The 121,896-nt window shown below is 37.3% G+C and overlaps 12 protein-coding genes across 13 annotated transcripts; 6 read left to right on the forward strand and 6 right to left on the reverse strand.

Annotated features, from left to right (window-relative positions):
- Positions 1 to 13,263: 13,263 nt before the first annotated feature.
- psat1 (phosphoserine aminotransferase 1) lies at positions 13,264 to 19,192 on the reverse strand. Its single transcript, XM_028034084.1, has 9 exons — positions 18,979 to 19,192; positions 17,460 to 17,520; positions 17,289 to 17,358; positions 16,712 to 16,917; positions 15,297 to 15,469; positions 15,001 to 15,170; positions 14,601 to 14,729; positions 13,712 to 13,849; positions 13,264 to 13,598 (listed from the first exon to the last, which is right to left on the reverse strand). The coding sequence occupies exons 1-9, from the start codon at positions 19,033 to 19,035 to the stop codon at positions 13,496 to 13,498; spliced, it is 1,107 nt and encodes a 368-aa protein (XP_027889885.1). The 5' UTR covers positions 19,036 to 19,192; the 3' UTR covers positions 13,264 to 13,495.
- A 6,209-nt stretch (positions 19,193 to 25,401) lies between these two features.
- Positions 25,402 to 31,423, reverse strand: isca1 (iron-sulfur cluster assembly 1). The gene is made up of 4 exons (XM_028034085.1): positions 31,268 to 31,423; positions 28,145 to 28,198; positions 27,501 to 27,606; positions 25,402 to 26,396 (listed from the first exon to the last, which is right to left on the reverse strand). The coding sequence occupies exons 1-4, from the start codon at positions 31,367 to 31,369 to the stop codon at positions 26,248 to 26,250; spliced, it is 411 nt and encodes a 136-aa protein (XP_027889886.1). The 5' UTR covers positions 31,370 to 31,423; the 3' UTR covers positions 25,402 to 26,247.
- A 1,502-nt stretch (positions 31,424 to 32,925) lies between these two features.
- On the reverse strand, positions 32,926 to 49,312 carry tut7 (terminal uridylyl transferase 7). Its single transcript, XM_028033663.1, has 29 exons — positions 49,188 to 49,312; positions 47,727 to 48,147; positions 46,268 to 46,422; positions 46,064 to 46,180; positions 45,755 to 45,932; positions 45,531 to 45,619; positions 45,275 to 45,326; positions 45,064 to 45,133; positions 43,758 to 43,884; positions 43,532 to 43,651; positions 43,273 to 43,410; positions 42,825 to 43,002; positions 41,509 to 42,167; positions 41,279 to 41,429; positions 40,564 to 40,650; positions 39,813 to 39,913; positions 39,604 to 39,661; positions 39,007 to 39,110; positions 38,840 to 38,929; positions 38,642 to 38,755; positions 38,479 to 38,556; positions 37,974 to 38,151; positions 37,858 to 37,905; positions 37,653 to 37,744; positions 37,459 to 37,574; positions 37,174 to 37,364; positions 35,459 to 35,532; positions 35,314 to 35,377; positions 32,926 to 34,358 (listed from the first exon to the last, which is right to left on the reverse strand). Exons 2-29 carry the CDS (start codon positions 48,127 to 48,129, stop codon positions 34,300 to 34,302), a joined length of 3,891 nt encoding a protein of 1,296 aa, XP_027889464.1. The 5' UTR covers positions 48,130 to 48,147; positions 49,188 to 49,312; the 3' UTR covers positions 32,926 to 34,299.
- An 88-nt stretch (positions 49,313 to 49,400) lies between these two features.
- On the forward strand, positions 49,401 to 53,021 carry ccno (cyclin O). The gene is made up of 3 exons (XM_028033664.1): positions 49,401 to 50,627; positions 51,917 to 52,102; positions 52,184 to 53,021. Exons 1-3 carry the CDS (start codon positions 50,307 to 50,309, stop codon positions 52,796 to 52,798), a joined length of 1,122 nt encoding a protein of 373 aa, XP_027889465.1. The 5' UTR covers positions 49,401 to 50,306; the 3' UTR covers positions 52,799 to 53,021.
- An 8,550-nt stretch (positions 53,022 to 61,571) lies between these two features.
- Positions 61,572 to 64,007, reverse strand: gpx8 (glutathione peroxidase 8 (putative)). Its single transcript, XM_028035086.1, has 3 exons — positions 63,752 to 64,007; positions 63,323 to 63,584; positions 61,572 to 62,121 (listed from the first exon to the last, which is right to left on the reverse strand). The coding sequence occupies exons 1-3, from the start codon at positions 63,956 to 63,958 to the stop codon at positions 61,958 to 61,960; spliced, it is 633 nt and encodes a 210-aa protein (XP_027890887.1). The 5' UTR covers positions 63,959 to 64,007; the 3' UTR covers positions 61,572 to 61,957.
- Positions 64,008 to 72,870: 8,863 nt separating this feature from the next.
- On the forward strand, positions 72,871 to 77,261 carry LOC114154035 (uncharacterized). Of its 2 annotated transcripts, none has more exons than XM_028032789.1 (5): positions 72,871 to 73,103; positions 74,629 to 74,991; positions 75,636 to 75,944; positions 76,315 to 76,419; positions 76,502 to 77,261. In XM_028032789.1, exons 1-5 carry the CDS (start codon positions 73,034 to 73,036, stop codon positions 76,606 to 76,608), a joined length of 954 nt encoding a protein of 317 aa, XP_027888590.1. In that variant the 5' UTR covers positions 72,871 to 73,033; the 3' UTR covers positions 76,609 to 77,261. The 2 variants fall into 2 exon arrangements, with proteins under 2 accessions (XP_027888590.1, XP_027888591.1); XM_028032790.1 differs by having other exon boundaries at positions 72,871 to 73,079.
- A 395-nt stretch (positions 77,262 to 77,656) lies between these two features.
- On the forward strand, positions 77,657 to 81,134 carry LOC114154036 (granzyme K-like). Its single transcript, XM_028032792.1, has 5 exons — positions 77,657 to 78,949; positions 79,064 to 79,205; positions 80,205 to 80,349; positions 80,429 to 80,704; positions 80,789 to 81,134. The coding sequence occupies exons 1-5, from the start codon at positions 78,895 to 78,897 to the stop codon at positions 80,942 to 80,944; spliced, it is 774 nt and encodes a 257-aa protein (XP_027888593.1). The 5' UTR covers positions 77,657 to 78,894; the 3' UTR covers positions 80,945 to 81,134.
- A 2,029-nt stretch (positions 81,135 to 83,163) lies between these two features.
- On the forward strand, positions 83,164 to 85,214 carry LOC114154877 (granzyme K-like). Its single transcript, XM_028034346.1, has 5 exons — positions 83,164 to 83,532; positions 83,635 to 83,776; positions 84,122 to 84,266; positions 84,351 to 84,626; positions 84,711 to 85,214. Exons 1-5 carry the CDS (start codon positions 83,484 to 83,486, stop codon positions 84,870 to 84,872), a joined length of 774 nt encoding a protein of 257 aa, XP_027890147.1. The 5' UTR covers positions 83,164 to 83,483; the 3' UTR covers positions 84,873 to 85,214.
- A 690-nt stretch (positions 85,215 to 85,904) lies between these two features.
- Positions 85,905 to 88,845, forward strand: LOC114154051 (granzyme A-like). Its single transcript, XM_028032811.1, has 5 exons — positions 85,905 to 85,990; positions 86,096 to 86,234; positions 87,606 to 87,750; positions 88,063 to 88,341; positions 88,418 to 88,845. Exons 1-5 carry the CDS (start codon positions 85,927 to 85,929, stop codon positions 88,589 to 88,591), a joined length of 801 nt encoding a protein of 266 aa, XP_027888612.1. The 5' UTR covers positions 85,905 to 85,926; the 3' UTR covers positions 88,592 to 88,845.
- Positions 88,846 to 88,950: 105 nt separating this feature from the next.
- Positions 88,951 to 92,416, forward strand: LOC114154052 (granzyme A-like). The gene is made up of 5 exons (XM_028032812.1): positions 88,951 to 89,887; positions 90,005 to 90,146; positions 91,185 to 91,329; positions 91,594 to 91,866; positions 91,954 to 92,416. Exons 1-5 carry the CDS (start codon positions 89,824 to 89,826, stop codon positions 92,104 to 92,106), a joined length of 777 nt encoding a protein of 258 aa, XP_027888613.1. The 5' UTR covers positions 88,951 to 89,823; the 3' UTR covers positions 92,107 to 92,416.
- A 7,828-nt stretch (positions 92,417 to 100,244) lies between these two features.
- On the reverse strand, positions 100,245 to 105,580 carry areg (amphiregulin). Its single transcript, XM_028034806.1, has 6 exons — positions 105,421 to 105,580; positions 103,724 to 103,897; positions 103,348 to 103,576; positions 103,088 to 103,255; positions 101,667 to 101,780; positions 100,245 to 100,560 (listed from the first exon to the last, which is right to left on the reverse strand). The coding sequence occupies exons 1-5, from the start codon at positions 105,455 to 105,457 to the stop codon at positions 101,687 to 101,689; spliced, it is 702 nt and encodes a 233-aa protein (XP_027890607.1). The 5' UTR covers positions 105,458 to 105,580; the 3' UTR covers positions 100,245 to 100,560; positions 101,667 to 101,686.
- Positions 105,581 to 112,736: 7,156 nt separating this feature from the next.
- On the reverse strand, positions 112,737 to 121,683 carry LOC114155108 (proepiregulin-like). The gene is made up of 5 exons (XM_028034807.1): positions 121,523 to 121,683; positions 117,516 to 117,599; positions 115,606 to 115,729; positions 115,353 to 115,499; positions 112,737 to 113,501 (listed from the first exon to the last, which is right to left on the reverse strand). Exons 1-5 carry the CDS (start codon positions 121,560 to 121,562, stop codon positions 113,435 to 113,437), a joined length of 462 nt encoding a protein of 153 aa, XP_027890608.1. The 5' UTR covers positions 121,563 to 121,683; the 3' UTR covers positions 112,737 to 113,434.
- Positions 121,684 to 121,896: the final 213 nt, after the last annotated feature.

Raw genomic sequence — 121,896 nt, forward strand, 5'->3', positions numbered from 1 at the left:
CCCCTGACAGTACTTTCCCCATCACTTTAATCAGATATTCAAACACAAGCTGTTGTGTCAGGCAACTTTTTAACAAGGAAAGGCAAAAATGATAAAAGCAAAAACAATCAAATCCAACACCACTAATAGGAAGAGTGTGTATGGATTAATTTATGGAAAATATGAATGTGATCAAATGTTATGGGGCTGTTTTGTCCTATTCTATTGTTGACAAAGTAACATTTTAAATTAGTTTAGAAAACACAGAACTTGTGTTCTGGAAGTACTCGAGCCAAAAATGTTTTAAATGTTCCAATTTTCAGCTGTGTCACTTTATAAACAAAAAAAAGGCAGTTTTGGCTTTATGCATAGCATCTTTCATGGTTTCACTGAGTCTTTGCAACTGAATAATCCAACCTGAGTGTCAAATTAGTCAAAAGTGTTCATTACGATAGTACAAATAATCTATGCTTCTAATTGTGTATCCATCCCCAACAAATCAGCAGGTGAGTTATTACTGTAAGTAGATAAAAACCTGCTACAGCAGTATATCTTTCCCCACAACCAAATCTTAACATGTCAACCCACCAAACTCCGTGTCTAAACAAACACATTTATGTTTGAATTAAGATGAGCATACATGTTCATACTAACACTGCAGAAGCAGTACATGTACGTAAACAAAATAAAAATACAAAAATTTGACAAAGTTAACACTAATAGCTTTAGTTAGTGTTCCCTTTTCTTTGATATTTATTGCTTACTGCTCTCACACGGTTTCTTACCTTGGCAAGAATGTTGTTGTATCTTCAGATGAGGTGTGTTTTAAATTACTTTGAACTGAATGTTTAATGCTCTACATGCAGTCTATGACACCTCTAAATTGTCAAATAATCATTAGCTCAATGAATGACAAGGATTAACCAGAAGGAAGGTCTGAAGAGCCTATTGTGTCAATCAGTCCAATAATTCAGTCTGTTGATGTATGCTAAGCTTCACGGGGGCAAACAGAACATCAGCATAGTGTAGCATGGGAATAAAAAGCAATACAGTCATTGCAGAATGCATTAAATAGAAAAGTATTTTTCCCATAAAAACTTCTCCTGTTGTTTTTTTGCACACACAAATACTTCAGATACTGAAACTAATTACAATATCAGACAACTTGACTAAATACAGAAAAATAGCATTTAAATTATGATTTCATTTGTAGTGAAAAGAGAAAAATACCAGCCAATACACATTACATTAACAATGAAATATGAAAGTTTGACCAAAAAACTCAAAAGAATTTAAAGTGGCAGGACTTTTTCACAGCACCATATTTTGTAGCAGTGGTGCCTCTGTGCAGTAGGATATATTTCAATGATGATGATCATGTAGCACAAAGTTTTGATTTCTCTAAAAACTCTAAGTTAGTTTCAGTTTGGCTGGAAATCAAACCAGAACCAGGTGGCTTTAAAACACAGGCAAGATCCAAGATAATAGAAAAGTATGACAGGGATATTAAGCAGGTAGGAAACAGTTTTGAACAACATGACTCAGAGTCTCTGGGTGGAAAAATTTTTAACTTTGAATCTTTTTCCTGCACTCTGTTTTCTTTAGTGGCCAGATACATTTGTTTGGGGTGGATTAACATATTAAATTTAACTAACTTTGTTTTTGTTTAGCCCTTACATCTCATTATGTTATGTTCTTCATTTATAAGATTAAAAAGATTCCTCTTTAGCATAGTCAATAACAAAATATTATTTTAATTACCGGTAATGTTATTACAACCAAAATATTAAGTGATTCTCAAGATATTCATGATTATTACGAGCTGAGTGCACAATTATCCTGAATAATTGTTCATTCCAGCAAGTAAATTGATTATTAGTTTATCTAACCTACAAGGTATTTTGGTATCTTTTTCAATACTGTGCACTGGTGCTGCACAAAATCCTCCTCACAGTCATAATTAAACACCAAAACACCAAACGTAGCTGTGTGCACCTTGTTCAATCCTCTCCTGGTGGCAAAAAAAGCCTCATTAACTCCTCTGTCTTTGCTGACATTTTGTTATCGCACAGTGACAGCCACACACAGATAAACACATGCATTAAATATTCACAAAACTGTTTATATTGGCAGAGAGACAGCCGGGAAACACACTAAACACACACACTACACACACTTACGAGGACACACACGTGAACACAGATCCCCAGGCAGCAATTAGTTGGGCCTCATAAGAGTTCCCTCCCTCATCTCACTGAGCTGTAGGTGCAAATTAAATTTGTCTTAGAGGGCTGTCACTGGTCTCTCAACATACATGAACATGTCAGGGTCACACGGAGACAAAGGCAGGTGCTCTCACACTCATATACAGACTCCACAAGCCAAATACAATTACAGATTTTTTTCCTTCTTGTTAGTTTAGCATAGTTACTGAGATCTCCTCCAAATTTTGCTGTAAAGAAAGGCTTATCCAAGCAATATACGCAAGTGACCAAGAAACTAAAGCTAATCTGGATCCACAGTAAAGTTTTACATTTTGTTCGAAAACATGTCTTTGTCCTTAGAAAATAAATGTAATATGAACAACAGGTGCAAATACAGAGAACAGTTTTAGTTTGTCCAGGGCAGGATAAGGACGTGGATCATTAAGATTATGAACTAATCAGGACTCAAGTCTATAAAAACAACCTCATAGAGGATTAGTGAAACATGTCAATGTTTGATTTACTCATAATCATCCATCCATCCATTTTTTATTTCTTCTTCATCTTTGCAAGTTGCATAGCTGGTGATTTCCTCCATCAGTCAATAGGTGAGAGTCAGGGTGTACCTGAAGAGGTAGCACCATAATCCCTCCAAATATTTTGCTTAAGTTATTGAAGAAGAAACTTGTATTAGTATACCAGACTTTGACCTTTCCTTCATAAAGTGAGTCATTCGTTGTCAACCATTTATTCAAGAACAGGCTGAAGAATTAATTGGGTCAGGCCGGAAACCCACACATTCCTAGAAGAACCTGAACTTTCTCCAGGTTCTTGTAGGGAATCTGAGATTTTCCAAGGAGTTCTTACCAGCTGATCAAAAGTTCGTACTCCCAGGCCTCTTCCCAGTTTTACATGACAAGAGCAACTCCAAGAAGTGGCGCCCAATCAAAAGCCCAAACTCCAAACTATCCCAAGTGACCCTTCTTTTGCAGATGACAAGAAGGTCTCCTCCAAGTTTCCCCTGGTTAATATATTTTTAGAAGCTACATCTGAGACAAAACAACATCAGTGATTCTAAGACACCATTTCCTGAACTCTCACTCTGAAGCTTCTGTAATGCATTGGTGTGTCAAAAATCATGTTTTGCACAGGTCCAAATGTGAATCAAACATTGTGAAATATCATCTCTTTCTGCATCTATAAAGAATCTGCACGGTCTAAAATACACTGCACATTTTGTAATATGCATGTTGTGAAATTGGGTGTAAATTTTAGAATGTGATCCTAGGTCAGATTAAAGTTTTGTGAAGACTGACCTATCTTTGCTTTGTGATCAGTAGACCATTTTGGGCTGAGTGTCCAAAGCAGCATAGACAGCCTATACATTTCTTGTTGACTCCTTTCTTTAGTTAGATTATAGTAGTATTTTTTAAATCTCTTCATTGGTGATTTATTGATAAAATAAGAAAAAGAAAGTAGAAATAAACTACCACCTCAAACCTCCCATCATGTTTAGGTTCAATTTCACTGGTTTAATTACTGTGTGACCAGCAGAATCAAGAAATCACTCAAACAAAACGTAAACACAACATGAAGTAGACTAAAACCACAGAAAAAAGCAACACACCGTTGCCCAGTCCCAAAATATTTCAAGTCTGGACATAATTGTGGTTAATACGATGGGGTGAACTTTAATAGGCCGTTAAATTCTGCAGAGAGGAATGGCCCAAAATTTCTCCACTGTAATACAAAAGACTTGCAGCAGTTATTGCAAACATTTACTTGTAGTCGTTGCTACCAGCAATTACCTTTTTGACTTAAGATCTGTTTGGTTTGGATGACCTTTTTGCTTAGTAAGTTAAATCAGAATTAGAAAACCACTTTCTACAGACAGATTTTTGTAAAGTTATAACATTTGTTTGATCATTAAGAGAATGGAAGTTTAACCAAAAGGCTAAAACGAAAAACATCTCTAAAAGATTAGATACCTTTCTCAATATGTTCTCATCTTCATTTTGCTTTCCTCTCACTGTAGTGTGCCGAGTAAATTTGCACTGCTGGATCCAGAGTGCATAGTGAACATCCCTGCAGCATGTAATTTCTTTAAGTTTTTAAAACAAATTAATCACCTTGTCCTGTCAGTGATTCAGCCAAATGCGCAGTGAGGCCATGCCATAACACCCTCACATGAATCAAAGCACAAGTGGTTCTGAGTGACTAAATGGCAAAATGACAATGTACTCTGACACCTAAATGAATGACACTTTGCTGCTAATGAATGACAAGGCTAATTGCAGGAACGGCTTGTTGCTCTTTGGTTTAGATAAATACTCCAACAAGAGGAGTGCTTTAATTATCTCCAGCGTGTTTGTGCCGGAACACCGTCGCCGCTGCTTCACTGGAGATGCCTGCTGAACGAGACAAGCTAATTAAGAGCGATTTCCCCGCTCCCCACTCATTAATAACACAACAGCAATTAAGAGGAGCTAGCGGAACATGGTGCATTGGGTGCTAACAAGATTAGCCTCATGGAGCATTGAGTTTACGATGAATAAAGACACACACACGCACACACATATACACAAAGGAGGAGATGGGAAGGAGATTCATCTGGGAGAGAAATTTATTAAAAGGTGTTACAGGGAAGAAGAGACATGATGAGGATACAAGAAACTGAGAAGATAGTGAAGAGAAATGAGACTATAATTGGACAAGAGGAACAGGCTGAAGAATGACCGAAAGCAAACGAAGTTAAATGGGAAAAGAAGGATGTGGGAAGTGCAAACTAGAAAACAGAATATGATGGAAGACCAAATGTAAAAATGCAAAGAAAAAAAACTGTCCTTCTGATCCAAGCTCTTTTTTCATTTTTCTGTATTTTTCTTCTCATCGCTGAGTGGCCTTTAAATGAACTCTTGCACAAAGGACACTCAGGTTTCTGAGGGCACAGAATAATAAAAGAAGCTAGGAGGAGACTATCCAACTCTGACAGTAACATGGTTTAATGAGAAAACTGACAGTGATAATAAATTCAGAAGCTAAAACAAAAAAAAACAAGTGGGTAAATATCACACTCAGGCACAAGTCTGGTGATATAACTAAGATGAAAAAATCAAGAAACCAATTAAACCAAACACAATGACTCACATGGTCAAGAGGAAAATACTTTTCTTTGCAAAGTTATATTGAAAAGTAAATTTGACCTTAGAGATTGAAGAAGAGGTTAAGCTCCTCGGTGGCAAGGCCCCGGGGGTGGATGAGATCCGCCCGGAGTTCCTTAAGGCTCTGGATGTTGTAGGGTTGTGTTGGTTGACGCAACTCTGCAATATCGCATGGACATCGGGGGCAGTTCCCCTGGATTGGCAGACTGGGGTGGTGGTCCCCCTGTTCAAAAAGGGGGACCGGAGGTTGTGCTCCAATTATAGAGGGGTCACACTCTTAAGCCTGGCAAGGTCTATTCAGGGGTCCTGGAGAGGAGGGTCCGTCGGATAGTCGAACCTCGGATTCAGGAAGAGCAGTGTGGTTTTCGTCCTGGTCGTGGAACACTGGACCAGCTCTACACCCTCGGCAGGGTCCTGGAGGGTGCATGGGAGTTCGCCCAACCAGTCTACATGTGTTTTGTGGACTTGGAGAAGGCGTTCGACCGTGTCCCTCGGGGAGCCCTGTGGGGGGTTCTCTGGGAGTATGGGGTACCGGGCCCTTTGATACGGGCTGTCAGGTCCCTGTATGACCGGTGTCAGAGTCTGGTCCGCATTGCCGGCAGTAAGTCGGGCTCGTTTCCGGTGAGAGTTGGACTCCGCCAGGGCTGCCCTTTGTCACCGATTCTGTTCATCACTTTTATGGACAGAATTTCTAGGCGCAGCCAAGGTGTTGAGGGGATCCGATTTGGTGGCCTTAGGATCTCATCTCTGCTTTTCGCAGACGATGTGGTCCTTTTGGCTTCATCAGATCGTGATCTGCAGCTCTCGCTGGAGCGGTTCGCAGCCGAGTGTGAAGCGGCCGGGATGGGGATCAGTGCCTCCAAATCCGAGGCCATGGTCTTGAGCCGGAAAAGGGTAGAGTGCCTTCTCCGGGTCAGGGGGGGTGTCCTGCCCCAAGTGGAGGAGTTTAAGTATCTCGGAATCTTGTTCACGAATGGGGGAAGAAGGGAGCGGGAGATCGACAGGCGGATTGGCGCAGCGTCTGCTGTCAAGCGGGCGCTGTACCGGTCCGTCGTGGTGAAGAGAGAGCTGAGCCAAAAAGCGAAGCTCTCGATTTACCGGTCGATCTACGTTCCCACCCTCATCTATGGTCATGAGCTTTGGGTCATGACCGAAAGAACGAGATCGCGGATACAAGCGGCCGAAATGGGTTTTCTCCGTAGGGTGGCTGGGCTCTCCCTTAGAGATAGGGTGAGAAGCTCAGTCATCCGGGAGGGACTCAGAGTAGAGCCGCTGCTCCTTCACATCGAGAGGAGCCAGTTGAGGTGGCTCGGGCATCTGGTCAGGATGCCTCCTGGACGCCTCCCTGGTGAGGTGTTCCGGGCACGTCCCACCGGGAGGAGGCCCCGGGGAAGACCCAGGACACGCTGGAGAGACTATGTCTCTCGGCTGGCCTGGGAACGCCTCGGGATTCCCCCGGAAGAGCTGGAAGAAGTGGCCGGGGAGAGGGAAGTCTGGGCCTCCCTTCTGAAGCTGCTACCCCCGCGACCCGACCTCGGATAAGCGGAGGAAGATGGATGGATGGATGGATGGATGGATGGTTAAACATCTTTCCAGTTTCAAGGTTTAGTTACTGTTAGATTACCTGACAAGAACAATATTCAGCCTTTTAGTATGTTAGCATAAAATTACTTTTTTGGCATCTTAAGAAAAAATGCAAGGTTCTTAATCTTCTTAATGTCGTAAAGATATCATTGGATCATCAGATTTGAAAACTTCTATTAATCCTTTCACCCTGTAATTTTAACTGTAGAAAAGAATTTACTGGTTACATTCTATACAGCACAGGAAGAACGTTTTAATATCTTTTAGCCCGTTGTAATGTCTTTAAGGTCCTAATCAAGGCACTTCCAAAAAAAAATGTTTCCATCATTCTAAGCATGTGGCACACCTGTAGAGGGTGGTGAAACTTTTGAACCTTTTGATCCAGGGATGTGTTTTTGTAACCTGTCACTTGCACAAAGGTGCAAACATAACCTGGTGTATGCAATGTGTCTTTACTAAAGGCATAAATGTTTCACAATGAGCAGATTTTGCTTTAACACACTAAACAACCTGAAGAGTTGTAGCAGCACAGACGGATCACAAAGGTCCACCATTGTTTTGTTATGCTGTGTACATTGTGAAAAGTGTGACTGAATGCACAAGCAGAAAATGACATGACCAACTTGATTCATATTGTGTTTCTTAAAAGTTTCGATATGGAGTTAATTGTCAAATCTTTACACTTTACTGTGCTAGCATTTTCACGTAAAGAGGTCAAAGGTCTTACGGGATTAAACACGTTATAGTCTGTTACCTTTGTCTACAATGAATGAAAACCTTTTAATGGGTTTCTGTCAAAATTGCTTGTTTGTTGGCCTGTAAACATTCCTGACATTTATAGAATTACACAGTACTACAGTTCTATGAAGCATTAATATCTTCTTTCAGAGTAACAACTGATTATCTGAGTATGTCAGCCATCTTGGCTCAGGGTTAGTCCTGTGAAATGTTGGCTTTAGGTCAAGACAATATTTGCACTGTTGTCTTGGCTTGCTTTGCATCTGGCATTGCCAGTTTTGCTTTTATTGTGTTAAACTCTATTGCACCTGATTTAAATTGTACATTTACTAACATTTTTCAGTCTCACCACAAGTTTTTTTTGATTGGTTCAAAAGGAAAGGGGTACAAATGGATATTGTTGTATGTCACTTTGTTAATAAGACATACAACAATGTATTTCTATTCTGAGAAATGTTTTTCAGAATAGAAAATATCAAAACTGGTTAATATTGAATATAGAAGAGTGAACTTTGCTTTCATGTTCAGCATAAATCATGTCTGTTATCTGTCTTCACATGTAAGAAATTGCACCATTAAAAATAACTGACTATGTCAAAGATTAATCCTATCAGTGAAAAAAACATTTCTATAAGTTGAAGGACAGAAAGACAGTCATTTCAAATTAAAAAGAAGTGCTGCGCATTCATAAACTAGCAACCATATCTAATGGAAAGCTGTGACATCTTCTGAACAGTTGAACAGAACAGAAAAACATCAGGACCAAGGGTATATTCAGAAATCTATGATGTTCCTTTTAAAAGCTGCAGAATACTGTATCTATAGAGAACAGCTTCCAAGGCAGCGTGAGCTGAATCTGTGTGGGTCCCTGGCTGCATAAAGAATGTCAGTCACGGTAACTTTTCGTGCTGCATGCATGGAGCTCTTGACATGAGACTCAATCAGCAGCACTAAAGCCTGCCTCTGCCTCCTGTGCCTCTGCCACCCTGCTTTGGAGTAGACTAATCTCCACTGCAGGATGTAGAGGAGCCATTTGATATTGTCTTCCCCGGTGTTTTTCATTATCACAGTCTTACTGCTGCTCGCCGGTGGCATTACCTCGACATTAATGGGCTTGACGGGCCGAGAATCACCACACAATCCTGTCACAACCTCCCATCTCTGCTTTAACTCCCGCTCGCATTTCAAAGCCTCTCTGCTCCTTCTTATCTTTCATCTTCTTTTTTTCTTGCTTTGAGGTGGATCTGCAACAGCATCGTGAACAACATTTCTGGGATTTTTCTTCTGTTTTTTTTAGTTAGGTTTCCTGGCAGAATAGAAAAGGCTGACATTAGAATATGAGGAGCTGGTGACATAGACATAATAACACATAGTTGCTTTGAAGGATTGGAAATTAACAATTGCATGATATGCAAATGTTAAGGAGCTAGTGAAATTACCTTTACGAAGGACTTTTTGAGTCATAAACAGATATTTTTCCTGCAAATGACAGCCCAAAGAAGCATGGTTTCTTCTGCATTTGCAGATATAACCGTTTTAATTGCTGTTTGATTGCTATTGATCACTTTACTTCAAGCAGCTCAAATTTTTACTCTGTCTGTGATGTTGTGAAAAAATAGGACACTCCCTATTCAGCTATTATTAAATGTTCAAATATTGATGCTTTTATTCACCTCCGGAGAAGAAACTGACTTAATTGCACTTAAAGCAAAAGTGTTAACATTATTTTACTCCCTAAGCAACAGATTTCACATAAAATGCATTTTATGTGAAATGTTAGGAAACTGCAATCTTAATAGTAAGTGCTGAAATGTCGCCTCACTTTTGCTGCGAGATATTTGGGGGGGGTTCTTGTTTAAATATCCTGTTTTAAGTCACTCCAGAGCATTTTAGAGCGATGGAGATGACGGCTTGGACTTGGCCCATGAATTTCCATTTGTGAATTCTCAGCCAGCCCTCGGTGGATTTATTGGTATGTTTTCAATCATCATCATGTTGCAGGGTCCAGCTTTGGTTTCTTTTTTTAGAACCAATGTGTCACATTTTCTTTCCTATGATACTCTGTATAATTAATAGAACACATTACATTATTTTGGCCAGGTCCTGCTGTTCTGGTGTCCAAATAATTCAGTTTTCAGACTAATTTATCCAAAGAACATTATTCCAGCAGCATTCTCACAAACTTCAGTCTGACCTTCAGCCGGGTTTCCTCTTTGCAAATGTTTCCTGTTAAAAATTAAACTTGTACAGTTTGTTTCTGATTGCAGAGTCACCTGATATACTGTAGGTCATGTGAGGACAGCATAGGAGACTTTCACTTTTAGCATCTTGCAATCCACTTTTAGGGTGAAGTTGATTTAAAGGCAACACCTGGGCATGTTGACAGTTTGCTTCACTTGTATTTCGAAACATCTAATAATACTCCTTTCATAGACATGTGATGTGGAATGCTGATTTGTGATTCTTTCCATTTCAAGTAGGATTAAAAGTGGGTGAGTCTTAATTAATTCTTTATCAGAAAATACTTTTTTTTTTACTTCAGTACAAGGTCTTTTCTACATCCTTTTAATTTTTTGTGCATGATTTTTAGTATTGTTCAAATTTGTATTAAATATCTATGTTTCCAGGAACTACAAAAGCAAACAAGCCTTCAATGAGAGTTTATATTTTTCACGATTACAGGTGGTTGGTACAACTGATGCGTCTTTGCAGAAAACTTCTTTTTTCATCAAATTACATCTGGAAATTCTATGAATTTTCTCTTGTGCACTCACACTACAATTGTTTCATTTTAATAAAATTTTTTGTGTTTTAATTGAGTGTTCATTGTACGTTTTATCTTTTTAATAAGCTTTCTGTGATTGTTAGGGGGAGTAACAGAATAAAAACCATAGTTTTATTTTAAAAGAAAGGTTCATTATTTTATAACTGCAGAACACCAATAAGCCAAAACTGTTCAGCCTTTAGTCTTTCCTTTAATATTCAAAGAATTATTATTATTATTATTATTTCATTTTGGGGCAAAGCCACTTTGAATTAAAGGCTGTCTTACAAAAAGGAAATCTTTTTAGATGCCATACTCAGTATCCCAACAGCCTTAAAACCTACAGAAATCTGCCAGCAAATCAGCAGACAAGGCATTCATAAGTTCCCCAATGACCAAAACGAGCAAAATGAAAGAATGAGACTCACAAACACATTTCAGCATACAATTTAGGATAACCGTGACATAAGCTTCAGAATATTTCAGAAAACTGGGATGCAGGATGTTTTTTAACGCAAAGATTTCAGGCATTAAGCGATATGTGCCTGCAGTGGAACATGTCAGCCGTTCAGCACACAAAGCTTCACACAGCAGGACCAACATCTCTCTCCCTCATGATCCACAGTCAACAGCAGCAGCCAGCCTTTTCTCCCCTGCTTTTGGTATTGATATTTGCTAACAGCCAAAATTACTTTTTGGAAAGCATCATCTGGGATGTTATATAAAATAATAACTGCTGGATCAACTTTACCTTGTGTTTTATTACATCTTAAAATGAAAGTAAGAAAATGGAAACTTTTTTTTTTTCTTACATCTCCTCAGGTCACCGGCTGGAATCAGAGAGGAGACAATCTGCCTTCTTTTTTGTGCTTCATCGTGGATTACAATCTCAATCTTTTGTGCTGTGTTATGTTATTTTATACAGTTCTTCCCAGTATAAGAGCCGTTTAGTAAAAATAACAAATCCAACACATTTTACTGCCATACATCAATTTGCACCAGCAGAAAAGCTGTAATTGACTGAGGAACTATGTTTGCTTCTGAAAATGCACATCTCCTGGTATCGCCACAGAAACCTCTGTTAACAGCATGCTTCTGTGTATGGAAAGTGGGTGTATTTGTGTACCAATAGATTGAGAGAAAGCTTTTAATTTTTTTATTTTTTTATTTTATAAAACATTGTAAAGCAGGGAGCATATTTCCAGTGAAGGTTATAGTTTCTCCCTCCTGATGAGGACATTTTTTTGCCAGTGGTTGTGAGATAAACACCTCTTCAGTCTGATAATTTGTCATTTTTTCGCTGCATATTGCCATAAAATAAAGAAACAAATTCTACATATAATTTTCATTAAAATCTACCTTTATCAATATTCCTGGTAATATTTTTCTAATGAATCACCTGAACATATAAATGGCTATTTATACTAATACCTTGTTGGATGTGCTTTCATAGGTAATGTTTTTTATATACGACATTATAGGATACAAAGGACTAATTAAATTAAATGGCAGTTTCTCATCTCGTCTGCAGTTTAGAAAAAGTGTTTCTGGACTAACACTTCCACCTAGCGGTTGATTAGTGCAAATACAACTGGTTTCAATCTGTCAGCAGCCAAAAATCCATGGGGTTAGAACTGTTTAATCTACTTGGTAGCCAGATGATATGATTTAAATTGTTGAATGCACAAAAACACAATACCATTTTTTTAAACTAGAGTAAAAATAAGAAGTATATCAAGAGAAACATTAAATGCAAATCTAACTAAAAACCTGACATGATAGAAATTAACTGACTAAAACAACATTTGACCTTTGTGGGTAAGTTGTTCTAACCAGTGGTAAATAACATCTAGGGCCTTCCTTTAAGTCTATTTTCTACCCATAAGGGTCCATCCATCCATCCATTTTCTGTTCACCCTTGTCCCTAATGGGGTCGGGAGGGTTGCTGGTGCCTATCTCCAGCTACGTTCCGGGCGGGAGGCGGGGTCACCCTGGACAGGTCGCCAGTCTGTCGCAGGGCAACACAAAGACATACAGGACAAACAACCATGCACACACACACTCACACCTAGGGAGAATTTAGATAGACCAATTAACCTAACAGTCATGTTTTTGGACTGTGGGAGGAAGCCGGAGTACCCGGAGAGAACCCACGCATGCACAGGGAGAACATGCAAACTCCATGCAGAAAGACCCCGGCCGGGAATCGAACCCAGGACCTTCTTGCTGCAAGGCAACAGTGCTACCAACTGCGCCACTGAGCAGCCATAAGGGTAATGTATGTAAATGGCGGGTGAGTGGAAACCAGTACAATGATTAATCCATGCTGTAAAATGGTCCTGCTGTTTCCTGGTGTTTATCAGAACAACATTTTGGATAAACTGCAGCTGTCTGGTTAACCCTCAGATACCTCTACAATAATCAAACACACTAAAAATTAAATCATGCACCAGTTGTTTTATTATGAGCGTGTGAACGTGTGTGTGAATGGGTAAATGAATGTAGTGCAAAACTCTTTGGAGTTCTCTGGACTAAATAAAACACTGTACAAGTACAGGCCATTTAACATTTTTGGGTGTATTGGTAAGGAACCTTTTATGCTAGCAATGTTTTAAGATAGCAGAGACTGAGTTAGTTAGGTATGATCCAATGAGAATACCTAGGTTTTTGTGCATGCTTGATTTTGTTTTCCATTGTCTTTATTATATTTCAATAAATAAGCAAAAACATTTTTATCAATGCTACCTAATGCAGCCTTAAGGATTTTGGAGCAATTATAATTAGAAAGTCAGCAAAGACAATTAATTTAGTCTTAAAGCCATGAAATGAAGAAAATTTCCAAAGTACATTTATTGTAATGTAAGTACCAGGAACTAAAACAGTATTAGTCAACAAAAATAAAGCAATCTGCTACATAAAATATACGTAAATAAGACTAATTTGGAATTAGTGGGGTTAGTCCATTGAGAATAATTAATAACCGTTTTCAATACATTAAATTTCAACATTTACTTTGAAAATCTTCCAAAACAAAGTGACAACTTGTGCTTTTAAGTGCTGTTAGTTTACTGGTGCTCTTTGAGGAAACTTCTCATGAAGTCTGCAAGGGCTGCAGTGTCCTCCAGAGTTACAGCGTTGTACAAGGACGCACGCATTCCTCCCACTGACCTGCAGGGGGAGACAAACACTCCTGTTCATGTCTACAAAAAAGTCCCTTAGTCTTTCAGTTAGAGCAGGATGGTAAAATGTAAACGTGAAACAATACGAGGTGCAATACAGACCTGTGTCCTTTCAGTGAAATCATTCCACGCTTGGCTGCACCCTCCAGAAACAACTTCTCCAAAGACTCATCTCCTTCTTTCTTCCCAACACGAAAAGGCACGTTCATGCGGCTCCGACACGCAGCGTCCACAGGACATCTGACCCAGTGGATGACCACACAAATAGTGAGGCTTTATTCTTTGTTACAGAACTATTAGTATTATCTGAGGGTCAACTATATTGGCTATGTGAATAACTAAATTGGAAGTATGAGTTATTACTCTGAAGGCAATTTAGATTGATCGATAGCCTAAAGTTAAAAAATAAAATTGGTCAACTTATTTAGATGTAGTATTTCCAAAGATGGTAAAAGGAAACTTTACCCTCTTTCAAATCTAGGGCTTTTGTCATCTGGACATAAAACGTCCCGGTCTTTGACAGATTTGGGTCAAGTTTAAGTTGGAGAGATGACCTGACTTTTGACCCATGAACACTTTTCATAGTCTACTCAATGAGTGTAAAGTGATCCAATTCTGTCTCCAACAAAGGCCCATACCATCACTACTGGTGAAGTGTTTGTGCTGATTTGCTATTTTTGGTTTTCTCCCAAAATAGCGCAGTACATTATGACCAAACATCTCCACTTGTGCAAACTGTGCAAAAACCTGGGAGCATGTGGGTGCTTTTTCTCTCTTAAATCACATGGAACCAAAAGAAAAGTACTTCGAAACCTGTCAGCAGAGTTATTGTAGAGTAATGGGTTGTGTCCGAGACCAGTGAAGTGAAACTTCTGTGCTAAATTTTACAACAGTTTAACAAGTTCACTCTGAAAGCATTAGCCTCGTCTCTTCCGGGGGGTTTTGCAACACGTAGTATTTTAAGTTACTTTTCTGAAGCTTTAGTACTCACACATAAAAACCATTTGAAGAGTTGATGATGTCATAAATCATGGAGGACTTCTGCTTGTTGAGTGTTTCCATGGCAGCGCTACCTCCGTTATTCTTGATCCACTCCAGAACCAGACCCATGATGTAGATGCTGAAGCCAATAAACAGGATTTGACACAAATAAAAAAAACAATCTACTCTTGCTCTTCTGTTTATTGACAAAATGCTAAACATCTTAAGACAAAAAGAGTGAACGTAAATCTCTCTCTCACTCCATCTGCATTGTTCTCAATAAAGGTTTCTGACTGTGCAGCAAAAACATTTTGGTTAGCTCTCTTTTGTTTTAAGTGAGCTTCAGCTAAACTTGTGAGCTAATCTGTGTGAATGATACGTCCTCATGCCGTAAACAGAAAAGTATGTACCTAAAACATGGAGGAGTGTTGTAGAGGGAGTTCATGTCAGCCTGCACCTTGTAGTCCAGCACAATGGGGCACTCCTTCAGGGCGTGGCCCAGCAGGTCTTCTCGCACGATGACCACTGTAACGCCGGCGCAACCTACGTTCTTCTGGGCGCCGGCAAAAATGAGCCCAAACTACACATTGCCAGTATGAGGAAGGTGTGTTAGATCACAACCACTTGAAACATGAGAAATGTTTTCATCAATGTCTAAGAGGCGAGTGCGGAAAGGGAGAAACAAGTAAAATTATTTTGCTGTCACCTTTGATACATCTACGGGCCGTGACAGGAAGTTGGAGGACATGTCGCTGACAAGGACCACACCGTTGGTTTCAGGCGTGAAGTTGTACTCCACACCGTGGACCGTCTCGTTGCAGCAGTAGTGCACGTACGATGCGGATGGGTTCAGGGTCCAGCTGCTGGGGTCGGGAATTTCTGGAAGAAGCACAAAGAAAACAAAATGAAAGCTAAATTAATAATTATTCAAAGTAGAGGCTTAATTCTTTAAATACTAATAGAGTAAATAAATGTGTCAAAAGTGAAATGTAATATTTAATAAATAAAAATAAACTAAAGCAAAAATGGTCCAAAAAGGAAATGTGAATATCCCAAACTCCAGGTGTATATATGATTTACTTCAATAAAATTGATCAAATATAAAATTTGGTTCAGCTAATCTTTTTCCATCTTATGAAACTTTGACCACTGTGTTCTACAAATATGTAACTATTCTTATTCCAGACTCTTGGCTTTTCTTTCAGTTTCTATATCAACTTTGTTAAAATGTTATATTAATCCATAAAGTGCCCACAAGTCATTTTTAAACTATTTTCTAGAATTTCTACATGATTTTTAACTTATCGAGTTGAGCATCAATGTTTTATTTGGAGAACTCTGGCTGACTCCTGTTATATTGCTATATTTGTAAAATAAATAAATTTCACAATGAGAAAGATTATACACACAGTTCTTTTAAAAACTTTGCAGAATAAACAAATTTTAAGTCATTAAAATAATCTTGTTTATTCATCTTCATTACTTTTTTAAATGACGTCTTAGGTATTATTTAATGTTTCTCAGTTTTTTCCTTTCATACATCTTGCTTTTTTGTATCCTGATCAACTGAATCTGACTATATCATGTTAGAAATTAGGTTAAATTACACTATGTGTAAGCAAATCTGATTAAATGACTGGATTGTGCCAGAATGAATTAGAAAAACTCAATTTGGACTGAATTGGACTCGGCATAACTTTGTAAAGCGCCCCTTCATACCTTTTTTTAAATTAATTAAATATTTATTTCATTAATTAAATATTTATTTAATTCAGTTTAAATTAATATTTCTGCTGACATAATGATGATTCAAAAGTACTTTTAAGGTTTCCAAGTACTACTGTACAAAAAGTCCCTGTGAGAACTCAAAAGAGACACAACCATGTTGAACAAGCAGCTTCATTCCAGAGTCTTTCACTGGTAGTTGGGTCTATTGATGATTACGCAATATGCTGGAAAAGCTGCCAGATTCTTCTGAGGCTCTTTCCGGATGCAGCCTGAATCACAATGACCCACTTCTAAGATCTGGAGATATTCTTTTAAACTACTTTTTCTTTTGGAAAAAAAATCAACTTCTGTGCTCAGATGACGACATCATGAAACATTGCCATGCACACGTACTCGTGTAACTGTCCAGTTTCGGGTGGATGATGTTGACTTTGCCATATTTCTCTGCTTCTTTTGCAGCTTTAGCTGACCACGTGCCGGTCACCAGGTAGTCGGCGCACCTGTCCTCTTTTAGACCTATCAGGTTGAGGGGAACGCCACTGAACTGTCCAGAGCCCCCGCCCTGCAGAAACAACACCTTGTAGTTGTTTGGGATATCTCTGTGGAGACAGAAGTCACTGTGTTACGACGGCCAAGCCAAGCCAAGGTCAGGTTTACGCACAAACAAGCAGAAGCTCATGTTATACCGAAATGTAAAAAAATTTTTTTTTATAAATGATCACTATTACTATTACAGTATTATAATTTGTTTTACATATATATTTAAGATTGAATCCTAACATCATTTTTAAGTCAACATTCCACAGTTTTTCAGACTAAAATGTCCAGCGTTTGAAAATTTTTCGTGGAGAAAAAAAAATAAATCAGTACAAACTTAATGGATATTTGAACAAAAGGCAAGTTTTACAAACTGAAAAATGGAGGAATGGATGGACAGATCAATGGATGGAATACTAAAAATTTCACTTACAACAATTCTCGAAGCAGACTCTCTGACTTGTTGATGATTTTGTTGAAATCTGCTGATCGATGGCTCATCTCTGATTTAAGGAATAAAACGCAGCACGTTAAATATTCTTCTCAATAATATTCACACCAGATTCCAGACATATTCTGATCCCAAATCAGTTTCCCTACCCACCAAGAACACTGATCCCAAGGCCACCGTAGCTAAGAAGCTCCTTCTGAGCTTGAAGCAGCACCTGCAACACATCGCAGATAAAGCATCTCTTCATTACTAATATTGATCAGTGTTTCACAGATTTGAAAAATGTTTTGCAAGAATAACGTTTGAACAGCTGGAAAAACAGTTAAATGTAAATCTGTACTCAGGAGGTTTGGTATTTGTCAGAAAACAACCAGAATAGGTTGATTTCAATGAAACATGTTTGCCATGCGGTTAAAATTAATCTTTACTGTGGGAAATAATTTCCATTTGGCTAAAATAAATACCCTTAGCTTCAAAAATCAACAGGAATATAGCTAAAAGCAAATGTTAAAACTGATTTTATTATCCAACATAAATCTGAACAAAATTAACTCTTGTTTCTTATTGTTGTTGTTTTTTGTTTGTTTGTTTGTTTGCTTTTAGCTAAAGGAAATATAATGTATTGGTTATTTTTGTAGTTATTGGATTGGAATTTGAAATTATAGTTTTGACGCCATCATAGACACTACACTTTACAATCATTCAACATTTTGTGTTAAAAATAATGAGCTTATTGCAAACTTTACTTGCCGCTTTCCGTTAATCGAACATTTAAAGATTTTAATGATGCATGAATAAAAAATGTTCACCTGCAAATTTATGAGTGAGGGAAAATCTGAACCTGATGAAGGTAAATGACGGACCTACTCCAACACCTCATATTTTCCTTAATACTGGATTTGAAACAGTGCTCACCTGTTTCCTGATGACTTGGAGAGTCATTGTTTAACACTACTCACCAAATGTTTAATTTAGCAGAAATAAATTTATATCTTTAAAGCTATCCCTCCAAATAGTTACATGTAGATCTTTGTCTATCTCTATATCTAATCATCAAGATTAACGCCCAGCATTCAGATTTCTTTAACTTTATCTATTAATTCATCTGTCTTCACAGGTCTAGATCAATATACCTCTCTCTATAAATGTTTTTTTATATTTTAAACTAATCAGAAAACTGCAGTTGTTGGGTAAGTCTGTGCTGTGATTTCGTCTTCTGAACAAGCTGTTTTTTCTGCCATCTAGAGGTTGGATGTTATAACTGCAGGTGAAAGGCAATAGAAGAAGCGGGTTTCCACATGAATGAATGAAGGCTGATGCAACTCAGCAAGCAGTTTTCAGTCTGATGAGCTGCCACCATCTGCTAGGCTCTAAAACCAACAACCAGTTTTCACGCATAACTGCTCAACGAGACGGGAAAAATGACCCATTTCACATGGAAAAATGAAGTACCCTGAGTTAAGACACGCGATTTAAAGACGAGGTTAAACGCTGCAACATAAACAAAAAAAAACATTTGCAAGGGTGCATCAGCAAAATAAAATCATGTTTCAACACAGATAGTCAAAAAGATCTTTACGAACAAGGCAGAAATCTATGCAAACTAGCTTGGAATTTTTGGCAGATTTTCGAGACACATGCAAGCAAAGAAAACGAGCAGCTGCAAACTTACAGACTGAGGTAGTTTGGCAGGTCCAGCTCCAAAGTTGATGATTTGTTTCCCGTCCATGATGTAAAGAAGCTCCTTAGTGCAGATGAGGGATGTTGCTTCAGTTGGTCTTCGCGGTGCTGCGAGTTACGGAGCTTCGCCAGACTGTCACCGCTTGTGTAAAGTGAGGCGTTCAGGGGAATCTAGTAAAGTTCCAAACTGCATCTGCTCCTACAGCAGTCGTAAGAAATGTAAACCTGATGTATTTGTAGCAGTGTTTTTACAAAGATACATCCGCTTTAAACGTATGATTATATATGTTCTTAATCTTGTACATGCTAGCACTGAATTTCACAGAAGGTTTTGCAAGTTAAGCGCAAGAACAGTAAAAAAAAACAGACAGAACAAAAAGAAAAAAACAACTATTTAAAGTACGGTTAGTGAAATAAAGTAGAGTTGATCAAATAAAATCTGAACAAATTCTGATTTATATACTTGGCCGGTTTTTGTTGAGTCACTCTGAACTTTCAACATTCCCGAGCCAAATGAAGATCAGATGACACCTTTAATTTGTGGCGGGTGTACGATAAGCCGCAGTTGTGAAGTTAAACGAGTTCTTCTTGTAATAATCTTTTACATAATCTTAACGATCAGTTAAGAGACAAAAATCCAGTCTTGTGCAAAAACCATCTGGAAAGTGGACCACCCTGGAATTAACAAGTTGTATCAAACTAGTGATCAGTGGCGTGCAACACTTATCCTAAGAGAAGTTATTACACAAAAGTTATGTAAAGACGACCCTTTTCCATCTTTTGATAAAAACCCTTCACTACCTGTGTAATCAAACTAGAGCTGCTTTTAGATTTTTTTTTTCATTATTCTTAATACATTCAGCTCTTGTTTGTGCTATGAAGAGATTATTCAGAAGTCTTGCATGCAATACTGTTTAGTGTACAGTACAATGTAAAATAATTTTGCAGATTTCTATTCAGATCATCAAACTAATGTTAATATTAAAGATAAAGTAAATACAAAAAGAAGTTTCCAAACAATTATTTTATTTGTTAAGGGGAAATGCTATCCAAAGCATCCTGACTCTATGTGAAAAAGTAACTGACCTCTAATCCACATAAATGGCTGTGCCATAACTCCCATGAAGCAGTTGTGCAGTCAGTCACAACGGAGTGTTTCAATGCATGGATGGTCTATTTAAGGTCACACCACAAAAGCTGAATGGGACTATGTACAGGTTTTGACTAGGCCATGCTAAAAATGTTAATTTCGACCCATTTCTTGTATTCTGTCGTTTATTGTCCTGCTGCATGTCCTAAGTGCTTTTCAGGTGAATTTTACAAACTGAGAACCAGGTTTTCTACTTCAGGATTTTCTGGTAGAGACAGAATTCATAGGTCCTTCAGTTATGCCCATTTCTCCAGGTTCAGAAACTTCCATAATTTGAGTCAATCACACTTTCTCAATTGTCTTAACTCAAACATAATAGACAATGCTCAGGATTACAACAGTTATAAGAATTCAAGGTTCTAGGCTTCTAAATATATGGCTTCTCACCGTCTTACAGATTAAATGATGCTGAATCACGACATAAATTTCCTTCTAAAATTTTGAAAAAGTACTTGATATAAACATTAAAATAAATTCTAAATGAGGGTGTTCATGTCGTATAATGTTCAAGGAATGAAGTGCACATTTTCTGCTTGCCGATTGCTTTTTTTCTCGTTTTATACTTTATGTAAAAATATCACAATATCATCAGCGTAAAGCTGGAAAGGGAAGCATGGAAAATTCCCATTATGTATTGACTGACAATGATTTGTTATTGGAGAGGACCTTTGAGCAGTAAACAAGATATGGTAATCTTTCAGACATGTTCATTTGTATTGTACAAAAATGGAGGTTGTGTCACTTTGAATTATTTACATTTACATAAACCTTTTTACAATTTAGGAAACTTGAACACAGACGACTTTAAGGTGTTTTCTAACTGAGACTCGCTCTCAGATCTGCTGAAATGAAAAGAGAAAACTATGTGCAAGATGTTTTATTATTGATTTGACCTGGATTTCTAAAGGGAGATAACATGAACATGGCTGAATCTGAAATGTGTAAAAGACAAACCATCAGATTTCTGTAGTGTATTGCCCACTGTATGACACTAGGTAGTGCTGTGTGACTATAATAACAGTTAAAATTGTTTTCTGTGTGATTCAAATAGTAAAACTACATTTAAGAGAAAAAGACGATTGACGGATGACTTTTGATTTGCAATTTCATAAAAGTCAAACAACAGTTTATATAGTTCTTCTCTCAGTTGTATGATCAGAGATAAGTTCAGAGGCCAAAACGTTTTAAAATGACACTTTTGATGACTGTTTAAAATTTGACTACAACTGTCATTGGTATTTAGTAGTTACTCATTGTAGTGCTATAGATCTTGGTATTCAGGCATGGAGCCTTTCAGAGTTTAATATGTAACTTACTGTGGAAACTGAAACCTTAAGAAGAAGCTTTAAACTCCTTATGTTACCAAAATACCACATGTTTAAACCGCTGGACTTGAGTGACACAAAGTGTTAGAACTATGGAAACCATAACTTTTTATACTTGATATAGGAAATAGGCCTCTACCTTCCAATGACATTACACACACAAGTAAACACAGCAGTTTGACGTTTCAACACGATAATTTTCATACAGGCACTTCCCATCTATACCAAAACCCTCTTAGAATCAGCAGAGTTCATGTGAGTTCATGTTTTACTCACCTGTCTGTAGTAAAAATGTTTTATTCTCCCTCACACTTGTCTTTAGACAGAGACCTATGGTTGTTAAAGCATTCTATGCTCTATTTGGAAAAAATTATGTAATATTATAATATTAGTTTGGTGGAACTATATAAATTGTTGTTTCACTTTTTTGAAATTGCAAATCAAACATCAACCTTCAAACTACCTGGATCTTTCTCGATGCAAGAAAAACATGAGAAACCTTAGTGATTTCTCCAGTTCGTGAATCTCATGAGAGGCTATAAAGCAATTAACTCTTTCTGAACAGCAACATGACAAAGACGCTGATAGCATTTGAGTTGAAACCTGCAACCGAAAAGAAAGTTCTCATCTCCAGAGTTAACTTTGCCGTGCATAAGAAGGTATTTGCCTGCTTAAAGATCGTTTCTGTTGTTACTTTGTTGTCAAATTTGTTGTTTCAAATAAACTAATTCCAAAATCAGACAAAAACAACTTTAGTAAATATAAAAACGTTTTAAAAGATAAAATAAGCTATTCAAAGTTATTTAAACCAACCTCTCTCTATTATCCAAAAGGTAATTACCAATGGTTGGTAGCAATGAGTTATACTTACTTATATTATGGCTATATGAGTAAATTAAAAAGGTCTTATAATAGTATCATAATTTTATTTGGCTTAAGTAATATTATTTTGAAGTTACACAACACTTACCTTAGAACAATTTTTGGCCTCTCATCCTGACTGATCACATAACTGAGAGAAGAACGACTGAAATTGAAACATGCAGCAGAGATACACACCTACAAGCCACATTGTTCTAGTGTATTATTTTCTACCTGCTGAGTTTACCTTCCCTTTTAGAGTGCAAGTCAATTTGCAGCACAGTACATCTTGTCTTCTCACTAGAAGCAGTATGAACTGTTCAGACATACAGTACTTTACCAACTGTAGGTACTGGTGTCAAAAGTTTGATATTTTGAAAAGTGAGATGTGAAATTTGTTGTTCTAGTGCCTTAGTTTGTTGTTTTGAAAAGATTATATCTAGTTTGGTCAATTTGATTATTTTATCATTTGAAAATAACTGAATGTCCACAATTTTTAAATTTTCTGTCACTCATCAAAAGACTTTTATGATATTTATTCATAGACATTTAAGTATGAGTGTTCAATTTTTGCATGCAAGCACTCATTTAGAATTGGGTGATTTTAGTACTAACAAAGTGTTTAGTTCCCCATTCTGACGCTCCCCATATAACATAGAACAATGGCAGGAAAGGGATGTTCAAAGGGTTTTCTGAAACTATTCACTAAAAACATAAACCACTGGAGAAGTTCAAGTGAAATGACCCAGAATCTGATCTTTGTCAGGCATCGTTGTGTAAAAGGGAATTTCAGAGGAAGAATGTCCAAAGATTATCTAACGCCTGTTTGATTTAGGTTTCAACACAAAAAGACATTTAAAAAAATCTAGTGTTTTACCGATTTGTATGGGGCTGATGGATGGAAGTAAAACATGTCAGATTAAACTGAATTCAGTGTTGTTCCTTCTTGGTGGGAACATTTATTTCTTGCTCATGTTTCCTCTGTCAGCACTGCAGCAATATCCAGTCATACCGCAAATATTCCCCAGGTTTGCAGCTCAGTTTGTCTTTTGTCTGTCATAACATTTGTTTAGATGGTAAGGGAAGCTATGCACCTTGGATTCTTCAAAACACCAGAATAACTCAAAGGCCTCAAAGAACTGCTGTCTCAGCTCAGCAGTAGAGACTGATGTCTTTGGCAAACCACCACTCCCGTGGGTGATGTTCAGTAATGAATCTCCTTCAGCTGTTATGATATATAGATTTCCTTTTAAACTCACTTTGACATCACTGCAGGGGAGTTGTTGTGCTTCTCTTTATGTTTTTTTGTAAAAAAAAAAAAAAAATGGATAAAGACAAACTTACATAATTCTTTCAAAATTAATGTTCTGCTCTTGCATCATCCCTGATAGTTAATTATATTACTGTATTCAAGTAAATTTTGTTCACTACTTTGATCTGGATATACTGTACATTCAATGTTTTACTACTGAATGTGATTTGTTTTTAATTTGTCTGTTTGTTTTTTGCCCCAATCATCTTTTGGCAATACAAAGATGATTGGGGCAATGTGCGCGGAAAATGTGTGTCCTTCATTCAAGTACCCTAAAGACTTAAATTTTTTGGTCTACTTATGATGGCAGAATAATAGTCAGTACAGTATCGATCTTCTGGGTTTACTGATGCTCAACAAGCTTTCAATAAGCACTGGGGAGTTTAAGAGAGGCTAACTTATTCTCACTGAATGAGTTCTTGAATCAATGTTTCATACTGATGATGTGCAGCTGTTTTTCTTATTGCTTTTTAATCTTTTTTTGCATTTGCTCAAGCAGCGTCTTTCAATTCCCTTAAACCACCGCAAAAAGGACAGGCAACGAGTTGCTCCTCCTGAGAAAATCCCTTGACGGTGAAGGGATTAGGCATTGAATCTGGAAAGGTTTCTACCAGATAATTTTTCCTCTTAAACTGATTGTTGGATAGCTGTATGATGTTCTCAGGCAGAATGGCTCTGGATCGAAGAGCAGTGCTTCTGCCTGTTTGGTTCAGGATGGACAGGGTGCTGCTGATGTTTCTGGTGTCAGTCTGTGAGATGTCACAAAGTAGCGGTCTCCTCTCAGCCAAAGCAATCAATAGGTCTGACACCTGAGAAGAGAAGTACAGTATAAGACAGAAACCAAGTTTGACCATAAACTGGAAATCAGGTGTGTTTCAATCTGTAGGAAATGGCAAATCCTTTAATTTCTTTGAAAGAAGTTACATTTTTTATCTTGAAAGTATTTTTGATCAGTAGTTCTCAAGAATCTTTGAGGGTTTTCTGTCAATCTTGACTGAAAAAAAAAAAAACAAAAGACCACCACTACACCACCACACAAAAATGAACATCATTTTTTTTGTGCTGGTTACCTTGTATAGCTGAAAACACCCAAATAGGATCTACCAAGGGCCATTAGAAGGAAACCTTATCTGTCAGTGCATTATATGAATTTGAAATCTGCAAAATGTGATCATTACTCAAAAAACAGCAAAAGGGACTTGGTCACTTTACAGTTCAGATAACTGCTTTTGTTGCTTTCAAACGAACCTGGATGCAAAAGTTAGCAGAGGTCACAAACTGCTGGTCTCAAAGCTAAACATTACAGATAGCATAGACAGGAGCTCAGTTTTTGTTTGGTCAAAAACATTCATTTGAACAATCTCAAAATTGCATCTTATTTTAAGTAACACTTTTTACCTCGGTTACCTTAATCCCATAAAACTCTCTGCTTTCAGGATCGCCATCCTTGTATAGATCATCCATGACTCCTCAACAATCTCAAAACATGTAAAAAATATCAGGCTGTCCTTCAACAATTAAGTAAGACAGCTTCTTGCTGAGGAAAGCTAGAATTTATGAATACAGTAAGTTGAAATTTAAATGATCATAGCAACATGTGCTTTTTTGTTTTTCTTTCCCATAGAAAGCACACCTGACTAAATACGATTTCTTCCCAAACCAACAGAATTGGAGTTGTACAATTAAATTGAACTGAATAAAATTAGTCTAAGTAAACATTACAATCTATTAAAGTCATAAAAGCAAACTGTAGATGAAACAGAACACTTCATTTTGCTTTTTTATTATTCATATGTACACAGACATATTGCACAGGTTAATGATTTTAAGAGCATACAGTCAACACAAACAATCTTGGCTCTGATCAGGCTAAAACAAAATACCAGAAACTTTGTGTACTCTTACATAAGGATACATGTTTTGTGCGTTTGTTTTGTGCGTATTTGTTGAATTTAAATGTTTTCTTCTATTTACACACATATAAATACATACATAGCAATGTTACAAGCTGAAAAAAACAGCTTCAAGACACTCAAGCTCCTCCAGTTATCCCATAGATTAGGCTGGAGAACAGGACACTGCGGTGCAATGCTTTTATCAAACAGCTGATGTTGGTTTGCCTTAACATCTCGACTTCAGTGGAAACTGGATATTTATTACCATCCTAAACCCTAACAGTTTTAAGGACCAGAACCTCTCCAGCTCTCCGATTCCATCAACACACCTTGCACTATTTTCTCCTGCATTTACCATTAGATCTGACTGAAAATACATTAAAAAAAAGATTTTAGACTAAAAAAACATCTAGCTTCTGAGGTCCTAATGTTTTCTCAAACACAGAACTGAGAACAGTAAAACACAAGAGGAACTTTAACCTAAATTAATTTCTGGCTTTGACTACAGATTGTTTTGAAACCTTATCGAGGGCAAAATAAAATGCATAGTTGGATTGATCTGGTGTGTGAATGGTTTGCAGGAAGAGCAGCGGCAGGGACTGAGCGGTGTCCACATCGCGTTGATTTCCTCACACCCAACTTCCTCGTCGGCCATCTCTCGTTCTCGAGAGAAAAAGCCGGGGCTCTGAGCTGGGGAGGGGCGGCGGCTCAGCGACGCTCAGATGTTGAAGCTTTCCCCGCAGCCACACATGCCTTTGATGTTTGGGTTATTGAAGATAAATTCACTGGACAGCTTTGACTCTACAAAGTCCATCTCAGTTCCTAAAAGGGTGAGCTGAGCCTTCTTCTCAATAAACACTCTCACACCTGAAGGAAAACACAAAGAACCACTTTTTATTCAAACTAAATTATTCTGGACCTATAAACTTTTAGTTGTTTTTTCTTCAAAATACTAAAAATATTCAAATGACTTTTTTTTAAGCGTTTTTTAACATAGGTAAGTGTTTTCTAACATATTTTAGTCAACCTGAAGGGAGGAGCATCCATGCTGACCTTTTTGGTTTATTTTCATTCAATCACTGCAGTAAATGACAGTGTGCACTACAAAGAAAGATTTGCGTTTCAGCAGATTACGTTTTGAATTTTCACTTTTCAAAACCTAACCACAGTGATGAAAAAATGTTGGAGCTTCTTTGTCATTTTCTCTTAAAAAATTAAAATGCCCTGATAAGGCCTCTTCTCCCTTTAAAAGATGAAAGATCTAAACCTTTTGAACTGCCTCTGAGTTTCTAGTGAAAACATTTCCCTAGCCTTGCTGGCCTTATAATGTTTTAAAAGAAATTGACAAAATTTAATCAAAGTTTCTTTGAAACATTTCATTAAGCAAATATCAGTATATTCTCATTATTTTATATTTTATTTGTGTATTTGCTTTCTTATGACTATCAATATATTCAGTAATAAGAACATTTGAAGCAACATTTTACATATAAGGCTGCACAATATATCACTATTGCAATATCAGTATGAACCATATGGACATTAAAATTTAATATGTTGACTGTTATATGCCAGATATAATAAATCTTATGTTAAAACTGTTAAATGAAATCTCTCTGCAGCTGATACAACTGACAGCCGGTTATGTTGCTAAAGGTCACAGAGAGTTTCAAGTTTCATAATGACAGATCAGAACCAGAGATGAGGAAAACAGAGACCTAACAGCCAATAATGTAATACTATGACATCAAAATTATTTATTTTATGTATGTTTGTGCATTATCCATAAACAAATACATTTTTGGGGAGTTGCTGTTGCAGCAGGACAGAGAACAGATTATACAGACAGTCTTCTTGTTTCCAGGCCATCTTAAAACCCTGATTCCACCAGGAAAAATTCAACATCGTGTTTTCTGAGTTTCTCTCTGTAGCCTGAACTCTGATTGTTTTATAATGAATAAAAACGCTTACCATCCTGGAGCACTTCCTCATCCGATTTCTCTTTCTCCTTTGTGTATTCCAGAGTGTAAGTCAGGCCATTACAGCCACGTGTTCTCACTCCCACCTTCAAACCAATCTGTTGATGCAGCAAACATATATCAACACACACCAACATACAGGAACTAATAACCAAACAAGTGCAGGTGTGTTTTCCAACAGACATTTTAGTAAAACAGTCAACTCAAAACCTCTTGGTTTTAAAGTTTAATTATTATGCTTAATGAAAAAGTGCACATTTCAGAATCTCAGCTTAAACACAGTAAGGCTAAGAATTGATGCTCTTCTTGTCTCCGTGCTTCTGTAAACACAACAACATGTTGAACTAAAACCCAATAATCAATCTGTAGAGCTACTGTAGTGTGCTTCAGAAGACATGACTCGGGGTTTTTGTTAAAGGAAATCAACATTTCAATACAACTGTATTTTTCAAAAAACAGAAATAACTTCAAGACAATTTTCTGTCAACTAGAGAAACCCGTTTGTTTTAGCAGTATAAAAATAAGCTACTCATCAAACCAAAATCAGTTTATCAGACAACCCGACAAAGAACAGAAAAGAGAAACCATCTCTGAAAGAAAAAAAAAACATTACAGTGAATCATTTTGTATACTCACATATTCTGGTTTGTCCTGCAGCAACAATCTGATTTTGCTCACAGCTGCAGGAGTCTACAGAAAAGAAAAGAAAAAACAGAACTTAAAGCGTGAATCACAAAGCTAAAAAAAAACATGTTGGAACTCTACAGGACATTCTTAGAAAAAAAAACAGCAATGGATACACAAAATAATATGCAACATAATTTTTTTTCTGTTATTTGACACCTTTCATTTGACTGAGATAACACAAACATACTAGAGCTCGTCTGAAATTCAAACCTGCACCTGCAGCGTAACAAAATAACCTGAGCCACATGAAGGGATTTGGGACTCAGAGTTGAAACACTTGGCCATAAGGTGCTAATCCCTTAAAGCACTTAAAATGTGACCATCAGTATTTGCTGCTGTTTTTAAATACACTTACTAGAGCTGTGCTGTGTACTGATTTACAGTCATGATCGCAACATCATGAAATGCAAGAAAGCAGCGGGTTACTTGGATGTAGTAACTGGTTAGCTATGTATTTCAGGTTTTCTGTGTTTATTGCCTGCAAATGAATAATGCATTTAGCTCATTGCATTAACTCTTGTTGCCCACACCTAAAAAAATACACAGACTGAGATCTTATATTTTGAAGCTGTAATAGAGACCAAACTGTGCCACAACTTGCAGTTGATTCATTACACTGAACAGTTTAAAAGCAATTTGGTCGTCTGCTATGTCAGAACAAGCCAAGACCATTATGTACAACTGTTAGCCTCAATAGATCTACATCAAATATGTAACTTATGATTATAAAGATCCCAGTTATTCCTTGTGAGTTAAGTAACTTCACCCTCCTGTTGAAGATCTGTTGTTGGCTGTGTCTCCTGTCATGACGTAGCATTTACTCAAGGCTTTATCTCCGGAGGACAAACACATTATCTTGCTGCGGCACTGTAAGCAGAGACCCTCAGCTGATCGGCTCCATCAGCAACGTTTTAACCCGCCCATTTCAAACGAACCATGATCGCACTGACTGCTTGCTTTTCACTCCATTTCATTTACAACACCGTCTGTTTGTCCACGCAACCACACAATTTACCTCAATAGAATACTTTAGATAAAACACGTTGATTTTTAAAATCATTTTGTGTTAGGATAATTATTTTAAAGGAAGTAATTACAGAAGCCACAAAATGTATGAATTTAATTGGGAAAATTGTCAAACATTCACACAAGGATCATCCAAAAATTTCTAATTTGTGCCCAATTTAGTTAAAATACAGCGAGGGAAACTTAGGAACGTCACAGTTGATCACATGTGATTAAGTATAAATAATGAACATGTTTTTTTTTTTTTGCATAAACAAGTTATGCTATAAAGATGGTGGCCTGTTCTTTAACAAATACTTACAGTAACACAAACTCTAATGCTAAAAAAGTTTGATTGCAGCAATATGACTAATATCACAAAAGATCAGCTACTGTCATTCTGAACAGCTACTGCAATGACTGCCAAGTGTTTAAGGGAAATAGATGCAAACTTTACTTTCTTCAAGTGGAATAGAGTGGAATGAGCTAACAACCAGTCAGTCACTATGCTTCTCAGGGTTTTGTTTGGAAGTGTGAATATAGCCGGCTAATCGGTGTGTTTGGTGTAGCATTTGCAGCAATGTGGACACTGCACCTGGTCAGTTGTGCTGAATAGAGCTGAGTCAAAAGATGAAGCTTATAATTTACCAGATGACCTACATTCCTAATCTTCTGTCCCATGCAGCCACTAATGACCAAAAGAATGAGTCCAAGCAGCTGGAATGAGCTGCTCCACAGGGTGGACTCGCCTTCAGGGATCAGGAGCTCAAAGGAAAAAAAGGCAGCTCATCCACATCAGAAAGAGTCAGTAGAGGCGGTTTGAGGGAGATGTGTTACTGTGGGTCATATTTTTGCTCCATTTGCTGGATTTATAAAAAATCTGAACCGTTTTTATTTCATATTTCAAGTTGACGTTTCAGTGATCCATTTTTGAAATCAGCTTAATAGTGTGAAATAGTGAGAGGAATACATGAATACATTATCTTGATATCATTTAAGAGGTTGATTAATGTTCTTTCAAAACTAATTAGAAGAACTGATATACAATTTTAACCAAATCTATTGAACAGAATGCTGTTTTTCAGCAGGTCCAAATAAGAGAATGCCTCGGGGTAGAGACAGGTAGAGACTCTGACAACAGAGTCAGGAAGGGAAATGCCTCAGACTTTTCCCCGATGAGCTTCAGGGTGTAGCTGGGAAGAAGAAAGTCAGGACTCTATGTTTGACCTGGTCTCAGATAAGGAGTAGAAGACGGATATCTGCAGTTTTGTTGCTACTTGCCAGAAATATGTGACCCAGTTGCTTTAGAGATCCTTTGAAATCTGTGGTCCACACTTTTTAAAACTTGAAAAACATTAGGCCATTCCCTTGAGAGAGGTTTTGTTTACTGTGGCATGTGCATGCTTTCAATTCTTTTTGCTAGCTTGTTAGACATCCTGTCTCTGCAAGACTAAGCAAAATATAAACAAACAAAAACTGATGAAACTTAGTGTAGTCTCAAAGGTAAAAGCAAAAGCAGACTTCCATACAACGGCTCCTGTTTTTCTTTAAAATTAAATTAAAAACTAAATTTGGCCATTGATATCAGCAGTTGGACTAAACGTCCATTAGAGTTTTAGCCAAACGTAATATAACATTTTTAAGCGCTTAAATGCATAGCTCCACTCTGTATGTCGCAATTATTTTGGAAATTAATGTAAATTGAGGACCGTTGGCTTAATCTAAGATCAGGTTTGGTATAAGATGTGTATCATCGGTCGGCTACTAAGTTGATTTTATTGTCGAGTTAAGTTTCACTTTAAAAACATAGAACATGAACGCGCTTAAATGTATCAGCTATGATAAAGCGGTTTATCAATAACTTAAATAATGACAATTCGGTAACAGAGCCAACAGCAGGACAGCGATTCACTGATAGCTAGCTACTGCTAACTTAGCCAACTTACACAACTGACACCGCATTAACGGCCGCTGGGGTAGAACGCTGCACTTCTAGAGAACCGCACTTACCAAACGGACACAAGACGCGTTTCCCTTTTAATTTTACAAACTAAATGTTTGACTCACCAGAGTTAACGCGGCTCTTGTGGGAAAAAGTTTTCTTTTATTGACCGCTCGGACGGTCGCTCGCACCAAGGAGGCAGACATGTTGATACTGTTAGAATTCATAACATTGGTTTGCGCAAGCGTGTAAACACATTAGAGAACGCCCCTAAAGAAGGAAAGGCAGGAAATGCCGACAAATGATTGGCTAAGATTTTGACAGGCGGCCGAATAGCCAATGAGAAAAGGGGGTGAGGTCCAGTAAGGTAGGCGTAATTTTCAGTTATGTAACCTCTTTCTAATACATCCCATATGATCTGTAACGTCCTACTTTTCTTTATTTTACTTGATTATATGCTGCAATACTGTGTTGAGAACAAATTTTATTTAATTCTTCGTGTTCATAGAGATTATCCTGGTTATTATCTCAAAGGTACACCACGGTGAACGCCATTTTTTCAATCTTTTGTTTTTGGATTTCGTGCGGAAAAGATAATAGAACGGAACGTTGTGTACCCGTCACGATCTAATCATGTCCCAGCACCGCCCATGTCCTAACAACAAGGGGAACCTAAAGAAAGTGCGATGATTGTTTGACATCTCCAGTTTTAAAACTTAACTTTACACTTAACTTTATAAATTCTACAATAAAATGTTGATTGTAATAATTAATCTACATATTCACTGTAATATCTGATTTAAGAACGTTGCAGATGGTTTGTCAGTTTGTTTTTATCTTGTTTGTAGTGTCCTGGAGTGCTTTGAAAGGCGCCTTAAATAAAATGTATTATTAATAGCAACAAGTTTTTGTCCTAAAGGATGGAATCATTTGGAGATTCTGATTAACAAACCAAAGCCACTGAAAATAGTTGGCAGATTTTCTGTTAATTGGGCTACTTGCCATTTGGAAAACCTTACCTAATTTTAACAATTAATGAGGACCAGAATATCTCCATTGCCTTTGCACATTAACGCTAAGAACTGAATCTGTAAGTGTACTGTACTTTTTATTATACCTTCATAAAATCCTTTACTATACATAACTTACATATGTTAGGCTTTCCTGGCAAATAGTATTTATAGAACTGGACTGCACTGTAATGCATTCAGCAGCAGCTAGAAGGTTCAAGTCCAAAATCCCTTTATGCATAGAGTTTGCATGTTGTGCATTGACCTCTTGCCCAATGAGTCCTGGAGATAAGCACCAGCCACCATGCAAGGATAAGCAGGTATAGTTGATGATATTAAACTGTTAGCCAAGTTCCTAAAATACAACTTTAAAGTAATTCATTTTTGCCTCAAAATTAAATAATGTTCAATTGGAGCTAGGAGCACAGGCATATTGGGGGAAACAAATGATGTGCACAGTGAATAATGTGTGAATACCAACAGTGAAACAATAACTTTAGTATTTCAATATGTTAGAGGTGATGGTGCACAATAAAAAAAGTAGATTCTTTTGAACATGAATTGTGCCAGAGTGTACTTTCTACCCTGCTAAAGTGGCAAAATGAATTACCACACATTTTTTGAGCAGTAGATTTTAGTCTCAATTTAAGATTTATTAGGGCAAATCTGAGCACTGATTGCAAGTTTTAGGTAGTGTATATATTTATAGAAATGTTTCATAAAAGTGCACATAAGGCAGTATTTGACAACAACAAAAAGGAAAGACTCCCCACTGGATTGCAAATTGATGTATAATTGTTTTTCCCCAGACAAAATGGATTGAAAGCCAGCCTTTCATGCCTGGATCAGGATTCCTTAATTACATATGAAAGCTTTGATCATTTGAGTCCATAAAACAAATTTAAGAAGGCTGGCAATAAAATCAATTGTAACATTAGAACTGACCATAAAACCAAAAACTTTTTTTTTGTAGAAAAAGTTTTACAATAAAGGCAAAATTTCCATAATTAACAATGAATTAAATCTTTGAGACAAACTAAGCAGCAAAAGAAAACTGAAGGCTGTGGACCTTCACAGTGCAGCTACCAATCTGTGGCACTAACAACAAAAGGACACGATTTATAAGTTCATGTGTGTGTGGAGTTTGCAGCAGGAAATACAGACGACTGGAACAGTTGTCTGGTTGGGTTTTTTTCCCCTAAAAAAACAAAAACCCAACCAGACAGTTGTCTGGTTGGGGGGTTTTTTAGGAAAAAAAAAAAAACTCAGCCAGTGCAGGTATGAAACATTGTCTCCAAACTGTGTTGCTGCACCGTCATCATGTTTCCAGGCATGTGTGGAGAAACGGCAGAGAACGTTCAACTTCTGTGCTTTGATGATCACATGCAGGCAGATGAGGAACGGCGTAGTAGTGAAATCATGACAGGAAATTGCAGTTTTGCAATAAAATACATTTTTGCCTTGTCTTCAAATCAGACTTAATGGAGTATTCTAAGGGATTTGAACATAAATAATTAGGCCTCAGTGCAGAACAAAAAACAGAGAAGGTTTGAAATATATCGTTAGGAAATAAAAAGTAGAATGCTACAGGAAACAAAAACGTTCATTAAAAAAAAGAAAATGTAAATGTTCATTAAGTTCTTAAATCCCAATAAAAACCTTAATTTCTAGAAAACAAAAACCACGTAAACTGAGCAACGTTTCATAACATGGTCATTTTAGTTTGAAACAGTGTGAATCCAACTGACTAGATCATCAACATTCTTCATATTAATCTGAGCAGAAACAATACTTTAGTATTTGCGTAACCCACCATCTTTGAGGGCATTTGGGAGAGGGATTTGAAATTGCTATTATTGGACTGCAGTGTAAAGAATAATAAAAAAAAACCTGAATGCAAACAGAGACACTGGACATGCATAATGGCTTCTCTTGATAAGCAAAAGCTTTAAAAGCTCCTCTGAGGAGGAAACGCACATAAAAAGGCCCTATTTGGCTTCAAGTCTTGATGTCCAGGCTTTGGCTTTTTAATGGGCACCCAATGGCCCAGTAGTACCATTCAGATTTAAGGATTTCCCCCAAATCTGGGATGCAGTCTGCGGCGACAACAGCAGAAATCCTGTGGTCTGAGTGTCCAGTGGCCCTTCTCACTCCTCTGGGTTTTTCCTTGGACCAGAACGACCTAAATTTCGACGAGCTAAGCTACCTAAGAAAACACCAGAAAGCAGATGTTAAGGTTTGTGCAAGAATAATTTTATCCAGACAAGATTAAATGAAAAAAATACAGGACAGGTGCACACACACCATTCAAATAGATTCACAATGGATTTATTTTTACTTCTAAATCCAAGAAAAATTAATTAGCAAATCATGTTCTTTGAACATGAAGAAAACAAACAGGAGGAGGACAAAGATGCAAAAATTTTGCCAAAGTAAAAACAAGACTGTACTCCACAGTCTAGAGAAACATGGTGGAATCTGGGAATGGTGCAAATATGCAATGTTCTTATTCTCTCCTCTCACCAACCCTAAAAACAGTCACCCAAAATATAAAAAAGCAATGTTAATTGCCTTTTTCAAAGACCATCCATTGGTGACAGAAGTGAATGAATCACACATTTAGTTGTTCTAAATGGGAGAGCTGAAACATCATAAATGCACATACTACATTAATCTTAGTTGGTTTATTATGTCTGAAAACAAGACCAGTCTCCTTTATGAGGTTGGCTAAAGCTAAGCATCTAAAGGCAGTGCTAAGATTCCTCTGATTTTACTGGGATTTTACTAGGATAGTTCAAGTCATTTTAAGTAAAATCTGTAAAGCAGAAATATCTGTAATAGTTACATCAAATCCCAAGGATTTTTTTCTGCTGTCTGTCTGACTCTGGTAGAGAGGATTTGGCTAATTCTTTCTTACTTTTTGTCCTATGTTTACATCTTTATCAACATAAGAAAAAGTAGCTGTTAGTGGATAAGATAACATACATTGGGCTGGGAACGGAATACCTATACAACCAAAAGGGAAAAACTAAATGTCTACAAATAAATTTCTCCCAAAAATAGCTAAACAAAATAACAAATGTAGGCATATCTTATGTAAAATTAGCAATGCAATTAGAATAAATGCGTGGCACACAGGAAGATACTGGAAACGCAAATACCTGCTTGGGGACTTAGAATTACATTCTGTTGCTTTCTTCTCCTTTCTTCTTGTGCAGATAAGCCCTAAAAAAACCACCACAATATTACACAGCAGATCATAAGAGAAAATCACTATGATTTTGGATTTAGTTCAAGAAAACAAACCTGTTTCTCCTTCTCTCGCAGACTTTTAAGGTGGCTTAATGAGGAGGACGGAAGGTTCTCCATTTTCACATTACCTGCAAAATGACAAACTAAGATAAAGGGTGCAAGACACATCTCCAATTTATTCATCAATATGTTGTATAGATCTCTAATTGTTAAGAACTTCAGCAAAACCAATATTTTAATAAACTATGATGTTTGAAGAAAATAAAGAAGCTAATATATTGAAAGACCCATGAAAAATGTCAATATAAAGTCATCTTGTCTAATGCATAAAAGCCTACAATTGATCCAACTTTTGGCTGCATTTACTTTCAGTTCTAACACAGTGAGCAAGTCGGTTTGTCTAACTATGAGGTTTGACATCTGGGACTGTCTTCATCCTAAAAGAAGACACTTCTCTTTTTTCCCCCTGTTCCATCACACTTTACATAGGACTCCTTACTTTCTTTCATTGTCATTTCCAAAGACAAGGTTCTCTGAGAACAATTTTCCAAAATACTTGGAGTGAAACATTTAGTTTGAAACTCCATGTGATACTCCAAAACCTCTATAGAAATTACCAAAATTAAATACGTTTTCAGGTTATAGACTGAACTCATAATAGTAGTGTAAGAGTACTCCAGTTTTTCATTTAAAATAGCAGAAAACCATGTATTCATTTGTCTTATTACACGAAGCATGGTGGTCTCTTCAAAGAGAGTTTTCTTTCTATATTGAAGCTCAAAAACAGTCTAATTCAGTGATCTTCTCTCTATCTTTGGTGCAAAGTTTCAGTTGCATTAAAATAAATATCCCCCCTTACTGTGGAAAGGCATACACTCTTGTCTGACTAACGCTCACCTGCAAAAATCCAGAACTAGTGGAGGCTGTGCCCTGACTAATTGTTAATCCAGTAACTAATCATTCTGTGAGGGTGTATACTCAGAAAAGAAAACATTTCAATCTAGAAAAATTCTCTCTTAAGTATGAGCTGTTTCAACCCTCTCTATCTGACCAAGTTTTTTGTGTTTCAATGACCTTTTTATCAACAATGCCTTTGGATCTTTTTTAGGTTTTCTTAGATTTTTCTCAAACCTAAGAAAAATGTGATATTACACATTAATATATCAACAAGTTTGTCCCTTCCTTTAATCTCAGTTACCAAATTTCCCTGATGCATCAAAAATAAAAACAGAAAATGTCTCTAGTGTTGGATTCTAACACTAGAGGCCTAGTATCAGTTTTATTCAATGTATATTTGAAGAAACAGAGATTCATACTTAAGCGAGTTAACTCATCATTTTGACTTCAACACTGCACTACCTTGCTGTAATCTAGATGTTAGTCCTGGCTGTGGAACTGTCATTCAACCCAACCCTCTTGTGGCTCTTTTCAGTACTGAAGGAAATACCAACAATTATTTCTCCTTAGAAAAAAAAATCATTATCATTTGCTTGTTTTCTGGCAAGACAGATACTCTACGAGTCAAGAGAAAGGTCTGCTACTCTGCGACAAGATTCTCATAGTAAGCTCTGGGGACCTTTTATGCAAACATTACATAAATCTTTAAACCTATACTGCATCCTCTTTTCAATAAAATGTGTATTGGTGTATGAGTATATTGGCTGCTATTTTTGATTTTTGTCGGGGCACCAAATCATCCTCTAGGTTTATTTTATTTTTTTAAATTTAATAATAAATATCTTTGAGAAAAAAAAAATCCATCCAAGAACCTGCGGGGCTTCTGTAAAGGTGACAGTCCTTCTTGATGTGGGTGCTTGATCCACACAGGAAGCAGCAGCGCATGTCCAGTGCATCTCGTTTCTTCCAGTGTTCATTCCTATACCTGACTGGATCCATGAACTCCTCTGCTGAATCGTGAAAGTGCTCTGACCTGTTCTCTGATTCCCGCCTGTGCTTGGGTCTATGACACAACATGCAGTGCATCACATAACGTTCCAAACATTTGAGTTGGAAACATGGATCAGTTCAAACAAACTTGCTGTGATTATACCCACTTGTTGCGCATGGGGCAGTCTTTCAAAAAGTGTCCGATCTTTCCACAGACGCGGCAGCAGCGATCGTTTGGTGCAACTTCTCCCTCGGTCAGAACTTCAGGGTCAAAGAAATACTCCTGCGCACAAGATTTAGAATAGCAGTAATGAAAAATAATAAAATATAAAATTATGGGGTCTAGATTTCCAAAACTCACCATTTCACTGGGATACTCTGGTGGTAAACCTTTCATGGGTGTACCAAACACTCTTCTTCCATTGATGAACGCCTTCATGATAAAGTTTGTCACTGTTTAGATGACAAAAAAATAAACCATGAAATGGGGTAACACATAAAAATACATACACAAAATACCGACAATATAAATATATAGATTTCAAATAAAGGAACAGAAATCATACTTCTCCTGGAGAGACCAGCACCCAAATTATGATTCAGGTCAAAAGGATCTGGAATGAGAAAAGAGAGAATTTTGGGAACCGTCCGACAGTAAGCTTTGAGTGTCGGTAAAACTGACCTTCAATGACAATGTACTTGGAAGTCCACTGTTTGTTGAACGTGGTGAGGCGGGTATGCTGTCGGATACAAACAACATGCTCTCTGAAGTCAAAGTCCTCTGTGTAGAAGCGGAGCAGACCGAGCCAGAGCTCCCCCACAGACTCAGTGTTCTGTCCATACAGTGGCCAGTGACAAGGCTGCAGGTGGAAGATAATAACAAATCATGTTATTGATTTTAACTTTACTGCTTTCCATGAGCACAAACAGCACCTTGCTTAAGTAGTTATGGTGATAGATCAACAAAAGGTAGTGTGAAGCTGAAGGAGGTTTTCATAAATAATCATTTTAGTGGTGTTAAATAGAGTTTTTGTGAGGATGAAAAGCAAAAATGCATAAATAAGTTTTCATTTTCACATATATGGCTATGTCTGGATTTGGCCCAAAATCTCAATAAAATCCGTTATTTGTGAAAAACTTAATAGGTTATGTATTCCTTTGCAAGGCGCTTCAAGTAACATTCTCACCAGTGTTTTTAAATCATCAAAGAAATAGACGTTCCAGCCATCAACAAGAACTTCCGGCTTCGTTTTTCCACCATAAATCTGCAAAACAACAACACGTGGGTAAATGAAAGATTCTAGCTCAAAATAGGTCAGCTTGGGCATTTTAACGGTATGTTGTCTGTACCTCTTGTAGCACAGGGATGACTGGTGGGTTTCTCTGCTGAAGGAAGAACAGGACCATGAGAGTGTAGGCGTAGGATGAGAGGCTGCCACGGGAAGCATCTCCAATATCGCACATCTTTAGAGGGAAAGCAGAGAATGAGATACTACATAAACAAACCAAAAAAAAGATGCTTTAGTAGAGTACATTAAGCGCGTTCACCTTTGCAAAAACCTTCATAATATAACAGAGGATCTTCACTCTTCTGTCTATTGCAGCATATGATGCTAGCAGACGTGTGTTATGCAAGGCCTGGGGGAAAAAAACAACAGCTTTCAATGGCCTGTCAATAATGATAAACAAAGCAAAGGACAGGAGTTGATTCCTACCAGTGTGTTGTAGAGGCTGATGTCTCCCTCCAATCCAGTGCGAAGATGGTAAAACTTAACAATGGGTACTTTAGCTGTGGTGATGGGAAGAATATTCCTAAGACCTGGCAACAGAATAGAATAGAAATATGATTTATTTTCCCACAATGGGGAAATTCAGGTGATATTTTAATATAAACAGTGTCAATTAATGTTCCTTAAGCGGTAGCTACAACTTTACAAAATCAGACAAAAAGTCAACCCTTGATTTAAGCTCGGATAAACAAAAAATTGAGATATTACTGGAATATTTTTACTGCAAAATTAATTAATCTAAAAAAAAAAAATAATAAAATAAGTTGTGCAACAACGTAGATCAATCTCTATTCCAGGGGTCCTCAAATCCAGGCCTCCAAGCCTGGTATAATGTAACTTTTTAGCTGTGTCTCTGGTTCATCACATTTCAGTCAAATATCTGAATGACCTCCTCTGTGCAGCCGAGCTCTCCGGAGTGTGTTGACGCAGAAACACATCTAAAACCTGCAGGACGCCGGCCCTCAAGGCCTGGATTGGAGGATCTCTGCTCTAGTCTATTTAATCACTGCTGCTCTGTCATACCTGGGTGTTTCTTCAGCTGTCTTGCCAGGCCTTTAATGATATTGATACAGTCAACATCCTGTCAGAGAAAAGTGTATTCTTATGCTTCCTTCTCCAGAAAAAGAAGTTCATTATGTGATCAAACTTTAATTAGCGCAACATAAAATGTTTACAATAAATCCCATCGAACAGACAAGTACAAAAATCTGACAAACAGATAAATAACTTACATCCATCGTTTCCTTTCCCTCCAAAACCATGCAGATATCAAGATCACTCTGCCTGAAGCCAAAGCCATTTTTGGATGAGCCAAACAACTGTAGTCGAGCCCCTGTGCAAAAGAAATTGACCAAAAAGAACCAACAATCTTATAAGTGTGGTGATGTGAAAAACTAACACATCATAATACAATCACAGGTAAACTTTGGTCATTGCACTGCTTAGTCAGCCTTTCGCAGTCACACATTCTGAGGAGATTTTTATACTGCTACATTGCTTTGGACTTTGGTAAGCAGAGGTGTTTATGGTCGACTCAATAACTGCAAAGTGTTCAGGTTCTCTGGCTGCTAAACGTCTCTGCAGCACCAACTGCTTTTCTCGGGTCATCACCGATGCCTTTCAATTCTAGGATCAGTGTTAACATACACATATATGTGTATCCAGATAAGCAAACTGACAAATCTTCTGTTTTCATCAAACTTGCTAAACATCCTGATGATCAAATACTGCAAGTAGAAGCACCAGGCAGCTGCTTCCCCTACTAATTCCAACAACGGAATTTGCTCTAGTCTATTTAATCACTGCTGCTCTGACAAATATTCTGTTTTCATCAAAACAGAAAGTACCCTGAATAAACGAACTGTGTTGAAAGTTATGGAAACATTTTTTTCCCTTGACTTACAGGTCAAAATGCTAGCTTTGATTAAAAGAAAAAAAACAAACTAAACCAAATAACATAATGAGAAACATGATTCACTTTACCAGCAAACTGTCGTCTAACAAAGCTCTCCAAGTCTTGAAGGATGAGCTCTCTTACACCATTTTCCAGGTCATCAGGGGCAAAATCAGCTAAAAAAACCCAAAACAAATAAAAATTAAAACACAAATCACTTTGCGGTAACTTGGACCTAACAGTGAAGTCATCACATTTGAAAGCCACCAGGAGTCATCGTAGGATTCACTTGTTACTGGACAAAAAAAAAAAAGAATGTATTTAATGACCACCTCCTTCTTTGACTGAAACAAGCACTAAAGGAATTCAATGTAAGTAGATGTAACACAAATATATTAAGAATATTCTATCTAGCCTGAAACAAATACAGCAGATCTGTAGTGTTTCTGGATATTATTTATGTTTATAGTTAAATCTTCCAGCTCATGGGGCATGCATCAAACAACTCAACTACTGAATAGAAAACTTCAATAATGCTTTTCAGATGTTGCACACATTGGACAATTTTCGAAAAACACATGGAGTGGTGCAAAACTGTGTTTGCCCCCTTACAGTTTTGTCTGTTTTAGGCTTTTTTGGTCAGATTTAAAAAGTTTCAGATAATGAAATGACTTTCAATAAAGAAAGCCGTTTCCAAATTATGCTTTAATTTATTAAAGAGATTAGTACTCTCAACTTTATGTTTGCTGCAAGAAAAGTACAGGACAGCTCCCCAAAGTGAATCAACTGAATGCCAGCACTTACAGTAGCATTGCTCACAGACTCTGTTAAGGACACAGAGAAAGTCCGGCGTTAGCGGAGGCAGCGGATCCAGCTCCACCTTCTTAAAATCCTCCGGGCAGTCTTTCTTTAGATGTCCATCACGTTTGCACAAGCTGCACACCACCATGTGTGACTACAAAAGTATTATAGTGAGCTTAATTTGGATGATTAAGATTTTAGATGCTAAAAGTAAAAAATGGTGCCAAACTTACCTTTCCTTTGGTAAAAGCTTGCTTGGTGAACTCATAAGCACATTGGCTTTGCTGTTGGTTTGGAATTTTGGTGCTTTCATTTTTAGTTTTACTGATTGAAGGTGAAAGCCTGACATGTACCAGCTCCTCTTCCTCTTCTTCATCCAGAGAACCAGGTGTGTCCAAATCCTGAGGCTCCTCATCGGAGAGAAGTTCCTCTCCTGAGATCTCATCCACAGGGAAAATGTCCTCGTCCTCTGTTGTTAAGCTGTCCAAATGCTGTCGATCAACGTCAAGATCCTCATCCTGCTCTTCCTCATCCTCCTCATCCTCTGAGAAACTACTCTTGCCCAGGTCGGCCTTTTCCTTCTCTTGCTCTTCGTCGGAGTCGCTACATTCCTCAACTTCTTCCTCTTCTTCAATGATGCAGTCAGAGTCATCCGGGCCGTCATCTGCACCCTGAGTCTGACTGGGGGACTGAAGGGAGAGCTGACTGAAATCAGACAGGCCACTGGCTCCTTCATTCAGGCCCTGCTTGGCTTCGTCTCTGTGGTTAGCAGCAGACGTATTGAGCGGAAGAGCAAAGTACTTGTATGTAGTCTTGAGGCAGTGGAGGATGTAGTCAAACATTTGCTGGCTGTTCACAGTGCGGGCCACGTTTCTCTTTACAGCAAACGGGTCTGAAAAACAGCACATTTTCTCAGTGTTAAGGCATGTTTTCATGAGTCATCACCCCAGTGCCTATCTGAAGCTCAGAGAATAGACTTTAAAATACTTTTGTTAGTTTAGAAATCACTGAACAGCTTATTATCAAAATACATTGAGGAACTGCTGTTGTTGTATAAACCTTTAAGACCACGTTGGTCTTCTGGTTCCTGTCTTTTATGATGCAATTGTCATAGCGAAAGGGGAGGAGTCAGGAATGAGCAAGGGGCATTGAAAACTGTCCATCTATGCAGGACAAGTAAACTGGCATTTAAAGTGAATGAATAAAAGTAATAAAAAGTGAACCATCTGATCCCATGCCCTAACCCCTTGGTGCTTTCCAAATAAAGTGTAAATTAATTTAAAAAGTTAACCGACTAAAGCTATGTACTCAGCCTTCAGAGCTTTCAGGTGCCACCAAATATCAAGGCAGCTGAGTAAAAATCTAAATGGATGTGCAAAAATAAAACAAATTTCTTGCAGCAAAGAATTTGAATGAGTTGTGTCCTCCTGATATGTTGAGAATAAAGTTAATAAAGTTTGTTGTTCTAAAGTGAAAAACTTCCAAGAGGTATGAACACTGTATGATGTATTTTACAAATGAGAACAGTTAACTTTAAAGAGCTTCTGACCCTCGATAGCAATGCGTTTCTTCGGCCAGTCTTTCATCTCTCGAGAGAGGACAGTGTTGGTTCGCACACCGATCACGTTGTCGGCCATGATGAACTCCAGTGAGTAGAAGCGAAGCATTTCTATCCAGAGGAGCCCAACCTCCACCGGTAGATGGGGACTCTGGAACACCAGTGGTACCTGAAAGCCACAGCCAACTTGCATGAGTTAAATTAATCCCTCTGAAATGTTTGTTTGAAGCAAAACATGTTCAGTTTTCCACAATTAAACATAAACTCAATCTATATTTATTTAAATGTTTTGATTGTGTTTCACTGATTTAGTTTCCATGCTTCTACTTATTACGTTTTGCAGATCTGTTATGGACAAAACATCTTATTCTGATGATGGTAAACTTTACTCATCTTTAAAATTATTTTAAAATTAGCTAATTGTTCTTTTTATGATTACCTTCCCCTTCATGGTGGAGCTCTCTGCTGGCTGGGAGGATTCTTTGGAGGAAGGGACATTGTAGGTCCAGTGAACATACTCTTCATCAGTATGTGTGAGGTTGAAGGCTGAAAGCCTACTCATTGAAAACACCTTAATCTAAAGACAATAAAATTCCAAGATTAGTTCCTACATAAAGCAAATGGACAGAGCTAAACATCGGTTTCAGATTGTATTTATTTCCCAGAAGAAATGTAAAAAAAAAAAAAAAAAAACACACCCCCTGGTTCAGATAAGTCGGTAAGAGAGGCTCTTTACGCTTCTGTAAGTAGAAGATAACCATGAGGGCAAACACATATGGAGGCAACCCTCCTTCCTCTGGACGGTCGATTTCACAGATCTACATAAAAGCAGAAAATCAAGGTAAGTTTTATCAACATGAAAATCTGCATGCTCTATCAGCTTTTCAAACAGCCTGGTTAATCTGAGATAAACAGGAGACATACCTGTGCCCAGTGTCTGAGGCCCAAGACCAGAGGGAGGAGAAGATGTTCCATGTTGGCAAGAGTAGACAAGTAGGATGTGGTCTGGAAAGCATTTTCATTCCCAGCGCTCACTTTGCAGATTAAGCCACTGTTGAGATAAATTATATTTTGCTGTCATGAAAACTTTACAACTTTTATACCCACAGATACATAAAATATATTGTAAACTTTTCTATTCCCAGACTTGTTTTTTTGTTGAATGCATCTAGCATCTGTTTTTCGACATTTGCAGAATACTGAAAAGGTTTTGCACGTATTAAGAGAAACACAGCTTGTGATGCATAATTAAAATTTATATAATCAGTTGTTTCATCAACAAAGTCAAGAAAGAAGCCAATGACTATTTTAAAAGTTCAGTAGAATGTGATAAAGACTACAATCTTTGTCAAGAGGAGATGATCAGAAACCTTCTGGTGTGATTGTCTTCCAACTCAGGGTCTTTTAACAAAGAAGTTGTGTCATCAAGCTGAACAGTTTTATTATGCCACTGTAGATGTACAACACTCACTGCAGTCCTCTTTATAAAGAGCAGAGGTCAGTACAGGAAAAATCTATCTGTATTCAACAATCGGATGCAGAAGTCTAGAAGTAGATGCCTCAAATACAAATACAACAAGGTTAGAATGCTTAGAAGCATTACTTTCATCTGTTTTTGATGTTTATGTAAAGTTTTTCAATTGTTGCTATATTCAACTGTAGATGTGCCTGTAAAACTGAAACCCAACATCAGTTTCACTGTGAGACAACCTTAAAAAAATAGGTCTGAAGGAACTGAAAGACAGACCGGCGATCCAGTCTGTCTTCCAGTCTGGCCACAATGCCAACGTCCTTGTTGGCATTGCAGCCAACAAGGACTGCAACGCTACTAGATGCAGGGATTCAGCTTTTCTCTCCATAACAGTGACATTTGTAAAAGAGTGGAAAAAATACAACAAAAAAGAAAAGAAAAGAAAAAAATCTAATGTACAACGGATATCTTGTAAAAAAAGAAAAATGAAAGGAAACCCTTTAAAGATTGGGAGAGCTTTAAAGCTTTTAAGATCATTCTAAAAGATCTTGACATAGTTTGGCTCTTAAAGCTAAGTGAGAAGAAAAAAAGGTGTTTCAACTACTTTGCACATTAAGAAAATAGGGCACCTGCCAAATATAAAGAAGACTTCAACAAGGTATCAATACGGGCTCCTGCCTTGCTTGCTTAATTAAACCAAGCAATATTCCTAATTTTAAAATATATTTTCATCCACTGACTCTAATCATTGGCACTAACCTCTTTCTTTCTTTACAGATGACCACAGGCACCCTGGTATGAAAGTCTGCTTCCACATTGAGAAAAAAAGCTGAAAAGAATTAAATAAATAAAAATAATAAATAAAACAGAAGACATGAAATCATTTAATGCACATTAGCAGCATGACAGTTTTTATCGTTATGGTGAGATTTCTTCTTTAATGGATGGTTTGAAGAATAAGGTGACTTACGACTCGCAGAGAGGGCCTCCTTAACCACCAACAAGACAGCTGGCTGATGCATCTGTGAATAAATTCCAATTCAAGACCTTAACACATCAATAGGAAATGAGATGAACGTGGGAAAATCTACAACCCAAAATAGCAATGAATTTTAATATGGCAATATTAAAAAACGATTTACAAGACTAATGTGAAGATTATTACATGTGTCACACATAGTGATAAAACATGCATTTAACTGTCAAACTCACAAACTGTTACTTACGTGAGGTGGGTACTTAATGTCAATGTTGACATCAGAGTCTTTAAATCCAAACTTTGTGCAAGATGAGCCATAAAGCCTGAGCTGTATTTCTGCAAGACGAGAAGATAAAAAAAAAAGAGACTCCAATAGAACTGTCACAAATTAGTCCATAGATTTAAATAGTGTGACCCGACAGACTGACATACAGCTCAGTAGGTAAAAAAATATATTACAAAAAAAATCACCTGGCAGGCTGGACAGTAGAAAGTCTTGCATGACGGAAACAACACTCTCTCTCTTCAAAACATCCTGGTCATTCATCCCATGCTCCTGGACAACTGCCTTTAGAGCTGCAGTCACTGCACTGATGTGCTCTGGACCAGGAGGCAGGATCTCAGTTAGCATCAACTGCTCCTGTTTCTCCTGTGAACACAAATAAAAACATACGCAGCAGTTTTCCAAAGGATTCAAACTCCTTCAACTTTATCACATTTTGTCGAATTACAACCCCAAACATCATTAAAATTTTAAAATAATTCAAAATAATTTCTTACCCGAGCCCTCTTCTTGTGCCGTTTGTCTCTGATGTGTTTGAAGGCATGAGGTATAGATTCAAGGGGAATATCACACAAAGCGCAGGTGTAAAGTGCACCAGGATTGCCATGGGAATTCTAAAAACAAAAACAAAAGTCACTAGTACAATATTCTTGAAGTGAACGGATAAATAGTTGAAATACTGTGTACTTGACAGCCGGCACCTTCCTTAGTGGGTATATCTCATCTCTCTTTAGTCTTTTCTCTGCTTGGCGTGTGTTTTGGAGGTCTTGAACTGATACTCTGGCTTCCTCCATTTCAAGGCCCTTACACTCTTCACCCAAGGCTTTCTTCTTGTTTCTGTTTCTCCGTCTTCTTCCTTCAGAATAAGAAATTAAAGTCACTAGTTAATGATGTGTAGACATATCATAAATGGTATGCAACAAACTCTAACAGATTTAAGATACAACCCCAATTCCAACAAAGTTGGGATGTAAAACATAAATAAAAACAGAATACGAAGATTTGCTAATTCAGTTGAATACAGATTCGCAATCTGTATTCAACTGATTTTACTACAAAGATAAGCTTTATAATGTTCAAACACATAAGAGATATTCACTTTTGAATTTAGATGCCAGCAACACATTCCAAAACAGTTGCGACAGAGGTAAATTTACCACTGTGTTACATCACTTTAGCTTTTAAAGCTGAAGTGTAAACACTCAGTGTTCGGGAACTGAGGACACTAATTGTTGAAGCTTTGTACGTTTAATTTTTTTTCAAAATGTTTTTGCTTGATGTACTGTTGCTGCTCAACAGTCTGTGGTCTTCGTCGTTATATTTTGCACTTCATAATGTGCCACACATTTTCCATGGAAGACAGGTATGTACTGCAGGCAGACTAGTCTATACCTGCACTCTTTTACTACAAAGTTGCGCTATTGTAGAACTTGCAGCATGTGCCTTAGCATTGTATTGCTGGAATAAGCAGGGGTGTCTGAAAAAGACATTTCTTGAATGAAAACATATGTTACTCCACAACCTGTATGTACCTTTCAGGATTTATATTCACAGATTATAATGCAGTGCCGTCTGAGGGATCAAGCATCACAGGCATTCAATGCTGATTTTCAGCCTAGCCGCTTACTTTCTCTGAATCTTTTCATTAAATTGCAGATTGTGGATGACGGAATCCCTCTATTCCTTGCAACTGTACATTGAGAAGTGATGTTTCTAAAACTGTTGGGACTATTTGCTTATGCAGATGTTCAGAAAATGGTGAACCTCACCTCATTCTTGCTTTTGCAACTGAGCCTTTATAGGGTTTGCTCGAGTTTGAGTATTCCTTAACTTTTCAAATCTTCTGTTCGGACTTTTTTGGAATATGTTGCAGGGATCAAATTCCAAATGAGTTAATATTTTCAAAACAACAATAAAGTTTTCCGCTTGAACATTAAATAATGTTCCTAAAACATTATGGTGTTTTAGGAACATCTTGTGTTTGCAGGGCATTAAATTGAATATAGGTAAAAAGATTTGCAAATCACTGTATTCTGTTTTTATTGTGCTTTACCAAACATCACAACTTCATTGGAACAAGGTGATTATCACAGTTGAACACATTTTAGTTTTAATTTGTATTCTTCTTTTGTCATACAACAATTTTCCAAAAGATCTCACCAGGTTTATAAGCGATGTCATCTGTGTCCTCTCTCATTCCGTACTCATTTGAACTTTCTCCCAGGTTTCTCCTCCTCCAGTCGTGCTGCTGCGAATGTCCTCTCCAAATTTCTTCTTGACTGAAATCGTTCACTGAACACCATCGGAGGTCGTCTCTCTGAGAGGGACTCTGACCACCTTTGAATCCACCAGGCGAGTAGCCCAGGGGTCCCAGGCCTCCCTTCTTGGGACTTGCATTGTAGGGACCACCCTGGCTCTTCTTGCCGTGCTGACCTCCCTCCGATCGTGAGTTATGTCCACGAATCTGGTCCTGCATTTTCCAATTTTCTCCCTTGCCTGATGCTGTAGCTCCCTTCTCCCTGCTTTTTTGTTTAGACCTATAGGGTTTGCTCGAGTTTTCCATGATTCACTTTTGCTATAACTGCAGGATGACATGTAATTGTAATTTAGAATTGTTTTTTTGAATTGTCCAAGGTGTAAAAAATGTAAGAATAAACAACAGCGTTTAAATAAAAGCTATACAATACAATTCTGGAACTCTTTTCAAATAAAACAGTGCAAAAAAACACAAGACACAGACAATTCAAACGACCCACATGAATTGTGTAGAAGTCCAGCAGTAGCTATGGAAATTTGTAATTATTTTTGTTTTTAGCTATTTTAGTCATTTTGAGACACTGTTTTGCAACAGTATTTCTGTTGCAAAACAGAAATACTGTATTTAAATATAACCTGTCTAGACCCTCTAACTTTGACACATAACTTTTTTTTTATGAAAATCGTTTCTGAGGAAAACAAATTATTTGAAAAGAAACAAACAGCATTAATAGTTCTTTAACCAGAAACCATTCGACTGAAACTAAATATCCGCTCAAATTCGGTGTTTGTACTCTTATCAGCTTGTTTTCTGACTTTTAACCACTAACTTTTATTGTTAGATATTGACAAGAGTAGAAATTTTATTCGACGGGAAGAATGTCTAAAACAAAATTAATCTAAACATAAAACGATATGAGTAAAACATATAACCAACAAACATTAAGGTTGCTATTTTCGGATAGACTTCTATTGGGCAACACGGCTCAATGTACGTGGCTAACTGTGAGTCATTTACCAATGACTGTAAGGTTTTTTAGCTTAAGTTAGCAGCGTCTGCAGCATGAAATCCCGCTACCACTTCCACGAGTTAAACCACACCAATTACGAACGTAACCCACAAATAACATAAATGTTGGATAACTCTGAGAGCTCAGCGACGCGTCGTAACACAGCTAATGTTAGCTGCTAATGTTTAGCTTGCCACTTAGGATAGCTACACAGTTAGCCCAGATGCTAATGTTACGTTTTGTGTTGCGTTTTCTTTCGTCGGTAGCTGTGGACGATGAAGCCTTTTGTTAAGAGACAGATACAAGAGTACACATCGGTGTTAAAATACGTTATATTCGTGGACATGATACGTACTTGTCGGGTTGTTCATGTTGTCTTGCTGTTGAGTTTGAAAGATGACGTAAAGGACAAGGACAGGCTTTTTTTTTTTTTTTTTTTTTTTTTAAATCATGAGCATTAAAGTGAAGTATCACACGGTTCCAAATAAAATATGCATATAGTGAAAGATAAATAGCCCCGACTATATTATAAAATAAAATAAAATAAAAGACGAACGCTGCAATAAAATTGGGAAATAAACATGACCCATTTTGATAACATTGACAAAAATACAATAAAATAGGTCAATCATGGCACAAAAAGAAGTGCAACAAAATAACCTACAGCACATGTAAGATCAATGACCCCGAAAAGACACAAGTTAAAACAGGTTTTCGTCAAAGAAAAAATATTTCTTGTAAGAGAAAAATAACTGACGACAAGAAATTCTTCTAAAAGTGAACTTGAATTACATTACAATAAAGAAGGAAGTCACTAGAGAAACAGAGCAATGATAGTGCAAGTAAAATAAAACAGACTAAGGAAGTACTGAAGAAGGATATATTTTTGCAGGTAATTGAATGACTTTAATAATGAAATAAGACATTTCACAAAGTTAGAATAATTCTGATGAATAAAATATAACAGAAAAATTATGAAAGACAACAAAAAATGTAGTTGGAAGTTTAGAACCAGCAATTAGTCGAGCCATTAATTAAAATAAATAAGAATAAAAATCTTAAAACCGGTAACTGTATTACATTTTACTTGGCCTTTACGCAGTTGTTCACTTCTCAAAAGTTGATTATTTCACATTTTCAAATGAGTAACCAACAATTTTAGGTGACACTCCTGTTAAATATATACATTTACACCTTATGAAATAAACTTTGTTTTTCATTTGTTTGTCCTGCAGTGTAAGTCTAAAAGGAACAGCTGCTAGAATTGCCACATTGTAAAGGTTTGTTCATTAAAGCCAACATGGGATGGTGAGACTGGGCTCCGGTTGCCTGAGCAACGGAAGAAAGCGGAGACCCAAGAGCGGGGACTACCCCGGGAAAAGTGACGTCACTAAGCGGCACCGCTCTCCATGGAGCATCGAGCACGGTGAGAAGTTTATACACAAAAGCCCTGAAGACTGACGCACAGGTAGACATGGTGTCATTTAGAAAGGACGATTCAGTTTGCGATACATTTTGTAAAAGAAGACTCACGCCGCCTCGGCAGACTGCTCGGCACAGAAAGCAGAGACTTGTGTCCAAACTGGGTGACTCTGGATTCGAGGACGATCTGGTTTCCTCTCCCATTCCGCCCCGTTGTCGGATGAATGCATTCCAACTGGAGTCAGAAGAACCAGAGTCCGCTGATGGACAGCTGTCCCACTGGTACCTTCAGTACGGAGACGTCGGTTTCAGGATCCAAAGGGAGAAAGAGTCGCAGTTTCATCCCTGCCAAAGCCTGGCACGTCAACCACAAGTAGGCCAACAGAAATATTTACAGTAGATGACTGAGAATCAAAAATACATAACTGACTTATTCTGACTTGACTGAACACATGCAGTAATATGCAAACTACAATTTGACATCATCTTTTAGTTTTTGTCAAGTCAATTTCTCGGAGACGCTCACAGAATATGTACTGCTGCAAAAGCAGTAGCGTCTATGCTTCAAAGTAAACATGGATTTCTTATGTTTTGTCTTTAGATTTTAATTTCACTTTTGACACCCAAACAGAAATGTAAATGTTCCAAATAAAACTTATAGCTAAAACATCTCATAAACACAGTGTTTCCCAGTCTTAAGGAATTGTAAAATCTTTGCCATTTTTCTAACTTGAAGTCAAGAGACTATTTTGTAAAGCTTTTGGATTACAATGCTCCCCAATGAGAGCCATTATACACAAATGGAGACAACATGGAAGAGTGGTAACCTTTAGGCCTGGCATGATCACAAATTCTGCTGGACGATAAATTGTTCCAGAAGATATTGCAATAAATGATAATATTGTTGTTTTGAGACAATTTTTAAGTAAAATTGTGGTAATGGCAAAATAATAATTCAAGAGCACATTCTAAGAGATCAGTAAACTTTGGATTATAATGACCATTTAACACTGGAAGACATTTTAAATATCCAAAATAAATAAACAAAACAACAAATAAAATTAACTTTGAAGTCTTTGTAAACAATATTGTCCTTCAAAATAAGGACTAGTTGAGACCAAAACACCAAACATAAGACTTTTATCATCCAGTTTTTGGAAAGAGAGAGAAAAGAAGAGATAAACGATAAATCATGTCAATGGAAATTATGGAGTTTGTTTTAATTTATCATGCAATTAATTGATTTATTGATTGTTGTGACAGGTCTAGTAACCTTCCTTATCAGAAAGACTGCATAAAGCTACATCTGGGTAATTTGGTCGGGTGGACATGGTCCATTAGAATAATTTGTCAAAATTATTCTGAAGGAATCAAAACTTCTGCTCTCTGCATAAAAGAGTGATCTGAAATTCCTGCTGAGCAATGACCCATTTCTATTTATTGCAAACTCTTAATGGCATTTAACACTGATAAGAGTGGTACAATCAATTATTAGATTTAAAAGGCATTAATGCTTTGTAATCTACAGAATCAGATTGACTTAGATTATTTTTTCCCTGAAACATGTGAAAAATAAACAACAAGAAATCCATGAGGGGCAAATACTTTTTTATACAGTATGACTTGGATCAGTTTTCTGATGATTCTTTACTCTGCTTGCAGCTGACTGCAGATGCACGCTGTAAGCTGGTGAGCTGGCTCATCCCCGTCCATAAACACTTCCGTCTGTCCTTCGAGTGCTGCTGTCTGACAGTGAACATCATGGACAGGTTCCTGGCGTCCACTCCAGTGGCCACAGACTGCTTCCAGCTCCTGGGTGTCACTGCACTCCTCTTAGCCAGTAAACAGGTCAGTCTTCAGTGAAATCTTTCAGAGGCAGATCTCTCTGACTCCATTCAAATATCCCCCATCTCTTTTTTGTCTCTATAGGTGGAGGTGCGCTCTCCATCGGTCAGCTATCTCTTGTCTCTGTGCTGTGATACTTTCACCAAGGAGCAGTTCTGCAACCTGGAGTGCCTCGTCCTGCTCCGCCTTAACTTTCGCCTCGCCTCGCCCACCCTGGCCTTCTTCCTGGATTACTTCAGCAATCTCGTCAAGGCTGCCCAGTTTGTGATTGAGAACAACAGCAGTGACGGGTTTTCAGGAGTGGGTTCAGAGATAGCAAAGATCAGAAAGTGCAGTGAGCTTGCACAAAAAGTATGTGAGTTGACTCTAGCAGACTATGCTTTCAATAAATACCCACCATCTCTGATTGCTTGCTGTGCCCTGAGACTTGCATGTGAATTACTGAGAACCGAACACTGCTTTGCAGATCAGGCAGTCGTAGAGTTGGTGGAAAACCCATGGGAATGTTTCAGAGGAGACCAATGTATGCAGCCGGTTTGTATCCAGTCATGTGAAAGCTCTACCTTTAGTCCTGGGCAGTGTTTGACAGTGGAGGCGACTCCAGATCAGGACTGCAGTCTGGTGCAGGAATGCAAAGACAACCTAAAGATGTTGGTGTCACTGAATCAGGAGACTCTAAAAGTGATGCCATTAAAATAAAACATCATCTTAGAAGATTAAAAAAGCTGGTTTCTAATTTTTTCTTCTTAGTCTATGCGTTTGGGAAGCAATGCATGATGATGACTTGTTTTTGTAGATGTGAGCTGCATAAATCCCTCATGAACAGTCATATGTTTGCAACCGCTAAAGGTTTACTTGGTATTATATTTTATTTATTTGTGTTTCTACTTACACTTTTCTGTAATCTCTTTAATGAAGGATTTTGAACCAATGTATCTTACTTATTAATTGTTTTAAGTAATAAAGTGTATGAAAAAAATTGTTGGCTTTTACTTTGGTAGTGCGATGCAGCAATCCAAAGCTCAGGTTGTGCAAACTGTCGACAGAATAACTGATGGTCATGTAATAAAGATGTTTATTTGTGCAAAATTGTTATAGAAATACTCCAAAATACGCATCTGAAATTGTAATGAAAGGTAGTTCTATAAAGTATTGATTCAGAGTTGCTGAACATATAAGAGCTGCACATTTAAAAAAGAAATAAATGAAAATTTCTTCAATTTTATAATTTCTAGATAGCTCATAAATTCACCATCAAATACATTAAAGTTGATTGTAATATTTGAAAAAAGCTAATGGGGTAATTCATATATTTATCTTGCGCACTTTACATGAATAATCTCACACTTGTCACACATTCACATTTACTTCTGTTGAAGTTAAGAATAAGACATAACGTCTGCCAATCGCTGCCATTTCCACTGGCCACTGCGCTGAAAGAAAGCAGAAAACCAAAACTATTTTAATGGATCCAATCACAGCCAGTCAATAACATGTTGGGAAAACACCACAGATCAATTAAAATGTGTCCATCTGATACAGAATTAAATCATTAATCTATTCAACACGGCCACACGTCGCCTGAAAGCCAATGAACATGAGACAGGGGACCTTTCCATCGCAAAAGCCTGGCACTCACTGCCAGAAGAAATATTCACATGACCCTCTATGTGAATTTGCTTATGTATGTATATATGAATATTCTATCTATCTATCTATCTATCTATCTATCTATCTATCTATCTATCTATCTATCTATCTATCTATCTATACTGTATATACAGTGAATATATACTATATATATACTGTATATACAGTATAGATAGATGATAGATAGATAGATAGATAGATAGATAGATAGATAGATATAGTATATAGATATACAGTATATATATATATATATAAATATATATATATATATAAAGTTGAGTTGAAAGAAAATTAAAACTAGCGAAAGGGACCATCATCATCTCTTTAAACCAGACAAGACTAACACAAATCTTAGAAACCACTTAAGATAGGGTCATGCAATAAATGGCTGGCTCTTAGCTGGAGTGACCAACACAGAAAAGAAACACTTTTCTAAAAGTAGTGATTCCTGCGACTATTGTTGCCTGAAGGTCAGCACTTCATCGTTTTTGTTAGCAGCAGTATTTAGAGACAAACTATGCCAACACAGCCCAGGCAATTTCGCGGCTTTATCTGCTAATCCATTACGCGTGGCAGCTCGGCCACACAGGTGCATTCAGCTCTATAAAGACCAGTTGACATCCCCTTGTTTGTTTACTAATTGAGGCATTTGTCACAAGTGTTTACTAAACTGTCTGCTCTTAGAGATTTTTTTTTTCCTTTTCCACATTTCTTTTAGAGGGCTTTGTTGTGTATAAAAGACGTTTTACGCAAATGGATTGAAATTACGCATGAAAAAACAAGGCGGTATATAAGAATGTTTATAAAACAAATATGTGCGGACGTCACATATTCATCTTTTGTTCAGCCTATACGCAGTCTCTATAATATATATCGTCTCTTACAGTAAATATTCAGTATACTTGTGCATATGTAATTTGCATAATTACAATGAGACCTGATTGCTTGGGGATGTTGGCCGCAGATTGAGGGAGCGCTGCGGTACGCACCTGCTGGCGCTGTGATGGCGCCGTTCTGCGCGGCACGGTTTCCCAGTTTTAAACAGAAAACCCCATACTGCACTAATTTCATCTCCGAGGACGCCGACTCTCCCTAGAGACCGAACTTTGATTTGATTGGGCCAGGAGAGGGAAACCGCGGCACACAGAGACACAAACCGGGAGAAAGTCAGCTACAAATATCAGCTACAAATCGAAATCATGTCCCTGTCAGTTTCTGATGGATCGAGCTGATGAGGGAGACGCAAAAAGAAGGGAACGCTTTCGGTGCTGCTTGGCCCAACAGACTGGGACAGCGTAGGGGGAAAGCAATTGTAAGCAAAGTTCTCTCTCTTAAGAAAAATGTGCAAGTGAATGAAAATTTTGATGACAGGCGCTATTCCTGCAGGATAAATTCCCGGTTCCAAGAAGCAGCAGCCCTGTCAGTGTTTATGTTGAATTTCCCCGCATTGCTTGCAAAGGTAAACAACGAATACTGTCACTGAACTCCAGATATTTAGGTTGTTTTTTACACTATCGTTATCTTTTAGGTTTTGGAACAATAGAATGGAGGGATTTGGAGGACTGTACATCTGCCGTGGAACAGGAGAGAAACTCATTTGTCTCTCAGGTGAGAATAAAATCATCTTACACAATAAAATCACAGGAATTTATTTGATCTGGTTACAATACTTGCTGACTCTTGGTTTAGTTTTACAATTGATACAAAACCATCACCAATATTTTATAGGCAAGGCAGTCTGAGTCCGCCTCTGTTAATGTTTGACTTTGTGAATCCTGCCCAAATGGGTTTGTAGTTTACACATGACAGGCAGGCTACTAAACACTAGCACCTCACCTGAAGTTTCTTTCCACACACTGACCCTCTGCACAACATTACACATCTGAAATGACCACCAAGATTCACTCCTGGAGCTCTACTTTGACTTGGTGGGATTATCAGGAACAGTTGTCATGGTTTCTTTGTGGTTTTAGTTACCAAAACACATTATGTTAATAATCAGCTTTAGTTCTTCACAGGCAAACGAGTCTGATATAGACGAGCAGCATTATGGAGATTATGCAATGGATTTCATCGCAGGTGAGGGAGCTAAGTTCTGGCAATGGGATGACTTCTGCTCTAGTCATCCTTCCTCCAAACTCCTGCTCATTATTTCCCTGGTGATCTTTCTCTTCTCTCAGATTCCACTGCTGCAGGAGATAGCTGTCTGTCTGAACTTCTCCCATTTCAGGGATGTGTTATACCCCCTCTAACTCCTCAGAGGGATTTCTCTCCAGAGGACAGCATGGTTCAATCCTCCACAGGAAAAACAGAGGATGGAGTTTCATGGAGGAGTGTTGCAGAGTGTCAGGGGAGGGCTCATGGAGACTCAATGGCCATCAACAAACAGGTAAAACATAATCTTAGGATTATTTGTGTCCCTGCAGATTTGACTCAACTTTATCTGATGCAAATGACAAAGCAAAATTTGTGTCCATCATATCATTTAGTGGGGCAAAGTATCATATAGTGGGGCAAATTGTTGAATAAATATTTCAACAATCTATATAAAAAATAAAGCTAATGCTTTGGGCCAGCTCTGAATACTGGTTGTTCTAAAGACAAGTGAATCAGGTCAACATTTAAAATTGCTGCATACAGTTTTAAATATTATGTTTTTCCTGTATGTTGAGAAACATGCAAGAAAACACAGCAGAGAGGAGCCCCAAAAGCAGACAGCATAATAGCAAAATATCTTGTAACTTCTGTCTGCAGCTCCAGGAGAGTCTTCACAGGCGACAACAAGAACTGAACTCCCTCCAGGAAAGAAACCTGCACCTCAAGCAACTGGCGAGTCGAGCAAAACACCTCGCCTCAGTCCTTGAAGTGAGTGAAAAAGAAGCTCAAAATCCATCTCTTTATTTTTAGGAACCAGGGTCGTTTTTAGGGGTCAGTTTCTTCCCCCGGCATTTCCAATGCAGGAACCAACAACGAATCTGATAAATGCAGGTAAAAATCTGTCCTAAAAACAATCCTAGTATGGAGGAAAGACCTTTTGGATTGACCCTGAGGAAGAGGAGGAGCTTTATAAGAGTCTCAAACAGTTCATATTAGTTGAATAGTTACAGCATTTTGTCTCAGTCATGTTTATATAGAATGTAAAGTGTTATAGAAAAAAGAAAAACGCATATTTATATAGTTGATGAGTGTGAACTTATGAGTATTTTGATTCTTTTAGAGACTCATGACAGTCAGAGATTCTCATGCTGGAGAACCGGAGGTACCAAGCTCTGAAAACACCTCTCTGAGTCCCTGCAAGAGGCAACGCCTGGATGAAGGCTATGAAACAGAGTCCTCTGACTCTGTGGAGGACATGCTGAGGGACATCAGCACACGCTGCAACGCTGTGCTGCTCAACAACGCTGCAGGATCACCACAGGAGTCCGAGACTTTACGCATGTATGGCGCATTCTCAAGTTTGCAGATGTCCACTCTTAACAACAGCATCACTGTGGATGTTGATGCACCAGAGGGTGCAGAAGATGTCTCATCCTTCAGGACCTCCGTCAGAGAACACGGCACCATTCGGACTCAGGGGTTTCCTCATGGGCATGCGTTTACATCAAGGACCCTGCAGGGGGGGTACCGTTTCCGCTGGGTTCCCAACCACAGCTGAAGTGAGTGACTGCCACAGGGGCTCTTGTGATGAAGGTGCCATAAATCTGAGAGAGAAGTGGGTGGACTGCAGCTGTTAATGTTTAACTTCTAATCTATAGTGATATCTGTAAATGATTACATGATGTCTTCCTCAGGTAGCTTGTGAGCTAATCAGACAAAAGTGGTGCTATAAGGAAATAAGACTGCCCACTCTGCTGTTTACATTCTGTTTTTGTTTACACGCCTGGAGATTTGAGGAATTTTGAATTCATTGCATTTTTTTGTTGGAAAATATATATTTTACAAGCCTTGAAATAAACTTCTTTTTGCTTAAATTTTGGAGAAAAACTTGCATTTTTTTCCCCCACATTTGAGCATATATACATGTGTGAAATACAACAAATGTTTAAACAGGTAGAAGAAACTTTTCATTGCGAAATCCTGTTGTTTGAGCAAGGAAACAAATGTAACCTCATGACCTGCCTTAAGATGCAGAGGCTTCCTTCATTTTTGTCTGAATCTGAGTCTGTGTGGCATGAGAAAAGGCCCTGAGCCCTGGTTCTTCACAGCCATCTTCCTTGTCTATTGCCTTGCAAATTTGAACAGGTTTTGTTTGCACCGTTGACATGCTCAATAAGCCTGTTACTTCAACTTTCTAAATGTTGTATTGTGGGAGGTGAAGTCCCTAAATCTCTTCTATATTTAAACATTCATTAAAAATAAATGACAATGGAAAATGGAAAATAAAATCAGCATCCCAGTAAAGCTGAAAAGAGAACGTTGAACAGTCCAGAGCCTTTTTGTTCCTTAGCCCAGACAAGACACTCCGGACACTGGACACTGTTTTTGGTTCGGTGGTTAGCACAAGGACCGATTCATAGGCATGTGTGGTGTGTCTTTCTACCACACCTTTTCCTTCCACTCAACTTTCTAATAATAAGCTTGGATGGAGCACATCATACAGTCATTGCTTGTTGGGGCTTATTTCACAGTAGAGGTTATTGAACAATTGTCAAGTCTAAATGTAGTTTTGGGGTTTTATACTATGTAAGCAATTATAAAAAATAACTATGGAGACAATTCAAATTCATCACTCCGCAGGTGTGAATCGATATTATAACATGAGTTTCGCTTTTGCATCGAATTACTTGAATAAATTAACCTTCAGTGATATTCTGAAGAGTTGAAGGGTCATGAAGCTCGCTGTGAAACGAATGGCTGCCACCCAGTAAAAAGGCATGCAGAGAGCAAGCCTTGTTTGAGCCGATTGGGGCAAATTTGACCGGTTAAGCGGCCGCCAAACTGAAGAAGAAAAAAGAAAGGCACAGACACAGTGGGTTTCTAAGGTGAATAAAGGAAGGAGGCTGCAAACAAAAGTCGCGGGAAAGAGGATGGAGGAGATAAAAAAAAACCCTGTTCCTTAGGTGTTAAGAGTCTGGGTCAAAATGAAAGACTCAGGGTCAAAATAAAAGAATGTCTTTTAAAAAGTGTTTGGGAAAGATGCCTGCAAAAAAATGTATAAAAAGATAAATAAATCAACATAACAGAATAGCGATTTCAACCAATTAGTTAGAGAACAACAAGTGTTGACTTTAATTAAAGTGTCCGGTTGCCGAATCAAACAGTAAAGGTGTGTTAAACTGGAGCTCCAGAAGCAGCATCCTGCCTCCCCGTGCACCTGTCGCGCTCTTCCAGGCTCGAGCTCGCGGTGTTTACGGCCCATATGGAGGTAGCAGGTGGCGAGAACTTGCGCACCGCTCGCGCCGTTCAGCCCAGTTAGCGCCACAACAGCAGCTCGTTACCAAGCGGTGTGAACTGCACGACTACACAACAGTTATGTTTTGTAATAGCTGCCTGCCATGAGGCAAGATTTATTTCAATCAGATTTAATTTTCTGCCAGGACTATTAATTGTTTACATCCTAATGCAAAACAAAAAAGTAGTAATTGCAGTTAGTTAGTTAGTCAAAATATTTATTTTGACTAAATTAAAATTAATTAAAAACAAATTTCAGATTTGTTTTACGTAAATAAAGCTATTATTTAAGGATGACTATTGTAAACATTTTTCAAGGAAATTCCTTCCTCTACATTTCTTGTCTTGCGCCAGTCTTCTTAAAATAATAACAACAATAATCTAAAAATATGTGTGGTTTCTCTGACCTTTTTCAAAAAATGAGCATTTTGACGCACACATATTCACCACTAAATCTACACGTGAAAAAAACACTACTCTAACAGATACAACTGGACTTAACGACTCTGTTCGCACTGACTTGTTCAGTGTTGTAACAAAAGAAAAAATATTAAATTAGAAAATAATAAAATGATTCCAAGCTCCTTCTTGGTAAATGATATCAAAATAAGATAGCAAATCCAGCCTCTGGTGTGTAATTAAATTTCAGGTTTAGATTCTTTATGTTGGGCCAACAGCACGCTGCCGCCTCCTCTTTTAAAGCTTTACCGCGTTGCTGTTTTTCTTTACTTTGTCTACTTAATTGTTGCACTGGAAACAAGGACGCAAATGGTATCACCAGACAAGCCACTTGAAGTAAAAAAAAAAAACAGAACCAGGCCGCCAATGGCAGAGGAGAAGACGCAGCTTCCCGCTCTGCTGTCCGCCCTGCAGGAGTATTTAGGAGGGGAGTTGGAGCAGGAGAGACCGCAGGTTCACCGAGACAGGTATGACCCGGGTCTCAGCGGGGTGAAGGGGCTAAAAGTGTTCTCTGTAGATAGGGGGAAAATTCACATAGGGACATTCAAATAAGTGGGTAAGTAGATCAAATCATGGAATTAAAATATGTGGTGTTGTAGCCCCTCTGTGTATTCCTTTAATCTGTTGTTGCTGCTGTTGCTCCTAGGCAACACATGCAAACTTTCAACAAATCACAGCTCCTACCTGGTTCTTTAGCATTAGACACTTTTCAATAATTTTCTTATTAGCTTTCAGTCTTGTTAGACCTTCTTACTGATCAGCTTTGCAGAAACTCGTTTTGTTTTAAATTGTGAGCTCAATTGTTTAATTGTTCTTCTTTATTAGGAGGATGCTTTAATGAGGATAAGACCTTCTCCCTTCAAGGTAAGATGAAAAGAATAAATCTCTTTATTCAAATTAAATCAGAATCTCTCTGGTTTCTAGATTACAGATCTGAGGTGGAGGTACCAGTGTGGCTGTAGATCTGTTTGTATGCAGCTGCACCCTCTCTGCCCACTGATGCTAAGGTAACCTTTAGAAATACCTGCTGCTGTAGCTGGGCTGCAAAATGTCTCAAGTTGTGTTTGGTGCAGAAGACCTTTCAGTTGTGACTGGTATGGAGGCAGTGTAATGTTAGCTGACGAGTTCTCTTTCAGCTCACAGCGCTCTGCTACCATAACGGTTATATTTACGCTCAACTTGTAAATGCTGGAGGACTTTTCATATAAATATCTTTAGGTAAAGTATCTCTGGTGCTTTTCAGCTGGTTTGTAGGCAGTGTCTCGTTAGCTGGTTGGGTCGTCAGGAGCCAGCTTACCTGCTGCTGCCCTCAAACTGTCTGAGAAATCCACAGCAGCTTGACGTTGTGCAATGCTCAATGAATACAGAGAAATCATTGCAATGTAAAAAAAGAACACCACCATGAATGTGAAGGTTCATCCTCTTTCAGTTATTGGTTTCTAGGTGCTAAGAATTATGGTGTACAATACTCTAAGCATATTTATATACCTATACTGAAATACAAAACCACACAGCACTCATTATTAATAAACATAAAGCTAATGTAAAAGTTGTGTGTAGAAAAACTAAGTTGTTGCTTCCACCTCGTTTGCAAAGTAAGACAGTGCAATGTTCACAAAAAGTAGCTTCATCTCACTCTAGATGCTAAAGGGCCTGGCTTGTTTGCTAGGAGAATGCCTCTGTATAATGAAAATGGTACCAAGACTTAATGTAGCACCTGAACCATAAGACTTATGAAAAAAATGAGAGATGTTTGCCTGTATTGCACACTATCACCTTTAGAGAAAACAACAATTCATCCACCCACTTATCTGTGCACGGTGGGGCTTTTTATCAGCAGAGAACATTAAGCATGAGAACATGCAAACTCCATGTAGCCATAGGTGAAGATTTGAACAGTCGTTGGAGACGTAACATTTACCACGGTTACAAGGGCATCTCCATGCAGCCCGTTGGAGAAAACAACTGATGATCTTGAAGTACATTATTTTATTGTTGGAAGATACAGATGAGATACAGTTAAGAGGCTCAAATCAGACACTAAAAGGTGAAAAGACAGGCTTCATCTTAAAAACAAGATTGTAAACTTTAGAAAATTACTTTAAGCACAATGTAGAGAGATTTTTTTTTATTTAAAAACCCAACACTGAGGGCTCAACAACCTTTTATCTTCAGTGGTATCTTCAATGTCTGATAGAATGGCCAACACTCAAATAAAACCATACCAACACTTCTTTCTGGAGCAACAGATCTCTCTCACATGCCTTCTGCTGACACTTCAGTCATTTCAGGCTTTACCAGCACGGCACCATCTGAGATAAAGTGGCAAAGTGTCCCATATCTCCCAAGCATTTGCCATCATAGCTCCCCACGTTTCCTTATGATGATTTCTCGCACCAGTGCTGTGACCTCTTTTCGGACGCTCTCCATGGATTCGTCTGTTTTCCAGAACCGGATCACTTTTCCTTCCTGATTCACGAGAAACTTCCAAAAATTCCACTTTGGTATTTTCTGCACAGAATCTAAAAAAAAAAAAAAAAAAAAATAAGACTACAGTTTGAGTGGATTATTTTTTTTTTGGAAGATTACAATGATATCCCAAAACAACAATACAACAGCAAACAAAAATTTTCAACATAGAAATATATTTACTATAAACAAATATAATTTCCTAACAATGTAACTATGCAAAAACGAGCATTTCCATATTTGTAAGTAGGTTTTTTTTTTTTTTTTTACATCTCTTTAAAAGTGTGTTGAGCTTTTCTGGTAAAACAATACACAGATGTTTACTGAGAACGTTTGAGAACTCCTCATTGATGTGAATGTCATTCATTTAATACTGGATCATCATGATTTCATCCACTTTGTGCAATATGCCATTCTATTACCACTGGCAGCAAAAAAGATCATGATGATCCTTTCAATGCCGTGTTTAACAGTTTGTACGGTGCTAACTAGATATGAAAGCCTAATCTTAGCTTCTCCAAACATTGACTTTTGTTATTGTTTGGACATAGCTGGTTCTCCTGCCACCATAAATATTTTCTTTGAAAAACATGTGGATAGCTAGTAGTTGAAACAGAGTTTTATTTCTTGCTTGCTTTCTTCTTTCTGGTGTTCTAACAGGACAATGATCTCAAATAACAATCAAAACTAATTCTAGCAGGTTTATAATAGCCTTCTTGGATTTTCTTCCTATAAACATTGACTTCAATTTCAGCCCTAAAGACTTCACTTAAGAGCCTGGGTCTCTGCCAGCAAACAAGTCAATAAAATTGACTTGCAGTGGTAAAATCTTCCAGCCAGAATTTGGCTGGAAAATTGTTGATGTCTAGAAAACAGTTCAACTTTAAGCTAACATTTATCCAAATATTAGTGCTGTTGTCTAAATCTTTCCAAATCATTTTTATGTTTTAAAAATTACCCATCATACGGAAAAATTAACCAGCCACTGTCTTTTCTGGGTAAAACTCGACCAAGAACCTTCAGAACCCTTTAATTATTTAAATATCTGACTCAATGTATACATTGATTTTATCCTGCATAGGTACCCTTTCGATCCTGTGTGGGTTAGAGAAAAGATCCACACTAAATTCAAGCGTAATATTAATTATATAACCATTGCACCCTGAAATAAACGGACAAGCAATCAATTAAAGTCAGCAACTGCTGTCCGAGATTGTAAATATGCAACAGGACATTATATGTTTTCCTGCCGACCTGTGAGGAACCTGAAGGCAGGCTCAGCCTCCGTGCCCAGGATTTTGATCTTGCTGAAGAAGGGGAACGTCACGCCGTATGTGGACTTGGCGAAGGCCTCGATGTCGCGGCTCAAGCCGCGCTCCGTGTCCCCGAACTGGCCGCAGGGGAAGGCCAGGACGTTGAAGTGAGACGTACCCAGCTCCCGGTGCAGCTCCTGCAGAGACTTGTAGCTCGCCTCCGTGTGCTGGCAGTGACTCGCCACGTTTACAACCAGCGATGCCTGAACAGGACAAAAACCATGGAGCAATCATTATAATAAAACTCTGCACAGAATGTAATGCCAAGAAAGTAGGAAATAAAGAAGAAAAAAGTAATCTCTGTTTCCAAATGAAGATTTGCAGAGATTTAATGCCAAACTAAAGACGCCTGGTGATGATGTGGACGTACTTTTCCTCGGTACTTCTCCAGGGATACCGTCCTCCCCTTTGCGTCTTTCACCTCAAACGAATAAAAGTCCTTCTGTCTTCTGGGCTTCACCAGGTGCGTCTGCAGGAGGAACAAACACCCCACACCGACTGTCATGCTCACCAGGACCCTAAGCCTTTTTATTCTGGCTTTGGAGGACTTGGTGGGATAACCTCCGAGAGCCTCCATCTTGGAGGGGGGGAGTTAGGAGTCCTGCAGAAAAGTCTGGGCGGACTCGAGGATGAAAGTAAAATGAAGTTAACGGGGGGAAAAAAATCCATACAAACAGGAAACTCATTGCCTTAAAAAAAGCAACAAAAAACAACAGTTTCTAAAGGCTGTGCTAAATTCAAAAATCACGGTTCTTAAACATTTCATACCATGTTATACCAGGTCAAAAGTTATGAAGAAATTTCTAATAAAATTTCTTGGGAGACTTTTTAAATTCGCAGAGACACGAACATTTTATTGTGAAATTCCCAAGAGGAAACAACTATCCAAAAGTTGATTCTAGGAATTGTTGTCAGCTTTGGGGTGACTATTACTTTTGCCAAAGTATAAAATTTATGAAATGTACAACTTCTCATGCCCAATGTTTTTTTTATTCAAAGGGCCACAACGAAGCCGATGAAGTCGCATACAAACGCTTCAAGAGGCGGAGCATCCATGGGAGCAGCAGCGGAGGTCCAGCTGCTAGTACACCGCTGCCCTTTGGGGGGCGCTGTGACTCTCTCTTTGAGTTTTACACCTTCTGTCGGAGGCTGGAGCTCGAATTGTCACGGAGAAACCACATGCAAGAACACAATGTCCTGCAATAAGACATGCGAGGTGCTGCAGAAACCTCTGCAACACCTTCTGATAAAGATAATAAATAATCTTAAATGTGATCAGGAAACTAAGATGTTACCAAAATTAGGATTAAAATACCAGTTTGTGAAAATAGTATATAAAAAAATAAACATATTTATTATACTCACTTGCCCATGACAAGCTTGCAAACTGTTCTTCTTATTCATTGGGTTGCAAGATATATTTAATTATTTCACTGACATTAAAGACACATACATGTTCATGTTTTATTCAATATTATTCACATATACTATGGAAATGCACACAAACAAATAAAAAACATCAACATAAATGTGCACTGTAGAGAAAATAAAGGTTTCATTGCACTGTGCAATAAAGATGAAATAAATGCGTTGTACATCTTGCAGGGTCCTTGCGATGCTGTCTTTTTTACCCGCATTGAGGGTACCACTGAACACACACCACTGCACATCCGTGTTGCAATAACACATTTGCACAGCTGTTAAAAACCCCGTCTTGACATATGGTTTGAGTGTAGTTTCACTTCAGTTCATTTTGGTTTATAGGAATATGAACAGTTTCCCATCTCTTACAAGCACATAAAGTTGGTAAATTGCTGTATTGATTACGCGTTTCTGTGGCATTTGAAGCTGAGTCATCTCTGGTGGGCAACTGCAGAAGACATTTGTGACTTTAAACTCACCACAGCAACGCTCTGTGAGATCCAGAAGATGGACAAAAGCAGAAATGCCTTCAAATAAGGTTGGTAATAAAGATGTGCAAAAATGGCTTTTTCAGAGGTCTTTGACTCTCGAATTGAGTAAAAAAACAAAAGTGGTGTACAAGTTTAAATCTTTCATGGTGGCAAATGTTCAAGAATTTCATTTAATGTTGTCAGCAGCTTGTACTTTCACTGTGCCAGATAAAAATATAATTACTGCCCCACAGTGCCTATAATAAAGTATTCACATCCTTGGATGATTTTACAAATCAATCATGATCAACTTAATTAGTTTCTTTTGACAAAGAAATTTACAAATAAACCCCCTTCATATCAAAGTGAAAATGGATGTCTACAAAATAACAGCAAATAAATAAAAAATGTGTCACATAGATTAATTGACTGCATAAATATTCCCCTGCTTCAATTCAGTACTTAGTATATGCATGTTTGGTAGTAATCACTGAACAGAATCTGTGGATAGCTCTCAATTTTTACTCCATTCTTTCTTGGCAAACTGTTCAAGCTCTGAAAGGTTGTGCGAGGATTCGCTGTGAACAGCCATTTTCAAATCCAGCTACAAACTCTCTATGGGATTTGACTGGGCCACCCCAGAACAGCTACATTGTTGTACCATATGTGAGTCTTTAGCTGGAGGCTTCTTGCTTTACAATAAAGAAGCCGTAGTTCTCTTGCTGCATTCATTTTACCTTCTGCCTTTACCAGCTTTGAGACCCTGTTGCAGTGAAGCATCCCCACAACATGACTCTGCCACCACCTTGCTTCACAGGAAGGATGGTGTCCGCCAAAAATAGTGCCTTGACTGATGGGAAGAAAGTTAAATTTTGGACTAATGATAACTTTCTCCAACATGCCTTTTGGGTAACTTTAGTCGGGCCTTGGTATCAGCGATTTTCTCCATATAGCTTTGACTGACAACAGTTGTATGCAGAGTCTCTCTCATCTCAGCTGCTGGAGCTTGTAACTGCGGAGTCACTGATGGCTTCCATCACTAGTCTCTTTGTGCAGTAATTCATGATGTGAGAAAAGGCTGATGAGATTTACACACATGCATATTCCGCTGAATTTTGCATCTGCATTATGTAGCTTTTATAAAAATATGTTTTTTACAGTACAAATGTGACAGTATAATATGCGACGGATCATTTGTGAAAGATTCTAATAAATTCTTAAAGCCCCAAATTGTTACCTTTAAATCTATGATACATATGTAAACTCCTCTGTATACGTGTTTTTGTACAGTTTTTATTCAGACTTGGCCAGATCTGCTTTAAGTAGCACCTCTGTGCTGCTCAATACCTAAAATCATCTTGTCTAGTCAAGTTATGAAATCTACAAACTCTTGCAGATTTCTTACTTAAAGCAACAGAAGCCGCTGGGGCCTGTGTTTGTCTTTAGATCGACTTGCATTCTTATATTTATGTAGTTCCTAATCTCAAACATTACATAAAGTCTTCTACAAGTCTTATATAGAAATAAAGAACCTTTGCACAAATCACAGTACATTTGAATAACATTTTGATAAGAAAAACACAGGTCTGCATGCATCATGCAATACTTTAAATTATAATAAATCAAATCATGTATGTATGTATTGTTTTGTTGTTGCAGATATTAGTGAGAGAACATGTGAGTTGAAGAATTTTGCCAATATGAATTTGCAGGGAAAGACACAATCCCTACTGAATGACTGCTGTAAGAAAGAATACTTTTTACAGAAGGGAAGGAAAGTTAAAAAAGATTTAACTTTTCCATTGATCAACATTAAATAAAAGTTTAGCCTTTTTCTATTTTTCATTTGTGCTCAGTCACGTGTAGATAACTCGAAGTCTAGGCAAAAGATACACAGCTGTGCAAAAGACATTTCCATGTTCTGCTTTGAGTCAGACCTTTCTGTTAAGGAAGTCAGGTTAGAAGTATAACCACACTTCTTGTCTACAGACCAGAAGAGATAAACTCCTCTTTAGTTAAAGACAGAAATCTCCTCTTATAAAGAAGATCAACTGCGAACTATGGTCATTATGGTCAATATGACTCACAGCTCCAGCACAAAATAAAACTTGCATGGAGTTGTTTTTGGCTTTAAATCAAAATAGGTCATTTGTTAATGCGCAGCAAGACAGATTGTCCATAAAATTTCTAGATGCACAGTACCTTGTGTGCATGAAACAGAAAGTCGTGCATACTAGTCATAAAATGTAATGGTGTGTTAAATTTGTAAGGTTAGAATTCTCGAGGTGCAAGTAAAAACAGGAATTAAATGTACTTAATGTTGGAAGAATAAACTGTTTATTTGCACATTCTTGGTATGATATTATAACAGTAGCACAGTGGTCTTGTAAAATGTCAATATCTGAACATGCTCAATTTTGACTAAATTGGCTCAAAACACATTCTTCTCAGCATATGCAACTGATTGCTAGTGTGGTCTCTGACCACAGGCAGATGGGTTTTTTATGGTGGTTTTGCTCAAAGAGGTTCTTATGTCATAGCTTAAAAGCTTTAAAACTATGCACCATCATATTTTAGATCTCAAACATTTAAAATAGTAACAATTATGACCAATGATAATGTGCTCTCTTTTACATGCACCCATTAAAATACATAAAGCAGTATTGTTGTAGTTATAAGTTGCCTTTTTCGTGCAGTAACATTCCTTGTTTTGTATGTTGGTTATACAGAAAAGGAAAATTGACTTTCCTGTATTCTGTATATATATATAAAAAAATAACTAAGCCAGTACAATTTTCTCTTTATCAGTTTCAACTGAGTTCATTAGCCTCTTTTAGTCCAACTCTTCTTCTATCTTTGACCTTTCGGACACCTATCTTCTCGACTGTAGTTGTGATGGAATTGCTGCTGCACCGGGTTTTGCCATTTATCTTTGGATATCTCTGGAACACTATCAACCTAGTCCAGATTAAAGTCAATCTGTCTGAGTTGGAGTTGGGATAGTAGAGGTATATCGGCACAGGGAACAGATGATGAGAGATACAGGTAAGCTAAAAGCTATAAAACCATTTCACAAAAATGGTGGGGGTCTCTATGAGGGGAAATTTGAGACATATTTGTACTAGAGTGACAGTTTGTGGTGTCTCACTGTTTCTATTTTACGTTTAGTTGGGGATGTTGACCACAAGTAGAGCATGTGGCGTGTTTAGTCACACTTGTCTCTAGTGTCAGCGCTTTCCTGGAAACAGCAGTTATTCAGCAGGTACTGGATGGTCATCTCTCATCAACAGAAAATTAGTTATTTAAAATTCTTACCTTGTTATTTTACTACTGGATTAGTGGTTTTTGATTTTTGTCCTGTGACTGTAGGCATTAGGATGGTGACCATGGCTGAGAATAGGGATTGCTACAAGAGGAAGGCAGAAAGATGAACAGCTAAGAATCTGGGAGACAATCTGGATCTTGTTTGACTTCCTTCAATGCAAATTCACAGGTGGTGATGACTTAAAGTCCATTAGATTGTATTATATTCATGACGATTTACTGTGAATAAAACCTTCATGATTTACTCCATATAAGTCTACAGATCTGTTGTCTCAGATGGAATGGAAAGGAAGATGTTTGGTCTCAGGGCTTCCTCATGAATTTATCACCTGTTGGAGATGGAAGCCCCCCTCCCTCAGATAAATCCACCAACTCACATGTCAGAAGATTAACGAAACAAATTAAATGTTCCACTTTTGTAGCAGTCACAAATTTCTGTTTAACACATTTTCACCACCCTGACAGGAATGCTTGTATTATATCATCGTACTGCTCAGTAATATAGCACATCTGTCATTTCCCACTGAGATAGTTCATTTTTGAGATGGTTTTCGCTGACTCATTATCGCTGGGGGTCTTCAGTGAAAACAAAACTATTAATGAATCATAGCAGTCATATGGGAGGTCTCAGTTTCCTGGCTCATGCAGTGGAAACATGGCGTTGGGGAGGAGGGATAACCTCTGAGAACATCCTTTTTGAAACCTCACGAAGGCGAGGAGCTGTTGATCAAACCTTGGGGGTCCTCTTGGTCTAATGTTGTCATAATGTGAACGGCATGATGAAGAGGATGGTTTAAATGCAAATTGTCATTAAACAAAAGCATTTAGTGATGCACCAATGCATCAGAAACTTGTCGTGGTTTTTGTGGTTGATCTTTTGAGAACAACATGTTACACAATAAGTACTGAAACCCTGAAGAGACAAAAAAGTTAGAATTATGTTCTTCTCTAAAGGCTATGATGCATTTTATGTGCATTCTGGAATTTCATGCCAAATCCCTTATCTTTTGTGCAGTGTACGTAGACTTGAAGGTTTTGAAGTTTTTAAATTGTTTACTGTGATCTAACTTTTTATATCTCATCAACATACCATTTCAACAGAGACATGTGCACTTTTGAAGGTCATAGTATATATTATCAATATTATATATTGGACTTGACATCCTTCTCAGAAAAATGTGTTCTCGAAGAAGAACATCTGTAATAAGTAAGGTGAAGTGTTTTACCTATGATTGTCACCACCTGGACGATGGTGGTGGGAGTTCGTCCCTCAATTGGAGGATTGCCGATTAAATTCCCACTCTGTCCACCTTTGTCGTTATGTCCTTGGGATAGACAGTTCACCCGCCTTGCCTGCTGGTGGTGGTCAGAGGACCCAGTGTTACCTGTGCATGGCAGCCTCACCTCCGTCTAGCTGTAGCTACTATCCGGTTAGCTTCCCACCATCTGAGTGTGAATGTGTGCATGAATAGGTGAATAACTCAATCCAAGGATTTTAATGACTGTAATTCTGTTTTTGTCTGCACTTGGCCATAAATCCTGTCAATGCTCACATCTTCTCAGCTGGAGCCAACCAGAGCTTCCACCTCTGGGATCTGTATTTAAATATGAAAGAAAGTTTTCATAGAATGAGTTAACAAATTAAGAAGAAGTCAAGAAAAGACGAAGAGACGGAAGATAGACTGGACGGTTGAACAGTGAAATTATTGTTGGTCAAGAAGATAGTCAAGGAGACGAGTGCAAGGTGATATTTGTCTTAAAAAACATCAGAAATGAAAGGAAAACTTCCAAAAGTTAGAAAACCTGTGGTGTGTAATTTGAGAGTGCTTGCTGTAACAAAAACACAAAATCATTGTTGGCTGAACGTCTCAGTAAAGTAATTTATGGCAAAAAATAAAAGATGCTAAACTTTATAATTGCATGCAAAGCTGAAATACTTTGTACATCTAATAGATCTACTTCTAATTTGGCCTGAATGAACTACAAGTAGGTTCCTCCTTCATGGACTGTTCTGCATAACACAGACTTTACATCCAATAATGTATTCAGGCACAAAACGGTATTAAATTATAGTATAGCTATGAAACATCCCTGACTGGGGTTCTTTTAAGGGTGTTATAAATGCAGAATGAGGAACATTTTTGGCTTATGATTTTTATTTATTTTTTTATTTTTTACTCTAGTGGCCTCTATTTGACAGTGAATCGACAGGAAAGTGGATTCTGAAAAGACGAGAAGACACGTGGCAAAGTTCAACATCTTAATAAACACTCGCTTATATTTGTATTTGCAACAATAAAATCAGGAAATCTGGAAAAGGATCTGCTGTCACCACACATAACCATGAAACTGTTTCCCTGGTCCTGTCATATTCAATAAATTAGGTTATTATTGAAAGATTCATTTGTTTTAGTAACTCAGTTCACTAACTGCATTGTGCTCTGTGGCTTGTTTTAAAATTGAGTTGTTTCCTCACTTTGACTTTTAGAAAGTGGGGTGAAGATCCTTGCAAATGATGCAACATCCCTAGTGCCTTTAAGACATTGTCAACTAAAACAGTCTGTAATAAATATAGAATAGTAGTGTTGACCTCATGTAGTGCAAAGCTAACACCAAATGTGCTTGTTACTGCATGTAGCATGCCTTTTAGCTGATCCATACGGTGGCCGACAGGTGCAAATGCGCAGCAAAAGAGAAAACATGCAAACAAAAAAAAACACGCGCACAAATTAAATGCGGCAAGCAAAAAGCGAACAAAATGCAGCAAACAAAAAAGAAAACACCCCCGAATGAAATGCAGCAAACAAAAAGAGAGACGCAAACAAAAAAAGAAAACACCCCCGAATGAAATGCAGCAAACAAAAAGAGAGACGCAAACAAAAAAAGAAGACACCCCCGAATGAAATGCAGCAAACAAAAAAGAAAACACACCCGAATGAAATGCAGCAAACAAAAAAGAAAACACCCCCGAATGAAATGCAGCAAACAAAAAGTGTTGAAAACGGAAGTGCTCCAGACCACTAGGGGGAGTCAAAGAAAATCGAGACCGAGCCCAGAACGGTATGACTGACACAAAGTCTATCACGCTACCCATAAATTATTCTGTTATTCTATAATATTATAAAAGACGGCGTATCTTTTTATAATATAATATAAGTATATAAGTTATAATATAAGTACGTATAGTATTTATACGTACTAAATATAGTTATATATATTATATATATATTATAAGTAAAGGTACGTATAACTATATTTCTTTTCAGAAATATAGTTATACGTACCTTTACTTTCTTTCAAATTTCTTTCTCTGAATCTTGCATCTGGTCCCATAGAAATGAATACTATTTTCTTTGACTCCCCCTAGTGGTCTGGAGCACTTCCGTTTTCAACACTTTTTGTTTGCTGCATTTCATTCGTGGGTGTTTTCTTTTTTGTTTGCGTCTCACTTTTTGTTTGCTGCATTTCATTCGGGGGTGTCTTCTTTTTTGTTTGCGTCTCACTTTTTGTTTGCTGCATTTCATTCGGGGGTGTCTTCTTTTTTGTTTGCGTCTCTCTTTTTGTTTGCTGCATTTTATTCGCTTTTTGCTTGCCGCATTTAATTTATGCGCGTGTTTTTTGTTTGTTTGCATGTTTTCTCTTTTGCTGCGCATTTGCACCTGTCGGCCACCGTAGATCCAAGTTTCAGTCAACTTGCAGAACACGTTTTGTTTCATTTTTCCTTCCTGCATGAAACTTTCAAGCTTTTTGATGTGCAGTGTTAGCTCGGATTTGGATTTCACATTCAGAAAGTGCATTCAGATTAACCTTTGTTCTCACTGCCGGTTCCCAAAATAGACTGCTGGGTGGAGCTACCTGAAAGTATTTTTAGCAGCTCCCTAAAAAGCACACGTCCATCCCCCTGCTGTTCATTCACACCAGCATTGTTCACACTATTCAGGCAGCTTTCCCTGCTAACAACCTTCTGATAAGAATCTATTGTTTTCAGGTTAATGATCAAAATGAGGTAAACTGTTCTCCACCCCAATCTGACCCTAAAATTTTCACTTGCCCCATCAAATAACTCCCATCAAATTCTTCTGTAGACAACACTGTGATCAGGGAGTAGAAATCAGGTTAGTAACACTAGTTTTGGGAATAGGAAACACAATAGTCTATATTGAAGACATAAACAAAGCAACTAAGAAAAGCTCCTGGAAGCAGTGATATGTTAACCAAGGATACTCCCTCTTTAGACGTAATTCTTGCGTAATCCATCTAGCATGACCTACTTGTATAGAATTCCCAAGCAGAGAGAGTTTTAGGTAGATGAGGAGGAGAGAGCAAGAGCAGAACTGGTAGTGTATGTGGATTACTAGACAACACGTGTGGAGCTGTTGGGATTAGGAGGCAAGTGGCGGATATCAGCTTGTGGGAAAGCATATGGATACACCTGTATGTTTCCCTATGAGATGCAGATACTCCAGCAGCTGGCTGTTCTGGGTAACAACAACTTTCTTTACTTTGGTGAGAAATGTAATGTAATCCACCCGACAGAATATTTACCATTGTATTTACTAGATGTAGTTAGAAACTTCTTTTAAATGTATTTTATGGAGTGAGCTTGCATTATCATTAAAGTTGTGCCATATTCATTGACTGATATAGTGAAATGCAATTTCTGTGAATAGAATAGAATAGAATAGAATAGAATAGAATAGAAATAGCCTTTGCTGTCCCACAAAAGGGAAATTCAGGTGTAACAGCAGAGATAGACATAAAGGTTCACACAAAAAGCTCTCAAAGTGTTAAAAACAATATAGAAATAACATTAACAACAACAATAATAATAATAATGATATACTGCACAAGACTATAACAGAAAATACTGTGCAGTTTTTAGAAATGGGCATATAGGATTAGGATTACGGTACTCATGACCCAAGAGATGTGTAACTGAGTCAGAACATGTTGTCAAAAACGAACATTGAAAAATACAGACTATTATAATACAAGTGTTTTTCAGTGCAGTAAAACGCTTAGGCACTAAGGCAACTCTTGGATGCCATCCATCCATGAATACATTATAAATTGACTATTCTTCATTACTGACTGTTTAAACAACAATCATGTCAGAGAAGTCTAGATTTTAAAAATAGGCTCATTAGTTACATATGTGCATTGCCTGTAAAAGCGGCAACATAGACTGCAACTCAAGCAGAAAGAAAAGCTTACATAATTATCATGGTTGGTGGTTGGTGGTTAACCCAAATGCAGAAGCGGAGCTGTGAAGTAGATAATGAAAAAATATTTTAAAAAATGCAAAAGTTTAGAAAAACCACAGGAGCAAGGGCAAAAGACAAAATAATAAATTCAAAGAACATCCAGAAAGAGATACAAGGAGAGTATGGTGAAACAAGAGAAGTAACAGAAGAAACCAGCAAGGAATGTCTGAGAAAGAGGTGCTTTAGTACTGGGAGGTTGAATGCTGACACAATGGAACTGGGCTGATTAGCTAATTATTGCAGCTGTGAGGGAAGGGAGCAGAAGGCAGAATGAGGAGAACGGAGAGAGAGAAAGTGGCACAGAGGACTAGGAAATAAATCTAACACTAAAGAATAACTAGACCTAAGAAACAAAATAAAACTAGAGAGATAAGGAGTAACTAGACACAAGAAATAAACATAAAAAACTAAAAACACTAAGAAGTGACTGAACCAAAGTAAAACAAAGTGTTTGGCTGATCTTATCAAGGAAAATGAACTAAGAAACACAGAAATGAACAAAATCCAAAAACCAACTCAGAAAAACCAAGACTTCACATTTCTGCGTTCAAAATCTTTTGGTGCTATCCCACAGCTTATCTGAGTGCCTTTCTTGTAATTTTGCTTCTTTTTGTGGCTGTTTGTGTTTTTTCTTTGTTCAAATCCATTCGCTTTTACTTGGTTAGAGATCACTGTTTAACATAATGGAATTTAATGTATTTGTTTTGTTTCTTAATGTATAAGAGAAGTCAGAAAGTATTTTTTTTCTGCTTTATCTTTTGTTTTAGTAGTATGCTGCAGTCTAGCAACAGGCCAGATCTCCTCACGTTATTTCTTCATCCAAGAACCCATGCCCTGGGCCAAAGGTCGTGAGTACTGTCAGAGCCACTTTGTGGACCTAGCTGTTTTGAGCACAGAGAAGGAATACTTTGCTCTCCTCAGTGCCATCCCCGCAAACAATGCCAGCTTTTGGCTTGGTCTCCATAAGGAGAGCAGTGGCTGGAAGTGGACCAATGGGGAACAACTGAGACTCACTCACTGGTACAACTATAATGATGAGGGCCACTGTGTAAGCTTGGAGGCCATGTTTGAAGAAGAGGACAAGCTATTGGCTCGTTCTTGTAATGAGCAGCACAGGGTTGCTTGTCAGGGTAAGAAATGTTATTTTGGAGAATTTTTGATCATTCCTGCTGTATATTTTTATTTTTTTTATTTTTTTTGCACAAAAAATGCAAAATATCCTTGCATCATTGCAATGCAATCATTGTGATATGGGTTTTTTTCACATAAAAAAATTATATCGCAAAGATGCATTTTTATTCAGTTTACTTAATGTGTTATATCCTTTTTGGTGACACCGTATTTGAAGGGCTGTGCATTAGACTGACACGAGACATGAGTAATAAACATGACCTATCACATGTCATGACCATGAAGGAGTCTTCATAAATGTTTACGACTGTTGTCATGAAGTGTCATTCGATAAATAATGACACATTTAATGTAAAGTTGCCAGTTTTAATTGACTTTAAATTCAAGTTTTAATGGAGCTTTACATTAAAAGTGTCATTATTTACAACGTGACACTTCAGGCCAACAGTCGTAATCGTTTATGAAGAGTCATTCATGTCCATGACAGATATTATGCCATGTTTATGACAGTCTCATATCAGTTTTATGCTCACCCCTTCAAATAAAGTGTTACCTAATTTATATATATTTTTTAAAATATTATTTTTCTCATAATTAATTTACCTAATTTCCCATTAATTAAATCTTGATCTAAATCTTCCAGGGCCCGTTTCCCCTCAGTCAGTGGCCGTGGACTTTGTGAACATCGATCACTTGAATCTAAGCTGGAACATCTCTGCACTTATGCAGACGACTTCTCACTATTACAATGTGACAATATGTAGATTCATTTGTGAGACGCTGTCCTACCCCTGCACCAATGGCTCCTCCCTTATGAGCATCAGCATCTCCAACTTAAGTGCAGCCACAGAGTACTTCATATACGTTTCTGCTGTTGTTATTCGTATTGAGCATGGGACCAGCAGAAAATGGATTCTTCAAGATGATCCTACCATGTTAAAAGCTAAAACAGGTGGGAAGAATTTTAAGGGAAATAATACAATGTTGATGCAAATCTGTAGCACATAGACAATTGAAAGTACAGTGCCTTGCAAAGTACTCATGCGCCTTGAACATTTTGCCACATTACAATCAAACATTTCAGTACAAATGTTTGATTGTTTGATGTTTGACAGAAAAATCATCCTGCAACAATGGCCCAACAATGCAACAATTGTTTGTGTTTTAAAGCAGCACAATTATTTCAAAATCTTGTTTTTGCTTTGAAAGATGTGCTTAGTAGTTGGATAAGGCCTTGAAAGCAAATAAAATACAAGAGGAATTAAGACTCTTGTCTTAATGAAAAGAAATTTGTTCTCATGAGCATCTTTTCTCTTCCACAGCGACATCTAATAAGACTCACAAAATCCTTTTCATCGTTTTGGATTTATTCAGTCTGGTTTTATTGGTCTCTTCATTTTGGTATATTTATATTGTTGTGAAAAAAGGCAAGTTTTTATTTCTCTGTCTATAAATATACATGTGAGTACTTATGTGCTAATAACACACATTATTTTATCTCATCTCCAGACAAATCCACAGAGAGGGTCGGAGACAGATCGTCAGCAGATTCAACAATTGTTGTACTGTTACCACACAGAATTGGGTTAGAAAAACTGGAAAATTTCATATTTTAGTGACCAAGACAAAAGTTTTATTTTGACCCTAAGGACACATTAAATTGTTTTTAGTTCAAGCTGTGAAAAGTTTCAAGATGCTAGTTTTGTGTTACATTGTTGTGTACATTGCATAAATGCACATTAATGAAGTTCAGTTTTATATTTATATAATCCGTTTAGTTCACAGGCACTTACGTTTAATAGACTGGCTGTCGGTCAAACTCTGTGCATGAACAGATAAGCTACGCATCAGCTCAGATCATACATCTGAGGTTTCCTTACATAAACCCTCTGGGCTCATTATTTCTTGAGAAAGACGGCTGTGATCTCACAATCAAATTCTCCACCTGTGTGTCTCTATTAAGAAGCAAGAACTCAAAGTCTCTACAGACAGGCCATCTTGTGGAAGAGAGGAGATCTTGTATTCATGAGAATGTCTTGGAACGACCCACTGCCACTACTCTTTTGCAACAGATAAACTCAAATTTACTCATGAATTTCAGTTAAACATACTAAATGTGTCATGATTTAGGTGACAGATGAGGATTAGCAGTATGACTAAAGTTTGTGAATATGCCGTTGCAGAACGTTAAATGACTCGAGTTGGTTCATGTAATATTGTTATGATGTTATGTTTAAATAGTTAAAATTTGTGTATTTTTTCTGCTGTATTTTTTTTTCAATTCACAAAACAAAATACATTTCTATAAATTTCTGAAATAAATGTGTATATAATTTTTTCACAACATGATATACATAAATTTCTATTTATTAATACAAGCTAATGTTTGAGGTGTAGTTGGGTTGCTATTTTCGGGTACAAGATAAGCTAACATGTTTTTTGGAAGGAAAATAATGTCTCTATTTTAAATGATAGTGAGATTTTTTTCTGATTGCTTGCCTGTAGCTAAGGTGTTTGTTTCACACAAAAGATGTTGCAACATGTCAGCATGTTTTCTCTGCAGCTATTTTAAATGAAACATTTTGTTTTTGAATAGGTACTTCTATTTTTGAATTTTGCAGCTTAAGACTTGTACAAGACCAAAACTATAAATATTGTCTATGTCAATGAATCAAACACAAAGTTTTTAATATTCTTGCAACATATATTGCAAGAATATTGTAGGAATGAAATTCTATAGTTACTCATATTCAGAATAGATCTTGGTTTAAGTATGGATAGATATGTCTTAGATGTCTGTTTTACTCATTCAAACACTTTACTTGCTCTCCTATATGTTATACAACTTGCATTTTGTTGCTTAAAGATGTATGCGCAGACAACAATTGAACAAATAAAAACTGAGCTTTAGCTTGTTACAGCAAACTTTGAAACCTGTTTCTGTAAAGTACTTTATTAAAGGATTAAAAAGTAAAATATTATATTTCTGGCCCTGCACTAGTAGATTAGCCACTTACAAACACCTCTGAGCGATGACAGCTGATGGCATTGCAAAGATCTAAAAATGATCTGTTGTTTGTCCATTTCCGTGACAAAAAACAGAAGTTTACTCACATTATTGTTTATATGTACAGATAGGGACTGATCCCTTGCAGGGATATGGATGACAACAGACAGTCTTGTGCTGAATGAGTGCCGAGCAGAAGTTTATTTAGGTAGCAGAGGTGGGAGGAATCGGCAATCAACAGCCAGTAGGAGCGGGAGGAGCAGAGCAGAGGTGCAGCATAAAATACGACAGGAACCGGGACGTCATGACACTTTAATAAATTACTTGGTGTTCCCAAGCCTGTATTCAATAAAAAGTTATAATGGTTTTTCTCCATGAGGTTTGAGCCCCACATGCAGTAACTTGTATTCCAGGTACATTGTCAATTAAATTATACTCTGATACAAAAATGGTTTTTTCCCCCTTTCTAAATAAAACCTTATCATTAAGGCTAAATAGCTTTATTTCTATATCATAACAATAGCGATACAATGTGTATTTTGCACATAGAGGAGACACAAATGACTTTTGTCTTGGACAACATGCGGTTTCCCAGTTGACAGTATCTCAGAAATAATCATGTAAGGTCTGGAAAACGTTGCCACTTGTCTCTTCTCAGGGACTGTGTGACGTCAATAAAATAAACACCTCCACCACAGTCCTGTTGGGCACCATGAGAAGTGCTAAACATTACCACTTCATAAGTGGTAGACCTGATCTCATTTTATGATCACACCTATTTTGCTGATTTTGCATTTCCATGGTCAACCCACATCCTTTGAGGCTAAGACATAAAGAGCAGATTGTGCATTATGATCGACATTCTTCTCGACATCAAACACCCTGATAGGAGGAAATGTTTTGTCTAAGGGATTTCATTGCTGCCTGTGCCTTGTTTCTTATCAAATTCAGTGAGTAGTACTTTCTTAAGTATTGTCATTTTCTTATTAATGCATTTTTTCTCTTTAGTCAAGGGTTCAGCGTTCTCCTGTAACATCAAAAATTGTTTCTGGATGTATTGCCAGGTCATGGTTCTGAGATTATCAATGGGAGAGAAGTGGAGCCCCACTCGTTACCCTACATGGCTCTCCTGGAGTCAAGCAAACCAGTCTGTGGAGGAATACTAATTGATCCAAAATGGGTTCTGACTGCTGCACACTGCAGAAAGTAAGAACAATATTTTTTTTCCTTACTTTGTAAGGATTCAGGTTGATTAGAAATAGAAAACACAATCCTTTGTGTCGTTGACTGTTTCTATGCATATGTTGTTTTCTCTTGCACTTCCAACCAAATTAAACAATGTATAGGTTTGTAACAGGAAGCTATCGCTCTGCACTTTTGGATGTTGTGCCCCATGCAATTCAAGAGCCAATATTTCAAACTGAGTAGATGGCCTGAGTACATAGCAACAGAAAGCCATTTTCTTCTTGCTTTTCATGTGTAGAGTGCTTTTTGCTCTGTTTTTATAATCAGGAAAAATATAGACGAAAAAGGGATTTAGTTAAAGACTATGCACCACCAAATTTTATGATAGTATGTTTGTATGATTCAGATTGAGCAATGCCTGGCCAGCTCATAAGAATATCAAAAAAAATGTCTCAGTCTTTTGTGAAGTATGTGAAGTAAATTTCTAAGTTTGCATGCATCACACGGTCGATGTGACTTCAACCTTTAAGCATGTGAAGGAAGGAAAAGACGTCTTATATTTAGGTACAAATGTCACTCGCTTTAAGAAACATCAAAACCACAAAGATTCAGAAAACTGTCATCCTACATTAAACATTTTGTGTTTGAATTTTAAGTTTCATTTTCCAATTGAACAACAAGTTTTGAGAGATTTAGCAACAAGTAAAACCAGGTCAGAGTCAGAATATTGATTATGACTTATTGTATGTTGTTGCTTTCTTACAGCTTTATCATTGATTACTCAAACATGAGAGCAAAGTCAAGATGGGTCTAAACTTTTCTTCTCCAGCGGTAAAAAAAAATATCAAGGATAATCTGTAATTCATCAGTCCTGGAATATTAATAGACTTGTTTAGAAAGTAAAAGGCTATAAACAGCTGAAACCAGATGTTTACATGCCTGTAATAAAAATATTTCTTGATATCTGACTATTCTGTCAGATATTAAGTTTAACCATGCTGTGCTTTTGTTCTCTCCCAGGATTCAGACTGTGTTGCTGGGGGTGCACTCCATCAAAGAAAAGAAGAATGAACAGCAGTACAGGCAGGTCCGTAAGGTGAAGAGAAGTGTTCCTCACCCTTGTTATGACAGCAAAGAAAAAAACAACGATCTCATGTTGCTCAAGGTAATTTTGCAAAATTGGTGTTCTTATCTACGCTGACATTGTTTCTAATATAAAATAATAGTGATATTTTATTTTCCAGCTGGACAAGGCAGTGAAGCAAACCAAATGGGTGAAAACTCTCAAGCTGAATAAAGCTGTCAAAGAGCCAGCAGCCGGTTCAGTCTGCAAGGTGGCTGGATGGGGAAAAACCAAAAATGATGCAACTACCATGTCAGATGTTTTGATGTCGACCAATGTGACAGTGATCGACAGAATGAAATGTAACTCAAAAGATTATTACAACCTTGCTCCTTATATAACTAAGAACATGATATGTGCCGGGTGGAATGGCAAAATCAAAGCCGACACTTGTCAAGTAAGTGGGCCTACCAGCCGTTTACCCAAATTTAAATGTTGCCGTTTCCCTAAAATGCATTTTACATACTTCTTCTCTCTGTAGGGAGATTCAGGAGGGCCGATATTGTGCAATGAAGATCTAGTTGGAGTTACGTCTTTTGGGCATGGGTGTGGAATTCAAAACAAACCTGGAGTATACGCTTTCCTCACTGAAGACAACCTTAACTGGGTCAAGAAGACAATGAAGACCAATGAATAAACCCTGCTTTTCATTTTTGCTGTTTAACTCTTTCAAGCACTTTTGCGATTCCATTCGAATTTGACTTGCATTATGTTGCTGAAGAATGCATGTGCAGACAACAACTGAACAAAAGACTGAGTTAAATCAAACCTTGAAAACAGTTTCCAAAAACCTATTTAAAAGAATAACGAATAAAATATTATATTTCTGGCCATGTACTGTCAAATTAGTCAACACAAATGACCTTTGTGTGTGTGTTTTCCTCCTAGGTCACTAGGTGACGCTCTCTGCTACAGCTAGAATGCTGCTTTACCTACAACTAAAACAGGTTGTAGGAAGATCAAAAGAAAGTCAACTACTATTTCTGTGTTTTGACTTGAAGGTGACTGGAAACAAGTGATGCTATTCAAATGGTCCACATTTCAGACATATATCAAGATTGAAGATATAACAATGGCAAAAAGATGTTGCCATTTTCTTGAGCTACTATTGGTACCAAACAGCAGATAAACCAGGTTTTCCATGTTACTAATCATGGAACACAATGACAGAATTACAAAGTTCTACAAAAAAAAAGTCTCTGATTTCATGTGTAGCAATTAGTGGCTTGTTGTCAACACCTTAATTTGGTGAGCAAAATCTAATTCAGTGGACTACTGGTTTTGTGGGCTTGGGGATCAACGCAACCTCAGAAATGTTAAAATCAGATAATACTGGGGACCCCAACCAAAAACACTATCTGCCTGTTTTAATAGTTCAAACACCAACTGATCTACTTTACTATGCACTGATATGCACAGAGAAACGCTCCTTAACACTACCACAGAATTTTGATGCTGCAGCAAATCAGAATCCAAGAAAATAAATGTCACTCATGGACTGGCTGCTTTGCAAATATCACTCAATTGCTTGTCAAGTAACATCGTGCCAAGGTATGTTTCAGCTTCCCATGCTGCACTTTCTTTTGATTATTTTAGTTATGCTCTAAAATATTTACCAATATGCAGACTTTCCACAAATAATTTGGATTCCTGTTGTCATATCCTCATCTTCCATCGCCTTGTTGAAGTCAACATTCAGCTAAACTCCTCTCCAAAGTGACCACAGACTAGAGGGCTTATGTTGACTCTTTACTGAAGCCAGTTGGAGTAGATTAAAATTGAGAAGTGTGAACATGCACATTTTCAGAAATAATACACAGCAGCAAAGAATAGTTTCACTAAAATGTATAATAAATTTGCTCACGAGGTGACATTTAGCTAAAAGTTCCTAAAAAAACAAACGCTGCCTTCTTACAAACACCTGCATTATTCTTAATCAACAGAAATATCAATTTTAAATTCCAGTGATTTCAAAGACCAGCTCAAACTAAGAGAAGTTGCAATGTTACTCAGGAAAAGCCCATACTTTCTATCTCCTGCATTGTCTCCTTTCTGTGACATCATCAAACTATGGCAGACTCTGAAATGTAATACTTAATTCTGCCACTAGATGGAAACTATTCTTACTGTATAAACCTGTTAAATGTAAATAAACTGACAACAAAATACATGTTTGACAAATAATTTTGCATATACTGAACCGTAAATATATGAAGATCCTTTGTATCTGAATGAGAACAATACCACAGAATGACACATTTCAAAAAATGTGTCATTCTGTGTCACCTCTGACCTTATAGGTTTTGCCGACAATACTCACGGTACACTATTTTACAGGTTACAAATGCAACAATCATTTTGTACATGCTCAGGAATAACTCAGAAATAACTCAAACAAGCAATATTTAAATGGAACCAAGCAGAAAATAACTAATTATTTTATGCTGATAACTGGGTCCCAAATGTTGGCCTCAATAGAAGAAAGGTGTACAGTTTTATGCCAAAAAAACTGAACTTTTTTTTTTTTTTTAGCAAATCCTTGTTTAACGAATGCATGTTCCCATGTCTAATTATAAGTTAAAAGTTTTATTTCATTTTCATTTCGAGTTTTCAGAACAACATCCAACTGGAGGGAGGGCGTGGTTACTGAGCGTAGAGTTTGCTGGTTCAAAAAACTTTGCCCCGATGTTCCCACGGTAACCATCCCCTGCATTCACTACATACAGTAATATATACTGCTCAAAAAAATAAAGGGAACACTTTAAGTGTGAAACACCTGTTTAAGTGTTCCCTTTATTTTTTTGAGCAGTGTAGATGTTCTCAATGCCACAAAATGTTTCCATTCTTGATTTGCAACTAGAGGTCATAACTCACTGCATGAAATTTGAATATTGAGGTCTCCTCTAAAGTCTCATGACTGTGTTCTCACCTGTTTGTATTCTGAGCTGCATGTTGAGGAAATAAAAATAAAAACCTTGCACCTCACAGCTTCTGAAGGGCTTTGGTTCTGACCTTGTGTTACCACAGACTTTAGCTTACCGGATCACTACGTGTGTTTTGCTTAATAATGCATTTCCATGGTCAGACCACATCCTTTGAGAAACACATATAAAGGGTCAGGGTCAGCATCCTGAGGGGCGCATTCATCTCCAGATCAAAGACTGACATAAGACAAAATGTTCTCTCTGAGGGGTATCATTGCCCTTTTCCTTATGATCAACTCATGTGAGTAATATCTTAAGTGCTGCCATTTTACTTGAGAAGAAAGTTAATGTCACCTCTTTACTATTATAGGATGTGTTGTACCTTTTTAACTTTCTGTGTTAGGTCACAGTTCTGAAATTATCAATGGGAAAGAAGTGGAGCCCCACTCGTTGCCCTACATGGCTTTGCTGGAGACAAGCGAACCAGTCTGTGGAGGAATATTAATTGATCCAAACTGGGTTCTGACTGCTGCACACTGTGAGGGGTAAAAACAGGAACTCTTTTATGCATTTAGTTTGCTTAGTTGTGCACTGTGCAAATCACAAACCGGTATTTCAAAGCAAGATATTTTCAACTTCCATGTTTTATACCTAAAGTGTGTTTGTGTCACTACTGCCAGTTTTTTTATTTGATGGTGGTGACTAAAACCTCCAATAATTGTTTTAATGTTGACTTGAATATGATCATAACAAATACAATACCATTAGGGCCTGCAATTTTACTAACCTTTTTTATTTCCTAAATTGCTCTGCTATTTGCCACACAGGCTTAAATGTAATGTTTCTTGCTCCAGACCCATTTACTGTGTAATATATTGTTGCTCTCTCAGTATTAAGACTGTGTTGCTGGGGGTGCACTCCATTAAGGAGAAGAAGAATGAACAGCAGTACAGGCAGATTCTTAAGGTATCAAGAAGTGTTCCTCATCCTTGCTATGATAGCAAGGAAAAAAACAACGATCTCATGTTGCTCAAGGTAAGAGTACTTTGCAAAATTAGTGATCTTAACTGTACTGACATTGTTCATAATATAAAATAATAGTGATATTTTATTTTCCAGCTGGACAAGGCAGTGAAGCAAACCAAATGGGTGAGCACTTTCAAACTGAGTGAAGCTGTCAAAGAGCCAGCAGCCGGTTCAGTCTGTAAGGTGGCTGGATGGGGACAAACCAAAAAAGATGGAGCTACCTTGTCAGATGTTTTGATGTCAGCCAATGTGACAGTGATCGACAGAATGAAATGCAACTCAAAAAAATATTACCAACTTCATCCATATATAACTAAGAACATGATATGTGCTGGAGCCAGTGGTAAAATCAAAGGTGACACTTGTATGGTAAGAAATCCTAATGGTAATTTACACTAAGATAAAATGCTATTGTTCCCGTAAAATGCCGGTTTTCTTGTCCTCTCTATGTAGGGAGATTCAGGAGGGCCAATACTGTGCAATGGAGCTGTAGTCGGTGTTGCATCTTTTGGTTACAAGTGTGGAATCAAAAACAAACCTGGAGTGTACGCTTTCCTTACCGAAGATCACCTTAAGTGGATCAAAAAGACAATGAAGACACCCGCAAATGAATAAAGCTTGCTCTTGAGTTGCTGTTTTACTCTTTCAGTTATTGTTTTGCTGTCTGTCGTAATTCAGCCTGCGTTATGTTAGCAAAAACCTTATGTACAAACACCAAATGAACAAATAAAATGCTGAGTTTTTATTTCTCACAGCAAGGCTTGAGCTATTTCTGAAAACCACTTTAAACAAATAAAGAGTAAAATATTTATTTGCTTGCGCTGTACTATCGGATTAGCTAATATCTGAATCAATCCTTTTCTGCAGCAAAAAACGTAACTTTTTTTTTTTTTTACAATTTCTGTTTAAGGAAGACGTGTACCCAAGTTTGTTTTCAAGTAAATAGTTGAAGTATCTTTGTGACCATATTTGCTATGACAATAAAATAAAAGCAAAAATAAAATGTTTGTGTGTCATTTCCCTCTTTCCTCCTCTGAATGTGTGTCTGCCAGGTGTGGCTTCCAGGTGGAACTAATCAGAAGTAATCAGGAGGAGCATTTAGAGGAGGATTTTCATACTACCACAAAATGTACCCATTATTACCGAATAGTTATTCTGCATTGATTTTGAAGACTTAAGTCTATTCTATTTCTGACTTTATGTTTCCATCAATCTTCAAATGTGAGCTGCACCACAGTGGTAAAAATAAAAAACAAACCCTCCACTTCATAGCTGCTGAATAACATTGGTTCTGGAGGCACTGAGTGGCTCAGCTAGCAGAGCAAATGAACGATGTGTTGAGGTTGTTGCCTGTGATGCAGTTGTTTTGAGTTTGATTCCTGGTCTATGGCCATCTGCTGTATGTTGCCCCCTTCTCTCTCAGCCTTCTTTCTTGTCAGATTGCTGTTTGCTAAAGACTTCTAGTACTAAAAAAAATAAACTGGTTCTGATCTGGTAAATGTCACCACACATTTCAGATTGATGGTGTTCATCCGAATACTTCATGTGTTTTGCTGACTCATGCATTTCCATGGTCAAACCACATCCTTTGAGAAACACACTTAAAGGAGAAGGGTGAGCATCGTGAGGGTCGCATTCGTCCCCAGATCTAAGTCTGAGAAAAAAGGAAATGTTTTCTCCGACGGGTTGTACTGCTTTCATCCTCTGTGCACTTTTCCTTATTATGAACGCATGTGAGTAATATATTAAGTGTTGTCATTCTTTGGGGAAAAAAAATACCATCTCTTTATTACATATTTTTACCTTTCTGAGTGGGTTTGGATGTCTTCCTGTGCTAGGTCGTGGTACTGTCATCATCAATGGGGATGAAGTTGAGCCCCACTCATTGCCCTTCATGGCTTTTCTGGGGTCAATTGAATTCTGCGGAGGAACATTGATTGATCGAAAATGGGTCCTGACTGCTGCACACTGTGGAAAGTAGGAAATATAACATATTTTTATTTTATTGAGGTTTCACCTGGTAAAAAAACGATAATATTAGCAGGAAAGTGTTATTTGAGTTACAAAAATTGATCCTCCATAAGTTTAGTTTTATAATTGAAAATGTTTAGGTCTCTAAAAGTCTTATTAAAGATTTGTAAATAAAACAATGAGCCACTTCATTTTTTACATGTTCATAAGAAATAGTAAAACCCAGGAAATTCCAATCTGGTCTAAGACTAAAGGGGTCTAGATAATCTCCATCTCTACATCTTTTAAAGATTTGTAAACAAACACCTTGCAAATATGCTTTTTATTTTATATATACATTTACTGTAGGCTGTTTTCTATTCATATACTAACAACCAAAATACCAAGTCCAGGTTCTCACTTAATATGCAATATGTCAGTGAGAACAGGGTGTTGTTCTGAGCATACAGTCTCCACATATTTTACATTTCCAAGTAAAACATTAAAGGCTAAGAGCAAAACAGTTTCTGCTAAAAAAGAAAAAAATAAGGTGCATGGACCAGTCACTTCAAGAAACCACAAAAGCCACACGACATTAGAAAAGAGTTGTTCTCTGAGAAAACATTTATATTTCAACATTAAGTTTCATTTTCAAAGTTAACAGTATAATTTAAAAAAAGATTAGCATCCTGGAAGACACATTGCAGAAGAATGCAAAAGACTAAAACGAGCAGAATAAAATTGTTTAGATCAAAATATGTCAGAAGACCTGAAAACTGAAATTGCTCTAAATCGAGTCTGACTGAGTTAAACTTTAGCTAACTGTAGCTGAGGATTAGCCCAAGTTTGCATGGCAATGCCCACAACTGGTAGGAACATGCTCTAAACGTTTTGCAGGTGTCATTGCAAAAGGAGGTTCTACAAAGTATTAACTCAAGAGAGTAAAATACCAACTTTTCACATTTTCATTTCTTAAAAATGTAAATATATATTTGCCTTTAATCTAACAATTATCACTGACATGAAATCCCAATACAATATTAAATTTATTTAACAATTTATGGTTCTAATGTGGCAAAATGTACACAGACAGATAGATGATAGATCTATATATATATATAGATATATCCACATTAAATAACCATCACACTGAACCACCCTACATCATAAAAATATCTGCTCCTCTTTTATCAGCTCTTTAAGATTCGTGAAGCTTAACATAATGTGCAATTAAATAATCTTAAAATATAGTTCATGTCAATTCTATAATAATTCACTTACTATCAAATTAAATATATTAGACAGATTCACTTGTAATAGGATAGTAAACCTTCATGGTGTCATGACTATGGACATGCTTCATAAATCTAACACCATACTGTGGTTTTGCTTTTGCAGCATTAAGACTGTGTTACTGGGCATGCACTCCATCAAAAAAGAGAAAATAGAAAAGAAGTACCGGCAGGTCCGTAAGGTGAAGACAAGTGTTCCTCATTGCGAATTCGACAAGAATAAGAGAGTCAATGATCTCATGTTGCTCAAGGTAAGATAAGATTTTACAATAAGAGGAAGCTTATGCCCAGATATGCTTTGGAAAAATATTCAAGAAAAACAATAAAACTTAAGCAAAAAGTTGGTTTTACTTCAGTCATTGACAAAATAAAGTATGACGTTGTTTCAGTGATCTTCAGTCATATCTGTTATCAGCCTTTAAGTCCATCAGCTCAAATAATTGCTTGAACCAAGTTAAAAATTCAAGCTCTTTCAAATCTGAAGCAGTGGTTAAGACCACTCTTTTGTTACTATTATATAATTCTGTGAACAATTTCAACTTTGATCTATTTTCCCCTTTCAGCTGGACAAACCAGTGAAGGAAACCAGATGGGTCAAAGTTCAACAACTGAGCAATGTTGTCCAAGAGCCAGCAGCTGGCTCTGTCTGTCTGGTGGCCGGATGGGGAGCAACCAGCAAAAATAGCAACGTTCTATCAGATGTCTTGATGTCTGCAAATGTTACTGTGATTGATAGAGAAAAGTGCAACTCTCCAGACCATTATAACCATAAACCGAATATTACCAAGGACATGATATGTGCAGGGCCAAATGGGAAGAAAAGTGATGCCGACACCTGTAAGGTAAATGAGACTTTTAGCCGATTTTAAAACATAATTTTCTTAAAATGATTTTTCACATATTTCTTCTTTCTCGCAGGGTGATTCTGGAGGACCAATATTCTGCAATGGTGTTCTAGTTGGAGTCACATCTTTCGGGGGATCCAAGAATGAGCCCTGCGGATCAGTGAAGAGGCCTGGAGTTTATGCTTTCCTATCAGAAAACCATCTTAACTGGATCAAGAAGACACTGAAGACCTTTGAAGCTGAATAACGTTTCTGACTGATAGTTATTTTTTAACTGTTTTGTTGCTCTTTTTATCTGACCTGCATTTTGTTGCAAAATCTGGGTATATATACAAATTACAAATAAAAAACAAAGACAGCATAGACTCTGTTGCTGTACTGCCATGAGGACTGTCTTTGACAGTCTTAGTGGGATTCAGGAGGACCAATATTTTGTAACAGAGTTCTTGTTGGGGTCACATCTTTTGGGGGATCCAACACTGAGCCCTGCGGATCAGTGAAGTGGCCTGGGGTTTACACTTTTCCATCAAAATACCATCTTAACTGGATCAAGAAGAAAATGAAGACCTCTGAGACTGAATAACTCTTCTGACTAATGCAATTACATTTCTCTAACCTCTATTATATAAGAAATGTGCTCTTATATTGTAGTCATGTCAACATATCAATTAGGTGTGGGGGAGTGTGTGCGTGTGTGTGATCCTGTATCTCTTTGTGATGGACTGGTGACCTGTTCAGGATGTATTCTGCCCCTCACCAAATGAGTGCTGCATGCTGCAGATAGGTACTACCGTCCCCATGATGCTGCAAGGATAACAGCAGGCATAGAAAATGGGTGGAATAAACAGTGGTTGGGGGCTGTTGTTGGAAAATACAACTTTTTGTGGCACTTAATAAAAATCTGAAGGAGGTAAATATATGATTTGAATTGGGGCACCTGCAACCTGGTGGCTTATGCCATATTCAAATGTTAGCTAAGCCTCTGTCATGACACATTAAGTAATATAAGAGGTTTCTATTTTAAGAGGTGTCAAACACAAGAACACAAGAGTAAAAAAATGTAAAGTAAAATCTTATGCAAAATATTAGACTTTATAAACAGACCCTCTCCCAAATGGTCAAAATGTATGAAGTCTTTGCATGCAACAGTAGGTACCTTATTTTTGAAAAGAGAACATCGCAACGCCTTAAACCCCTCCCCCTGATCTTAGCAGTTTGTTCCCACATCTGCACTCACCTACACTCTGATGTGCATGATGTTGAAAACCCACATCATGCTGACTAACTTGGTTCTGATCAGTACTGGTAAATTTCACCACAGGCTTCAGGCTGACGGTGTGCTGCAAATCATTTTGTCCATTTCGCTGACTCGTGCATTTCCATGGTCAGACCACATCCTTTGAGAAAAACACATAAAGGGCAGGGTGATTGTCTCCAGTTGCACATTCACCACCAGATCAAAGATAGAAATAAGAGGAAATGTTGTCTCTGAGGGGTTTCGTTGCTTTCATCTCCTGTGTCTTCTTCTTTTCTTTCAACTCAAGTGAGTAATAGCTTCTCAAATGCAGTAATTGCCATAGATATCAGTTACTTTTGTTTTAGAATGATTCTTTTGCTGCTTTGTTGTGAAAAATGTTATTTGGATATCTTCCTGCGTTAGGTTATGGTTCTGAGATTATTGATGGGAATGAAGTGGAGCCCCACTCACTGCCCTACATGGCTCTGCTGGAGTCAAACGTACCGACCTGTGGAGGAATATTAATTGATCCCAACTGGGTCCTGACAGCAGCACACTGCAAAGAGTAAGAACTATGATGTTTAGAATTTGCTTTTGGTTTGCAGATTCCAACAATATTAATACCTAGTTAGTTAACAAATAACCTGTTCTGTGTAGTTTTTGTTAATCTTTCTTTTCTAAAGAATTAAAAACTGTTGTCACAGGAGGCATTTTTTTATTTACCCCCCACCCCCGATTGTGTGGATTGCGTAAAGAAAGAATGAGTATGCATGCAGAGTCACTGGAAGCATCATTTCCTTGTTGCATCAACAGTTTTTTTAACCAATGCTTAAAAATGAGAGCGTACCAAATAGCTAGTAGAGAGCTGATGTCATTTTTTAATCAAAAGCTTTACAAGCATACATAATATATGTATACCTTATTTAAAACAACTTCCATTTGCTTATGTAGTGACCAAAAAAAAAAAATAAATTACATTCAGCTCCTTTGTTATGCAAGGGGTGTCATGATGCATTTCAAAAGTGCATCCTGCATGCTACATATGTCTCACGTTTCATCTCAGATACCGAGTCTAAGCACATGATCGTTTCTGCTATTTGCTTTGTACACACAGAAAGGAACAAATGTCAGTCATTGAAAGAAAACACAGAAACCACAAGGCACGTTTTCTGAGAATCATTTCAGCATTTCAATCTCGCGACTGATTTTGCATGAGAAAAATAAATGCACCTAAAGGTCTAATTAATTATTAAATGTCAGTGGCATGCAAAAATTAAAAGTAGGCTTCGCATTCTGGTGAAATGAACAGAAACTTACGAGGCAACATTATGTTCTGCACAGACTAAAGTAGATCATGAAGTGTGTGTGTGTAAGGGTGGTCAAGTTGCAATGTGTGGACTTAGACAATAAAAAGAAACTTCTTAAACACCTAGAATCTCTGCACAAACAATGTATTTTCTTAAAACGTACTATTTATGGTATACTATTTCACCATTTAAGACTAACAATTATTATTTTTCAATCATGTAAGCAGTTTAACCAAACCCTTATTGTTCTCACTTTGTGCTGTTGTGAATAATGCCGTATTTTTCTGCTCTTGCAGTGTTAAGACTGTACTGCTGGGGGTGCACTCTATCAAAGAAAAGGAAAAGGAAAAACAATACAGGCAGGTCCGAAGTGTGTCAAAACACATCATCCATCCCTGCTATGATGAGGATGAAAAACTCAATGACCTCATGTTGATCAAGGTAAGACTTTAACATGCTAAGTAAATATATATTTTACATCTGTCTAACTATAAATCAGAAATGCAGATAATCACATTTATTGTGGTGGAAACTATGCTCTTAGTTGTTAGTGCCAGCATTTTTTAAATATCCCAAGCAGTTTTTGCCTAAAATGATTGTTCAAGCAAACTAAAATGATAGAGGCCACTGCATTTCATATTTCACATATTATAAATTTATATATTTTAACTACAAATCATCAGCATCTGTTGTGCATTTTTTCAGATAAACAAGCCAGCGAAAAAAACCAAATGGGTTCAAAGTCTTAAGTTGCCAACTGCTGTAAAAGAGCCAGCAACCGATTCCGTCTGCATGGTGGCTGGATGGGGAAAAACAAACAACGTTGGCAAAATGTCTGACGTCCTGATGTCCGTCAATGTGACGGTAATCGACAGAGAGAAGTGCAACTCTCCAGATTATTACAACCTTAAGCCGTATATTAGCAAGAACATGCTTTGTGCCGGGTCAGATGGTCAAAACAATGCCGACACCTGTCAGGTAAAATAGACTCAAAAGCCTTTTATGCCTTAGTTAGAGGTTGATTTATTCTGAAAACAATCATCACATGTTTCTTCTCTCTCTCAGGGGGATTCGGGAGGACCAATACTGTGCAAAAAAGTTCTAGTTGGAGTCACATCATTTGGGAAGTTTTGTGGCTTAAAAAAGAAACCTGGAGTTTACTCTTTCCTGTCAGAAAGGCATCTTAACTGGATCAAGAAGGCAATGAAGACACATTAAACTGAATAACTCATATCTATATTGTACTGTTAAGTTCTCACAATCCCTTTTCTGTCTTCTGTATGTATTTATTTATTTGGTTTTTACTTTAAAATATTTTATACAAATAGAAAACATATCCGGTCTTGACTCATTACAGTAAATAAAACTTTAAAGGAGAAGAAGTTATTGTTGGCAAATTAAAATAAATGGGCAAAAGTATAAAATAGACACTTTCCTCTCCTCCCTCAGTCTCCTTTTAGAAACAGGAAAAGCACTGAAAGAAAAAAAACAAAAAAAAACATATTATAAAGCTTTTCAGATGTCTCACCACATGAAGTCGCTAGAGACAACTACAAACATTTTACTTCAGACTCATATAGAAAATATACAATCAGATTTTCTTAGAATACATTTGTCAGCCACATTCGCTGAATCCAGTGTTGGAGGGAAACACCCCAAAATGCACAAGAAACACGTGCAAACTCCAGTCAGAAACGTTTCAGTTCCATCAAACTTGAAGAACAGAACCTCAAATATGAAACTGTTTTAAATTGTCAATGTTTAAATTGTGGAGTGCAACAATTACTTGAGTGCATGTGAGAACAAGCGTTTTCTGACCAGGGCAGAAAGTGGAATTTCAATGACCAGAAAAAACATTTGTAAAGTAAAGAACATTATTCAAAACAGACAAAAATACTTTTTGTATTTTAAGCTCCACGCCGCTGATGCTTTTAACACAGCACATAATTAAAATCAACCTCTATAAAACAAGCAAACTTCAGTTGTTCAAGAGGGAACTATTGACAGCTCAAGCTGCTTTACTCTTCCTTTAAGCATAATGAGCAAGTCCTATATGATTTACACTGCCAGGAAGCAATATAGATATAAAAGGGAATTATTTTTGCTATCTGGTATGAAATGTATGTGCAGTGTTATCTCATAACATAATCAGATAAAAGTTTTCACCTTTTTCATGCCTCTCTCTCGCTGTGGGGCTGTAGATGCGCTATTTGCTTCTTTTCCTCTTAATTTTTATCTGTCTGTCTAATGTTCTTGGTCCTCTTTGGTTGTACGTGTCATTGTTTTGTTTCTATTTTGTGGTTGTTCTCATACGTTTGAGTGACCTTCTTGCTGCTCTCTGTGGTTGGCAGCAGATTCTGTGAGAACTTCTGTTACATGGCTATAGTAGTCACCAGAACTTGTTAACACTTAAAACTACCTGTTTTATATACATTATTAGAAATAAGATCCAAAATGTTTGGTGTGCAACTTTCTAAAACCACCTCTTTTTGCAATTAGACATGTCTGCTCCTGCTTTGTGCATCTAATGACCAACATGTTCCCCATCTTTCTTTGTGAAATAGCTCAGTCAAACAAGATGGAGAGCATCTGTCAGCAATTATCAAGTCTCACATTTCATTTTGCAAACAAACAGACAGGGAGAAGATGTTTTCCAGGTCCACAGGCACAACGGGAGTGCAGCCGAGTACACCTGATGTGCTTATTTGAAGAGTATTGACAGGGGTTATCTGAGTTGTCCACAATGCCTTCACATGAGAAATAGTATGCAGTAGGCTAATTTCTAAGTACTCAGACACTTTACACGAGTACAAATATAAAACCAAACAATGCAACACAACATAAAAACAGATTAGAAGGGCAGATTTAAACATTAAAAAATTACTAGTGTGATATATGCCCATATTGATCTCTGATATTGATCTAAAACCTATAATGCCAATACTCCATCCATAAATATAAAAATTATCCTGTCTTTTGTGTTATAATTGTAACCACTACTTAATTTAATTAGCAATAAATTCAGTAGGAAAGTTACTTTTGTTCTAGGGTCACACAGGAGGATGATAAGCATACAAGTTTTAACAACTCAAGTTTATTTTTCTTTCCCCACAAAAAAAATAATAATCCAGGTAACACTAATTACCTTAATAAAATTAAGGTATAAAACTTAAATTGTCCACCCTTATACAAAAATATCAAATTAATATATAGAAAATTGAGGGTAGTTTTTTTTTTTTTACAGTAGCTATAAAGCTTATTTCAACAAAAGAAATTACATATTCCAGTTAGTCCTTCAACTGGACTAAGTCAGACTGAACTGACTCAGTCAGTTCAGTCAATGTACACATAAGTTGTCCGTTATGAAAATGTTCATGAACAAATAGTTTGTGGAATAAAAAAAAAGATTTGGGGCCCCCCTTTTTGTTCAATAATCTTATCTGTTGTCCACGCAAAATATCCAGCTCCAGCAGCACCAGTCCCTCCAGGCCCTCCATCTTTCCAGGCTTCAGTCCGAGACACAAAGATGGCGGCGGAACCCTCCTGGTTCTGGAACCACTGGCTCGTTCAGGTATCGGTCGTCCAAAAAAACAAACCAACCTGCATGCAGAGCGTTAACCGATCATGCAGGTATACGGAAATCATAGAAATCTTTCAATTACTTCTCAGTGAAAATCAAAGTAGCGTTTAAAATAACCCAAAAACGCTCAGTAATAAAGAAATGACTTAATAAACATCACGTCATCATAAACAGTCTCATTTCACAGAGCTATGCTGCTTACAGAGCGACACTTTATACTCCGGTTGGTTTTTTTTTTCCAGTTCGAAAAAAACTTAGCAACGTTTAGCTCCAGCTAGGTAGCCATTCTGCGTAAGTAAGCAGCTGAAAATAAAACAACAGACTCACCGGAGAACTCTCAGAACAGAATGTACATTATCCAGTTCAAAATAAACAGATTTCCTTCATATCACAGCAGCACTTATGCGTAGTAACTTCTCTACTTCTGCTGAAATGTGCTTAGTCTGCATAGTCTGCCATTTCTTTTTTCTTCTTCCCTCTTCTTCTCGTACCGACACAGGAGAAATGTGGGTCTAGTGCCCTCTACAGGACATTCTAAGAACTAACAAATAAACACATTAACATACAGACAGATCAGCATAGTTTATGGGGGTTACATCATGGATTCACAATACCTAGCTAAGCATAGAGAAAACAATTATTTTGTCACATTCAATTGATTCTCTTAGCGTCTGTTAATGTGATGTTAAGTTTAAATATCGTCTCAAAATGCCAAAGTAAATGGAGCATCCAAAATAATAAGAAAAAGATGGGATAAAAGAGAAGGTTTTCATGACAGATGGACAATAAAATGTATTTTTAATAAAAAAGATGTTAAATTTGGACTCTTTCAATTAAAATGTAAGAAATCCGAGGGATTAGTTCAAGAAAAGTGCACATTCTCTCGTTCCTTCTCTATTTAAATAATGGAGCTCATAAAACAAACCTTAACACAAAACTCCTGCTTAAATCCAATTCAGAAATGTAAAGTTGGGCAGTAGTGAAACTGACAGTTTTCTTACCAGACACTAGGTGGTGATCTTTTACAGGTAGTCCTCCATGAACAGGTAACTCATTAAAATTATTATTAAAGCAACTGATTGTGAAAACTTGAGGCTGCGCGTAATTCAGGAAATGTTATATGTGATAGAAATGACATATAAAATGTGATAATTTTATATAATTTATTTTACCATATTAAATTTATGGTAAATTTAATCATTTTAATTTACCATTATATATATACTGTATATATTTATATATACCAAAAGTCTTTCAACAGCAAACCTAACTCCCCAAATAAAGTTTGTTCAAAGTAAAATATTCTTTTGTTTCTGAATAAATGTTTGCTCATCTTAACATGTTTGCAATTTGGTTCAATTCTGTTCTGCATTTTAGAAATCTCTTTCATGGCACATTTACCATAATCTTTAACAAACATTTTTCTCTTCAGAGAAATCAGACCTGAGGATTATATACAGTATCACTGGAGTTGGTAGTCAAATTATAATACCTTGATTTCTTGCTATCATTGGGAAAACCTTTTGTACTATTTAAGGTGCTCCTGAACAGCGGATTTGCAGACTTTCTAAAACACCATGATTTTAGTTTTAAATAAGTCATGTTTTTTAATGAAGGTGAGTTGATGCCAAACTGATAAGTGGAAAAGGCAGACAAAGTTCAAAGGGGGAAAAAAAAGAATATTTTTGGAGAGATTACTTCTGCTTTTGTAAAGTAACCAATATAATGTTACAAACTAAAAGTTTGTGAAGTAAATTAGAGATAAAAACAAAAGAAAACTTTTCCTGGCAAGAAACTCTCTCCTTTGAACATGTTGAGGGGGGAAGAAACACTACCGCACCCATGAAATTCCTGCATGTCCTTTATTTGAGCTCCTCATGTATTACCACTGACCAACCAGGTCCCTGTATGTTTACAGTGTCTCCATAGTAACCCACAAAAGCTCCTGGGCCCACCTCAGTGTCACCGAAACCTCCAAAGCTCACCACACCCAAATTAACTGATTTTGTGGGATGGATGAATGCATGAGCATTTTTTGACATGTTTCATTCAACATTTCTACCACAGGAACTTGAATCCCACACAACACACACAATGTCAAGGTAAATGTTTACCTGGATTTGCATCACCTGTGTTTGATGCCCACCTCACCTCACCTTGCTTTCTCCTTCCTCTGTGACGCAGCACAAACACAGCGTCAAACTTTGTTGTATAAAGGCAGCCGCAAGTTGATGTATTTGAGTGTGTGAGTCAGCCTTTATTGGCTCTTTAAAATGCTCATTCTGTGTGATACCGGTTGAGCCATGAGATGATAAGACAGCCATCTGTTTCATAACTCATGTATTCTTGAGGAGGGTCTAATTTAGAGACAGGCAGAAAAAAATCCATCCCAAATGTTAATGAAGATGGAAGTGACTCGATTGATTTTTGGTAAACAGAATACTTTTAGTAGTACATATACCAATGAACTAATAACAAATAAATCAGGTGTCAGGTATTGATATTGGAAAAGATGACATGAGGAAATCTAAAAATTAGGTTTAAAATGATTATTTCCTTTATCAAGTAAAAAGAAAAATGCTATTCAAACCAACACTGCCCAACATGAAAAAGTAATCATTCCCTTTGTTAAATCAGTAACTGACATAATTGCATACCAGACCTGAGGAATCCACCTAAATCAAACCTGTCTGACAATATGAGATAGGGCAAAATGTGCTAATAAGAAAAAAATCATGCTCCAATCTAAAGAGCAGATGGGAAACAAAGTCATTGGCATTTATCAATCCTAGGAAACTAAAGCGGTTATTTCCAAATAAAATAAACATAGAACATTAGTGGCTCTTCCCACTATTGGACGGCCTATTATAATCTAAGAATGCATAAACAACCATTTAGACAGTCACAAAATAACCTAGAACACCTAACGCACTAGAGGCCTCACTTCCTTCAGCTAAGGTTGGTGTGTGAAGGAAATGGAAGCCAAGTGCAGACAGGAAGATGTTAGTCTCATATTACAGTGAAAGTTTATTATAAAAAGAGATATGCAAATATGAGGAACTACAAGATGGACACAAAATAGTACCAAAGGCAAACTAGGGTGGAATGCACTGATAACGAAAGGATCTGATGGAGAAGTAAAGAAACTTACTGGCTTTTAACTGCCGAGGAGGTTATTAGTAGAACATCACACAGGTGAGTATGATCAAGGTAATACAGTTGAATGATGACCTAAACTGAGCAACTGAGAGAAAATGATTAACACAAACAATTTACACAGAGTAATCCAACAACATATGAAATCTAATTAAATAAAATATTAAAGACTAGTACTAAAGAAAGAGAAAATACAAAAAAGGTCTAGTGTCTATCTTCAGAGGTCAATGGGCGGGTTACACCCGGGACATGTTATCCAACCATCAGTTTGCAATTTTAGCATGAAATTAATTAATGGGTACCCATTAATTATGGGTAAGAAAATGGGATACCAATTAAAAAGGCAAACTAACACTCAAATTTGAAAATAACCTTGGTGGAAAACACAGCCAAAACACTTAACACAATGAACAAGAGGTGCAGGTTTTTAAAGTGAAGGCAGAAAGGAGGAAAATGCCAATGGAATGCATACCCAGAGCATTCTCTAGAAACAAACATGCATGGAAACCAAGACACATTCAAAAGCACCTGGAAAATTTCACTGAGAAGCTGAATAAAAAGAAAATAAGAAGGAAAAACACCAACACAAAAAATAAATTCACAAACCATGACATCCTCCCCATTCTGAACAGGTTTCAGGCTCATCAGAGCGTCAACACAGAGACTATGACATCAAACCAGCAGGAACATAATAACTCCTACTTGTCAGTCAAACTAACATTAAAAGGTTGTGAGAAGAAACAAAGGTAACCAAAAACCTGCAGACTCCAAAGAAAGACATTACCCACGTCAGCATAATATGACCTTCTGAATTTGATCTTCTTTAGCCTACATCTGTTTATTAGCTTGGCTGGGTTTCTGACTAATCTTCTACTGCATTTACTCTGCATGCTCAGACATGACGCCACCTGTCGACCATTTTAGGTTTGTCATCAACTGACCAATCAGTGGTTGCAATTTGTCCCGATCAAGTACACGTAGATCTTTATCTAGAGAAAATGTAGTTCCGTCAACATTGCCAGGGTAACCGCTGCAATCTCAGAGCATTGAGGAAAATAATAGGAAATTCTTGTCAAATATTGTCAGTGGGGGACATGCAATTCCGACAGCCGTTACCCAGAGCGTGTAGAGGGTGGATTACAATTTATTACATTTCCAAAACCCAAGCGGAGTCTAGAATAAAGCAAGAGATGGATTAAGGTCTGTGGTCGACCTCATGTCCAGTTGAATGAAACTGATCAACGCAACTACCACATGTTCCTCTACAAGGTAACTGCTAGTAAGCATGCTATTTTTTTTGTCATGATGACACTGTGTGATAGCCAAATCAAAGACCTGTAAGTGAAGGTAGTTATGATTGATTTTATATGTGTAAATTCCACTGGTAGCTCTGTGGCAGCGTGAAAACATGTGCTGCAGTAACTGCGGCATTTACATTTAAGCACCCTTTTATGTTAATAATTATTTTTAAGCATTTTCCTAAAGACAGATTTTCACAAGCTTGTATTATTTAAGTTATTACTCACAAATGCATCTGACACAGCTTTCACACTCACATCCAATGAGCCTTTGTGCCACTCATTCTTCCTCTGACTTCGAAAAACTTGGGCTTCAACGTTGATTTCTCAGTTGTTTCCCACTAATAACCTTACAGAACTGATGTAGGACGCTTCAGAGAATTTTCTTGCCTGTTGTCTTTGCCTCAGTGTTGGTTGATAAGGCAAAAATGATTCAATGTCTCGGCTAATGCATTGAGTTTCACCACTTCTGCCATTATAATACTGTTTGTCTGAGGTTTGCTCTACTTCCCCATAGGGGCGGAGCCAGTGTCATGTCAGGCTCTAACAGTTGGCAATGTGAACTTAATTTAATTACACTGTATTTGGATCAGATTTTAATTTTTGTGAAGGATTTGAATACCCTAAATCTAGTAGAAATGTAGAAAATAGAGCCAAAAGTTGCAGGAAAACGTAACTAAAATCAACCATTTACAATTAACTTTCAACCTGTTATAGTAAAAAACTATTAAGTGAAAATTGCACTCTTGATTTTTGAGCAAATTAGAAGTCATGTATGAAGTCACTCTGCAGTGAATGAGCCAATTTTTATGATCAATTGCAGTTTATTGGGTTCCACAAAGCTGTGTTCTTAGACGTTTTACTCCATTTGTAACTACAGGTAATATAAGTCAAACAGCATAATTGGATAAATGCTAATTTGCATATGATACTCCGATATGTATGTATCCCCACAAAACCCATCAATTAGCTAGAAAATATTTATTCCTAATTTACTTTGTTCTCCCATAAAACAGTATGTTGCATATTTTTACACATAGTTTGGGAATCTTCAAAAAAACATTTTTCAAAAGACAAATTTATTTTTCTTTGACTTTTCTCTGAATAAGATCCAGCTAGTTTTGTCATTCTTTAGATGTGAAGTCACTGGTGTTTATCAGAATTACTCAGAGGTGGCTTTTCTGAGAACCTTCCTCAGGGTTATTTTTATCTACTGAACATTTAACTTCAAGACTGTTTTCGTGAGTGGTCTGATGAGACATGTGCTTCCAGAAACATGAATAAACACAGCATACTGACAGAATACGTGGACAATGAAACACTTTAACGTAACATTGAGATACTTTATTTGAAATCTAATTCTAGCACTTTTCAAGACATAGTTACATACATGAGTTACATTTTTTTGACCTATAACAAATGCAGTGTAATAAATAAAACCAATCTACAAAATAATAAAAGGCTGAATGCTCAGCATTCGCTCACACATGACATTGTAATTGTAATAATACAACACACACACATTTTAGGTTGTAAGCAATAAATATTCAAGCTAAATAAATTAAATTCTACATAGTTTTGCATTTTGCACATCTGCAACTCTCTCTAGTCACTGGACTCCTCTTCTTATTTCATTGCCTGTGGAAAAAGGAATAAGAGATTAAAGAAATATGTAGGGAAAAAAGTAAACTATTTTGGACAAAAACTATGCCAATGTTTAACATTTTACTAAAGACACAACAAACCCTAAAAATAAGTTTCCTGTTCATTTTTGAAGATTTTATCACAAAGTCAAGATAAGTCTTTGTGCCAGTGTGGTTTCATTGCTTGCAAGATCTGTTCAGGTGTGCAAAATGTGCACATGCACAATAAGTGTGTCAGTAGTGCTATTGTGGGGACACTTGGGTGAATTTGCACGCTCTGATTCGTGGTTTTCCTTTACGCCGGAATGCATTGCATAGATGGCGCAGGCTGAGACACCCCATGCTAATGCAGACTAATTCCCCCAGCAGGGATGCCTCTTTGCATGATGCAACAGGCTGCATTTCACACCAACAACAACAACAACAACAGTGTACGGGTTCTCCCTGCCACCACTCCTTCCTGTTTGGCTTAAGGGTCACGTGAGAAGAGATTAGACAGCCTTAGATATCTTGGAAGTGAATAGATCAGAGGAACATACTCGACAGCAAAAACAGGATGGCGTGATTACATACTCTTCATCCAGCTCTGCAAAGTTGCCCAAGTGAATTGGACAGGATGAGTTTGGTAAAGGTCTGGTTTTATTTTTAAAACTCAGGAACTGAACTACAGCTACATCCCTTTCAGTTATTCTTAGAATTTGATTTAGTGGCTATGCAGTCAAACAAAGGGTAGCAAAATCATATAGAACAGCTTAACAGCTAACTAGGATAACATGAGCAGAACTTTAAAGAAGATTTAAAATATTAAATATCTTTTTTTATAGTTTACTGTAAGATATGTATACCCCTTGACCTTTTCTACATTTTCACTCATTACAACCACAAGCTTCAATGTATTTTTATGGATTTTTTGTGATAATCCAACAGTGTACTGAACAATTGCGATATGAACGGAAAACAGGTAAAAAATAAAAACAAGTGATGCGTCATCTACTTTAAATCAAAAATTCACTGCTATCAAATAAATTTTCCAAAAGCTGTAAAACACTGCAATGCATTTTTGCATGCACACAAGAAGGCCAAAACCGGAGTAACACCCACCTCTTTGTAACTTGATGCCCTCACACGACAACGTCACCTGCGGGTTTCTGGAGTTTCTCCTGCTCTGACCCAGATCCAAGATAGGAGGCTAGGAAGTTTTTATGTGACCTGTAACTGCAAATGATATTCAAAATTAACATAAAAAATATTGTAGGTGTTGTGAAGATCAGAGAAATGCAGATGCCAGGTGTTCTGAGATGAAGGCTACATGTCTTTGGCCACAAACAAATATTTATTTTCAGGTGTTCTGATCAAAAATGAAACTTGTTTCTCAGAAATACCTTCTGCTTTCTCTTTGAATCCTATCTGAGGAAGTTAATCATTTTCTTGTAAAGTATTTACTGCTCTGTTGTGCAATATCTAGGAGAGCAGCCAGCTCAGCATTCATTAGATCCTTTTTACTGGGTTGGATATCGATAAGGAACTCTAGGACCTGTCACAAACTGACACTAAGCATAGTTAATCTGCATTTCAACATGACTAATAGTTGTTATGACATTAATTTATGGTGAAATTATAGATTTCACTACAAGTCACGGAAGCTGGAAAAGTCCATCCATGAAGGTTGGTGAGCAATCCTTGCACTGAGTGGGTGTGTTTGGGTGTGTTAGAGTGCTTTTTCATTCGGCACTATGTTAATACGCCAGGAAGTGTTTCTGGGCAGAATATCTGAATTGTAATGTGTGTTATGCTGGGATCCATGGGTGTGGATGGTAGTCAGTAATCTTCCCCTATTATAGTTTCGAGGGAGCAAAGAGGTTTTTTTTTTTTGTTTGTTTGTTTTTTTTTTTTTGTTCCATGCTGATGTCAGTCAAGAGTTACGTTTTGTCAAAAATTATAAAATAAAAAAATTAAAAAATAATTGCAGAAGCCAGTAATGGTAATCATGTTGTTATCAGGTTTAGTTGTGTATCTTGACTGGAAATCTCTAAATATCTCTAAGTATCAGCAAAAAATGAAAACAAATAAGACTGTATCTGATTTGCATGACAAATCAACAATATAGATTAACAGGTTAATAGTGAATTAAACTATTTTTTTACTGTCCCTTGTTTTTATTAAATCAAGAGTTTATATTTTTCTTTTGAGAAAGTTATCACAATCAAAAGATGGTACTTTTAGAACCCTATTGCTTTTTTTCTCTGATATATTGTAACACACTTTTAACTTTTAAATCCCCAAACTTTTCAAATAAACTGAGGAAGCAAAAACTTTTGGACTCATTTCTTATCACTCTTTGTTTGCAATAAACTTTAACTCACCATCAGCTTTTTTTTTTTTTACAAGGAAATGAACAGACTTGTACACCCCAGGGTCATGCACTGTCTTACAAACTATACTCTTGCGTAAATTACCATACACTGAACTCTGGATGCTGCATCCAAATGTGTCATTCGTCAGTGAGATTCTTTCAGACTTACTGAGCACAGGTCATGAGCAGGATGGCACAGCAGCTGATGACTGACAGGACGACTGCAATGATCACGAGAACCGTCTGCACCAGATTCGTATTGTAGCTCTGAGTAGGGGGTATGAATGACCCCAAAGTTTGGATCCCACAGCGCTCTCCATCGTAGCCCTTCATACAGCTGCAGAACAAAGACCACCATCCACCAATGGATGCTTTTGAATCCTTGTTATGACGATTATTTATCTAAAACTTTCTTTGAGCTTTACTCACATGCACACTGGCTCTGTCAGTCCCTCTATGTATTTGCAGTAGCCATGAATGCAGAAGCCCAGGTGGGTGGAGGTGCAGGGGTCCTGAGTTGAGGTGAGAGTGGATCTGTGCCCCCTTGTGATGTTGGTGTGCTGCGGGTTGAACGGAGTGATGGTTTTGCTCCTTTGCCTGTTCTTCCTCTTGCCTTTGCCCTTCCTCTTCCTCCTCTCATCTTTATCAGCATGCGCCTCTGTGAAGGGAAAGAGTAAGTTGAACAGGAAATTGTAAAGTTGGACATTTTTTCAAGTTTTACTCAAATTGTTTATGGAACCCCAGTAAACCCAGTAAAAATCGATCAGTGTCATTCAAAGGAAGAAACTGATTTATCGTTTCATACCATGGTCTATCACGTATCTGTGGTCTAGTCCTGACGGTTCTTCTGTTCCAAGTTCATCGTCGTCGTTCAGTGGCTGATGGTGGAGTTCCCCATAGGCTGAATCGGCTGTCACTCTGGCTATTTCACCTGAATATGTGTCTTCAGATCCCTGAGCACCCAGAGCGCTGCAGACGACTGCAAAACCACAGAAAGGCACACAAACACAAGGGTCAGATCAAACAAAAGTAAAAAGACGTAAAAAAACAGAAGTAGTTAGATGTTTTTCATTTTTCAACACACTGAACACTAAAAATAATTAATAACAAAAAATATTTTTGCAAAATGTAGAGAATAAATGCAAAATGTAATTGTTCCTGCTATTTAATTTCCTGTTTTTCTCTCCGTAGAAAGTAACCCTGACCCAATGTCCAGTTTTATCTCTTCACTTGTCTAACAGAAGGAGCAATTGCTGTCATTATTTCTGTCTCTAATAAAAGAATGACCCATAGATAGAAGTGTTGCTGTAACTACCTTTGTTCACTCTCAGTTTTTGTCAATAGAAAGTCCTCCTGGCCCAGTGCGTCTTTGTTTAGCTGTGTCTCATTCCAACATGGAGAAACTGATAGCGCTATTGTTGTTATTAACTTTGTGCGCTTTTCTTTTTTTTCTGTTCCTTAGATGAGACTTTTGTTTTCAGTGCTTTTGTTTTCTTTGTTGTTTATTATTGTATGTGTATTTCCTTTTTTTAAATCTCTAATCGCCTTTCCTGCCACAGTAGATTGTAGTTCAGACTGGAATGGTTCCTTTCTACTGTCCCCACATGCTTGCTCAGTACTTTTTTCAGTGTCAGTGAGTCAACACAATAAGCTTACATATATAGTTAACTTATTACCAGCTGGTATTTTTTGATCAACTGAACCGGTTCTGAATCTCACTATATCCTTTCTATGCTTGAATTGAATTTTGTCTGAACTGAATTCAAAATGCGACCTGATTTTCTTGTAAAGGGACATTTGTTGTAAACTGGTGTCATAAAATTTGATTTGTACGACAAGGCAAACAAGTTGACATTTGGAAATTGGATTGGCAGCAACAAAGTAAGACCAATTTAATCTTGATAGAGTTTTGCTTTCCTTATTTTGTCAGCCGTAATTGTAGTCACTTGTATTTGACAAAGTGACAAAGTGAGGAGACAGGGCTCTTGTTGCTTATAAATGTTTACATTATAAAATGCGCGCTTTTCAGTAAATACTTTATCTTGAGAACTTAGCTAAAAAAAATCAATGATCACCAAAATAACATAGTTTTGTCCTTTCAAATATCATCAATAATCAATAAATATAAATATGACAGTGAATGGTTCGCTACAAAAAGAAGCGTGAAATATTTCTAATAATGAGAGCAGTGCAAAAAAGTGATTATCAGTTTGTATTCAAAAATAAAAATTTTCTATGAGGAACAACATTTAATAAATAAGAATAATGTGTCTTATGACATTCTTAAATCTTTATTTTTCATTGGACGATGACATAATTAGACACAGATGTGTATTTCACAAACTGTTTTTTTGTTTTTTTACCTAAAAGACCTGAAATTCTCTATTCCTCCCTGACAAGTCATCGCTCAAAGACTCACATTTTTTCTCTCACCCGAATGCTCCTTTCATATTACTAATTTAACTTCCGGCACACAGAATTAAAGTACAAGTCCAGACTTACCGATGCACAGCAGAGAAATGATGATGAGAGTGTTCATATCCCAGGAAGACGGTGTGTTGCGTATGACAGTCCTGCACTAATGTGTGTCTGACGGCGTGTGTGTGTGTGTGAGTGTTGGAATGTAAGTCGCTTGCAGATGGAGTTTGCTCTCTTTGCTCTTAGGTGCAGCTTTTATAGACCAACGCCTGCCACAAAACTCCGGGGGGAAAGGAAGGGTGTGAGTGTGTGTGACACGAAAAGAAATGTGTGTGTATGTTTAATGATCAACTTGCCCTTGGTAGCACATTTTTACACCAAGTGTCCTGAAATAGGACTGGGAATAATTAGACTAAATGAGACCAAGACAAATTAAACAGATGTATATATTCTGGCTCTATTCTGGTCACCATTAGAAAACAGAAATGGCTGGTACTGGATTAGTCCATGTTGGTAAATTTCTTTCCACATGTCTCTAATCATTAAACTGCCTTAATTACACTTCCTGTTTAGTAGTCACAGTATGATGAAAAAAGATTTCCGTCTTTTTTTTGTCACACCTAAATGTTTGAGATCAACAAATAAATGCTATAACCAGACAAAAGTAACACATAGGCACAAAAAGCAGTTTTAAAATGTCAAGTTATTTTAATAACAGAATTTCCTAAATTAAATTTTGGTCCAGTTGGCTTTACAGAAATATTTCAATTCAGTCCCGTTGGTGGTTTTTTCAATATGAAGGGCATATAACCTCAAATGGATTTATAGCTGGACTTCAACAGAATATCCCCCTAAAAAAAATTTTTATTTTTTTTTTTAAACAGGAAGCAAACCACCAGAGTAGTTTCACTTTTCTCTGGTCAGTCATCAGACTTTTTTCTTGAACATCTCTGGGATCATCCAGTTGATTTATGGCAAATATGAGAGAGCTTTTTGTACTCTTTCTGGTCATCTGTGCTTTTTTTTTACCTTGGTACTTTTCTTCTGATTTCCATTTTCTTTACTTCTGCTGAATCATAAAAACTGACGTGACGTTTTTGTGTGACCTGGATGAGTTGTTGATGTCGTTTAGGAGTAATTTTGGTGGCTCGTTACTCCATAATCCATATTTTCTAAACTTTTTGTTTTCACTGTGTTTCATTGGAGCCTCAAAGCCATAAAAAACTGAGTTGTACCCCTTCCCAGATTGATAAATGCCAGTGACTTTGTTTCTTATCTGTTCAACAAATTCTTTAAATCAGGGGATAATGTGTAACTTTTTAACCTATTTTATCCTGTCAGTAGGTTCTGTTTAAGTGATATGTTGATGAAGAGGCTAGGAAGATTGAAATTGTTTATCATAGTTAATTCACAACATTCACAGCTACTTTTGGTTTGAATGACTTGATTTATTTATTTTTTTAAATCTGTTTTTTTATTACCTAAATGTATTTATTTTAAAAGTCCATTTTAAAACAGCTTTTTGTATTTACGCAGGAAATCCAAGTGTGTTTGATGATTTGAAACATTTAAGTGTGACAAAAAGCATCAGGGAATCTGTCCTTAAAAGTGCAAATACTATTTTAGCAAGAAAATCTTCACAGAGGCAAAAGTTTGCTTTTGTATACAAGGGATGGAGACATTAATCAAACAGTAATGAGAAAACATACAAATCAAACACAAAATCACACAAACAACATTTTATTTGACAATAAAGATGCATCCACATGTTTGTTTTAGTGATTGGCTGTATGTAGCCCAGAGACATGGCTGAACTTTGTACAGGGTTCAAAGTGATCATAAAACAAGAAGAATCATAAAATACGTTCTATGATTGGGTGTGTGACGGTGTAAAACTATATGAAAAGAAGAATTTCCAAATTACCTGAAGTCTACTCTGAAGAAGATTGGGTACAAAAGCTAAAATCACTCTGGAATAACAGTTCAATACACTTATATCATTTTGTAATTTGTAAAATATGTAATTAAAAGCTGAACTTCGTTTAGTAGAATAAGTATTCCACCAAGAACTCCTATATTAAATCAGGATTAAAGTCCCCTTTCCCAAAGACAAATTCAGGGGTAAATTTGTAGATTGGTCCAATTACCGTACATTACCCTGTGAGAAACCACCTTCTAAGTTATTATCAGATAAAAGTGATATTATAGTTTCATAGGTGAGTCCCTTGCATGCCAGTCCAATTTTATGATTGCAAAGGATTGATAATTGGCTTCATGTGCAAATACGGTTAAATGGTGAGAAGTTGTCTAAAATAGTGACGTGGCATAAAGCAGTAATGTGGTAACAAATCATGACAGACATTAAACAGTGTATAATTAAAGTATTATGCTTTTTTCTATGTTACACATGTTTTATGGTACCTGTCACAATATGTCTCCGCAGATTCTTTACTAAAAATTTCCATGAGTTTTGCTCCGTTCCACATAGAGTCCTCTGGTGTTATTGTGTGTGAATTTTCTGTGTGTGGGTTTTATAAAAGGATTCTTAGTGTTGCTATTTTAGTCCTCGGTAACCAAGAGGACACCTTGAGGCTTGGGTGGGGAAGCTGTTCAGATGTTTGTGTTGCTCATGTTGTTGTGTCTGTCGAGAGAGGCTGTCCCGCCACACGTGCTGTGGTGGAATCCCATAGTAACCACTCAGAATGCTAGGAACCTCGATGTCTTCATTCCACAGCCCAGGATCTCCTGAGAAGTTTTGTTTATAATGGCTGTGGAATTAGATTGTTTGGATTAGGTGTAAGAATGGCACCGTAGATATTAGATTTGAATGTGTGGAAAGTCTGAGCCAAGGTTAAAGCGAAGCGCCTTATAACAGCCACCCACTGTAAACACACCACTGCCTAGTTATCAGCCGAAAGGTAAAAACATTATTTGTGAATTATTTGTTTTCAAAAACACTCACAAACTTTGGTGAAAACGTTCAAGAACAAATAGATCTGCAGGAACGAAGACACTTGGTAAGGAACTACTAAATGAAATTAAAAAAATGTTTAAACCAAAAGTCAAACTCTAAAATACATTTTTATTCATTCAAAAAGACTTCATCAATCCCACAGGGAAAAATCTTCCAAAACAATATTGCAAAAAAATACAGCTCAGTCTGGACTTTCTCCTCTTAACTTTGATTGTCTGTAGTTGATTTTTGCCAATCGGCAAAAAGAAGAAGTTGTGAACAATGGCGTTGGTTTACTGCACCGTTTTAGCAACGTAGCAGAGCAGAGGACGTGAACAAAGCCATGCAGTCAGTGTTGGTCAAATACTGAATCCACATTGACAGCCTGCTCATTTGGCTCAGCACTTATCCATTCACAGTGGAGGATGGATGTTTATAGCATAGGCAATTATGTAAGCTTCTTGGGGTCGAACTGACACATTACATACGTAACAAGCAAACTTTAGCCATTGGGTAAAATTTAAAACTTCAACATAATCCATGCTTCCTGGAAACAATTGTTTCTCAACAGCCGAGAGCCCAGACCCTCTGGACGAAGCAGATAGTGTAGGACAAAGGGATGGTTTTCAACAGGCTACCTTTGCACAAAATCTCCAGAGGTTGCCCTTTTGCTGAAAATGTGCTATACAAATAAACTTCTCTTGCCTAAGCTCCTCCACCACCTCACCTTCTTCTCCCATGATGAAAATAGTTTTCGACCTTACTCTGTTTTGTTCACATTAAGGATGAGATGACTGGTCCAACAAAATAGTCTACCAGCTCTCTGTAATCCATCATCTCTGGTATTCAGATGAAAAATGACAAATAATTTTTCCAGCAACGAGCTAGCAAAAAATTTGTAAACAACCCGCTAAACAATCACAAACAATTTGATTAGATAGCAATTAAACAATGTTAGCAGCTAAGTCTATACTGTTACCAGCAAACATGATTTTGATTGGCTACCAGTCGTAGTTTTAACATAGCTGGTGTAATTACATGGTAATGAACCATTGGACGTCGAGACAAGACAATGACTACATTGTCTTGTCTTATTTTTAAGAATTTTGTAAAAAAAAAATATAGCTCAGACTTTAGAAAGAACTTTTGTTTTATGTTTAGGTTAATTTCTTTTTGATCAAAATTATATTCATTACTTTTATATTGTATTGTGATGCTTTTCACTTACTATCAATGTCTGTAGGAAAATGCTATGCAAATATTTCAACATACATTCAAGAAAAGCGTAAATAATTTCATAACGACAATAGAGGGAAAGTTGTGACGCCAAACTAAGTACATTCGATTCTCTGGAAACAAAAATATCTGGACAAACTTTTGTTATAGTGCATGACACGGATGCTCTGGATTAATAGAAAGTTAGACTTGCTGACAGCAGAAGTGAAAAATAATACTGTGAATGAATCTGGAACGCTTGTGATTGTTTAGGTCGGTGCCTTGGACAAAAGTGCTTAAAATATCACACTTTACTCTCATGCTCCTTAAGAGAAATAATAAAAGAAATGCCATGAAGTCAACATGAACCAGTTTTGAGATGCAAAACAATTGCATCCGTGCTACACGTGGAGGGATTTGTTTTGTCAAAGGACACGCAAGGATGCAGCTTAATGGGGCTTCCCTTCCACCAACAACATTACTCATTGTATGAACAACCTACTATTACTTATGCAATAATTTGGTAAGAACAAGTTCTGAATTCTGGAATGCGTTGATCCGTAAGTTTTATATTTAGAACAAAACGGAAGCCACCAAGTGGGTGTGTTTGTGGGTCTTAGTGTGTTAGTGCATGCTAATGTTTTTAAGTATGTCTTAACACAGAAGTCGAGTTAATGTTTATGTGTCACCACTGCAAGTCAATTTGCATAGAGAACATATGAAGAGGCTTGAGTCGAGTGTTAATTGTGGCTCATTGACTTTGGAACAGGCACTAATCGACGTGCAGAGAATTAAATCTTGCCATTGATTAACTAATACTGCAACTCAGGACAATACATGTTAGATCACAAATGTTCTGTGAGCAAACTTACACATAGCTTAGAATTTATCCTGCTTTCTGAAAACAAAACTAAACAATTTTAACTATTAGCATGGCTCTGATCGACTTTAGAGACGTAGCTCTCGGTCGAAAAATGTGGGAAGACGACAAGTCGCATGGTATTGACTTAATTTACAAGGTGGTTTTATTTTAACTCTCTCATGTAGTTGCAGTAAAAAAAATACAAACAAAAAAAAAACTATGCAATACTACTGTATTGAAATAATTTGTCTACATCCAGAAATTTGGAGAGTTTAGGAACGTTTGAGATTCTAATTTCAAACTTATGTTTGAATTCAATTCAAATTCAGAATTTTCAGTTTTTCCCAATCCAAGATGGATTTGAGGACATACTGTGTAAAATTGTCCATGGTTTCACAACTAACTTTTAACATTCCCATATGTCCATTTAGAAATAGCGTAAACTCCAGAACTCAGATTTGAACCTGAAAAGTTGCTGGTATGAGGCAACAGTGCAAAATAACAGTGTACTGTGCAGAAAAGAGAAGATGACAAAGAAGGCAGGATGTTGAGCAGGACACTTTGATTGGAGTATTACCAGCTGGTCTGCACATGGGCTGTCATTGGGATTTTCTTGCTTTCTTTCGGTCTGAAATCCTCCCACCCCTTTAAATGAAGCCCAAGTGTTTTTCTTGGAATTGAGTTACTCAATATTCCCATCACAGTGATTAGTGCAACTGCAGAGTTGATGTTATTTTTTATACTGGTTTTAAATGTTTACTTTGAATTTTTGAGGAAAATCTATCATTAGCTAACATCTAAAACTTGGTGTTCATAAAAGTGTCTGTGCTCCCATTTTTGTATTCCATTTTAGTTGATCTGACTGTCTAAAACAAACTATGTTAGCACCATGTGAAAGTACATTGTAGTTCATCAGTGAACTACAATGTGTACATCTGCCTGTGTACATCTTTTAAATGTATAAATCCTAAACATAAATATCATGCATTTACGTATTTATTGAAAAATGCATTTAATATCTTATTTTTTCAAGATGAAATGATTATGAAGCAATCTCAATGTTTTTTTTTTGTTTTTTTTTTACTGAATTGGGAGCTTGAGATTTAATTTAAAAAGAATTTGAATATAAATGTCAAAATATGTGTATACACATCACCAATACTTTGCTAAAATGCCCCTCAGCAAATTGAAGAGAAACCACAATCTTTTTGTTGCCTTCTGTAAGGTTCTGGTCAGACATTTTTCCACTTTTTTTTATCAGAATTGATTGACCTCACTTCAGGTGGTTTGTTTCCTGGCACCTACTTTGCCATAAACAGAGTCCATACATTTTCCAAAGGGTTGAGGTTGTGTCAATTCCACAAGCCTTAGCTTGTATTGTCATTTGCAAGCCAAAAGTTGTGATGTTATGGGATAATTATCCTGTTAAACCACCAAGTATGAAAGTTTCAACCATCAGGCCCAAAAATGTCAGGGTCAGGCTCAGATGGAAGGAAATTGATTTAACAATGACCTCCAAAGCTCCGACTGACTAAAATGTGAAAGCTGTTAAAAAAAAACAACTATTGTCAGTTAGCACAGTGAAACAGTTTTACATTTAAAATGGCTCTCAGCATGACAAAGATCCTACCTCCAAACCTTTCAGCTTCCTCTCAACTCAGTAATCACACACTAAGACACAATTATGCATTCCACTGGGAGAATAATCCCAAACATATATTTAAACTGGATTTGAGGGTGATGCTGGGGTAAAACACGACTCATGTACGGATACCTTAGTCCTTGACACTGCCGTCACGTGTTCGGTGACCTTTGTGACATCTCTAACCCACTTTCCTGTCTAACAACTACTAAATAAAGGCTACTACTCACAAAACCATTAAAACAACTGTTGGTTAAACTAGATTTGGATTTGACAAAACAGGCTAACATTAAGCTTCTGGTATGTTAAAATAAAGTACATACAAATAAAATTTAAATAACCCTCAATTTAAAATTGTTCTTCAAACAAATGTTTAGATAAAATACAAAATCAAACAAATGTTTTGTTATTTCTGTCTTAAGACTGGTGTTCAAAGAACAACACACTACATAAAACACGTTGTTTTTCTTCTGACTTTAGACCAACGTCAGCGCCAATAAAATAAAATACATAAGAAAAATTGTCTTGTGTCTCTTTCAAAGTGAAATTAAAGAAATAGAAAAGAACATATTAACATCAATATGACACAGTAATTGAAGCACAATTTTAAGTAAAAAATGATACAAATGATTTAATTAATAGTTTTAGGATTTATGCCACAAAACAGCTGATATTTCATACTAATGCAAGGTCATCACGCAGAGATGTGAAAACCGCATGGAAACTTGTGAAAAAGGCGAGAACATGAGCTTTATTGTGGAAGTGAAAACATGGACACACATAAGATCAGGTACAAATTCAAGTTGCATTTATATTCACAAATAACAGAACTTTAAAAATTGATATGTCTGTCTATATATTAACACTTTAAAATAAGTTAGAAACATTTAACTACACTACAAGTCCTACAAGTCCCCGTAACAAAAGTCAATCATAAATATACAATTTAAAGCAAGCTACAAATAAATATAAAACATCTACAGTGGAGAAAAGAGGAAGAACATGACTGTATTTTTTACTCTTCTTACTTTGAACATGTAGATGAAACAGATTAATTTGAGTTTCTGTCGTTTCTCACCGTTTATACATTTTATTTGATTGTCTTATGCGAGATCTCTGCCCTCATGTGGGTGGTTTCTCCCACTGGAAACCGTTTTTGTTTGTCTCACTATTCATCTTTTCAAACTGAGTGTAACAGGTGCCGAAACTTAAGAACCAGTACAGCTGGAAAACAGTTGCTACCACACAAAGAGCTGCCCTCTTTTGAATATTTTAATCTCTACGGGATGATCTGTCTGCTTGATAAACATACAGCAGTGCTTTAAAGTGTGGGCTTGTCTGGAAACATCTTTGTATGGTCAACTTTTATTCAGAAAACAGGAAAAATCCAGCATCAGTCGCCATGGGGGTGTATTTGCACGACACTTTAAACCAACTGGACTCCTTTGTAACCCTGCCGCTTCGGCTGCCCTGGGAATTTGTTCTTCTTGTACCTGTAAAAAGCAACACATAATTCATTCCCCTTCGAAAGGCATTATTAAATCTCTGACCTTGTTTTTATCGGGGCTTTAAAAATCATTTGAACCTTCCCTAATAAGTGTTTTGGAGGCATGAGTAATCTCACCCTGTGGTGTGACATGTTTCTACAGGAAGTGGGATGCTAGTGGAGTTCTTTACACCCTAAAGTAAGTAGTTTGCTGTAAAACGTCGAAGGCTGTGTCATGGACGCTGTGATTCACACTTAAAGATGTATTTTCATGAAAATAATCTGCATTTTAGTTTAGCTTCTATACTTTGGGTCTGATATAACTATTTGTTATTTGTGAAATTGTTTCCTTTGTATTTATTTATTGCATTCTTGGTTCAAAACAAATAATCCTTCTCCTGTAATTACAGGTACCTGTCCCTAGAGGTCGCCATATCCTTTAATTTTTGTCTTTTAATCTGTGTCTCTCAAAGTTAATTTTGGGAGCAAACGGTTCGTCATAAATAATAAACTAGAAGGTCTAGAGCTGATTTCCAGAAACAAAGAAGAACATACTCATTATCAACATATTTCAGAAGAAGTGCTTTTTACAAGCTATAACCTGCATGTTTTAGATGATTTGGGAAAACTAGTGAGCACGTGATTTAATATTATTTACAAATATTTCTACAGGTCAAAATTTTAAACGTGTGACATGTATTTGTCTTCAGCCCTTCTTAATGTTTATCACCTTTAGTTGCAACTGCTGCAAGTCCTTCAGTGTATGTCTTAGCTTTGCAAACGTAGAGACTAACATTTTTATCTACTCTTCCTTGCAAAATAGTGACTAAATACAGGTTAGTCATACTGAATGGATTGCATTAGAAAAACATGCAATTGCAAAAGTATTATCAGAGATTGAGACATTAACATCAATTTGGATAACTGCAATTTCCAACTATTGTTTGAATTCATCATTAAAATGTCATCACTGTTAGGTCACTAAAATTTATATCAGGTGGAGGTTTCTCTGGCAGGAAATACCAATGCTAATGGTCAGATACATTGCTGGCATGTAAAATGTTAAGAGTGCCTTAAATATAATATTCTTATTCATTTATTATTATTTATTATTTAATCCAAGTAATTTCCCATTGAGATAATGAATATTACACATATGTATATACGTATATGTTGATTGCAAATCAGCATATTGTGTAACTCTAATCTTAACTACTCCATTGTAACTCAGTCTGTATGTTTAGAGTTGTTTTCCTCCAGGAGGGTCAACATCCACCCCACGTCATTTTTAAACATTTTTCCAGCCTCAAATATGTTTTTTTTGTTTGTTTTTTTTAGGATTGCCATATACTTAACTCCACTAATCTTCCTGTCAACCTTGACCTAATTCACTTTCCCTGGTGAAGAAAATCATCCCACAGCATGATGCTCCCACTATCATAATGGATAGGAAAGTGCTTTGAGAGGTCCAAGCTTCTGATATTCTTCTGTAAACAGGCCCAACTTTAAACTTCTTCACAACTGCATTTATGATCACTGTGGCATTTCATATGTAACCCGAAAGGATACATTTTGGACTAGTCTAACCATCTAGTCTTGTTGGCATGGCAGGGTTGGAAATTTTAAGCCTGAGATGTTTGAGAATCACTGATGTTGACCTTTTTTCCCGGGTTCTCTTGCTTTTGTGCTCTATATTTTCATGTGTCTGTTTAATGGTCTGAATCCATCTGAGTCAACTGTTGTTTCAAGTGTGGCTCATAATCAGCTTTAATTGTTACCTGTGGCCCTTAGCCTTTATCTTTCAGAGATCAAAGGTTACACACCATTAGACTCATTCATTCATGGATGAAAGCCTTACCACTTGTAGAAGAAGTATAAAGCCCCACCGAGACCAATCATCAGCAGGGTCACACAGAACAAGATGACTACCACTTGCTCTTCATCCATTGGCCGACCAACGAGCTCTGGGGTGGCACACCTAGGGCCATAAAAGCCCTTCTTACACCTGCAATACAAACAGAGGTGTCATGTATTAGTTATGGACAGTGACAAAGCAAAGGAACAGGAAACACACACACACAGACACACATACATTTAAGGCATGTACCTACTTGCAGTGGTGTTCTTTTATGTCCTCCAGCAGAATGCACGTGCCATTGTTAAAGCAGAAGGTGTCAAACTCTGTTTCGCAGCTTGTAGTTGAGCGTTTGGTCATATGAGGGCGCTCTTCCTGACCTGCAACAGATTTAGTTTATCAAAATTTATGTTGATCCTTTTGGGTTAAATATTCCACAGTTTATTAATAGGGTTAGGGTAACATTATTACAAACAGTCTAATAAGGATAAGGAATCTCTTTTGGCTGCAAAGAAAGAACAAAAAAGTTGAATGACCTGGCAACAGACAGTTTGTGTGACAGTATTCTTGTCATACGGGTTACATTAGCAGTGCTTCTCAATTCCAGTCCTCAGGCCCCCCTGCTCTGTATGTTTTAGATGTGCCTCTATACCAGAACAGCTGATTCAAATGATTGCGTGACCATCCAGTACTGCAGAAGCCTGTTAATCACCCATTATTCAATCCAGGTGTGTGGCAGAAGGGAAACACCTAAAACATGCAGGCAGGGGGGGGCGTAAAGACTAGAATTGAGAAACACTGCATTAGAGATACACTCATCCATATCTACTCACAAAAATGCACACTGTCATACATTGATGCACAGATTGTTAGATAAGGGTCTTTCCCAGGGGCACACGCCTGGCAGGAGGAGGCGTGGACCAAAACGTTTGGAATCTAAACGACTACTGCACCCATCGAGTCATATTCACCTCCCAAAAAACAGCAAAGCATTTCTGATAAATAGTTATTCTGTTAACTTTTTATTAATTTGACCTACAAATGGCACACTGGGCTCAGCAGACCAAAAAAAAAAATTTAACAATGATATTTGTGTGTTTGGGTGAAAACATGCTTAATCTGTACTCAGTAATGTAACTAGAGCTTGGAAGAGTAGCCAGAAATCCTAATCAAGTAAGAGAAGTCTTACTTCAAAATAACATTACTCAAGTAAAAGTAAAAAGCATGATGCAGTAAGACTAATCCCAAACCATGAAAATGCTCTTTCAGTTCACAGTAGTGGTTGTGGTGCTTCTTTAAAGCTTGTAAAAAGACAGACATAAACCTAATTCATGTTGCCACAGTCATTTACAGTCACAAGTTGACACTTAGCACACGTCATGTTTGTGGTGGATGATGTGAAAAGAAACCAGATGTTCAAGACCCATTAACGCTACTCATCCTTGTCTGAGCAATGTTTATGTCTCCTACCAAAAAGAGGCTCAGCGCCTGATTAAAAGGTGTCAATCCTTAATACATGCCTATTTTCTTTAATAACATTTGTACACTGAATATTGTCCAAGAGGATAACGGAAATATAAACTGCTAAAGATTTATTTACCTTATTTACCGCTTTGGTGACATAAACTCTATCAATTTATTGTGCATTACAGCATAAAATATGAGAAGTTAAAAATAAACTACATAATAATTATAGATTAGCAGCCGTTATCGCATGAATGCACAAGTTCCTCATCTGCCCAATTAAAACACAGAAAATTATCTAAGATAATGGAATGTGATTGAAGGCAGACCAGCACAAAGAACATGAGCTAATTTTGTTGCTTTCAGCAGAAAGCTGAGGACACCTGCTCACTGGAGGGGAACATGGAAGCAATAGAAACATGTTTCAGAGCACAACACACAGACAAGTTATATTATTTTCTTTGACGTTTGTTGATGTGGTATCACCCCTGGACACCATTCCAAACCTATTGAAACACTGTCCTGTGGTCTATATCACAAAAACTGTCACAGTTATAACCTTCAATTTATTAACTACATTTTTCTCTTTACCAATATGTATTACAAAAACCTTTGAGACCTATGTTCAGAGATTAGCATGAGATCAGTTAAATCAAAATCAGCCCCCACAAAAAGTTGTAAATCAACTTTATTGGTCATTACCTGTAGTTAGAGAGGAACTGCCTGTGGTTTGGAGTCTGGGTGAAATACTCATGGTGAGTACATATGGCCAAATCAGCACAACACCTGTTGATGAAAAACAGCAATGATTGTACTTTACACAAGAGAAAAATCAGGTCTGAGGTGAATAAAGAAAATAACTTTACAATTCAGCAATTGTTCAGTGAGAACTACTATCAAAGTGGTTCTCTGTCATCTTAAAATACCTCTAGTCTCAACAATGGCAATGCAACTCAATATCAACAGATTTACAAACCATTATTCAAGTACTAGGTCAATGGTTGAAGAAGAAAGAAAAAACAAACAAGCCTTTTTAAAGCTGAGTCACGCTGACAAAGAATCCCTGTTAGAGTTATTCATGTCCTTTCAAAACGTGAGTTGGTCTTCGTAAATCCAAAACCTCACAATCAATGGATGTGTGCAGATGTGACATGGTTTGGACCAGATGTGAAAACGGGTTAACCTTTAATATGTCAACAGTTACAGCTCTGTCACTACCCAGTGGCTAGGGGGAAAATATTAACTGATTTAAATGTTGCAGTTCAAACAAAATGCTCTTTGTTTCAACTGCTGTAAACATTTGGTAATTTCAACTAAAGTGTATGTCAAGTATGTCAATTAACATATTGACATACTTGTCATTAAAGTCATACTTGTCTCAAATCTCAAAAACGGATCTTTTCTGTAACAAAGGTCATTTTCATTTGCACAAACAATCTAGGTATGTAGAAACTTGTTTTTTTGACTTCATGTGATTTATAGCCTGTGAGAATGAATCTCATTATGTTGATTAGACCACAAAGATCAGTTTTAATTCCTCTTTGCTGACTCTGTTTAGATAAGGCTCTAAACAGAGCCTTATCCAGAAGTCGTAAAGGAAAAATCCAGAAGTCATAAAAAAATGACAGAGGAAAATAACCTAGTTTGGTAAGAAGCGCTGTCAGCTGCAGGATGTGACGTAGAGAGGCTTGGTGGCCTGGCCCTCTTTGCCTGTTCTGACCTGCAAAGCTTTATAATGCACAGCATGTAAGGACGCCCACATTCCAGGAGCCAGGTTAGAAAAACATAAGGCTCTAAATCCAAGATGTGTTTGGATATGAATCTAGTAACACTCGCCTCAAAACAGCATCCATTTAACTGTTTTTGTTGTTATGGCTGCGTAGATGTTATTCTCTGTGTACAACAAGGAAACCAAGGCTGATTGTTGGGAGCTTTTGTAACTAGGTTTAGTGGTGTGCCCATCAAATAGCAAAAACTTGTTCCTTACTGATAAATCACCTTTTAGTCACTTCATTTGAATAAATAAATTAAATGTTTCTCTCTAAAGACACCAATGTCTGCTAATCAGACTAACTGAACGATTTCCAAAGACTAGTTCATAACATACATAAAACAGGTTTTCTGACATTATGGACAGCTAAATTTCCATTTCAAATAAAAATAAAGAATCAGTCTTTCATGGATCCATAGGATAATCAACTTGATTGTGTTTCATATGAAGACACTATTAGTAACAAATTCTTGCTAAACTGGGTAAAAATGTACCTTAAACATTTGAATTAGCGCAAATTTATAACACATTTTGTTATCTGCCAAAATATCTGCCATCATTTAGTGGATCCACTGCAGCTTGTATTCATATTATTTTTTATGCATTTGAGAGGAGGATCTTTGCCCACCCTCCTTGAATTGAGTTTGATTTTAGTCCCCACGTTATAATAAACATAAAGGTCATATTTCCCAAAGTAAGCTACATGTTTGTTACCTTGCCTTTGAATCTCAGTTTATGACAGGGATGGCTTGGGCTGATTTCAACATCTGATATTAAATATTATGTATTTTCTGGGCACATAGGGACATTTTATAGCACAATCAAGTAACTCTGTTGCCTTCAGTTGTTATAAAAATATTGTATATATCAAACATGATTTAAAATAGTTTGGACTTTGCAATTAATCGACATAAAATTGGGCCTCTGTCGCTTTAAGAAGCTCCTACATTTTCAGGTACTTAGCATGTCATCACAATAATGTTTCCCCATTAAGCCTCTAAAACTTCAGTATGTAACTTTTATGGAAAAATAAATAAATAAATAAATAAGATTTTTACATGTAAAGTTCTCACTATGTCATGGTGGTAAAATGTAATATAGACAATTTGTGGCAAAAATCCAGTTCCTCTGCCTTCCCCATATGGTCTTGGTGTTATTTGCACAAATACACTGCGCCGTCAAAAACAACCAATCAGAGCCAGGAGGAGGGTCTTAGCGCTGTCAATCAGGCTATTCGCATCCTCCCCCTTGTTCTCTGGTTCATTACAATGGAGCCTGCCATGAGTGCTGAGGCTAGTTAGCATGGCCTAGCATGGCGCTTTCTGATTGACTACTGTTGGGATCTGGGGAAGGCTGGCTGGGGTTCTTTCCCACTTTCTCCACCAGGGGGCTTCCTGGAGGTTCCTGGAGGGCGTGGTTTCGCGGCTGCACACCTGACACATATCTGACTCATTTGGAGGAGTATATCTGGATGGAGCTGCCGACACTCCAGTGCCAGAGTGTTAGCCAGTTATGGTATCTGTTGTTACTAGCCATCCTCTGACCAACCTGTTTCTTGAAGTAACTAAGTTCTTGTAACCTCTTCCCAGGTTGCCCCTCCGTGACGCCTTGGCCGCCTGACCCGGGTTACTGGCTGGAAGTTTTTTCCACCCTGGATTCCTGTTCTTCCGCTTACCAGCCCACCCTCCTTCCCTGAGCCCCGGCCTCGCTGACCCACCAGTCCCAGATCTCCAGCCGAGCTTTCCCCTGTAAATCCTCAAGTAAGACCATAGCCGGGTTAGGGACTGAGGGCTTCCACGCCCCTGTACTCACCCTATTCTGTTCTCACTAGATCCCAGATATCCAGACCTTGCCAGAGAGAATAGAGAGAGACCTCTCACCTTCACCTGTACATATCTGCACGTTGTTTTTCTAATAAATTTCCCTAACCTGATCTGCCTCCGGAGTGTGTTCTGCACATGTGGGTTCAGAGAATTGATCACACCATGACAACTACCTGTCACATTCAACAGGCTGAGTTCTCCCTCCCAGTCAGGGAAAACCCCACGGGCTGCCCCACCCCCTCACCCCGCAAAATTGCCAAGTCGGGGTAATAAAAAGGTTGGGGACCACTGCTATATGCAGCATGTTTGGGGTTACGGATTAGATTTACAGGTTGGGCTGATAGTTCAGCAGATTTGCAAAAGACGTGTTTGCTATCCATGGGAATAAAATGAAATGTTCACTCTGGGACCCCTTTAGAAAAAAAACAAAAAAACACTTAGGTTTCCCTAAAACGCTGTATCTGTGTGGATGCAGGAAACAAATGGAAAAACGCCATCATTTTATAAAAAAAAATCTTTTCTGCGTGGACCAGACTTTAACTTAGCTTAAATTCCTGCCATTTTAAGTCTAAATTGTCGGCCATTTTGCTAAATTAAAAGGCATTTCATTCATGTCTGAAATAGTTTTGAAGCACCTGTAAAACACAAGCAACCCATGAATATAGCTGTTATAAATGTGTTTATTTTTGGAGTGATTAAGTTTAATACGTTTTACAAAACTCAAGTGAACTTTAAATTTGTCATAACAAGAAATCAGGTATATCCCTTTGAAAGGGATATTTTGAAAAAGCAATACCATTTTGACTATCTAGCATCCAGAAAATTGTGCTAAAGCAAATAAGAACAAGCTATAGATTTTTTTATTGACGTAAGACGTCTGGAATTTTTCATTCTTCTCTTTAATAATAGCAAAGCTACTAAATTAGCTGAATTAATGATATATAAAGATAGGTGGAAGTAGACTGTCAAACTATACCTGTATAAGGAGTGCTTATTAAAAGCCTGTCCTACTTGTTTCCCTTTGCTACGTTTTAACTTGCCTGCCGTCCCAAACCGAGAACAATATCCTGTTGTAAACACCTCTAACCTCTAATTTATATAAAAACAGACTTTACCGATGAGGGACAGGAACGCTGGGGGTCTTCTGGTCCGCATTTCAGAGCCGCTGCTTGTCTGGGTTATTACAAAGAGGCGCTTCCGACTTGCTAATGTGTCTGTCAGGAAGAGAAGAAGGTGCGGGCTGAGGCTCCTTAAGCCAGAGGATGAGTGAAACCCCGCGGGGGCTCGGTCATGAGGCGTGGGTGGGTGTGGTGAGGGACTCCTATGATTTACATTAATTATACCTCAAAGGGCCACGCAGACAGTTTACATCAACGTGGTTCCAAGATAGCCTACCGCAGTTTCATGACGCTGCACTGTCATGGCTTTCTCAGTCACTGCTTTTCACTGAAACGTCCTCTGATTTGTTTGTTTGAGTAAGTCTTTGTTT

This window comes from Xiphophorus couchianus, chromosome 12 (assembly GCF_001444195.1).
Source record: "Xiphophorus couchianus chromosome 12, X_couchianus-1.0, whole genome shotgun sequence".
Taxonomy (NCBI): domain Eukaryota; kingdom Metazoa; phylum Chordata; class Actinopteri; order Cyprinodontiformes; family Poeciliidae; genus Xiphophorus; species Xiphophorus couchianus.

Excerpts from the sequence above, each read along its gene's own strand:
- LOC114154036 (XM_028032792.1), top strand. The coding sequence starts at position 78,895 with ATGTTTTGTCTAAGGGATTTCATTGCTGCCTGTGCCTTGTTTCTTATC. Across the intron at positions 79,206-80,204 it reads ACTGCTGCACACTGCAGAAA|GATTCAGACTGTGTTGCTGG; the intron begins GTAAGAACAATA and ends GTTCTCTCCCAG. Across the intron at positions 80,705-80,788 it reads TCAAAGCCGACACTTGTCAA|GGAGATTCAGGAGGGCCGAT; the intron begins GTAAGTGGGCCT and ends TTCTCTCTGTAG.
- psat1 (XM_028034084.1), bottom strand. The coding sequence starts at position 19,035 with ATGGACGGGAAACAAATCATCAACTTTGGAGCTGGACCTGCCAAACTA. Across the intron at positions 17,359-17,459 it reads CCTTGGGATCAGTGTTCTTG|AGATGAGCCATCGATCAGCA; the intron begins GTGGGTAGGGAA and ends TCCTTAAATCAG. Across the intron at positions 14,730-15,000 it reads AACACTCCTCCATGTTTTAG|CATCTACATCATGGGTCTGG; the intron begins GTACATACTTTT and ends TATTGGCTTCAG.
- isca1 (XM_028034085.1), bottom strand. The coding sequence starts at position 31,369 with ATGAATTCTAACAGTATCAACATGTCTGCCTCCTTGGTGCGAGCGACC. Across the intron at positions 28,199-31,267 it reads CAAGAGCCGCGTTAACTCTG|ACTCCTGCAGCTGTGAGCAA; the intron begins GTGAGTCAAACA and ends TCTTTTCTGTAG. Across the intron at positions 26,397-27,500 it reads TGAGGAAGTGCTCCAGGATG|GTGTGAGAGTGTTTATTGAG; the intron begins GTAAGCGTTTTT and ends GTTTTCCTTCAG.
- areg (XM_028034806.1), bottom strand. The coding sequence starts at position 105,457 with ATGAACACTCTCATCATCATTTCTCTGCTGTGCATCG. Across the intron at positions 103,898-105,420 it reads CATTTCTCTGCTGTGCATCG|TCGTCTGCAGCGCTCTGGGT; the intron begins GTAAGTCTGGAC and ends GTGGTTTTGCAG. Across the intron at positions 103,577-103,723 it reads CAGATACGTGATAGACCATG|AGGCGCATGCTGATAAAGAT; the intron begins GTATGAAACGAT and ends TTCCCTTCACAG.
- tut7 (XM_028033663.1), bottom strand. The coding sequence starts at position 48,129 with ATGGAAAACTCGAGCAAACCCTATAGGTCTAAACAAAAAAGCAGGGAG. Across the intron at positions 39,662-39,812 it reads AGGGAAAGGAAACGATGGAT|GATGTTGACTGTATCAATAT; the intron begins GTAAGTTATTTA and ends TTTCTCTGACAG. Across the intron at positions 35,378-35,458 it reads TGCGAGAGAAGGAGAAACAG|GGCTTATCTGCACAAGAAGA; the intron begins GTTTGTTTTCTT and ends TGGTTTTTTTAG.
- LOC114154035 (XM_028032789.1), top strand. The coding sequence starts at position 73,034 with ATGTTTCCCTATGAGATGCAGATACTCCAGCAGCTGGCTGTTCTGGGT. Across the intron at positions 73,104-74,628 it reads CAACAACTTTCTTTACTTTG|TAGTATGCTGCAGTCTAGCA; the intron begins GTGAGAAATGTA and ends CTTTTGTTTTAG. Across the intron at positions 76,420-76,501 it reads TTATATTGTTGTGAAAAAAG|ACAAATCCACAGAGAGGGTC; the intron begins GCAAGTTTTTAT and ends TCTCATCTCCAG.
- LOC114154877 (XM_028034346.1), top strand. The coding sequence starts at position 83,484 with ATGTTCTCTCTGAGGGGTATCATTGCCCTTTTCCTTATGATCAACTCA. Across the intron at positions 83,533-83,634 it reads TTTCCTTATGATCAACTCAT|GTCACAGTTCTGAAATTATC; the intron begins GTGAGTAATATC and ends TTTCTGTGTTAG. Across the intron at positions 83,777-84,121 it reads ACTGCTGCACACTGTGAGGG|TATTAAGACTGTGTTGCTGG; the intron begins GTAAAAACAGGA and ends TTGCTCTCTCAG.
- LOC114154051 (XM_028032811.1), top strand. The coding sequence starts at position 85,927 with ATGTTTTCTCCGACGGGTTGTACTGCTTTCATCCTCTGTGCACTTTTC. Across the intron at positions 87,751-88,062 it reads ATGATCTCATGTTGCTCAAG|CTGGACAAACCAGTGAAGGA; the intron begins GTAAGATAAGAT and ends TTCCCCTTTCAG. Across the intron at positions 88,342-88,417 it reads GTGATGCCGACACCTGTAAG|GGTGATTCTGGAGGACCAAT; the intron begins GTAAATGAGACT and ends TCTTTCTCGCAG.
- LOC114155108 (XM_028034807.1), bottom strand. The coding sequence starts at position 121,562 with ATGCGGACCAGAAGACCCCCAGCGTTCCTGTCCCTCATCG. Across the intron at positions 115,730-117,515 it reads CAGTTCCTCTCTAACTACAG|GTCAGGAAGAGCGCCCTCAT; the intron begins GTAATGACCAAT and ends AATCTGTTGCAG. Across the intron at positions 113,502-115,352 it reads TTATACTTCTTCTACAAGTG|GTACAAGAAGAACAAATTCC; the intron begins GTAAGGCTTTCA and ends TGCTTTTTACAG.
- ccno (XM_028033664.1), top strand. The coding sequence starts at position 50,307 with ATGGTGTCATTTAGAAAGGACGATTCAGTTTGCGATACATTTTGTAAA. Across the intron at positions 50,628-51,916 it reads GCCTGGCACGTCAACCACAA|CTGACTGCAGATGCACGCTG; the intron begins GTAGGCCAACAG and ends CTCTGCTTGCAG. Across the intron at positions 52,103-52,183 it reads TCCTCTTAGCCAGTAAACAG|GTGGAGGTGCGCTCTCCATC; the intron begins GTCAGTCTTCAG and ends TTGTCTCTATAG.
- gpx8 (XM_028035086.1), bottom strand. The coding sequence starts at position 63,958 with ATGGAGGCTCTCGGAGGTTATCCCACCAAGTCCTCCAAAGCCAGAATA. Across the intron at positions 63,585-63,751 it reads TGGAGAAGTACCGAGGAAAA|GCATCGCTGGTTGTAAACGT; the intron begins GTACGTCCACAT and ends TGTCCTGTTCAG. Across the intron at positions 62,122-63,322 it reads TGCCTTCAGGTTCCTCACAG|ATTCTGTGCAGAAAATACCA; the intron begins GTCGGCAGGAAA and ends TTTTTTTTTTAG.
- LOC114154052 (XM_028032812.1), top strand. The coding sequence starts at position 89,824 with ATGTTGTCTCTGAGGGGTTTCGTTGCTTTCATCTCCTGTGTCTTCTTC. Across the intron at positions 89,888-90,004 it reads CTTCTTTTCTTTCAACTCAA|GTTATGGTTCTGAGATTATT; the intron begins GTGAGTAATAGC and ends TTCCTGCGTTAG. Across the intron at positions 91,867-91,953 it reads ACAATGCCGACACCTGTCAG|GGGGATTCGGGAGGACCAAT; the intron begins GTAAAATAGACT and ends TCTCTCTCTCAG.